Here is a 137,673-nt window from a genome sequence, read left to right on the forward strand (position 1 = left end):
GTCCAATATTTGCTGGTTCCATCTTCACGAATGGAAGAATTTGATCCTTTTCTTTGTCATAAATGAAAGTGAACTGAGAATCTTTGCATTTCAGACTGAAGGTTGAACAACTTTGCTCTGATCGATTGTGTGTTGCAGCAGGAAGAGTCTTAACATCACTGACTAACACCATCATGACCCCAGACAGCGAAAACGGCGGCAGAACCAGGAGACGTCGCGGTGTCGTCAGCTACAAGGAGCCGTCCCTCAACAGGTGGGGACGTCCGGAACCTCGTTTCACTCCCGATCACAACAGGAAACCACTGTGAGTGACTGTTCATGTTTATTCTTCGTTTTCTCAACAGCAAAATACGACGTGGAGATAAATTCACCGACAGCAAGTTTCTGAGCTCCCCGGTGTTTAAAGATGGAAAGAAGAAGAAGAAGAAGCAGAAGACGACTACAGCAAAGCCAAAGCTAGAGACATCCATCTTGGACGACTGATTATTTAATTTCTTTAATCTGGTCTATTTTATTTAATAGTTTCTTTTCTTTTGAGAATTTGTATCGAGTTTTTAAAAGCGTGTTTCTTGGCAGCCGAACCTGATCTGTATCTGTGTCTCCACTTGCTCTCCAGTGTTGTGTGGTTGTTCGTGGGTCAGAGAGATTGACACTAGGTTGTTCATGAATGATTCAGCTGAGAAATCTGAGCCACGTCCCCGTGAACGGCTCCAGTTCCTCAAACGTTCCCAGATTCACTTCTGCACGAGCGCAGCATGTTCAGGGGTTTTGTGTCGTCACGTGAGCTGAGGTATTGTTGTGCGTCGGTTTCTGGTCGTGCAGGACGGTGGTGAGTACAGGCTGTTTGACTTGTTCTACATGATGATGTCTTTTCATCTAAAGTTGTTGTCTTTTCATTAAAGTTGTTCTTGCACAGAAGAGGATGGATTCAGTTTGTTATTCTTTACTCTGTTACTGAGAATGTTTGGTTGAGACTTCACTAGTGTCAGGTTCACGTCTCGGCAACGTGGCACCACAACCCAGCAGTTAACTAACACGGTTAACAACGTTGTGTTTAGTAACACACACTCATCAGTATCTGAGTCTATGTTTGCTGGATTGAAAACTTTCATTTTACAAAATAAACGATGTAGAAAAGATTCACATTTATGTTTGTTGTTTATTTTCTTATTTCAAGTTCTACATATGTGGTTGTATTTATGTTTTCTTTTTATTAATAGTTATTTTTTAATAAAGTTAATGGTTTACTGTAGAATATCAAACCTCAATTACATTTCTTCAGGGTTTGAACGACAGCTTACCATTTTCTAAATTAAATATCTAATTATTATGTGCTGCACCATATTGACTGGACTCATTCTCTGCTTAGTTATCACCATGGTAACGAGGAGGACTACGTGTGTAGGTGAATCTTTTCCTGTCGTCTCTGCAGGAGTCACATGAAACGAGTTCAGTCAGAAAATGGAGGCTCGGCAGCTGAAGAGAGACGTTGAGGCTCTGATGTGAGTCGACAGAGGTCAAAGAAAAATAACATGAATCTTATTTAATAATAACAGGTTTTGATTTTCTCTGATTTGAACAGTGGTGACTACATCGGACAGAAACTCAGAGAGAATTCATTTGATCCAAAGGGGAAGGGGACGTCCACGATGCTGGATGACCTGGTGAAGAACTGCACTCAGTTTAATATTAGTTTACACCATCAATTATCTAAATAACACAAATATTTAACGTTTTACTCAAATTCAGCTTCTGTGTTTTTATTTGTTTCAGGCTCACTATGATCTTGCGATCAGTGTCGCCCTCTGGTGGTTGGACAAGGAAGAAGGGAGGGACGTGCTCCACAGTGACATCATGTAAACTGCTTTGGTTTTAAATTACTCTAAAAACTAAAACTACAGCTGTAGGTTGAAGTTGTTTTTATTTAACCACAGAATTTGGGACAAATGTTCAGTTTGACTCAAAGATGAACTGATTCGAATTTTGTGCTCAAAGGTCAAAGATCAAGCCCCTAGTGACCTCATGAAACATTTCACCTTTTGAACATGACATTTTAAGCCTACCTTAAAGGTCAAAGGTCATGGTGACCTCATATGACTCTATAAGATAATGTATGTGGACTGAAACTGCTCCGGATGATGGAGGCGTGCGACCACCGACCAGTGATTCCAGTTGTTTCATGTCGTAACAAAGCCTCACGTTACTTGCTTTGGAAGTAACAAGGTTAAACTGCACTTGTCAGAGGTTTATAACTGTTTATATGTTAAAACACAGAAGAAATGAACAAGGGTTTTATTCTCAGTGGCTTCAAGGCAGAAATATGAACACGTTCAACACGGTCTGTTGTGACTCCAGTCTTTGAATTTCCACTGAAATGAGCGTTATGTGACTTTTCTCTGTCAGTGGAGCAACATACAGCTCAGGAAGTTCCCAGTATCCTAATCGCTTGGAGCGCGAGGCCATGATCCTGTCATCGTTTGCTGGGATTATTATGGTGAGTGGTTTTTATACATGAACGCAGCTTCTATTCACGTCCCACTAAGGGTTACATAATAAGAAATACATTTAAAAAGTCCTACGAGGGAATGAGGAAGAAAGAAATGTGCAGATGTTTGATGAAAGATGCTCGAACTTCTTCTGTTGTTCTTACTTGAATATTTCCTCCTGGGAGCCGAGGAAAAAAAAGAGTTGTCCAATTTCATTTTTTGTGATTTCCTTTTTATTTTGGGTTTATTTTACTTTCAACACTGTGACTTCTGCCTCGTTTTCCTGCTTCACTTAAAATCTTCATCTTGAAGTTTTGAACCTGTGTTTCAGAGTAGTTTGCCTGTGGAGGAAATCTTGGATCTGTACAAGTGTAAACCAGCAGCGTTGTATCCCGACCAGCAATCCAAGGTACGAGTTTCACACATTATAAGAAACACACAAACTGTTTGTCTGATCGTTTTCTAAACATTTGAGGAGGTGACGACATTCCGGTAAATTCCAAATTTTGTTTTTGACTCAGGGCTCAATCGTCTGTCCCTTCCCTCTCTCCTACCATCCCTTCGCCATGCTGGGTTCTTACAAGGCAGTGAACCACTCCAAGAAGCACAGTGAGTGTAAACAGAGATTAGACACAGTTATCAGGTGTTAACTAACGCAGTGGATCGAAGTCTTTGTCAGCTTGTGCCCCCTAGAGGCCAAACAGTGTCACATCACAACACTTCATCACGGTTTTATACTTAAAGTCTTATAGTTTTATACTTAAAGGAGCGATGCCATCTGCAAATGTTTAAATTCAAAACCTTTTCTATAGTCCAACCAAAACAAGTTTATTTTAAAAATATGCATATCTATTTATATTGTGTGTATATATAATTAAACCTTGAATATAACCTGTTGTAGACGAGAAGTTGAAAAGAGCAAAACAATAACAACTAATGTTCAAATCGTTTATATTTTCACATAAACTTGGAAATAACTCAAAAGGTTTCAGGCTCCAGAAACTTTTACAAACATAAGCAGTTAAGTAGGAAATATTTAGATATTAATTATAAGCCAACTTAAGTCCTTTAGACCAAAGGTCACAATTTCTCTAAATTACAACGTGAAACCAAAGTTAACCAGATCAGATGGAATCAATGGAACAAACACAGAAGCTTAGTTCAGACTTTCAAGTTGAAAAATTAAGTTCCCAGAGAAATAGAAAAGTAAAACTCGAGCACCAGTTTCTAAATCACGTCTCAGGAGGGGAAACGAGGTCGAGTTCGGGATGAGCCTGAAGAAATATACAAGCATTTCACGGTGGACGACTGGAAAACAAGTCCTATTGTCTGATGAATCCACGTTTGAGATTTATTACAAGAACAGAAGTGTGTATGTGAGGAGACGAACAAGAGGGAGAATGATGCCACTTGTTACTGTCCTGTTTTATATCATTAAAGAGGACAAGGAAACTTCAGTCTTATCGGATTAGCTGATAATGACCCATGACAGGTTTATAACCAATATCTGGAAAATCTGGAAATACCCCCGTGCAGGAAAGAACATCGTGACAAGAAAAATCACATTCTTAAATATTCTACAGAAGAAATTCATTTCATGGATTTAAATAATGATCACTTATACATTACATACGTTACAAAATACTCCAACACAACTATAACACACTGGTATCTCATGTTCTGGTATCATAAGTGAACACAGAGAAGGACAAGTCGCTGAAAGGTTGGTTGGGTATGAATTAAAAAAAGCTACCAAAGCTCAATCAACACTTTTGGGAAGATGTTAAACTGACGTGTTTGGTCGTCCATCACAATCATCAAAAGACTAAACGGAGGAATAACTTTTAAAAGATCTGTGTTCATCCCTCCAGTTCCAGGCACCAGGAATCGACTTCTTTATACACAACACTTACCGAGACACAAACCACGATGGTGAAAAGTAAGGGCAGGGATTGGTTTACGTGGAGCGACGACGGCCCGTCCGTAAACAAGTCTGAGTTGTAAAAGGACAAAGAGTTCGGTACCTGGCTCTTTCCCTCCATGATCTCCTTCAGCCTCTTCAGTGCAGTCCGGAGTTGAACAGCTGTACGAGGGTCATGGTTGCTTAGAGGCGCATCTGCTTTCCTGCTGCCGTCTGGAATCATCCACATGTACACACACACACACACACACACACACACACAAATAAATAAACTAACTTCACTTTTTCTTTACAATCCATCCTGCTGCCTTGTCAAATGCTTGTATTAGATAAATTGGAGACTTGCTCTGAAGTCGTCTTCCTCATGTCGCTTTTACAGACGCCAGCTCAGTGACAAACATTTGACAACGCACTTCCTCATCTTATGAATAAGTTGGGCAAAAAGTTGCAAATGTGTGTCGTATATTTTAAGCAGCAGTGATGTTGAAGATGATGATGAAGGAATCTCCGCGGACACCGTTCTTGCTTGTATAATAAGGTTTATTACACAGAAGTTACAGGTCAGGACGGGTACCTAGGTATACCCGGAGACGTTCTCGGCCAATGCAGAAGTCTGAGTCGCCGGTGCCGGACAAGCATTCATATAGGGAACTTGTTTACGCCCAAAACTTGAGATAAAATGACATCATACATAGGGGCATCTAATTCGAAACATGCTTCCTACTTGAAGATGGGAACCTCTCCACCTAACAGGTCAAAGAGCATTCTCAGGAAGAGATAACTAACAAGTAACATATTGTAATAACACTTAGGGAGTCTGAGAGTCCAGAAACCAGGCGCCGCTAGCTGTAAACATGTCATTATGTTTTACACACGTGTCAAAATGATCCATGTTAACTAAATACACCACATATTTCCCCCCTTCGAGACTTCACAAAGTCTCGAAAGAACAAAAGAATAAAACATACAAGTGTATAATCATGATAAAAATAACAATCCGTCCTGTAACATAATTGTAATAATAAAGCAACTGTATGGAGCGTAAAAGTGAGAGTGAAAAACCCATCAGGCAGCTATCTTTCCTGAAATATCCATCAAACAAACTAGACGGGAAAATTCTCTCACGGCCCCTCTGCCTAGGCGACCATACATAGTACTCCATACCAATGAAAATAGGAATTTTAGCAAATTGTGCAAGGAAATGATTTAAGCAAATACATATGGAACCCTCAGCAAATCAAAACAAAACAAATGTCCAAAGTCAGGCTGGTCGACCCATCGCACCTTCCAACGGACCTTTTCCTGCCTAGCCCCTCTATCCCTAAACACCAAGAAAAAGAAAACATCTGAGGTCCCAGTATATTTACCCAATAACAGAAAACATCATTTTCCTAGCAATTAACACACAGAGAATATAGGTCAATTTTAATATTACTCATGCAATATATAAGAGAAAACATAAGAATATATAACACTGTAGTTTCTCAGCAGCATTGATTCTCAGTTGTAGTATTGATGACGTGTTGAATCTGGATATCGTATCATACGTCCTTGTTCAGAGTCCTTCAGTCCATTCGTATTGTTCTGTTTGAAGTGTCTGAATCCATTCAACACATCGGAGTCCCTGAACAATCAACCACCCTCACAGTGGTCTTCCCCCAATATGTTCTAGAATGAAAGAAAAGAAAACCAGTATCTTTTGCATACAAAACAGATACAAATCAAACATCAAATATAGATTAACACTCTTTAAGTAAATGTGAATTTATAAGTCATATTGTCCATTTCCCCCCTGTACACACACCTCTAATATAAGAAGAAACTACAAAATAACTAAGCAATAACAGAGGTAAATGTTAGGATTATAATAACATCAGATATTCAAAATGGATATACATCCACCCTTATCACGTCGTCCTCATCAACGTCCGTGTCAGCACCAAATAATAATGGCATCTGAGTTTGATCACCGGGCATCACAACTCCAACCCATCTCAATATCATAACCTTCGCAAAGGTCAACAACAGCGTACAAAAACAAAACATCACACTCAACGTTAGAACAAGTGCTGCCAAAACCTGAACTAACACTGCTCCTACTGGCCCTAATTTGTCTTGCAACCAAGCATTTGCAGACCATCCAGCGTTTTCCGACGGGCCAAACGCATCCCTTATAAGCTTCAATGCATCTATAACACTAGTCATATTATCAGAACTATCAGGAATCAAAGTATAGCAAGCATTCCCAGTTAAGTTCAAAGCCACACATAGGCCACCTTGTTTGGCCAAAATATAGTCTAGAGCCATGTCATGTTTTAGCAACGTCAGTCTGTGGCTTTTCTCAGTATTTGACAAATATTCAAAACCTTTTATGGTTGCGTTTGCAAAACCCTGTAGGGTGTAGGTAATATTATCAATGTGATCTGCCAAGAATGTCACCCCATACCATGGAAATAATCCTATAGCCCACTTCTCTGCTAAACTGATTCTCCAATGGTACGATTCCAAATTGTTAAACTGTGCCATCTCCCGTTTCTTCCTACTTCCGGAAACGACATTAGATTGGACCTCATCTGGCCCTTTTCCCTTCTGCATAGTAAAAACCTCATATGGGAGTTTCAACGTTGCCATATAACAGCATCCTGTCCACCCATACGGTAGAAATATATATGCCTTATCACCACAAACCCACCAAATATCCTTGAAATTCCCTATAGTCACATTCCCAGGCAAACTTTGGATCTGCACCCTTAAAGTTATATTCTGTCTCTGATGTGGTACATCAAAAGTTACTTCATACGAATCATTACTCATCTTATGTCCACGCTTACCCAAGTCCATCATATATTCGTCACAATCTGATATCCCCATAAACATTCCCGGCCCATCATGAGTATTATTTGAACAAAAACAGCTGGTAGCTCTCACTGATGTCACTTCCATTATATCAGGGACCGCCGTTTTGATATTTTCATGCTGATCAAGTAAATTTACATATGGTAATTCCCCCAACCAAGAACAAGTAGATCTAGGCCTAAACAGATGTACTGACCAAGCCATCACTATATCTTCTGCTGACTGCTGCTGATACAACAGCCACGATAGTGCATAACTTTGGCATATAGCGGTTAGTGGGTCTGGTACAGTCTCTAAAATTGAAGGCCATGAGTTCGGCGATGGAATCTTTACCACACATGGACCATTCCAATTCGTAACCGATCTTACGGAATGCGTTAATTGCTGGAACCATAAGTTCCTACTTGCCCATGGGTCTGCAATTTGTAATACTGAAGGATCAAACCCAAACGCCTTCCATTTAGTTTCTCTCTTTTGTAATGTATGGTATTGATCAGTCATATGTTCTGGTGTCTGATCAGAGTCAAAAAAGTAATTATCTACGTCTGAAATAGTCCTCTGAGCTGTCACAGATGAATCTGCATCATTCTCTTCCATCATCTGTTCTCTAACTTCAACAATCTCATTACTACTGTTCACCCTAGGCTCTATCTTTAACATTAGCTTCTGGGTTACATTATCCACATCCTTAAATGTCAAAGGTGTCATGTCAAATGTCTGCGTCACATTTACAAATGTCGTAGACGTCAAAGATGTCGTCACTGTTGTAGCATTCATCCCCTTCAAAGTCATAGCTAGAATAGTAGCCTGAGTTGATGTATGAACACTCTTAGTTGTTTCTGGAGCTAAAGTAACAAGCTTCATCTGTGTACTATTCAGCCTTGGAGTGATTACTGTGGTAAATTGTTCCTGAACCCCTTTAGTAACCGTGAAAACTCCAATAGGACTCAAATCTTTTATCATGAGTGTCACTTTACGAGTTATATGACCTTTTATCCAATAATTTTGATATGGAACAAATTTAAACTCCGGTTCTAAATAAGTACACATGTATTCCCCTTGGTCTTCCCATGTAACTTTACGCAGGACAAGTGAACAATCATCTTTAATTTTCGACCACCTCATGTCATTATACAAAACATACTTCCTTTGATCACGAGGCACAATGTCAACTTCAGGTCTTGTCAACAACACATCTTCACCACGACTATTTTCCCACTTGGGAGGAATGTTACTACCAACATTCCACCTTCCACATCGACAAGGAAGGTAAGCTGTTCCTCCTAACTTAACTCTGATCACAGTATTCAAAGGAGGTGGCGTTATAGAAATCATCTGAGGCGCCACTGTAGTTAAATGCGATACATTTATACCTTCAATAACTTTTAACACTAAAAGGGTAGATTTCCCTTCCATTTTCCCAGCTTTCGTCTGGGGAGTTGATGTCATCGTCGTCAATTCTCTTGTTTCCCCAACATCTTGGAGGTCTATATTCTTATTCTCACCTATTATCACTAGAGACACTATACGAACTCTAAATCCCAACTCGGACCGCTCACTCCCAAAATGTGGATCATAAAAAGAACACCTATAATCACCTTGATCTTCCTGTTGAGGCCTATATACATAAAGACTACAATCTCCCTCAACCTTCAGTCTCCTTTTGTCATTAATTAACGTATACTTCCTTAATGGTGATGTTCCTAACAGAACTAGAACCTTACCATGGCTATCTTTCCACTCAACTCTAAGTTTCCCTTCACCACTATTTTCTCCTGTACACTGACATGGAAGCTGAACTGACTTCCCCAAGGTTACTTCAACCCTGGTTCTAGTAACGGTTTGGTTTAACCCTTTTCCTAACTGGTCTCGGGCTCCTTTGTCTAACTGGATCCCTGAGTTGTCCTGCAGCGGAGTCACCGCCCTTTGATATCTCTGGCGCTTCGCAGGCAACTGAAATAGGTCCTGCTGTGTCTGGGACATGTTGAAAGACAATGTCACTAAATCTTCTTTCCTGTTCATTAACTGCAAAGTCACTTCTAGCATCGTCAGAAATGTGCACAGAATCATCAACATTGTCCACAACATGGACAATCTCTCCTTCTGAGTTCTGACTCTGGGGATTTTCATGCATCTCCCTGTCTGGTGTATGTTCTTCCACATTGTCTTTTGGCACTCTTGAGCCTTCAACATCTTGGTTCTGTAAGTGTGGCGTCTCTTCACTTGGCGCTTTGACACAATGTGATAAATGATACCACGTTGAAGACCCTTTAACCTGGACAGCGGTTCCAGTACTGCGAACCACTTCAAATGGTCCTTCACGGCGTTCGTTATACCATTTCCTTCTAAACACCTTCACGAACACCTTGTCTCCAGGTTGCACTGTGTTCCTTTTTTGTTCATCGAGCTTCTCCTGCACCACCTCTTTTCTTTGCCTGTCAGAAACATATGTGGATATTCTTTTATGCAGATTAACCATATATGTAACATACGCTCGCATTTCATCTTCCAAAAGGGTCAGGCTTGGACCCTTTCCACTTGTAAGCAAACAAGGCGTTGGCATCAGCCTTCCTGTAACCAACTCATGAGGTGTCATATGCAAATCGCGCAGCTCACTAGAGCGACATACCATTAGTGCCAGTGGAAGTGCTGCTATCCAATTTAAACCCGTGTGCTGACATATTTTGACAATACGATTTTTCAAAACACCATTCATTCTTTCGCACATCCCTTGACTTTGCGGATGATAGACTGCACCAAGACGCTGTTTAATTCCTAGTTTTTGCAAAATCAATTTTACCGTCTTATCCACAAACTCTTTCCCATTGTCTGAGGATATTCGATCTGGAAGTCCCCACCTGCTTATGACCTCTCTACATAAAAACTTAGCCACTGACTGAGCATCCTTTCGCTTGGTTGGACATGCCTCGGGCCATCGTGAAAATCTGTCCACAACGACTAGCATATATCTCTTACCTTCAATCGGTTTTATCATGTCAACATAGTCCACAACTAGTTCACGCATAGGACCCCTTGGAGTTGGAATGTGACCAGGAGGAACCATCACTCCTCTCCGAACATTGTTTTTCAGACAGATAGTGCACCTGCCTATGACATAATCAATCTGTTCAAGCAAACATGGTGCCCAAAAACCATACTCCTTTGTAATTTTTCTCCTAACTTCCCCCCTTGCAACGTGAGCCAACCCATGCGCCTCCTGAATCATTAGACCCAACAAGTCTGGAGGTGCTATTATCAGCCCCTCATGATTTCTCCAAAGTCCAGTAGAATCTCGGGTGGCACCTCGGTCTAGCCACAACTGTTTATCCATTTCAGGAGCAGCTTCCTGAATTAAAATCGCATCCTTAAGCGTAATTTTGTCTTCCAAGTTCACTTCATGAGTGACCAGAAGAACTTTGCCCAATTTATCTGCTCCAGTGACTGCTTTTGCAGCTTCATCAGCCGCTCTATTCCCTTGTGAAACCTTTGACGCATCAATCTTATGTGCCGCACATTTAGCTATTGCTATTTCTTTAGGCTTCATCATAGCATGTAACAATTTCATGATTTGGGCGTGATGCTGTATTGGAGAACCATCCGTTTTCTTAAACCCTCGGTTCTTCCACACCGATCCAAACAAGTGACACACATTATGTGCATATGCAGAGTCGGTATATATTGTCACTCGCTTACCTTCTGCCAACAAACACGCTTCAGTTAGCCCCACAAGCTCAGCAAGCTGTGCAGATGCAGGCTGTGGTATCACTTCAGCCTTCTCAACAACAAATCCAGTTCCTTGGGCTTTTACTACTGCATAGCCAGCACTCAATTTGTCTCCCACACGATAACAGGACCCATCAGTCCAATACTCCAGGTCCACCTCACGCAATGGGAGGGCTTGTAAATCTGATCTAAGCCTAGAGTATTTCTCTGCTTCTTGAACACAATCGTGTGGCTCACCGTCTTCTGGAGTTGGCAAATTCTCAGCTGGATTCACCGTGGCACACCTTGCTAGGGTGACATCTTCCTGCTCTAAGAGCCTATGATAGTCTCTGAGCCTAGACATGGTCAATGTGTATTTACCATAATTCAAAAGATTTCTGAGACTATGATGTGTAAGAATTGTCACTGGATAACCCATTGTGACAGATGATGCTTTATTGTACATTAGAGAAACTCCCACCATTGCTCTGTAGCACAGTGGTAGCCCTAACTCTACTTCTGAATAAGCAGTGGAATAGTAAGAAATAGGTTGAGGACTCGTCCCCGTACCTGTTGGTTGACAAAGAACTGCACATGCATATTTACCCCCAGTAGAAGTAGATACATATAACAAGAAATTCTTAGAGTAATCTGGAAGTGCTAGCGCCGGAGCCTCTTGCAACTTCTTTTTGGTCGTTTCAAATGCCAAAAGACCATCCTGTGTCCAAGAAAGATTACAATGGAGTTGAGCATTCCCAGTATCTTTAATCATAGCTCTTAAAGGCCCAGTCAAACTAGCATAATCCTCTACCCATGCTGAGGAATACCCTGCGATACCAAGAAATGTCATCATCTCTCGGACTGTTCTGGGTTTCGGAGCCTTGCGAATAGCCTCCAAATGACTATCAGAAATGCTTCTGTGTCCCTGCGTTATTATCTGACCCAAATAAGCTACCTTCTCCTGACAATACTGCAGCTTTTTCTGAGAGGCCTTGTGCCCCTTTTCTGCCAGTATTTGTAGCAATTTAATTGAGTCCTTATGACATGTCTCCTCATCTGGTGAACAAATGATAATGTCATCCACATATTGAACAACAGTGCTTTTTAATACCTGATCTATCCCTACCAAATCATCCTTCAATACTTTATTGAAAATGTGAGGACTATGTTTGAACCCTTGTGGCAATCTCTCATACTCATAAGACTGTCCATTGTACGTGAACCCAAATAAGCCTTGACTTTCTATACTAAGTGGAACACTGAAAAACGCACCACATAAATCTAATACTGTGAAATGTGTCGCATCTGGAGGAATTTGGGCTAACAAAGTATGTGGATCCGGCACTTCTGCTGGAAAATCAGCTACCACTTCATTCACCGCTCTCAAATCATGTACCAGGCGATATGAATCATCTGGCTTCTTTACAGGCAACAAAGGCGTGTTACTCTGGGGATTCTGTGTTATCTTCAAAACACCTGCTTTCAAAAGTCCTTCAATCTGTGGTTCAATTCCTCGGATTGCCTCTTCCTTCAGTGGATACTGGTTCTTCCAAGGAGGTTTGACTCCTGGTCGGAGTTCAGCTCTCACTGGTTGGGCTGACTTCACAAGTCCAATATCAGTACTATGCCGAGACCACAAACATTCTGGAACTTGTCGCAACATCTCTTCTCTCATTAAGTCTGAGTCCATCTTAGCACTGCAAATTGACTCATGTGTCATCCGCACAGTTTGTGGCTTTCCTTGTCCTTGAGCAGAGATCATGATCTTAATGAATCTCTGATCCTCACTCCTCCAGATGGCAAGATTATCTTTTACCGGTATAAAAACAGCTTCTTCTGCTTCTGCCATCATTTCTCCTATATGCTTCTGCTTATATTCTTCACACACCAACAAGGTCACATGTGGCACACTCTTCTCGATATCAAACTCTTTATCCAAATAGTCATCTCTGTGTATCTTCATAGCTGCTCCTTGTGGTCCCAAAATTATACAACCCGAACTGAGTTGAACTTGCTTTGGTTGACGACTCAACCATTCCTCTGTGTTTGGTTGGGCATCATTATTGAAATACTTGAGCGTGCAGTGAAATGGATACTCTGGAAGCTTCGCATCAGGCATATTGGCAATGATAAACTTCTCCCACAATTTAGCTGGCTCCAAAAAATCTGCATTAAGACTTCCGATCCAAAATACTGAAGAAGCTTCAGTCTCCGTTGTCATCAATGATTGGTGAAAAATATCATTTGGCACTTCCACCAGACAGCCGTCTGGTGTAAACTTTATTGTACACTTCAATCTACACAAAGCATCTCTTCCCAAAAGTGCAATAGGTGTATGTTCTGATACCAATATGGGTATTGTAATCTTCCGATTTTTATAACTGAGCTCAATTGGTTCTGTGAGAGGAATCAGCTGTTTCACTCCCTCAAACCCGATTGTCCGAATCAATTGACCGGACATGGGGAGATGTATAGCATCTTCAGGCTGAATACAGGTAAAAGCAGCTCCGCTATCCACCATTACTTCCAATGGTCGATTATTTATTTTCACCTCTATTGTTGGATCTCTCTCCGGCCCTGACACTATCAGCTGACACCCCCCTTTCGAGTCTTCAGGGCATCTCTAGAATCCTGGTTCCGGGCCTCTGTAAGGGTTCACCGGTCCTCTGGGTGGCCCTGATTGGCCCCTGAATCCTCCTCTGAAGTTTCCTCTGGAGTTCCCTCTGAAATTCCCTCCTGTCTTGTTGCACTCACGGGCAAAGTGTCCTAATTGTCCACAATTATAACATTCTTCTGAACGCTGTTGAAAATTTGGATTAAACCTTCCTCCTCTTCCTCTTCCGAAATTTCCTTGATCCCTTCCTCTCCAAGTCTGCGCTTGACCAAAAGTTGGCTGTGGGTAGGAGACGACTGGAACCACCGATGATGGCTGGAACGATTGGAGCTGAACCTGGTTCGGCTGTAGTTGTGGTAATGGTTGATTTAGTGGAGCCTGATTCTGCATAACCAGAGCCTGCTTCTTCTCCATCTTCTTATTATCCACCAGTTGTATTTGATTGAGTTTTCTGAGGGTCTCTTGGTCCTGTTCTTTCTGGTCATGTTCCTTTTTCCTATACAGCACCACTTGATGGGCTATATGATCCGTATAGACACCCTTTGCCATGCTTCCAAGACCAACCACCTCTGCCAGTTTGCTCCTCACTGATAGGGGCAACCCCTTCTGTATTCTGGCTCGCAAAATTGACTGCTCCATTTGATTCAAATCCGGGTCATTTCCTGTGATATTTCTCCACACTTGATGAGCTCTCGACACATAGGCCCTCGGGTTTTCTTCCTGTCCCAGTGGTTCAATAAAAATGTTGTCAGGATGTACATTTGTCGGAAATGTCTCTTTCAGCGCTCTCCACGCTCGACCTCTATTTGCAGAAAACAGCTCTGAATCATTCACAGCAGTTCCCACATATCGATTAAGTCCAGCTTTCTGTAGAATTTCTCCCATAGCATGAACTCCAAGGAGATTAGCCAAAAGTCTCTTAATATCTCCAATGGCAGGTTGTTCTCCCACCATAATCTCTTCCAACTTCGAAATCCAAGAATGTGCTCCATCTTGAAGAGTAGGTAACTTCTCAAGTATGTTTGACATATCTGTACTCTGCCAAGGCTTATACTCCAAACTCTGCCCTCGGATGACCACTGGAAACATCTTCTTGAGTGTCAACTGTTTTCTTGAGCGCAATGCATTTTTCATGCCCAATAGTTGGGAGCCTTCTTTCTGCAGCTCTTCCTTCCGTATCTGCAACTCCTCTAACTGGTTCACCAGTGTTCTTTGTCTTTCTGGACTACTAGTTTTTCCCAAGTCATAGGAGCATCGGTCCATACTTCTTTCGACCTCTCTTAAAGTCCTCCGTACATCCTCTTCTATTTCAGTACTGAATGTAGGTGGACAAAACCTTCTTGAAGATGAAGGAGTCCTAGCCTCCAAATCTTCATCGCTGTCTCCATTCTCACTGTCATTAGTGGTAACATCTCCTCTTTTTTCCGCTCTAGCCAGTATCCGCCTGACTGCAGGGTCATATCCTCCCATGCTCCCTTCCAGATCACTTTGATCATTATCATCTCCATATTCCACCCTTTTGATCCTAGTTCCGAAACGTGTCGTTTTCTTCTTACTTTTGGAATTTGGATACATCGTTATAGTTGTTTCTGCTTGTCCCGTTTCTATTATTTTGTCCTCCTTGTCTCTGATATGATAGTTACCCTCCTGACTGATCACTGGGAGCTGAGGATAGATTTGTTTAGACTTCGTCCCTTCCTCATAAGGTGGCGGTCTCTTTACTGGATTCATATGTGAGAAAAATGGATTGGTGTTTGTCACCAGTTTTTCTGTTTGTTTTGTATTTTGTCCTATTTCTTCTACGTCTCTATCTCTCTTATCGTTTGCAGCTTTGATCAGTTTCTGTCCCTCATTTTCAAATAACTGGAGAATGCCAAGCTCTACTTGCCTCTTCTCTTTGCGTTTTTCCCCCTTCTTGCCCTTCTTTTGCTCTGCCTTGTATGTGGACACAAGTACCTGCATTATTATAATTACATCGGGGTTAAGAGTCCCCTCTACTGGCCATGGTTGGTCAATTTCAGGCCAGCGTTTATGCCATTTTTCCGATATCTTTGCAATGTTTGCGATGCCTTTAACTAAAGGATTATTCTTCTGTACTACATCAACAGGAGTAATTACTTTTGGACTTTTAGTGCCCTTTTTCCACATTGTAACGGCTTCCTTAAGTTCCCTTATTGTAAATTAAAAAGTAATTGCTAAGATTAAGACTACTTAAAGCTATTTAGTCTCCCCCCTTTTTTTTTTTTTTTTTTTTCAATCAATCAACCAATTAACCAATCAATCAATCAATCAACCAATTAACCAATCAATCAATCAATCAATTAAACAATTAACAAATCAACCAATTAACCAATCAATCAATCAATCAATCAATCAACCAACTAACAAATTAATCAATCCATGTATCAAAACCATTAAGACACCACAGCCAATAATAAAAATGAAATTGATTTGCCAACTCCAAAGGAATCAAAAGCTCATTTATGTAATAGCACAACCCAAAGTCCGCTTATAATATTTGACAAAAAGATCACGCACTCCCACATGTGACTGACTGTCACCAAATGTGCTCTTAGTCGCAGCAAGACAATCACCTAATTATCAACCAATATTCACCTCAAATCATCAAACAGTCACAATAGTGAATCTCCAACACAGCACAGATCAGAATAAGCCACGCACAAACAATAAAACTTACATCTGCAACTGACAGCAGAGTTTAGACCAAACAATCATATTCTATTAATTAATTAAATGTATTAACTGGTCAGTCCGTTGCCAAGCCCTTTATTTATTTATTTATTTATTTATTTATTTATTTAACTGACTACAGCATGTAGTATTTCATGTGTATGTAAGCAGATGAATGTGCTCTATTAATATTCTTATAATAGTTTATAAATGAAAGCAGGTTAAAATGTGTATCAACAATTATAACTATAAATGAGAACACATACAAATATGTAAAATGCAGGTTCTTGCTAAAGAGTTTGTGAATAAACTGTACCGGCCTTGATCAGACTGGAGACAGGAGCTGCACACGCAGGCGTCAGCAAGCCTCAATCTGTGTGATGCACCGGCCAGCTGCCTTCTCGTCTTCCCGCCTCAATTCCCACTCACCGTAAATGGATAAGGGAAAGAAACAGGCAATAATTTAGTATCCTATGAACCCATTAGGTCCTTTGAACAGCATCATAAGCGATTCAGTATGATTTGCACACATTTGCACATGTTATCTGCCAGCATTTAGGTCAATAGATGTTTTTCTCCTTTAAATACCAGTAATAATCCCATACCATGCATCATCAATATATAATTTAGTTTATTTCACTCTAATAATATCTTTAAAGTTCTCAATAGTTTATTATTTATTCACGGCTGTATTAATAACTCAACAGTCCTTTCATAAACCAATATATATCTGTATGACTCTCTGCCTGCACACAGCACATGTGTCAGTCCCAGTGAGGAAAAACAGATATGTTATTCTTATTTATACCAGCCCGTAGTGTAGATGTTCACACTCTTAATACCAGCATATGTGCATTCTCTAGTCAATGCAACCAATTTCCTCTCGTTATCACCTTAAAACTAAATTCTAACTATCTCTCCTATCAAAATTATCATTATCCAGTATTTAAAGTCCAAATATCAAATTAAACTCAATTTGTTCCCAAATTAAACCCCTAACTAAGCATTGTAGAATTTAATGAAAACCAAATGAAACAAAAAGTTTTAGCGGTTAAAGAATTTTTAGAACTACAAACATATCTAATCTAGCTGAATCAAACAAACAATATTATTTCCTAATACTGTCTGCACAATCTCGCTGTCCCACAAACAAACAAACAAACAAACTGTCTTTTTTAGCTTAAACTAAACCCCATTAAAGAATTGTTTTTTAAAAACTTTGTGACTCTGCCCCTGCGTCTCACAGGAGGGTGTTAATCACAGAGGTGAGAGTATGAAAGTCTCTCCTCATGTCGTTGTACTCATGTTTTAGAAAATTTACAACCCCCCTTTCTCCCCCTCTTTTCTGAATTCTTTCACACAGGCGGTCTCTCTCTCAGGGGAGCCGAGGAGAGATACGAAGAAAAACATGGGGAAGGTGGGGGCGAGTGGAGGGAGGGAAAACTAGACCCACATAATTCATTACGTCCTCTGGAAGAGGCTCATTGTTTTATTTAATACAGAAAGCAAAATATCTTTCCTTATAAGTTATCAAATTTCCCGTTATCAACCACAACCTATATATGTTTATTCAATCATAAAATCTTATTTATTAATCTAAACCACATAGACCAACCCCTGCTGCAATTTGTCACACACAGCTGGAACACAGTAGTGACCACGCTTCACACACACACCAGGATACGGTTGGGAGATGTCTCCCTGTTCATGAACGCACACACATTGCCACACAATGAAAAACACTGCAAATTCAACCCAAAAACACAAACAGCACTCATCTTATATTCCCCAAAACAACTCATTCATACCATACATTCATATAGCATGCTTTTTGCCGCGCACTTTTCTTTCTTATTCTTTTAAATTTATGCTACCTATGAGATGCAAATATTCGATGAGAGGCTGCACCAAACACTGTTCGTCAACAAATGTTCAGAGTGAGAACATACAATCGAATTTTTAATTCTACAATCTCCAGTTTATTAAACTGACCTGTGGTGAGGTTTTGCGGCCCATTCTAACAGCTCCTCTTCCTGAGGGCTTCTATATCCAGATTCTGCGGCGTCTTTCCCTGATCATCTCTTTGATCCTATTTCTCTCTCATTACTCTGTCCCTTATCACTGTTTACATTTATTTATTCAAATTTCCTGGATCCAGGATTATCCCAATTTTCTCTTTTTAACTCAATTCCTGACTATGTCAAAGCCAACTGTCACGCAGTGACTAATCTACACATGTCTTACCGTTAAGAAGTTGAGGGCCCAATCTTCATTAATCTCGCACAATGTTATTTAGCTCACCTTATCGTTACAATGAAGCTATTCTACACATACAATACATCTCTTGTATTTATGTTATTTCCTTTCTTCACTTTTTATCTTCTCTTATAATAATCCCCCCTTTATTTGCGTTGTGCACTACGCAAATAAAATCAAATTTAGCACGGAGCTTCACTTCAAACATCAACACAACATGACATGTCCATAAAAAAGAAAAGGTTCTTTACGGTGTGACCAGACAGCAGACACACAACAGCTTCAATGAATGAACCAGCATCCAGTCAAGTGAGAAATGCTCACCGTGTGTGAAGGTCTTGGAGATGCCGCAGGCCACAGCACGTCCAGAGTTCGTGACGCCAAATTTGTCGTATATTTTAAGCAGCAGTGATGTTGAAGATGATGATGAAGGAATCTCCGCGGACACCGTTCTTGCTTGTATAATAAGGTTTATTACACAGAAGTTACAGGTCAGGACGGGTACCTAGGTATACCCGGAGACGTTCTCGGCCAATGCAGAAGTCTGAGTCGCCGGTGCCGGACAAGCATTCATATAGGGAACTTGTTTACGCCCAAAACTTGAGATAAAATGACATCATACATAGGGGCATCTAATTCGAAACATGCTTCCTACTTGAAGATGGGAACCTCTCCACCTAACAGGTCAAAGAGCATTCTCAGGAAGAGATAACTAACAAGTAACATATTGTAATAACACTTAGGGAGTCTGAGAGTCCAGAAACCAGGCGCCGCTAGCTGTAAACATGTCATTATGTTTTACACACGTGTCAAAATGATCCATGTTAACTAAATACACCACATGTGTATTAAAAGTAACACATGATGCAAGTAACACATGATCACTTAAAAAAAAAAAAAAAACTGGCCGAGGAACAAAAACATGTTGAGCATAATTTTTGTTAGCTTCAAAATCATCCATGACAAATCATTCCAGTCATTAGTACCTGAGTGGAAACATCAGGGCAAACCAAAGACCAAGAGAAAGCACTGCATTGACAACGCAAATATCAGAACACACACACGCACATGCACTCAGACACACAACACGGTTTGAGTGGGGTTGAGTTGTTATAGTCAAGCTAAAAGAAAAAACAACAAAGTGCAGAAGGCCCCTCACCTGGCCAATCCACTGAAATCAGAAAAGACATGAGAACGGTCGTTACAGCCTGAACACGCATTCATCCTCCTCATAAATAATACGATTATGAATAAAACCCTTCGCTTTCCTCTTGTCTTAAGAATCTTCTGTAGTCGAGTGTAAATTAAAAACCTGAAGGAGACTAAACTAAGAAGAGTAGGAAAACTTTTGACGTCAATGTCAGAAGACAGTGAGGAATGAAGACAATGTTATCAGTGGCCTCTGATTAGTTCATTCAATACGTGACAGGGGCCTTAAAATCTACTTCAGAACTTTCAAATACGAGATGATGAACAAATGTGAGAAGCGAAGGCACATTTAAGCAAAGCATTTTTAAAGACACATATAAAAAAAGTTTGATTATGTATATAAAATACAGTAAATCCTTGCAGGACTTGTTACCACAACAGCCGAATAAGTTGTTAAAACCTGAAAGACAGGACTAGAAACTCTACAAAATAAGAGTTTCCTGTTAACGTTATTCATCACGAACCTGCTTCTTATTTGAGTCGACTCTGCAACACGCACAAGCCTGTAACCCGTACTGTGTGTGTGTTTCACCTGAGGCGGTGGAGGTGCGTCTGATGTGGTCACCGTGTTGTTTCCGGTGCGAGCCTGAGCCGTAGAGGGAGTGGGAGGGGCTTGTGGACCAACTCCTCCTGTCTGACTGGGGAGAAGGGGACGGCACATCTGGCTTGTCTGCAGCTGCTGAGGGAGGACGTCCCTCATCTGTTTACACGCGCACACACACACACACACACACGCACACGCACACGCACACACACGCACACAGTATTTATAAATTCTTTAATTCTACAAGTGCATTGAAGCTTCTTTCGAACAGCAAACGCCGTCTCCACTTCCTCCCACTATACAGTCGTCCACATTTATTTACAGTCTATATTTAAAACACATCAGATTTAAACAAATATCCAGTTTTTTTTTGCTTATCTGCCTTCAAATGTAATTAAATGAAAGCGCAGCCCCTCCTGTGATCTCATCTGTAAGAGCGTTGTGAGGTTTACAACATTCAGGGCCCCATGCTGTGATGGCGGCTGCTGCTCAGAGTGCGGGACTGTGGCGGCAGGACTCTAAACTCACGAGTCATGTGGCTCCCAGGCCGGCAATTCAAATCACATGACCTCACAAGACTTGTGGCTGATTGTCCCTGACGTCTTTAAACTGCCTGAAGTTTGGAAACAGTGAATAAGTCAGTGAGTTGTCTCATTACAAGATTTACAGATATAGTTTTGCCCTGTTAAATTCAGTACCACAACTTAACTCAGTTTAAAGGTCACTTTTCACTTTTCACTAACGGCAGACATCAGGGATTAATGTCAACAAATCTACTTTTATTTTAGTTCCTCTACAAGGAAATATGTGCCTCTTAAATATTAACACAATCTCCTGCACATGAATAAAACGTTTCTTTGTGAGAATGTGAGCTTTGTATGACGACGCTTCAGGTAACTTTGTGTGCGACTGTTAAACATTTACTGTGACTTGCACATGTTGTAAAGTTTTAGTCGGGACTATTACCAAATCTTCATAAAATGATATTTCCCCATCGTAAATGATATTTGAAGGATACAGAAAATGTTAATTTAACAATCTCTGTTTGTGAAAGAAATCAAATTATCTTATTATAAGATTTTCTGTTTGTACACTAAGGAGACGTTTTGAAGCTGAATCCTTCATGTCCTGAAATGTGTGATTCCAGGTTTGTCTTGTTGTGCAGGTGACTCCTGACTGGGTTGGGACTGGGCTGACTGGGCTGTTTGAACATTAAACATCACAGCGAATAGGCTCAGTTATTTACTTTTCGTGTCCTGAAACCTTTCGTCAAATACCTGAAGGAGTTTTACTCACTCCTCAGTGTATTCAAACGTCACAGCAGGAACTTGATCTTCCTCAGAAAGAGAAAATACCAGTTACAGCAGAACTTTTTATATCTTTTATATCAGTGGTGGTAATTTGACTGCATTTATAAAGTTATTTTCTAGTTTCAACAACATTTACATCACAGTTTACCCGTTCACACACACATTCATACAGAACTTTGTATCACTCAACCATCTCATTCCCACAGACAACAGTCAGTGGGTTCCTCGTCTTGCCCGTGGGCACTTTGAGGACCGGAGGAGCCGGGAATCTAACCACCGACGTTCCAACCACTGGATGACGTGCTCTGCTTCCTGAGCCACCACAATCTAATCAGCGATTAGCTGCTTTTTCTGACTCTCACTCCACTCTCTCCACATCTGTCTAAATTGTGTCTAGGGTCAGTTTAGCTTCTACTTTCACACAGGATAACCAAACCAGAATATCGATACACAACGGGGCAACCTCCATGTCATTGTGTGTGTTTGTGTAGACATGCATCCCTGACCTTTGTTGTTGAAACGAAACAGGTTGACGAAGGAGCTGTATGCCGAGCGCAGAGGAGGCTCATCCTGCTCCGGAGTCAGGGGTTTGAAGTGGGTGAGGTGGGAGGGGCTGGCGGGCGAGAGGACGGGCGGCTCCACACTCCACTCCGTTGAGGACGAGGACGAGGACTTGTCGTCAGCAGCCATGTTGCTGCTACTCCTGCTAGAGAGGTAAAACAAAAATATATATACATATCTTAAGAATGAGGTAAGTTTACAGTTTGTGTTTCTTGTCTTCCAGTTTGAATGTGTATGCTTTCATGTGTTTCCTTCATCAAACTGTGACAGGTTCTCGAGACCAGCATCAGTCACTGGTCAGTTCCAAGATCAGGTCTTTAATAACATCGGTTATGGTCAAAACAAATGACAACTGCTACATGAAGCGGCACGTTGCAGTCACAGTTTACACAATCGGCAGTGAACATAAAAATGAAACTATAATAAATCAGCTGTAACAACCAGTCTATCATCACTATCTCCAGGGTCCATCATGAATTAACGTTGATAAACTTGTTTAACAATCACAGAATGTAAAACGATCTTTAAAGTCCCTGATCTGAAACTCTACATGTTTTATAGGTTTCTGTAGAATAAAAACAGTCCTATGATGTTTGTCCTATGGTTTCATTCCGTCAATCTGAAGTTTCCGTTTTTCCTTCAACAGGAAACAGACTTTTTTTAAAGAAGCCAGCACCAAAAGCTGAAGAGGTTTCTTTAAAACACACAAAGTGTTCACACATCATCTTTCACACTGAACGTCCGCAGTGAGTTTAAATACAGATCGTCCGACTCACGCGCTCATGAGGTGACCGGGCGGCGGACTCGACCCGCCGGAGCCGCGGCTCGCACCGACACCATGATCCGTTAATAACCCGAGTAAAGAACCGGGAGTAAACCTCCGGGTCTCCTCCACACTTACCCGCTGAGAGGACACTACTGACGGCTCCGTCTAAAGCCACGGTGCTGAGATAAGAGGAGAAGGAGCGAGAGGAAGAGGAGGCAGCAGCAGCAGCATCACGTTCCTCAGATCATGTGATCAGACCGTGACAGCGTGACTCCACTGTCCGGAAGTGCCAGAGCCCTGCACCCGAACCCTGCACGCACAGTCTGGGACCTGGACACCGTGCGGAGCCTGTGCACGGGATAATGTGCACGGATAATGTGCACGGATAATGTGCACGGGATTATGTGCATAGCAATAGCGATATAACAAATCAATATGATGCTTAGTGGCTGATCAATCAATCAAGAGCAGCTGATTCACTGATGTAAAATTAAAAATATATTTAGTTACAGCTTTATATGCAAATAGGTGATTATTTAAATAAATATCTCACGTTTGGCTGAGCGATAAATAATGTCAATATTCATTGCAAAAATAATTTGCATCAATATCCATATAACAAATGTGCAATATATGTGTAATAATGATATTAAAAGGGAAAGTTGGTTACTTTTTAATTAGTATACATGGCTACTTATTTATTAAAAAAGATCATATTCAATATGAGCAAGTTATGAGTGATATAATGAAAAAGAAGCCAACGTTGACTTTAATCTTCCCAGAAACTCTACAGTAAAATCATCTCTAACTTCACAAAGTGACAGTGGAGGTGAAACATCTGTGTCACCTCTCAACAGAAGCGACCAGCGACTAAAACACAACCACTTCTCATTCAAACATGAATGAAGCAGACCGATGTCATTTTAAATAAATGTTTAGAGTAATCCTCGCCCAATTAATCATTAATAACACATTTAGAACTTGACCTTCTACGCGAAGAGCCTTGAGATCGTGTATATGATGCACATTTCATGGAATTGTTGTCATTGTGCTTTCACACGTAAACACCAACATGTCTCAGCTTCTCTCCAGTCGCGTCCCGATGACGTGTTTTCAGCGTTAAACCCGCTCCGACGTGTTTCCTGGACGATGAGACACAGAAAGTGGAGCCGATCTGCAGAATCACAAACTGACTTCAGACCCGTTTTGTTTTGATTTTCCCAGCTTGAAACAGACGTTCAGCTCGTTTCGTCGAACTTAGTAGCATCGAGTGTCGGCGCGTTTTTTTTGTTGTTGCTAAACAGCGACATTTGCATCTTAATGAGACGAAGCGAAGACAAATAAACAGTTTTCATTCACAGCGAACGCGACAATCAGCCGGTCGAACTACGAGTTGGCTAACGTTAGCCCCGGCTAGCTCTCCCCGGCTAACGTTAGCCTCCCATGCTAACTAGCTGCGATAACTTTACAATAGCAATACTCTTCATGGTTTCAATGTGTCCGGGATCGTCGTGCCAGTAGAAACGTGGACTCACCGGTTGACGTCGAGTCTGAAACATCCCTGAACGCCGCGGATCCGAGGACGAGGAGCCACCAGCTGAAAACACCCAAACACAGGCGGACAGACCCGACCAGTCGAGCCCCGCACCCGCTCTGTTGTGATCCGCACAGGACGGGCAGCAGAGCGCCGAGACATCGAAGGAACGAGTCTTCTCTCGTGATAGAGCGCCGCCTATGGTCAGATTGAGGGACTGACATAAAACAAGAGAAATATTAGGGAATAATTCATCTTAAAAAAAGAACAAATGAAGCACGAGTGAAAAAAAGATTCAATTCATTTTATTTTTGTTTTATTTGCACGACGCCAAATCCTAATATACATTATAAGATAAGATGAGATAAGATGAAACAAGACCAGACCAGATAAGATAAGATAAGATAAGATTTGTATTAATCCTGAAGGAAATTCTTGTGCCAGCTTAATATAATACATTGAAAAAACAATAGATATAATATAATAAATAAAACCATGAAGAGTATTGCTATTGTAATAAAAACATAAAGTGTACACAATATAACAATATAAATAAGAGTAAAACAAGTAAGTTACATGAGACAGAAAACAAATAGTAAACAAAAGTGGCAGTAAGTCATATGGGACACTGAACATGATAGTGAGATAATATGATTCAATTCATATTATTATCCCACACCAGTGGTGATATTGCACATGAAGAATTAAAACAACCATATTGTACTTTCACCTTCATGTAGTGTTTGTGTCTTTGTGTCTTTGTGTCTTTTTGTTCTATTTAATCCTGTTATTGTTTAACGTGTTGTTTTTTCTGCCTGATCAGACAAACTCAGCGGACACACCTCCTCCTGCAGGCCACACCCCCTCCCGCAGGCCACACCCCCTCGCACATGCGCAGACGCTCGGCGGACTTTTCAATTTGGGTTCAAACCTGGTGACGCGGATGTTCAGTGAAGTCGTGTCGGACTGTTAGGATCGAACCCGCGGCGTTTTCATCACAGCCTCGCAGACCACAGACCGAGTTCTGCACCGTGTGTCGGTTGGTGTCGGTTGGTGTCGGTAAGTTTGAGTCTGCCTGGAGGAAACGACGCGCTAGCATCATGCTACACCGCCGGTTGCACCAGTTAGCTGCGGATCCCAACAGTCAAAGACCTCAGCTAATGCTAACTGTGGCTAACTGTGGCTAACTCCGGGGACAGCTGCGTTTCTGGGTTATTAAACATCTACACTCGGGATAAACTTTATTTTACAGCCATTTATAGAGACTAAATTTTACATATTGATAATAATAACGTCACATTTTATATAAATTATACCAAACTGATGCTGTGTACTACATATTCTACATAAGTTGTTGTTGTATTCTCAGTGGACGACTCCAGGAAATGCACGATGCTGGGAGTCAGTGTTGCACATGTGTTTTGTGATTGCACATCACTTCCAACTTAACAGTTATTTTCATTATAGACTGATCCTCAATGAATCTCTGTGTCTGTAAAATGTGAGGAAATAGGGAAACTTGCATGCTTTTATTTTCCAAAGCTCAACATGATGTATTCAACTTACAACAGTCCAAAATTACAATCTGACAGTTGCCATAATTGAATCAGAAAATTGTTGCAGGTCCAACTAATATAGTATTGTTACTCAAATCAAGACTTTGGTCGTATCGATCTGCCTTCTCTTAATTCAGGAGATTTATGTGACTTGCAGGACAAAAGCTAACAGTTTTTTTTTTGTTTGTTAGGTTCTTCATCTCTTCATCCGAGCGACTCTTCATGTTCGTCGATCATGTTCACTGCAAAGACAATGACGCCTTTGAAAGCGTCCAAGCAGACGTCAGCTGCAGCGTCAAAGATCAAGAATAAGATCCTCAGTGAGTCCAAAGCAGTTTACAGAGATGAGATAAAGATATTTGTCGTGTTCTGCCTCCTGCCGCTCGGCCCAGGCTCCGCCCCTCGCCTGTTGTTTGGAACGAGTCTGACCCAGAGAATCTCCTGCTGCTTCTTCATATGTGAAAGACAAACTCCAGACAATGTTTCCAGAAATCATTCATTTGACCAAATTTACAAACAAATGTTTTATTATTCTCTGATTAAGAACATTAAGAACCAATGTTGTGATCCTTCTTCCTGACCACGCCAGACACGTCCTCCTCCTTCTTCAAGGTTTCTCTGAAGACCAACAACAAGGCCTTAGCCCTGGCTCTGGAGGCCCAGAAGGAGCGGAGCCGGCAGCTGGAGATGGAGATCGTGTATCTGCAGAAACAAGGGGAGGCTCTGTGCTTCGAGTTGGCCACCAGGAAATACAAGGACAGGAAACTGGTGGGTTTGATAAGACAATTAAAGAAAAGGCTATAGATATAGTTAACATAAAAACAACCACCTCTGACCATCCAGGTGATGTTACAACACACAGACGGTCTGATAAATGTTCTGCTTGTATTCATCACAGCTCCTCATCTTGAAAAACCTCCATTCGAACACTCTGCAGCACTTCGACATGGTGTCCGACCTTTTCTCCGACTGTGTAAGGATTCCTCTCGATAAGTATTGAAATGTTCTTCTGTGCGTGACATGATCTGTGATTGTCTCTGTATTTACCGTCCACAGGATCTTCCCAAACTATCTCAGGATAACAAGAACGTATTAAATAACGTCATCGAGGAAAATCCTGCAGTGGAAAGGTGAGAATACTGGAAATACTGTTTTCAGATTTTAAATGTGCCGAGAACAAATAACCCTTTTTGTGGTGTTTGCAGCGTTGTCTCGATTGTTTGCTTCACCTTCTCCTCGTTTAGTCTCACAGATCAGTCTCCTCCGCGCCCGGAAATGGAAAAGGATCTGTTGTGTCCCAGTAAAAACGCAACAGCGAATCTGCCGGAAAAAAACATGGAGGAAAATCTCCACAACAAAGCCAGAAAGTCCACAGACACTAACAAAGGTAGAGGGATATTCATTTTAAAGTTTTAGTGTTTATATTTTACAGTGATCTACCGTATGATACTGACCAGAGTTTTTTTTTTTTTAAAGACTGAAAAAGTGGGACTCTGATATTCTTTCACATCTGTCGTCCTTGACTAAATGTTTTAAATTTCCGTCAGTATGATCTTAGAAATGTCATAAAAAGTAAGTGAAAGCTGCTGACTGAGTTTTTACTGAACTTTTTCTTCCCATCGATAATACAGATGCGGAGAAGAGGCGAGCGACTCAGCGTATTCAAGCCGTGGTGGCCGGAGCATCCCGTCCGTCCAGCAGCCTGCGCGAAGAAGTCGAGAGGCTGTCGATGATGTTCTCTCAGTCGGGCTTTGACATGAAGTCACTTCCCTGTTCTCAGAGCAGTCGAACCTCATCCTCACGTCTCAGCACATGTGAAGGATCCAAACCAGCCTCCACTGACACGACAACTGATCCAGAACTGAACCAGAGTAACAAACAAGAGAAAACCGTGCTTCTGAATGCGACCATGGAGATGACGCAAAGCGACGACCCTGAGATAGTCGTTGTGGAAACCAAGGCCAAAAAAAAACCCGGCAGCTCCAGCAAAATGAAACGCAAGAAGAAAGAGGAAGAAGCCTTCAGGTTGAGTGCGGCTGAAAATACTGGAGAGAAGAACTCTTCAGATTCTGGGATGAGTGAGGTTCAAACTGTTTCCACTGACACCGAGCTACAGACGGACGACCACGCACAAGAGGAACTCCGAGTTCAGCGTGAGTCGCCCAAAAAAACAAACACCTCTCTCATTCCCAAACTGAAAAAACCTGAAGCTGGCAGCTGTCGGAAAAAGTCCAAATTAAAATCCTCACAAAACACCAAGTCCGGTGACACTGTCTCTTTGGATCTTGACGATTATTTCAGAGATTCCGACAATAAAGTGAGAAACAGTGTAAAAGTACACGCAGAGAAAGATGCAGCAGAAAACACAGTGTCCAAAATCACATGCAGGAGGTCGAGGACCAAAGGCAGGAGGGTCTCTTCAATCATCAAGAAGTCTTCCTTCACTTTGCCTTTTCCGTCTCATATAGGTGAGGGCGCTTGGTCTGAATTGGAACAGCTTCATAAAGAGGTGGAAGACATTAAGAGTTATGAAGAGATTTGTGCAGATGAGATCATTCTTCCTGTGTCGGACACAAGTGTCAACAAACCTCAGAGCAAAATCAAAACCACGACAAACTCTGCACGACGTCACAAATCAAAATGCAGAGGCACGTTTGTCGTCTCGTTGATGTCAGCAGTAGCCGCTGAACAGGACTTCCTGCCTCCTACGGGATCCTTCACCCGTGAGGAAGAGGAGCTGTCGACAGACGCAGACGCAGGCGTCGCTCGGCAACAGTCAGAATCAAATCCACTCGGGCACAGCGACGAGGCCTTTGTCGAGGAAACACCAGGCTCCTGTAAGCGTCCTTGGTTGTCCACTCAGGAGTCTGAGAGCCGTGGAGAGGACTTCAGCAGCGACGCCAACCACGATGCACTGCTCCTGCAACAAGATGCTGCTCCAGACACAGCGTCTCAGAAACCTAAAAAAGTCAGGAGAGAAAAGACGGGGCGATCCGGCAAGAAGAAAACCCCACACAGGAAGGAGGGTGACGACCTTTTAAATGACAAGAGGAAGAAGAAGAAGAAGAAAAGCAGCGGCAGCAACAAAGGATTCAGATCTGAGGATGAAGCGTTGTGTTTTCTCCAGGACGTCACCGATGACCCTGAAAGAAATAAAGAGCGATTAGATGTGCAAGAGGCGGACTCGCGTTGGAACATCAGCAAAGACGTTGACATCTTTGAACATTTCTATGGTTCAAAACCCACCGAGTCAAAGTCCAGGGCGGATTCCAAAATAAAAGAGCGCAGAGCGAAACCCAAGCTGCACGAGCTCACAGAAAATACAAATCCAAGGGAGACGTTTGTCGTGTACAGGCGGAAAACTAGAGACATCACGACGATGTCTGACGTGTCGGACGCCAACAGTCACACGCTGGACGCCAGGGATGAGGCAGCTCGTCAGACTCTGGGAGACCTGCTGACGGACGAGGTGCCGCCGTGGTTGGCCATGGACGTCAGCACCGCAAACACTGAGGGGGGGTCTTTCCTGGATAGTCCGAAGAGGGAGACGTCAGGCGTGAGGGCGGCGGCGGCGGCGGCGGCGGCGGCGATGGAGGAGTCTGCTGCTGTCATAAATGAAGCTTCTCCAGGTGTGGCGTCACCTCTACTCCTCGTACATTCATGTGCTTAGAGCTGCAATAAGTTGATTAATCAGTTTTATTTCAATAAGAGAAAAATAGATTTCTCCTGTTTTTACAGTTTTTCTCGATTGCTTAAGCACGATTTTTAAAACAGGGCCCGGTTTTTCAAAACACTACACACAATCAGCAGAACACCTCAGATCCTTTGCAAAATGAAACACTCTTGTAAAAACTATACACTAATTTATCAAATCCATATTTTGTTACCATATGAAACACACGTTTCATGACTTAATTCAGTTTGAACCAGTTACACACTGCTGCTGCTAACCTGAAACACTTTTATCAATTCTACTTCTCAGTGATTAAAGTACTGTAAGTGAAGTACACAGAGAAAGTGCAAATATATAATAAATTCACCAACAATGCTGCAGACTGATGAAAATATTATTTATTTCTCTCCATATTCCCAAATCAGTCAACATGTCGACATGGAGAATCACAACAAAACATGTCCCAGTTTTCATGCTACTACAGTCGTGTGCATAAAACTGTAAGCTCAGCAAATATCAGACAAACGTTCTCCTCCTGCTTCAGGTCTTCCTCTTCCTCTACCTCTTCCTCTTCCTCGGCCTCTACCTCTGGCACGGCCTCCTCCTCTTCCTCTTCCTCCTTCTCCTCCTCCGTGGATTCCCCCTCTCACCCTCACTCTTCTTCCTCTTCTGACTCCTTCCATTTTGGTTGAAGTCAGGTGAACTCACCTGCTGCATTTGTATAGAGCTTAAACCTGATTGGTGTGTCTACAATTAAGCAGTCATGTGTTTGCGCACCTGATGGCTGTGTTGAACCAATTGGCTCATGGGGGGGGGGGGTCATTTGACGGTCAGTGCTTTGGAATTGCAAGGAAGTGACATCATGATATACTTCTGTGTCTAATGTATACAAGTGTGTTTAGTGTTTTGCAGATCACTGTGTATTGTTTTGCAAAAAGTGTGAAGCTGATAGTGGTGCAGATCTGGGCCGTTGTTTTGCTCCTTGAGTGTAAGGTTTTGATAATTGTGTAACACTTTTGATTTTAGTGTTTATGCAATCGGAAAAAAATGTAAATAAAATGTCCAATATTTGCTGGTTCCATCTTCACGAATGGAAGAATTTGATCCTTTTCTTTGTCATAAATGAAAGTGAACTGAGAATCTTTGCATTTCAGACTGAAGGTTGAACAACTTTGCTCTGATCGATTGTGTGTTGCAGCAGGAAGAGTCTTAACATCACTGACTAACACCATCATGACCCCAGACAGCGAAAACGGCGGCAGAACCAGGAGACGTCGCGGTGTCGTCAGCTACAAGGAGCCGTCCCTCAACAGGTGAGGACGTCCGGAACCTCGTTTCACTCCCGATCACAACAGGAAACCACTGTGAGTGACTGTTCATGTTTATTCTTCATTTTCTCAACAGCAAAATACGACGTGGAGATAAATTCACCGACAGCAAGTTTCTGAGCTCCCCGGTGTTTAAAGATGGAAAGAAGAAGAAGAAGAAGCAGAAGACGACTACAGCAAAGCCAAAGCTAGAGACATCCATCTTGGACGACTGATTATTTAATTTCTTTAATCTGGTCTATTTTATTTAATAGTTTCTTTTCTTTTGAGAATTTGTATCGAGTTTTTAAAAGCGTGTTTCTTGGCAGCCGAACCTGATCTGTATCTGTGTCTCCACTTGCTCTCCAGTGTTGTGTGGTTGTTAGTGGGTCAGAGAGATTGACACTAGGTTGTTCATGAATGATTCAGCTGAGAAATCTGAGCCACGTCCCCGTGAACGGCTCCAGTTCCTCAAACGTTCCCAGATTCACTTCTGCACGAGCGCAGCATGTTCAGGGGTTTTGTGTCGTCACGTGAGCTGAGGTATTGTTGTGCGTCGGTTTCTGGTCGTGCAGGACGGTGGTGAGTACAGGCTGTTTGACTTGTTCTACATGATGATGTCTTTTCATCTAAAGTTGTTGTCTTTTCATTAAAGTTGTTCTTGCACAGAAGAGGATGGATTCAGTTTGTTATTCTTTACTCTGTTACTGAGAATGTTTGGTTGAGACTTCACTAGTGTCAGGTTCACGTCTCGGCAACGTGGCACCACAACCCAGCAGTTAACTAACACTGTTAACAACGTTGTGTTTAGTAACACACACTCATCAGTATCTGAGTCTGTTTGCTGGACTGAAAACTTTCATTTTACAAAATAAACGATGTAGAAAAGATTCACATTTATGTTTGTTGTGTTTATTTTGTTATTTCAAGTTCTACATATGTGGTTGTATTTATGTTTTCTTTTTATTAATAGTTATTTTTTAATAAAGTTAATGGTTTACTGTAGAATATCAAACCTCAATTACATTTCTTCAGGGTTTGATAATGACAGCTTACCATTTTCTAAATTAAATATCTAATTATTATGTGCTGCACCATATTGACTGGACTCATTCTCTGCTTAGTTATCACCATGGTAACGAGGAGGACTACGTGTGTAGGTGAATCTTTTCCTGTCGTCTCTGCAGGAGTCACATGAAACGAGTTCAGTCAGAAAATGGAGGCTCGGCAGCTGAAGAGAGACGTTGAGGCTCTGATGTGAGTCGACAGAGGTCAAAGAAAAATAACATGAATCTTATTTAATAATAACAGGTTTTGATTTTCTCTGATTTGAACAGTGGTGATTACATCGGACAGAAACTCAGAGAGAATTCATTTGATCCAAAGGGGAAGGGGACGTCCACGATGCTGGATGACCTGGTGAAGAACTGCACTCAGTTTAATATTAGTTTACACCATCAATTATCTAAATAACACAAATATTTAACGTTTTACTCAAATTCAGCTTCTGTGTTTTTGTTTGTTTCAGGCTCACTATGATCTTGCGATCAGTGTCGCCCTCTGGTGGTTGGACAAGGAAGAAGGGAGGGACGTGCTCCACAGTGACATCATGTAAACTGCTTTGGTTTTAAATTACTCTAAAAACTAAAACTACAGCTGTAGGTTGAAGTTGTTTTTATTTAACCACAGAATTTGGGACAAATGTTCAGTTTGACTCAAAGATGAACTGATTCGAATTTTGTGCTCAAAGGTCAAAGATCAAGCCCCTAGTGACCTCATGAAACATTTCACCTTTTGAACATGACATTTTAAGCCTACCTTAAAGGTCAAAGGTCATGGTGACCTCATATGACTCTATAAGATAATGTATGTGGACTGAAACTGCTCCGGATGATGGAGGCGTGCGACCACCGACCAGTGATTCCAGTTGTTTCATGTCGTAACAAAGCCTCACGTTACTTGCTTTGGAAGTAACAAGGTTAAACTGCACTTGTCAGAGGTTTATAACTGTTTATATGTTAAAACACAGAAGAAATGAACAAGGGTTTTATTCTCAGTGGCTTCAAGGCAGAAATATGAACACGTTCAACACGGTCTGTTGTGATTCCAGCCTCGAGTCTTTGAATTTCCACTGAAATGAGCGTTATGTGACTTTTCTCTGTCAGTGGAGCAACATACAGCTCAGGAAGTTCCCAGTATCCTAATCGCTTGGAGCGCGAGGCCATGATCCTGTCATCGTTTGCTGGGATTATTATGGTGAGTGGTTTTTATACATGAACGCAGCTTCTATTCACGTCCCACTAAGGGTTACATAATAAGAAATACATTTAAAAAGTCCTACGAGGGAATGAGGAAGAAAGAAATGTGCAGATGTTTGATGAAAGATGCTCGAACTTCTTCTGTTGTTCTTACCTGAATATTTCCTCCTGGGAGCCGAGGAAAAAAAAGAGTTGTCCAATTTCATTTTTTGTGATTTCCTTTTTATTTTGGGTTTATTTTACTTTCAACACTGTGACTTCTGCCTCGTTTTCCTGCTTCACTTAAAATCTTCATCTTGAAGTTTTGAACCTGTGTTTCAGAGTAGTTTGCCTGTGGAGGAAATCTTGGATCTGTACAAGTGTAAACCAGCAGCGTTGTATCCCGACCAGCAATCCAAGGTACGAGTTTCACACATTATAAGAAACACACAAACTGTTTGTCTGATCGTTTTCTAAACATTTGAGGAGGTGACGACATTCCGGTAAATTCCAAATTTTGTTTTTGACTCAGGGCTCAATCGTCTGTCCCTTCCCTCTCTCCTACCATCCCTTCGCCATGCTGGGTTCTTACAAGGCAGTGAACCACTCCAAGAAGCACAGTGAGTGTAAACAGAGATTAGACACAGTTATCAGGTGTTAACTAACGCAGTGGATCGAAGTCTTTGTCAGCTTGTGCCCCCTAGAGGCCAAACAGTGTCACATCACAACACTTCATCACGGTTTTATACTTAAAGTCTTATAGTTTTATACTTAAAGGAGCGATGCCATCTGCAAATGTTTAAATTCAAAACCTTTTCTATAGTCCAACCAAAACAAGTTTATTTTAAAAATATGCATATCTATTTATATTGTGTGTATATATAATTAAACCTTGAATATAACCTGTTGTAGACGAGAAGTTGAAAAGATGGCTGTCTGAGAGGGCGAAGGCGAACGCCACGCCTCGGCCAGTTTCAGCTCAGTCTTCGTCTTCCTCCTCGTCTCAGTCCTTCCTCAGTGTGAGTATCTTTGTATTTGTATTATCTGTCTTCATTTCATCCGTCCATCCAGTGTCTCGAGAAACCAGAGACAGTGATGGATTGATTGTCTGATTAAATCCACAAGTGATGGGAAAGCACTAGAGGGTGTGGATCTAACTCCTCCTCCTCTTGTTTCCTCTCCTCTCTCCTCCTCTCCTCCCCTCTCTCCTCTCCTCCTCTCCTCCTCTCAGGACAGTAGTGATGGACATGAGGAGGCGGCTGAGCACTATGAGGGGTCACAGGAGTCCCTACAGGACTGACGTCGCCCTCGGCAGCGCCTCCTGCAGCCTGGACATCACATTTCACTTCTGAGGAAAAAGACACTGAGTTTTCTCTGCTGTCTTTACTCTGAGTGTCTGATTTACACTGAAGTGACAAACTGTGATTTAAACCCTCAGATGCTTGTTGATCAGTTGTTTCTTTGCTGTGATAAAGACTTTGCTGTGATTGTGTTTGATAATCTGATAAATGATAATGATGTAAATAGTCATTCATCTATATCTTCTGTTGGGTTCTGCTTGTTGTCCAGTGACCCACCAGCTCCAGGCCGAGGTGTTTTGTGCTGACCGCTGACATTCTGCTGCAAACTTTAATTCAGCTGATGATGGATTAGTGGATAAAAACGTGTGCATGTGACGTCCATATCAATAAAGAGGGCACGGCCGGTCAGTAATTTGCCTGGTTGGACTTTTGCGCTGATGACTCAGGGATTTTTGCTCTATGCCCAGGATCAAGACTTTTGGCAGCGATGCCAGCGCTTTAAATCCCTGTTCATTGAAAAAACAGCTAAAGTGGGATCTGCTCAGCCTTTGATTGAGGTTTATATAGCGCGGCTCCGGTCCTGCTTTGTGAGACCACCAAGTTTCAGTAGGCGACTGGCTCCAGCACTCTTTGCATGATGAGTAGTAAGGTAAGAGACTTTTCACTATAATCACTGGTCGTGGTGGAGAATCGTCACGTTGAACCAGCGCAGTGCAGCTTTTACTGCAGTTTAATTAAAGAACGAGGGAGTTTTGCAAAGTTTCTGTAGTTTGGAATGAAACTTTTGAGGTTCTGGGCTTTAAAACGTGAACTTTAACTGGAATAATGTTACATAAACTGGTTCAAATGTAAGAGGAAGGATCAGCTAGTGGCTCAACCACAGTCTAAACTGTCTGTGACTTGTTTACTGGCTTCAAACTAATGCAATTCACCTCATTTCAATTTAATTCCACAACGACACTTGATGCTGCAGCAACTAAACTGTGGATTCAAATTGAAATGTTGCATTGAACTGAGCTTTGAGTGAGAATCTGTGGTCCTCTCTCCTCCCTGGACTCAGATCACCTTCTACGAGGACAGAAACTTCCAGGGCCGCTCCTATGATTGCGACACCGACTGCCCTGACATGCACCCCCACTTCAGCCGCTGCAACTCCATCAAGGTGGAGAGCGGCTGCTGGGTCCTGTACGAGAAGCCCAACTACACCGGCTACCAGTACGTCCTGACCAGAGGAGACTACCCTGACTACCAGCGCTGGATGGGCTACAACGACACCATCCGCTCCTGCCGCACCTTCTCTTATGTGAGTACATGTTTGGGTTCATTGATGAAGACTGTGGACACTGATAGATGATGAAGAAGCTGTAAGCGCCTCAATGTATTCTGTATTTTTGTGTGTGCATGAGGCTGAGAATAATAAATATATTCTTAGAAATTAAAGGAAAACTTTTACTTATCTTCCACAAACACTTGGAAAAATCGGATTAATTGTAAAGTTTTGCCTGAAATTTGTCATCTAAATGTGAAACTGTCACAAATGAGTGAAGGATGATTGTTCATAAGTTTAGAACATAATAAAGCAGCCCTCACAGCCACCCCTAGAGGGCGATAGAGGAGGGCTGCCTTGCACTGATGGCGCCCAAATTTTTTAAATGTTCCTCCGCCATGTTCCTCCAGACCAGCGAGGGGCCCTACCGCATGCGCATCTACGAGCGGCCCAACTTCCAGGGCCAGATGATGGAGTTCAGCGAGGACTGTGAGTCGGTGCAGGATCACTTCCGCAGCCGCGACATCTACTCCTGCAACGTCATGGACGGCTACTGGACCCTGTACGAGCACCCCAACTTCCGCGGGCGCCAGTACTTCATGAGGCCCGGGGAGTACCGCAAGTTCAGTGACTGGGGGGCCACCTGCGCCGCCACCGGCTCCTTCCGCAAAATCACAGAGTTTTAATTTGAAGAACAACACCCAGTAACTTCTCTAAAAGTCTATTTGTGGAAACGGGTGATGAGATAATGTGGAGTGGGATCTTTCATTGGGCTGAGATCAGCATGATACTGTTTTAAAAAGCTGAATAAATGAATCTATTGTAAACTATTTTTTTCTGCTTGTGAATAAATATGTTGACTGATTTAACTCAAAGGTCGTTTCGGACGCAACATTTTAATGTAGTTGTTATTTTCTCATTTTATTTCTTTGTGGTTTTTCCTGATTTCACCAGAATGTGACTCAGTCGAGCTCATTCCAACCGTCGCCTTGAATTCAAACGACTGAACAACTTATAGATACAGAGACAAAAACAACCATTCACTCTCACAGTCACACCAACTGTCCATTCTTAAATTAACCTGATCACCAAACTGCATGTCTTTGGACAGTGGGAGGGTTTAAATCTATTGAAATCCATGATTTATTCTCCGGAGAAACAGTGACAATATTCCAATCTCACGATGTTAAAGTAAAAGAAAAAGAAAACCCATGATACCAAAACGTAAAGACTTCTTTCCTGACACATCACATCCTTCCCCCAAGTTGTGTCTGTTACACAAACGACTTTTATATAACATAAAAGAAATAAAAACAAGTGGCTGCTTATGTTTCATGCTCATCATCCACCAGGTGATCTATTACTGAGTGAGTCCAGTATAACAAACCAGTTCCTCCATGATGAAACTGGTTTGTTAGGCGGTGAATGTTAAACCACAATTTGTGCTTTTTTACTTATTAAACAAATGGACGGGGGTGAAAACACAACCTCCTCAGTAAAAAAACACTTGTGTAGTTTTAATCAGATGATGAATGAGTCCTCATCATTACAACCACACTGTCTAATAACAAGAAGGATTCAGAATTCAGTATTTGTAGATAATCTGATTTATTGAGGGGAATAAACGGTTTTGATGTATGAAATCCACATCGTAGAAAATTCCACACATCAACACAGACAATGTGTTTTACTACACACAATGAAAATCAGTCCTATATTCAGGAGGCATTCATCTGGAGTTATGAATTCATATATCTGTGTCAGGGTCTTGAATGAAGTGAATTGTCCCTTTGAAAAACAAGATGGAGAAAGAGCTGATTGGCTGATGGTTCCAGTCCCTGTCTGTGCTGTGGCTGTTGCTGGAAGCTGAGCTCTGACAGAGGACGTGACAAACAGGAGTAGGACGACTCCTGTAGGGTCTGTGCTGACACCAGGCCTCATCACAATAACAACACACACACAGCTCGCACACAGGGGAAGGTATATAAACATGGAGGCTGCGTTCAGAGGACAAAACCAGAGGATTGACCCACAGCAGCATCCGACATGGGGAAGGTTTGTGTTCAAATGTCCAACAAGTGCTTTTGTCCGTGGGGATCGTTGAGTGAGACCGATTCTCTTTCCCCTGCTCCACCAGATCATCTTCTACGAGGACAGGAACTTCGGAGGCCCTCACTATGAGTGCATGAGCGACTGCTCCGACCTGAACTCCATGTTCGACCGCTGCCGCTCCATCCGGGTGGAGAGCGGCATGTTCATGATCTACGACCGTCCAGGCTTCACGGGCAACCAGTTCTTCATGAGGAGGGGGGACTACTCCGACTACCTGGGCACGACCGGCATGAACGACTGTGTCAGGTCGTGTCGCATGATCCCCACGGTGAGGCGCTCGGTGACACAACGTGCTTATTAAACATCTCAAATCCAACTGAAACATAAAATCCTCACATGCATTTAACTTTTCAGACGAGGTCATTAACAACTGAATCTGATCACTGTACTTTAAGGTTTTAATAACATCGAGTAACATAAAAACATGTGGTTTATGACACATTATTAAACTGAGACATGAGGACATTTAAAATGTTTATTAATGGCACAGTATTTATCAACTATAGTAACTTCTCAGCTGAAGATATATTTATATTCTGCATCATTGATTATCTGTTTATACACATAATCTGAAACAACAATACTCTAACAATAATCACTAATCTGAGATAATAATGTGTCATAAAGGAGGATGTGAATTCAAGTGTTGGAAAAAAGATGAAAGTTAACAATTTAAAGGTTTTTGAGTTCAGACCTTTTGTTTTACATTATAAAATCTCTACTTTCACAATTCATCATAAATGTAGAAAACTTTGTGTTTAATGCTCACGCAACTTTCTTTACATTTAACAAACTGAGAAAAAACTAAATATCTCCGGGGGAAACACAGGAGCCGTAGCTTCACGTAGAAGACGCCAACAAAGACGTCGACTTAGAAAGACGACGAGATCTTAATCTTTTTAAGAACCGACACCGGTGATGATGGGCTGTAAAAAAACAAACAACCATGTGATTTCTGGAGCTCGTCTGCTGCTTCTCTATATGTCAAAGGGAAACTCTGGCTAATGTCTGCACGCAATTTTAATGTCTGAAAACGGACTATGTGTATTTTTAACTGTACATAAAAACGTGTCATATATAAGAATATCCAGCTGTAGCTGTGAAAGACGATCACACAGGAAGTCGAAATTCAGAATAAGTGTCGGGTCGGGGGTTGTGGTTTGAAAGGTCTCTACCAACTTTACTAAAACACAAGTTTTTAGTTCCATCCAAGTTATAAAGAGTAAACTTTGCCTAACTTGTATTAGCATGTTGGTTTCAAGAGTTTTAAATTTACACTTTCTAGTTTGGAGTTAGAGCAGCCAGTTAACTTAGCTTAGCATAATGAGCCTCTCACAACATGAGTACCAGTACCTCTAAAGCTAAATAACACGTTATATCTCATTTATTTATTATTTTAAAGTATTTTCAAGTATTTCAAGGTTTGGACACATTTATAACACTTAGTTAGTTAATTAGTCTTAATTCTAAGCTAAGATAACGAGCTCCTCCATGTGTGGAATCAATCATCTTGCAAAAATGTTGAGCTATTTCTTACAAACATAAAGATCTTTTAGGGTTTGTGAATGAGAATGAACTATTTGCCGGGTTGTGACCCTTTGACCTTCCTGCCCCCCCCCCCAGCACCGCGGCAGCTACAAGATGAGGCTGTACGAGCACTTCGACATGAGAGGTCAGATGATGGAGCTGACGGACGACTGCCCAAACCTCATGGACCGTTTCCGTCTGTCCAACTTCAACTCATGCAACGTGATGGACGGCCACTGGCTGCTGTACGAGCACCCCCACTACAGGGGGCGCCACTGCTACCTGAGGCCCGGCCAGTACAGGAGCTTCAGCGAGTGGAGCGGCAACAGCTCCAGGATCAGCTCCGTCCGGCGCCTCGCGGACCTCTAAAGACGGAAAAACGGTTCTCGTGAAGTGTCTGCTCTTTGCCTTGTTTCACACGCTGAATAAAATGGCGTCAGTGCTCAAGTGTTTTCAGTTTTGTTCTTGCTCTCTGCGTCTGGAGGGCTTGTTTTCCCAGGAGGACGTGACGGGGTCTTGGCCCGACGTCCCGACCCTCCTCAGCGGACTGAATAAAATACTCCAAGCACTGACACTCAACCACAGCACGACTCGAGCGTTATCTATCCAGAGCTGAAGCAAAGTCTCTCTGCACATTTCACTCAGTTAGGTTCCATTGACACGAAGACAATTTCAAATCTTCAGGTTTATTCATAATCGTCCATTTAGTCGATGTCCTGGAGCTTTGATCACATCACATGGTGAAAGCCACACGACAGCGATTCATTGGACGAAGGGTTTCGATTTGTTTCAACATAAGTGAGCAAATAAAAATATATAAATCATAACTTTATACATGCAAACATTCATATTGTGCAAATACTGTTTATTTACCTGGACAAAAGCATACATCTCCACCAGGGGGCAGTGGTAGAGAGTTAAAACACATAAGAGTGTTTGTACTCAGCCGTACTACACTGTAAAACAAAGATTATATCTTCTATAACATGATAATAATAAAACAATACATAAGGTAAAGTCACTGTCAAAGATGTTATCAACAAAAACATGAAATATTAGATACAATAAAAACTATTATTTTGGAAATAAAAATAAAAATCACTGTAAAAACAAAAATAAACGAGATCCATCAGGATGTGTTGATCTGGAAATGCAAACAATCATGTCTGAGTCATTACCCTTTAACCCTGTATTTAACTGTGGTGTATCAGTATCACAGCTTTACATAAGCTGAAAACCTTTGTTATGTGACATGACAAACATTGATCAATATCCTCAACTGCACAGTCGAGCAACAAAAACCACACAATTTAACAAAAAATAAAGAATAACCATCAGACAAAGCTCCAGCGATCAAATCCCAGAACACAAAGAAGGTATTACATCACCTGAACCCACATCAGAACTACCTCTACGTACATTATATCATATTACTCTTCCTGCAAGAGTGAATGGAAACACAATATGTGCATTGTTAGCGCTTATTGCAAATTAAAAGTGAAAAGTTCTGTTGTTTCTGTTCTGCATCTTATTCAATACAAACGCATATATTCATGAAAACTCTTAGAAGTTGTAAGAATCTCTGTTTTCTGAACCGTTCCATCAAACAGAAACAATCTTAGTAATATTAACAATAATTAGGGCCCGAGCACTGACGGTGGGAGGCCCTCTTGAAATTGTAAGGATTATTCTTATTATAGTGACCCAGATGAATTGGCTTTTTGAGGCTTTAACATGTTCAACTTCTTACCGAACTTTGCAGAAAATTAGAAAGTGGTGAAAATTTACGTATTCTGGAGTAATTTGAAATGGGCGTGGCAAAATGGCTCAACAGCGCCCCCTGGAACGCAGCCCCTAGGTTTCCCTTTGACCGATCTTCACAAAAATCGTAGCCCAGGTGTATCGTGACCAGACAAACAAAAAAGACAGGAAGCCCGCCATTTTGCATCTTCCACTTGGATGTATTCCTCCTCATCCACTTACTGCAGCCATATCAAACTGTGTCAAACGGGTCTCAAGACATTGTTAATGAACGCATAAGATTACTGTGACTTTTCGTCAAACGCCATAATAGTGGCGTGGCGTCAAAGTTCATCAACTCGCCGTGACACACTGATTTTAATGAGTGTTTATTTCTTCGACAGGTCACGACTCAATGACATGTTTCAAACGTCTTGCTTCAATTTCTTCGATGGTTAAATACATATAACAATACATATACACGTATTTATATAAAACTTTTCATATGCTGTGTATCTGTCACTGGGGTTGTTAGTACTTTTATCCCAAATATCAATTTTTGGGGTTTTATTATATGTATTTATTTTGTTATCAATTTAGAAGAAGAAAGAATAATTTAGAAATTGAATATTAATATTAAAATTAAAGCCCTCAAAAAGCCAATTCATTTGCCTGAAAAAAAATTAAAAAAATAATCCTTACAATTTCAATAGTAATTTCACTGTCTCACTGTCTCCCACTCTGTTCGGTGCTCGGGCCCTAACTAGTGATATATACCACTAAGGCACACATAATATAATATTAATAATATAATATAATCAGAGAACGCAAACAGTGTGACAACACTGCTGAGGAGAGGTAAGACCACACTGTTGCTCTTTTCAATAGTGTTAAAACGTGGTAAAAAGAGGAAGTGAACGAGAGGGGGAGGAGCAGAGATCTGTTTCTGTTCAGAGGAAGTGAAACTGTTCTACAGTCACTGACACCAGCTGAAATGGCGCAGCAAGAAAATCAACGGGACAGAGAAAGATTCTGCTGTTCGATCTGTCTGGATCTACTGAAGGATCCGGTGACTACTGGCTGTGGACACAGCTACTGTATGAGCTGTATTAACACCCACTGGGACAAAGGGGAGGAGAGAGGAAGCTACAGCTGCCCTCAGTGTAGACAGACCTTCACACCGAGGCCTGTCCTGGGGAAAAGCACCATGTTAGCTGGTTTAGTGGAGGAGCTGAAGAAGACTGGACTCCAAGCTGCTCCTGCTGATCACTGCTATGCTGGACCTGAAGATGTGGCCTGTGATGTCTGCACTGGGAGAAAACTGAAAGCTCTCAAGTCCTGTTTGGTTTGTTTGGCCTCTTATTGTGAAAAACACCTCCAGCCTCATCTTCAGTCAGCTCCATTTAAGAAGCACAAGCTGGTGGAGCCCTCGGAGAAGCTCCAGGAGAACATCTGCTCTCGTCACGATGAGGTGATGAAGATGTTCTGCCGCACTGATCAGCAGTGTATCTGTTATCTCTGCTCTGTGGAGGAACATAAAGACCACGACACAGTGTCAGCTGCAGCAGAAAGGACTGAGAGGCAGAGAGAGCTCGGGCTGAGGAGACAAACAATCCAGCAGAGAGTCCAGGACACAGAGAAAGACGTGAAGCTGCTTCAACAGGAGGAGGAGGCCGTCAATGGTTCTGCTGATAAAGCAGTGGAGGACAGTGAGAAGATCTTCACTGAGCTGATCCGTCTGCTGGAGAAAAGAAGCTCTGATGTGAAGCATCAGATCAGATCCCAGCAGGAAACTGAAGTGAGTCGAGTCAGAGAGCTTCAGGAGAGACTGGAGCAGGAGATCACTGAGCTGAAGAGGAAAGACCATGAACTGAAGCAGCTCTCAGACACAGAGGATCACAACCAGTTTCTACACAACTACCCCTCACTGTCACCACTCAATGAATCTACACACTCATCCAGCATCAGGATCCGTCCTCTGAGGACCTTTGAGGACGTGACAGCAGCTGTGTCCCAGGTCAGAGGTCGACTACAGGACATTCTGAGTGAGACAGAGACAGAGATTTTAAAGATTGTGTCTCAAGTGGATGTTTTACTGCCACAACCAGAGCCAGAGACCAGAGCTGACTTCTTAAGATATTCACAGGAAATCACACTGGATCCAAACACAGCAAACAGATATCTGTTATTATCTGAGGGAAACAGAAAAGTAACACGTATGAGTAAACAACAGTCTTATTCTAATCACCCAGACAGATTCACTTATTGGCCTCAGGTCCTGAGTAGAGAGAGTCTGACTGGACGTTGTTACTGGGAGGTGGAGGTGGAGATGAGAGGAGTAGTTCATGTAGCAGTCACATACAAGAATATCAGCAGAGCAGGAAACTCAGATAAATGTGAATTTGGATTCAATGATAAATCTTGGTCATTATATTGTAATGTAAACAGTTGTAACTTTTATTACAATAGGATCATGACTCCAGTGTCAGGTCCTGTGTCCTCCAGAGTAGGAGTGTACCTGGATCACAGTGCAGGTGTTCTGTCCTTCTACAGAGTCTCTGACACCATGACTCTCCTCCACAGAGTCCAGACCACATTCACTCAGCCTCTCTATGCTGGAGTTAGGGTTTATTATGGAGACACAGCTGAGTTCTGTAAACTCAAATAGACTCGAGTCATTAAAAGCAGTGATTTAGATTCTGTGTGTAAATCTTTAACTTCTTCTGTCTCCATGTTTGTTGATCAAAGTTCGTCGTGGTGACGTTTCTGCTCCGCACAGAGATCAGCTGTCAATCAAACACTGACCTTCCTTTATCACACATATTCAGTTCTCACTTTGTAAAGACAGAAATCTATAATTACACTGACATGAATGTGTTTGAAAGAACTCATGTTGCTGTTGTTTTCTGAATCAATGTAGAAATCAGGTTGTGTGATGTTTTAGAACCTGTATTGATCCTGATCCTCATCAATGAGATGATTATTTGTTCTTTTCTTTTCCACATGTGAGATGGAGCTGAAACAAACTGATTGTGTGTCCATGAAATCACTGAACAAGAGTCACTGAACAGACTTTACTGATGAAGTGATCAATGAACTCAGAGCGTCAACATGTCCAACAGATGTATAAAGCAGATGTATAAAAGCAATAAAAATGTAATGTGTGAAGAAGCTGAAAGTTGAAATAAAGAATAGATCCAGTCTGTTCTTTTGTCTTCATTCCAGGATCTCGTTCAAAGCTGATGGAGACAAAATGAAACTCCTGTGAGAGAATAACTGAGGCAGTTTCCTCCTGAAACTCCACAAACCTCAGTTTTCATGTTCAGTCTCTGTCTTTGCAGCTTTTCTGCACTAAAACAGCTTCATCGCAGACAAATGAGCAAAGTTTTCTTCCACTCGCTGATTTTCAAAACCCAGATCTTGTTTGTGATCTCAGTGGATGAAGAGAGTTCGTCACACAGATTTAAAGAAGTGGAGAAATAATGGTTTGGTGAAGTTTCAGGGTGAAGACGTTGAGTTGAGTCCTGACACACAAGCCACATATTGGAGATATTGTGATGTTGTGGACTTGAGGTCGTTCCGTTTATCGTGCTGTTGATTTTCATGAGGATGAAACTTCACAACGGGTTTGTCGTGTTGCTTCAGTGTTTCACGTCGTCACCTCACGGACAGACGCTCCTGGGGCGTACAGTTTGAATCCAGACTGGATCAAAACTTCTTGACACCAAATTTGTCCGAGGTTTAACCCACAAAACAAACTTTGCTGCTTGAAGAGGTTTCGTAATTTCTGCAGAGTTAAAGCGGTAAACGGTAAAAACACTCAGGATCAGGTTCCTGACGACTGGGATCGATTCTTTGCTCCGTCACAGACAAACTTCATCAACTGTTTCAGAACAGAAAGAACTTTGGTGTCACTTGTATTATATAGAAACAGTTTGAGCAGTTTATCACTTTCTTTGATAGAAGCTGAACAGTTGTTGACATGGTTCCTTTGCTCTTTGTCATTGTTCTTCTTTAGAACTCCATTAACTTTGCTGTAAGTCTGTATCATCTCTGGCTGCATGTGCTGTTGTAACAGCTCAGCTTAACACTGAGGGGGACAGAGCTTTAGAAATAAGAGTCTGAGACTCTGAAACAACCTGAGGAAATACAGCAGGCTGAGTCAGAAGCTTCCTTTAAATCCAAACTTCAAACGTGCTGTTATCGTACCACGATTTGATCTAATTCTAGTTTCTAAAGTGTGGTCATGATTACATTTCTGTCACCTGTAGTGTTTTTATACTTTGACTCTTTCATACGTGTGTTTTAATGTATTTTTACTTGTGTTTTTCATTTGTGAAGCACTTTGTAAGTTGGTTTTTATTCCATTGAAAAGATTCGTTAACTTTTCTGGAAACTTTGAAAAATGTGAATCTTACAACCTGTGTTGTTGTGAGCTGAATGTGACAGTTCCCAGAGCAACTATTCACTTTGAAATGTGATAACACAGATAAAAAACTCTCCAACAGCTCATCGTAGTGAAATGCAGTAAATCCTGAAAGACCAACAACTTCTTCCTCAGACACAACCAGTTCCTCCCAGTCAGGACATGTCTGTGTCTCCTCCCTTCACAGGTGTGTAAGTGTAAGAACCAGTGAACAACAAGCTGTGACCTGTGGGAGATGAGTCACTGCAGGGAGTGAACGAGAGGGGGAGGAGCAGAGATCTGTATCCGTTCAGAGGAAGTGAACCTGTTCTACAGTCTCTGGCACCAGCTGAAATGGCGCAGCAAGAAAATCAACTGGACAGAGAAAGATTCTGCTGTTCGATCTGTCTGGATCTACTGAAGGATCCGGTGACTACTGGCTGTGGACACAGCTACTGTAAGAGCTGTATTAACACCCACTGGGACAATGAGGAGGAGACAGGAAGCTACAGCTGCCCTCAGTGTAGACAGACCTTCACACCGAGGCCTGTCCTGGGGAAAAGCACCATGTTAGCTGATTCACTGGAGGAGCTGAAGAAGACTGGACTCCAAGCTGCTCCTGCTGATCACTGCTATGCTGGACCTGAAGATGTGGCCTGTGATGTCTGCACTGGGAGAAAACTGAAAGCTCTCAAGTCCTGTTTGGTTTGTTTGGCCTCTTATTGTGAAAAACACCTCCAGCCTCATCTTCAGTCAGCTCCATTGAAGAAGCACAAGCTGGTGGAGCCCTCGGAGAAGCTCCAGGAGAACATCTGCTCTCGTCACGATGAGGTGATGAAGATGTTCTGCCGCACTGATCAGCAGTGTATCTGTTATCTCTGCTCTGTGGATGAACATAAAGACCACGACACAGTGTCAGCTGCAGCAGAAAGGACTGAGAGGCAGAGAGAGCTCGGGCTGAGGAGACAAACAATCCAGCAGAGAGTCCAGGACACAGAGAAAGACGTGAAGCTGCTTCAACAGGAGGAGGAGGCCGTCAATGGCTCTGCTGATAAAGCAGTGGAGGACAGTGAGAAGATCTTCACTGAGCTGATCCGTCTGCTGGAGAAAAGAAGCTCTGATGTGAAGCAGCAGATCAGATCCCAGCAGGAAACTGAAGTGAGTCGAGTCAGAGAGCTTCAGGAGAGACTGGAGCAGGAGATCACTGAGCTGAAGAGGAAAGACCATGAACTGAAGCAGCTCTCAGACACAGAGGATCACACCCAGTTTCTACACAACTACCCCTCACTGTCACCACTCAGTGAATCTACACACTCATCCAGCATCAGGATCCGTCCTCTGAGGAACTTTGAGGACGTGACAGCAGCTGTGTCACAGGTCAGAGGTCGACTACAGGACATTCTGAGTGAGACAGAGACAGAGATTTTACAGATTGTGTCTCAAGTGGATGTTTTACTGCCACAACCAGAGCCAGAGACCAGAGCTGACTTCTTAAGGTATTCACAGGAAATCACACTGGATCCAAACACAGCAAACAGACTTCTGTTATTATCTGAGGGAAACAGAAAAGTAACACGTATGAGTGAAGATCAGTCTTATTCTGATCACCCAGACAGATTCACTCATTGGCCTCAGGTCCTGAGTAGAGAGAGTCTGACTGGACGTTGTTACTGGGAGGTGGAGGTGAAGGTGGGGGGGATAGGAAGAGTTCATGTAGCAGTCACATACAAGAATATCAGCAGAGCAGGAAACTCAGATGAATGTGAATTTGGATACAATGATAAATCTTGGTCATTATATTGTTATGTAAACAGTTGTAACTTTTATTACAATAGGATCAAGACTCCAGTGTCAGGTCCTGTGTCCTCCAGAGTAGGAGTGTACCTGGATCACAGTGCAGGTGTTCTGTCCTTCTACAGAGTCTCTGACACCATGACTCTCCTCCACAGAGTCCAGACCACATTCACTCAGCCTCTCTATGCTGGAGTTGCGGTTGGTTATGGATCCACAGCTGAGTTCTGTAAACTCAAATAGACTCGAGTCATTAAAAGCAGTGATTTAGATTCTGTGTTTAAATCTTTAACTTCTTTTGTCTCCATGTTTGTTGATCAAAGTTCGTCGTGGTGACGTTTCTGCTCCGCACAGAGATCAGCTGTCAATCAAACACTGACCTTCCTTTATCACACATATTCAGTTCTCACATTGTAAAGACAGAAATCTATAATTACACTGACATGAATGTGTTTGAAAGAACTAATGTTGCTGTTGTTTTCTGAATCAATGTAGAAATCAGGTTGTGTGATGTTTTAGAACCTGTATCGATCCTGATCCTCATCAATGAGATGATTATTTGTTCTTTTCTTTTCCACATGTGAGACGGAGGTGAAACAAACTGATTGTGTGTCCATGAAATCACTGAACAAGAGTCACTGAACAGACTTTACTGATGAAGTGATCAATGAACTCAGAGCGTCAACATGTCCAACAGACCAACTGCACCTGGTTGGATTTACAGAGCATCAGTGTTATGGGATGTTTGGTCTCATTGTAAATGTGGAACCTGGTTTGTTTTTATCACGGCTCATCTCTGTAAAGTGTGAATCCACTCGTCCTCATTGTATTTACATATTTAGTGAACGGGCATATTTACCTGCTGCTGCGTAGGTTTCTGTTCTTTCTGATTTTCATGATCTGAACCAGCAGTTCCATTAGAGAGTGTCCTGATCGAGTCCCTCTGAGGGTTTGTCCTGCAGCTCTCATCACGTGTTTCTTATACATGTGATTATACATTTAAATATGTTATATATGTATAAAGCAATAAAAATCTAATCTGTGAAGAAGCTGAAGTTGAAATAAAGAATAAATCCAGTCTGGATCAACAACAGACATTCCTCTCCACAGCCATCTTATCTTATCTGCTGTTATCGCAGCGTATCTCCAGGTTGTCCAGCGTCAGGTGGGATATAAAACCCGTCTGCTGTGTTCTGCAGGGTTTCAGCTAAATGTGCCTAAATGTTTCTGAACTCCAGACTTCTCTCAGATGTCCAGGCTTTTCATCCTGACCCTTAACGTGAGCACAGACTGCAGGATGAGTGAGGATTCTGCTGCCTTCACATCATACAAGACGGATGTTAGAGACACTTGTCTTCACCGCTAAACAGTTGCACGCCCCCTGGTGGCTCAACCCCACTGAATACAGTAAAGAGATTCTGCTCAATGTGTTAATTGAGATGTAAATAAACCATATGAGATAAATTAATGAGGGTTTTGATATCACATTAATTACCAAATTTACATTTAAAGGGTTGAACATGGCTCATGCGTTTCCTTTTTTTCTGGTACTCCATCCAGTATTTTCCTTTTGTTTCAACCATTGTTTGTAATATATAGTTTCTACTCTGGTGAACTTCAGTAAGCAAACGATGCAGGATTTTAAATCAACACATTTAAAGATTAGTGACACAACATATGAGAAATATAAACAAAATGCAGAATATTTGGTTACATTTCAGTTTTTTTCCTGGAAGAAATATCCTGATGCTCAAGTCGTTTAGGTCATTCATCAGATGAAAATGGAAACATTAAAGGAAACTCAAGTATTATTAAATATGACTCTGTTCTATCTGGTTGTGATTATTTAACACTTCCATTTTAAAATAGATTAATAGCAGATCAAAAAAAATTGTTATTCAATAATTAAAACCAAAACTAAATTAAAGCCCTCAAAAAGCCAATTCATTTGCCTGAAAATAAAAAAAAATTATTATTATAATAATAGTAATAACAAGCGGTGGAGCTGGGGACAGTGAAGGATTCATCTGGTGCGGACGCTGAGATGGAGAGAGAGTTTCAACCTACACATCACTATCACGATGTCTACTCAGATACTACTGATTTTGTAGTAGACAAGTGTCAGAAAGTTTTACAGCCAAATTTGTGTTGTGAGTGGAGTATTATGTGAATATTTTTGTCCTTTAAGAAAGATTTGTAAACCCCGCAGAGAGAAATCACATTTGTGAATTTGAGCAATGCAAATAAACTTTGATTGATTGACTTGATGAGTGATGCTGTCTTTTTAATACTAATGTGTGAAGTTGTCGAGCTATTATTTCAGGTATCGTAGAAAAAAATCAAACGAAATGAATGTGATTATTGAAAGTTTATATCTCCATCTTGTTGAGATGACACTAATCGAATTTGAAGTTGATCTGATGAAAGCCCTGGGACAAGTTCGTCAAAGTAAAAATGTGAAAAATGGCCAAGATGGCCACTAAATGCAAAATGGCGGGCTTCCTGTTGCGTTTTTCAAAGTGCACCTCTAGACTTTTTTGTTTGTCTGGTCATGATACACCTGTGTATCGATTTTTGTGAAGATCGGTCAATGTGAACTCAGGGGCTGCGTTCCAGGGGGCGCTGTTGAGCCATTTTGCCACGCCCATTTAAAATTACTCCAGAATACGTACATTTTCACCACTTTCTAATTTTCTGCAAACTTTGGTAACGATTGGAGCATGTTAAAGCCCTCAAAAAGCCAATTCATTTGCCTGAAAAATAATAATAATCCTTACAATAGGGCCTCACTGTCTCACTGTCTCACTGTCTCCCTGTCTCCCTGTCTCACTGTCTCACTGTCTCACTGTCTCCCTGTCTCACTGTCTCCCACTCTGTTCGGTGCTCGGGCCCTAAAAATAAAACTGACATTGAAATTTGGAATTATTGAGTAAAAACAGTTAGAGGTGAGTAATATCCAGTGATGCCAGTAACGTTGAAATTAAAAGTCTACGCTGTAATTTCAGAAGTAAGATAAAAACACCAGCCATTGTTTCATGTTCAAAAATCGACCACAACACAAGGCCGAGCGACACACTCCGGCTCTCACCCGCACAAACATCAGCGGGTTCCTCCTCTTCAGGAACAACTCCCAGTTATTACAATATGAATGACACGTGCAGAGTCTGCACTTCACATTCACTATATATGTGACAGGTGGGAGTCTTCAAAGAGCTGGATGATCACAGCACAGCAACATGGGGAAGGTAAACACCACAGCTCAGGTTGACATGCGAAGCAAACAGTTTGATTCTTTAAACTAAAGGAAGTGGAATAATTCGGCCCAGAGGAGAAGTCGATTAAGCAGAAAAATGATGAATTATATCACGAGTCACTCTCTGAACGTTATGATTTCCACGTCTAGATCATCTTCTATGAGGACAAGGACTTCTCCGGGCGCCAGTTCGAGTGCAGCGATGACTGTTCGGACCTGATGTGCCTCCTCAGCTGCTGCAGCTCGGTCAGGGTGGAGAGCGGCTGCTTCATGATCTACGAGAAACCCAACTACTCTGGAAACCAGTACTACCTGCGGAGGGGGGAGTATCCCGACTTCCATCACTGGATGGGCATCGGCGACTCCGTCAGCTCCTGTCGCCTCATCCTCATGGTGAGACACAGTTTCAACATAACGACAATAACGTACACGTATGCTACTTACGCTAAGGAGATTATGTTTTCGTCAGCATTTGTTTGTTACTTAGCAGGTTCACGCAAAAACATAAAAAACAATATCATGACGTTTTGTGGAGAGGTGGAGCTTGAGCGGATCAGAATCAATGGGCGGAGCCGAGATTCTTTTTCACTCTCTTTAAAACGGCGAGATACGTTATTAGCCTTATCGGACGTATCAGAACAACGTTGTCCTTTTGCAAAATACACATATATCATATCATGCTGCTGTTGACGTGATGAAGATTCCCCTTCTCCAACCAGAATAATGATTGTTGTAATATTCGAGTTTATTGCGATATATTCCAAAATGTCACATGATTTAATTATTAGAGTTTCTTACGACCATTAAGAGCTAACTCCGTGTTTGAGTCAGAGTTTTAGTGTCGGATGTCTCGTTATTTTTGGCGCAAAAACAGTTTTGAAGCACTAAAGACAAAATACATCGGTAATTGTAACTCAATGCTAACAGCTACAAGGTCGTCAACAATGCTGTATAACATCAGAGTTAAGTGCTAACATCTGCATCATGCTAACAATACCGCTACTAGCATAATGACGCTAAGCAGGTTCAACGTTTAACATGTTCATCATCGTCGTCCTTCTTTCAGAAACTCAAATGACAGAAGACAGTTTATACAAAATAACATGTCATCACATACAAATAATGTCTGATTGATTGGTTGATTAACTGATTCCCGTCTCTAACCAGGAGCCCGGCTCGTTCAACGTGCGCCTGTACGAGCGAATCGAGTTCGGAGGCCAGATGATGGACCTGGTGGACGACTGCCCCAACGTCAGGGACCGATTCCACGTTAACGACATCTTCTCCTGCAACGTCACCAACGGCAACTGGCTCTTCTACGAGCACCCGCACTACAGGGGCAGGATGTACCTGATCCGGCCCGGGGAGTACAAGAGGTTCAGCGAGTGGGGGGGCAGGAACGCCAGGGTCGGCTCCATCAGACGCATCATGGACTACTGATCCCAGATCCCAGGAAAGACCTCATGATCGGATAGTGGCGTCCAAGACTATAGGAAGTACAAGCAACTAACAGATGCAGTAATATTCTGTCGTTGTACTTTAAGGACTGAAACGCAAAGCCTCTAAGTGTCCTGAGAGACTTTCAAAATCAGAATAAGAACGATTGATATTAGGATGGACTCATGAAAAAGACTCATTGCAAAGGACTCACCTGAAACCTAGAGCAACAACAACAACAGCAGAACATGTCAGATACCTTCACAATAAAGAAATTGCAACGAGTCGTCATAGTCAATTTAGATTTGAGGAAAAACTCAGTGAAATAATTTATATTATATGTCTGATGTGTTGGAAAATGTATGTTCTTCATCTGAAGTAAAATTGCATCCTGTTGAAGTTGCTTCATGTCCGTTCCAGATTATTTTATAGAACATATTCTGTCTAATTGATGGTGCAGATGATCATGTGTTGGCCTTTGTTAAATATCAGTTTGATCTTGCTGATGCAGGACGCCCTCCGTGCATCAGTCTATTGTACGGTGGCATTTTCGGGATGAAATTGTGATGAACATGGAGGAAAGAACAAAAACTCATCACCCCCCACCCCCCCACCCCCCCACCCCGATTCATCATCACTGAGAGGGATATATTTGAATGACAATACTTTATGCTGTGCAATCACACGGCCGCCCTTTCTTTCTTCTTTTTTTATAAAGCACAGTGGCTCGGCTCAGGCACAGCAGTCACCGGTGATGCAGTCCGATGCCAACACAGCCATGGGCAAGGTAGAGGAAATCAAACGCTGGGGCTTCACCCACACTTTCCACTCGCTGCATGGTTCATTTTGTTTATTCATCCTGTGCAACGATTCCTTCCGCAGATCATATTTTACGAAGACCGGAACTTTCAAGGTCGCTCTCACGAGTGCAGCAGCGACTGCGCCGACCTTCACTCCCTCTTCAACAGATGCAACTCCATCAGGGTGGAGAGCGGCTGCTTCATGGTCTACGAGCGACCCAACTACATGGGCAACCAGTACTACCTGAGGAGAGGGGAGTACTCTGACAACCAGCGCACCATTGGCATCAACGACTGCGTCAGATCTTGCCGTATGATTCCCCAGGTAGGTCACAAAGCTGGTTTTCAGGTTTCCGTTGAAAGTTATGTTAAAATATGGATAAATAATTGATAAATGTTTTTTTTAGGATGTTAAGAGCTTGTTCTTTGTAGATTAAGACTTTAAGTGTGAGTGACGATTCCTGGACATCAATAAGAAGCGTTTTTCTACCATTGGCAGTAACAGTTTTCTGTCCTGTGTCAGCACCGAGGTTCCTACAGGGTGAGGCTCTACGAACGCTTCGACATGTCCGGCCAGATGCACGAGCTGGTGGACGACTGCCCCAACGTCCAGGACCACCTCAGCATGTCCGACTTCAACTCCTGCAACGTGATGGACGGCCACTGGCTGCTGTACGATCAGCCCAACTACAAGGGCAGGGCGCACTACCTGCGTCCCGGGGAGTACAGGAGATACAGCGACTGGGGAGGCGTCAGCCCGCGGGTCGGTTCCCTCAGAAGAATCACAGACTCCAACTGAAGTTGTTTCAATGCATCTCTGACCCGAGTTCAACTGTCCCGTTCCCTCAATAAACTTTAGCTGCTTAATAAAACGTCAATGTTGTATTTTGGGTTTTTTGCAGTTCTCAGCTTTGGTCCTGTCGACTCTCGTCTGAACCTCAGATCACAAGAATTTACAGTGACCAGAATTATAATCTATCTTATCCTTCTGAAAGCTGTTAGTGCACATCCCTCCTCTTCAGTCACAACACAGAAAATATCACTATTACATGCATCTACCATCGCTTCTGTTTATCTGTAGTTTAATCTCCTCCACATATTCATAAAGAAAACACTGACCTCTCCCAGTTGGCTCCCCTGATGGGATTCAGCCTGTTTCTGTGGCGGCAGAATTTATCAGCACAATTAGTGTTGAACACAAACACACATAGAAAGTGTGAGAGAGGAAAGTGAAATGAAGACATTAATATGAAGTAAATGGTGGAAGATGAGGATGATCTGTTGAGGAAGGACACAGGTGAAGTAAGTAATAATACAACAAACAGTATGAGAGTGTGCGATAAAAATAATTATTATCATATCTCAAATATGTCAAAATAAAACTATAAAATATTAGAATCATACACATCCAGTTAATGGTTGTCCTTATATTAAAAAACACACATTTTAATCGTAAAATGTTCAAAATAAATAAAGTAAATTAAAGTTTTATCTGTTTGCAGATTCTCGTCAGCTTCTTTTAAATATCCTCCATTAAAATGCTAAATGACAAATGTCAGTTATTTTATGTCATTAAATAAAATTAAATATCGATTAAAAAACATTACCGACAACCTCAATACCATTTAAACATTAATATGCATTTACATTTTAAGACTTTTATAACTTATAGTACTAATAAATTAAGTAATTTAAAGTAAAACTAATACTTGGTAACATACTTGTAACATAATCGTTGCTCATGCTACATAAACTAGCACAGAAATCATCCAGTTGAGATTTACATTGTATATACATATCTATCTATATATCTATCTATATTATTATATATATATATATATATGTGTATTTATAATATGACACAATATAATTTGTTTTCAGTGTAGGTATATATGAGCAATTAAATATCGTTAAAGAGATGAGACAGAACTAGTGGTGGATTCTAGTGGAATAAAACAAAATAAAAATATAAAATAAATATAGAATAAGATTTAAGTTATAATGTTTCATTACAATAGTTTATCATACAGTATATCTGGAAACAATATTGGGACAACAGATTTCATAAAGTGTTTTAAACGGGGAATGATCCTTGAAGGAGCCGAACATGGCGGCTCAAGGAGAATTGGAGTCAGAACTGTCACTTGACACTTGAACAAAAACATCCTGCAGCTCATCTGAGAATCAAAGGTCGTTAAATGACATAAAAGTTGACACGAGCATCTGATAAACACACAGATAACACAGAGTTCATCACAAGACTGTGCAGTGGAGAATAAAAGCTTCGCGTCCGGAGCAGCGCACAGAGGAACAGCACAGAACACACTTATTTATTAGCAGTGGGGCTGCTCAGGTAGAGCGGCGGCGACACTGAATGGCTTCCTGTGCGGTTACGCAACATATTTAATGCCAGAGGGCTTTTCCATATTGTTCTGCAGCCATTGTTCACTGGATGTGTGGATACCATACTAGTCTTTTCCTTTGTCCATGCACGTCAAAACACTAAACCGCTTAATTATTTATCCCCCTTTTTTTTCAAATACAAATCCATATTTCTCACCCAATGTTGTGCTGCAACAAAAAGGTAAACATGTACCGGAGAATTTGAATAACAATACTTTGTTTGTGGAGAGGTGGTATAAAAAGCCCTGAAAACATGGGGAATCTCTCCAACGGAGACCATGGGCAAGGTGAGTCCTGTTTTTCCTCTCTGCTCAGATTAAATGTCATTTCATTTCACGTGGAACACACGTCCTCATGTCATCAGACACATTTCGTGACACTTGTAACTTCCTCCGCTCGCAGATCATCTTTTACGAGGACAAGAACTTCCAGGGTCGGAGCCATGAGTGCAGCAACGACTGCACGGACCTTCACTCGTACTTCAGCCGATGTAACTCCATCAGGGTGGAGAGCGGCTGCTTCATGATCTACGAGCGACCCAACTTCATGGGCCACCAGTACTTCATGAGGAGGGGCGAGTATCCTGACTACCAGAGGTGGATGGGCTTCAGCAGCTGCATCCGCTCGTGCAGGATGATTCCAGTGGTGAGTCCGTTTACACGTTTTAAGTTTGAAATCATTCTGAGTGAGTTTGTTGACCGCACAATCTCTCTTTCCCGTGGCGCCGCAGTATCGAGGCTCCTATAGATTGCGTATCTACGAGAAGCCGGACTTCAGCGGCCACATGATGGAGTTCATGGATGACTGTCCCTGTGTGTCTGACCGTTTCCATCACCGCCACGTCTACTCCTGTAATGTTATGAACGGCTACTGGATCTTCTACGAGTACCCCAACTACAGAGGCAGGCAGTACTTCCTCAGACAAGGGGAGTACAGGAGGTACCGCGACTGGTGCGCCACCTGCGCCATCGTCGGCTCCTTCAGGAGGGTCACCGAATTTTAGCCATCAAGCGAAAACCTTGCTGTAAATATGAAACACTTTGTTTATTAAAGATGTTGGGAATTTTTAAGCCTCCTTGTGAAAGTGTTTTTATTGGTTTCTCTCACGCTGGCGCTGAAAGGCCTGATGGGGATTTGGTTGCGGGGCCTGGAGTTGAGTAGAATTAGCCTTGAACGAGCTGCTCACACTTTGTGGTTGGAACGTGTTGTATTAACTCTGTAATGAATGTGAACGATAAAATGCACTTTAAAAAATGATTATAAATAAAAATAAATACCCAACAACGATCAAATCATTTCCTCTGTAGTACTTGCACCTCTGTACTCTGTAGAGTATAAATCATTAATCATTATATAGAATCATAGTTTCTTTATTACACACTTACATACTATAAACTACTATAAATCCTTAAATCATTAGCTCCATATTTCCTCTGGATAAATCAGTGTGGTCCATAGTTTATTGCTTATTAAAGAAATACAATAATTGTTTTTTGAATTCCTAAATTTTTTTGAATTGAAATACTTTTAACTTGCTATTAAAGTATGTTCATGTTTTTTTAAGTATTGGCACAAAAAGTCCCATATTAATTTTCTGTTAACATTAATGTTAAAATGTTCTATTGATATTCAATCAATTACAACAATATATTTGAATTCGTTATTTAAACTATTTAAAGATTTGGTGCAGAATCCACATCAGCAGAACCTGGATCCATGTTTAACTCACAACTACTTAAACAAGAGGATGAGATGTATTTTTATTTATTATTTTTTATTTATTTAGAACAGTTCTAATGTTGAATCAGATGTGACAGAATAAACATTTTAGATTGTGACTGTGGTGAAAAGCAGGAATCACTGTTTCAGTTCCCGGTTCTTTTTCTTCTTGATTTCCAGCCACTGCAGGTTTAAGTTTTCTTTTTCAATATGATTATTATATGATTATGATGATGAATATTCATTTACAGTTAAATATCCTCATCATCCCTTCATTATTAAATGTTTGCATTAGTCTGTTGTTTCATTCATTCTTCATGAGCCACGAGTGTTTAGTGAAAGTGGAGTAAACAAGTTTCCATAAAAAAAAAAAAAGGGAAAAATCTATTAATAAAGTGAAATTGATGCATGTTTCCTTCCAGTAAATCTGAATATAATGTATTTGGTATATAAACATTAAATCACACCTGAACCTGAATGATAGAAAATCAAGTGAAAACATTTCATATTGAATTTATATGTTTCATCTCCGCTCACAACTCTGAAAGAACAAGTGATGCAAGCTTTTTTATACATGATTTCTCAATGGGTCACTTATTCAAATTAATTATGCATAATAAAACATGTTTTTATGGACCATCAGTAGCCTTCAGTGGTTTCTATTAAATTACATTGACCCTTTTCAAGCCTGATTTCTCACATGTCGACCAGTGAATTTGATATTTCTACCGTTTCCTTTGTGTAACTTCCTCTCCAGACACTCTGGACAATCAACGAGCAAAACTCCCAATTCACTCCTTTAGTGACAAGTCATAATTTTATTTATCATATTTATTATGTTTTATATTCATTTTCCTGATGGATTTGTTTAAAGCCAGACGATGAAAGAACAAACAAGTACTTAGTGTTAATCTTTGTCAACTCGCATGTATGATGTTCACATCCACTTTGCACACAATCATTTTTCATTTGAGTTCACGTACAATCTATCGGAACAATATTTGATGGATGTTTGTTTTCACATTCGATATTTTCATTAAATCTCTGCAGTCACATGCATCAGTTATAGTAAAGTAGAGTTCAGTGTATAGATCTGACAAACTCTGGTTGGTTATAAACTTATAAAACAGCTTTTATGTTCATGTTAATACATTTTTACTGTCAACTTATTGCAACTTGTTTTCACACTGAATCAACATCAGTAAATAAATACACACATATATATTATACATATATAGAATTTCCATGTGATGCCAAAGCATTTGGGATTAGGAGAGACACCTGATTTACTAAAACTCACATCTTCCTTCAGTATTACATCAACAAAACACCAAAACTTTAAATGAACTCATTGCAAATAAAACTATTACATATCTATAAATCCTCTTTCTCGACCTTTGTGCATCATCCATACTTAAAAAGTTGGTTTTATATTTTTGGATTTGTATTACTTTCACCCAATTAACAATAAAATCGACATATTATAATCATTTAAACAGCACATTGGACACGTTAGCATTTAAATATATATATTGTCCAGTTATCACAGACAAATATTCAGTTCTTTAACATCATCAATGCAGTTTTGATACAGTATCTTCAGCTGATGTTCTTTATTCTGGGGAAACACAGATTCTCTAAACAAATCTGTTCACTATCAAATCTTTTAATCTGCAGGATTTAAAAGTTTTTTCTCACGGATGGAGGGAAACTTGTGAAAATGGAAAAATACAAAGTCAGTATATTTATTTCTTGGTACTAACTGGATATCTGTGCAGGTTCTGGGTGTCTCATGGTTTGTCAGAGACGTGGCCCCGATGTCACGCTCGCTCCATCAGTGAGGATCAGACCATATGTGCAGAACTTTCTGACTGAGAATGGACAGCACATAAAGCTTTTGCTTATAATAGACAATGCACATGGCCGCTGCCAGAAATGTATGATGGAGAACAATTGACGCACATTCATAGGCCCCGTTCAGCAAAAGTCGTACTGCTAATTCAGCAGCTTTCTACATTTGAATAACAACACGTTGTGGGGCCTGGGACTTTGTATAAAAAGGCCCTGGAATCATGGAGTTAGCAGAGCAAGTTGAACCATCCACCAGGAACAACCTAAACCACCATCATGGGCAAGGTAATGAGATGTTTACTGATCTTTTCTCGTATTTCTCTGTTTTCATCCAGCGAAATCAAACTAAATCCTCATTTGACCTTCACGATCCTTTCCCCTGTTTCAGATCACTTTCTACGAGGAGAGGAACTTCCAGGGTCGCTCCTATGAGTGCATGAGCGACTGCTCTGACATGACCTCCTTCCTGAGCAGGTGCCAGTCCTGCAGGGTGGAGAGCGGCTGCTTCATGGTCTACGAGCGTCCCAACTTCATGGGCATGCAGTTCTTCCTGAGGAGAGGGGAGTACACCGACATGCAGCGCATGATGAGCACAGGGATGATCGACTCCATCAGATCCTGCAGAATGATTCCATTTGTAAGAGACCTCACCCACATTCCTTTGGTTTTCTTCATGATTCTAAACTTTGTTCGTTTCGGCTGCGCCACGACCACACTCACATTTCCCCTGTATTGTCCTACAGCACCGTGGCCAGTTCAGGATGAAGATCTACGAGAGGGAGAACTTCGGCGGTCAGAGCAACGAGCTGCAGGACGACTGCGACAACATCCAGGAGCGTTACCGCATGTCCGACTGCCAGTCCAGCAACGTGCAGGACGGCCACTGGCTGATGTACGAGCAGCCCAACTACAGAGGCAAGATGATGTACCTGAGGCCCGGAGAGTACAGGAGCTTCATGAACATGGGCATGAGCAGCACCAGGTTCATGAGCATGAAGCGCATCACCGACATGTGCTAGACTTCTGTATTTGACGTCAGTAAATAAAAAGGATCTGTAATTCATAACCATGTTTGTCAAGAGCTTCTTTCTCCAAGTGGTTTGTCCTGAATTCTTAAAAACATCGTAATAACCAGTATTAGCCAAATAGTCCCTTAAATCCAATCAAGCTGCACCAACTTGCACACACTCATAGAAATTCAGCTCCCTAAATATGCCTGATTAAAAAAAAAAATATCAAGATCCATGAATTAAACTCCAGATTATTAGTAAAAAAAAACCTAAAAACACCTAATTTAGCAATTTTAGCAAAGAAATTCCTAAATCCAGCCTCTCATCTGGATCCTCAATAAAATGTAATGAGCTCTTTCCTTCTAAAATGTTTGGTAGTAATTTGTCCAGGAGCTTTACTGCTAACAACACACAAACAAACAAACAAACAAACAAACAACAACAACAAACACACAAACACACAAACAAACAAACAACACACAAACAAACAAACAAACAAACAAACAAACACTGTTTAAACATAAACCTTCTTGGTGGAGTTCACTATCAACACTGAGGAAAAATATAAAATAAAATTTAAAACATTAAATTGTACAATATATTGTATAGATATACACGATACATATCATCAACAATATGAAATCTAATATACAATATAGATACAATATTGAATTGACATGTTAAATTGTAAAAAACAAGGAACTGCTCGTCCAGTTTCCAGTTCTCATAGTTCCTCCATGAAGAAGATGGTTTGTTTTAAAAGTTCTTAATATTAGATTTGTTAGAGTTGTAATGTCATGTGTCTGTTGCGTCATAGTATTCTACTTGTAGTATTTTTTTCAGTTTACATGCAGTTGTGTAAACATGACGTTTGTGGTATATCCACGTTAAATCAGAACTTTCATCATGGCGGCTGCATAATTTGATCGTGTACACAAATCCTCCCTCTTTCATTCCTCTAACCAACGTATTGAAAAGGTTAACGTTGGGATATTTGTCTTTAAAAGGTGTAAAAATACAAGTTGTTCATGATTTCAAAACCAAGGTGTGTTTCTCTTCCTGTGCAGAAGTGTACGAGCATGTGCGTCTCTCCCCCAGCCTTGCAGTATTGAATTAAATTCTGAATATTCCTGGTTCTGAATCCCACTCCAGGATGTTTGATTGTTGGGACCGATGGTTCACAGACAAACTCAACCTGTGTTTAACCTGAGTAACGATATTAGAATTCATCCAGCAGCTTCTTTCCACTGCGATATTCTACATTTATAAAAAAAAAAAAAGAAGATCATGTTAAATGTTTAGTTAACAGCGAAGGCTTTTTTCCACAAGTCAAACGGTGCAGAAGATTCGTGCGACTCCCACCGAAGGTTCATTGTTCTACTGACAGAAGCACAAAAGATCAAATGCTGTGCGTTTCTCATTGTGACTCACAAAGTGTTTCTGGTCAACGGCTCTTTCAGGTTCATTCTGATGGAAATCAGTTGTTTTCCAATGTCTTTTTGAGAAGCTTTGAAATAATACTTCACATGTTTTTAATTCACAAAAAGAGAGACACACGCTTTAAACTATTAGATTGATTCAGCTGCAGAGTTTACAGAGTATTGGTGTAATTAGTTGTGATTCAACAATATAACTAAAGTCTATAAACTACTAAAACGATTGAGTAATTATTTGTTAAATATTTATTGTTGAACATTAGTTGAATCAGCAACAAAGATTATTATTATTATATAATAATAATGTGATAAATACTTGTGAACTATCCAAAGAGTTAAAGACTAAATCAAACTAAATCTCTCTGTATATATAACACCTTTATATACTGTTTAGAGTACACAGCATTTACATGTATAAGTATGTAATATGAATAACTGCAACTATACTTAGTTTATATATATCTTTGAAATCTTAAATATTATTTCTGTTTAATTGGCTGATTCAGTGATTTCTCCTCTGTGGTCGACCTGAAACTTAAATATTTTATATGTTTTGTTTGTCATATAAACCTTATATGTACATTGAAGTGCATTTTGAAGTCTTTGCTCAGCTGTTTGTACTAAGACTCGAAACCTTTCTTTATTTTTCCAAATTTTCTAATGATTCATTGATTCTTTCAAAATCTCCCTCAAGTAGCAGACTGACGTGGTTCGGACGGGAACTTTCTGTGAACAGTTTGAATGTTCTCTCACGTCCACGTTTTCCCACACACTCTGGATTTCACAACACAAACATGTGGAGTCTCTGTACAGGTTCATTTAGCCAATGCACCATGTTCCATGAATGGCAAGTAATAATTAAAACTCTTTATTTCTACCTGGTGTATTATATTGATGCATGAATAAAATGCAGCTATTGCAGTAATCTTATTAATTCATAAACATGTTTATGCCCCTTACTTAAATAACTAAGTCAACATACTGTTTGTACTAATCATTTAAAAGACGGGTCAGGTTTATGGGATGTTTCTGTTGCGTTAGATTCTCCCTCTTGTGTTTCCAGTGAGTTTACGTTGTAAACTGTTGTTGTTAAGTGACAGATTCATGTAAAAGAGAATTCTTCTTTTTTAAATTTTATTTAGAACCTTGCTGTTATACACTGGTGCTTCAATAACAGGAATCCATGATGCGCTTCATGCTCATGAACTTGGTGCTGCTCATGCCCATCTCCCTGAAGCTCCTGTACTCTCCAGGCCTCAGGTACATCATCTTGCCTCTGTAGTTGGGCTGCTCGTACATCAGCCAGTGGCCGTCCATCACGTTGCTGGACTGGCATTCGGACATGCGGTAACGCTCCTGCATGTTCTCACAGTCCTCCATCAGCTCGTTCATCTGACCGCCGAAGTTCTCCCTCTCGTAGATTCTCATCCTGAACTGGCCACGGTGCTGCAAACGGAAACGAGTGCATATTAGAAATCACAGAAATCCTACTTCAGATACGAGCTTCCTCTGGTCAGGTGATTTCAAATTTTACTGAGTGCCAGTACAATGGGGATCATGCGGCAGGACCTGATGCAGTCGCTCATGGCCCATACGCTGGTAGTCAGAGTACTCGCCCCTCCTCACGAAGACTGGTTTCCCATGAAGTTGGGGCGGGTCGTAGACCATGAAGCGCCGCTCTCCACCCTGCAGGAGTGACACCTGCTCAGGAAGGAGGACATGTCGGCACAGTCGCTGCTGGTCTCATAGGAACGACCCTGGAAGTTCCTGTCCTCGTAGAAGATGATCTGAAGGGGAATAAAAAAACAAACAAGAAACCATTAGACCCAGCGCGGTGAACCGCAGATTTAAAAAAGTACAAATATCAGAATTTGTTTATTTTTATTCAGATAAATGTCAATGTCCGATGTGAGGAGCTGTTCACACCTTTCCCATGGTCATGGTTACAGTTGCTGATGTTTTGGCTCTAAAGGACTGCACAGTCTTCTCCACGTCCCCCTGCTGCTTTTATATCTGACCTCACAGCCGAGAGAATACACGACTCCATTGTCCAAACCCCTGACAGAGCAGCATGGAGCAGAGGCCCCCGTGCACGCCTCCGTTCAGAGTGACCTTCGACACAACGCTGATTTGCGTTGGTTGCAGGTTGTGAGAAGAGGCCCCGCTGTGCATTGTCCATCAGCTGCTGGACAACACAGCGTGTTTTCCACGGACGTACCTTTATTTCAACGGCTGCGTTAAACATGTTGCCTCTGATCTGATGTTTTTAATCTGTAAAACAATAAACCATAAACATTCCTTTACTGTAAATCAGATAGTTTCCTGCATATGAGCGATTAGATTGATAAATGTGAACAGTGGGAACAATACAGCATCGAAGAAGCAGTAAACAAATAAATTCACACAATAACAGAAATAACTCAAGGAAATAAAACTTCTAATAGACTTTTATAATTACAATTATAAACAAATAACATGTTGCTGTCTTTTTCCAAATCTTCTGTATCTAATTTGTTCACATAAGCACATAAAAAATCTTCCTTCATTTATTTTTACAAATCTTTTGTATCTCAGTCTGTTTCTGAATTTCATGGAGTCTCGACTTTGTTTTATTCTCAACTCAATCTTCAATTGATGAATATTATTGATATAAATAGCTGATAGCTGAAGTTGTGTAAGCTGCATTGAAAGAGCTGAATAATAATAAACTCAGACCATATATAGAGTGGAAAGAGCTTTATAGACATGATTATGTGATATGTTATCAATTTTACAAACTATTTAAACTCAAACAAGCTCTTTATGGTTGTAAATAAATGTGTTATTGCTTTATTCTTTCTTTCAAATCTGTGACGCAGTATTTCTTTATTTGGTTTGGATTTTAGCTGAAAACATTTTTACTGTTTATATTTACTCACAACCACAAGTCATATGATCCTAAACAATTCAACACAAGTATCTACATTAAATTTGATTCTTCATAACACGTTCGATTTCACTGTAAAACCAGTTAATAATTGAGCGACAACACAACAGTCAGATACAGCATCTTTTATTAAACACATAAAAATCATCAGTCAGATTTATACATTGAGATGCATTTGTCCATAAAACATTGAATTTCTTGACCTTAAAATGTCATGAATGTAACTTAACGTCTGAATCGGCTCAGTAAACACACAGACCTCTGTTGTTTGTTTTGCTTCTGTACGATAACTGTATGATACTTATACGATAACTGTACGATAACTCTATGATAACTGTATGATAACTGTAAGATAACTGTATGATACCTGTATGATAACTGTATGATACTTATACGATAACTGTACGATAACTCTATGATAACTGTATGATAACTGTAAGAATAACTGTATGATACCTGTAATGATAACTGTAAGATAACTGTACGATAACTGTAAGATAACTGTAAGATAACTGTACGATAACTCTATGATAACTGTATGATAACTGTAAGATAACTGTATGGTAACTCTATGATAACTGTAAGATAACTGTATGATAACTCGATGATAACTCTATGATAACTGTATGATAACTGTAAGATAACTGTACGATAACTCGATGATAACTCTATGATAACTGTATGATAACTCGATGATAACTCTATGATAACTGTATGATAACTGTAAGATAACTGTACGATAACTCGATGATAACTCTATGATAACTGTATGATAACTGTAAGATAACTGTACGATAACTCTATGATAACTCTATGATAACTGTACGATAACTCTATGATAACTCTATGATAACTGTAAGATAACTGTTATGAAACATCGATGATAGCTGTATGATAACTCTATGATAAACTCGATGATAACTGTACGATATATGACTGTATGACGAGATAACTGTACAGACTGTACGAGAATTAAAGTGGATCGCACAGGCCTACGAGTCGATGTATCACAACCACAATTTTACGTATAGCTATATTAGAAAAGTAACAATGTAATCCAACAGCTCTTCATGTTGCTAACATTAGATTCATCTTGGAGCTGATCCACCGATAAGAAGCCGTATCCGTTAAGTCGACAGGATCGTTTCTTTGGTTTCCAACAAATCAAACTTTGCCTTTGACACCGTCAGTGGTTGTGTGGGTTTGTGTTGTATCATATTAAATACGTGATATTCAGATGTTAAAGAAACACTATGTAGCTTTTACTGAGCAGCAGCGCCCCCTGCAGCCACATGTGGTGACTGATTCTGTTGGGCTCCGTGTCTGAGCGATGAAGTGGTTTATATGTAGATGAAAAACAAAATCAATGTGTTGAGCTCTGACTGAGTCGTCCCACTGAACTGAAGCTGGATATTACCCATGATCCTCTGCTTCCTGAACAAATCCACCAAACAGTTCAGAATTCTTCATATTTTAAAAGTTTCCTGCTGAATATTGGAGATAAACTCTGGTTTTTAATGACTTAAAGTCTTTTTAACTGATCTACAGTTCAGCTTCACTCTTCAACTTGCTTATTATTTTCTTTATCCTGGTACAATATGTGATATTTATCTATGTGTATCTCAACCTTTTGTTTTTACACCCAAAGCTCAGAGCTACTATTCAAATGTTTGCAATAACCTTCACTAGGTTTTCTTCATCTTCAACTTAAATTATAAAAGACTTATTTGATCATTTACATTCACTTTACTTCTTAGAAAGATGAATAAAGACATGTCTCTTTAAATACCTGCGTACTTTATAAATAATGTTAATGAAAAGGACACTATGAGAATTTACGAGCTTAACTTAGGTGCTGCTGTCGAAGATAAAACCAGCCATCAGTCAGCAAGTGTGTTTCTAAAGATACAATATACAAACAATAAAATCAAATGAATAGAAGACCAGCATTCGATATTGTGTATGCATGTTGAATTTGGAAAAAAACCCATTTTATTTGTTTAAAAAAAAGATGAATTTTTTAAGTTAACAGGAGTCATTGATGCGTCGGATGGAGCTGAATTTCATTCCATCGTATCCCATGTCCCTGAAGCTCTTGTACTCTCCGGGCCTCAGGTACATCATCCTGCCTTTGTAGCGCGGCTGCTCGTACATCAGCCAGTGGCCGTCCATCACGTTGCAGGACTGGCAGTCGGACATGCGGTAACGATCCTGGATGTTGTCGCAGTCCTCCTGCATCTCGTTCTTCTGGCCTCCGAAGTTCTCCATCTCGTAGAGCCTTATTCTGTAGGAGCCTTTGTGCTGTTGCAAAACAAAACAACGTACAAGTGGTTAGTGGTTTTGATTGGAACCTGTGGACGTGTAGTTCTTTGTGTTTCTTTTAGCGCCGCACCATCGGGATCATACGACAGGACCTGACGCAATCGCCGAAACCCATCATGCGCTGGTAGTCGGAGTACTCGCCCCTCCTCAGGAAGTACTGCTGACCCATGTAGTTGGGACGGTCGTAGACCATGAAGCAGCCGCTCTCCACCCTGCAGGAGTGGCACCTGCTCAGGTGGGACGACATGTCCGCACAGTCGCTGCTGGTCTCATAGGAGCGACCCTGGAAGTTCTTGTCCTCGTAGAAGATGATCTGTAAAACAGGACCTTTGTGTGTTTAGTTTATTCATCTAAACTGAAATCGAAAAATACTAAATACTGCAGAGAGACTGTGTAATTCCTAGGTCCTCTGGATTCTGTTGACCAAACCTATCGTTCAATTCTCTATCTCATGCATTTAAAAGTGTTGTAAATCCATCTACAGGTGCTGATCTAAACGTGCAGAAAGACTGTCGTTGATTCTAATTTCAAGAACATAACCCGAACGTGTTTAAAGATCGTAAAATAACCAGTAACATTAGGTATCGATGAGGAACTCACCTTGCCGTGCATGGTGGCTGGTGCTTCGAGTGATGCTATAGCAATCCTATCCAGGAGTTAAGCCTTTTTTATACTAAACGCTTCAGCCGAACAATTGATGGACGGATTGTATGGAAGCCATGAGTCAGCAGCGTGCGGTGCAGGTCCCTGTGTTTGTGAATGCTGATGGGAGAAGGTCATTATGCCTCCTCTCACATGCTCCATCGTTCTAGATTGAACTGTGTCCGTCATTTTCATTTTTTCATTCGCAATAATATCTACATTCTGTCTCAAATAGAGTCTGAAATATATCTGAAACATGTTTGAAACATATGCCAGAGAAAAAAGACAAAAGTACACATGTACGTCGTTAGGTTTCACATTTTTTATTGCTGGAGTGACGTTGCAAACTTCCACAGTGAACGTATGTTATCTTTATACAAAAGTGTTCACAAATTCTGTGAAGGTTACGACAAATACATGTATTAATCTTAAATTCAAAAAGTACATGCTTATTAAATATTCAGACACACAACATCTCTATAGTCAGATCATTTATTTGCACAATTACAATATTTGACAATGTTGAAGTTTCTTACCAATGAGGTTTTTACATCATTGTTATTTACATTGTGAAATAACTTGAGTGTATTATAGATTATAATCATTTTCAGGGAGGTCAATGCTACAGAAAAACATATTGAGAAGACGTGAACTATATTTTTTGAATGTATTGACATACAGTATGTTTATGTCTCACTTCATGATGCCTTCTTGTCCAGGTCCGTTTGGGCAAATTGGTTTTAAACCACAATGAAACTTTTATCTGATCAAATGACATGAAAATGAAAACGTTCATATTGAAAAGTATTGAACGTCACTTGAATCAAAACATTGCAGGTTTGGCAGCGACTTCATAAACATGATTAATATGAGATGATGGCATATAAACTATCTCACACAGTTTATATATATATATATATATATATATTTGTTTTTATTCATAAATTGAAAACTATATGGCAGGAAAGGTCTATTCCAGTTGTATGTTACATGTCAGTAGACTACATGTCATTTAGCTGATGCTTTTATCCAAAGTGACATTTAGTGCATTCAACATCTATGAGGGGCCATGTGCTCGTGAGCATTTATGATCATAATTATATTACTATATGTAATATATATGATTATTATTCATTATATTATTCATGTTGCACAGGAATAATAATTATTATTGACATTATATCTCAATGTGTCAATGTGCTTGATTTACACTGAATTACATTGGTCTTAATTGTAATTTGTGTAAAGAAATGTATTCATTGGATTTTGAGTAAATTAATTTTATTGGAAGATGCAAATGAAGTTGTTGTATGTTTTATGACCTTTTAAGCAGTTTGAGATGATGATACTTTTCCAGTGTTTATTTCATGTGGAGTATTTGTTTTCATGTGTTGGGAACATGCTTAGTTTCGACAGCTCTTGATCAATGTTCATAATCCTCATTGCATTGATTCAATGTGTAAAATCAAACCACAGAAAAATAACAGAAACACTTTGTTTATCGTTCAGTTTTTTTATTTCAAGATGAAAATGTCTAGCACATGTCGGTGATGCGCTTCATGCTCATGAACCTGGTGCCGCTCATGCCCATCTCCCTGAAGCTCCTGTACTCTCCGGGCCTCAGGTACATCATCTTGCCTCTGTAGTTGGGCTGCTCGTACATCAGCCAGTGGCCGTCCTGCACGTTGCTGGACAGGCAGTCGGACATGCGGTAACGCTCCATGATGTTGTCACAGTCGTCCTGCAGCTCGTTGCTCTGACCACCGAAGTTCTCCCTCTCGTAGATCTTCATCCTGAACTGGCCACGGTGCTGTTGAAGTCACAGAATCATTCATTTAGTGAACAAACATTATCATTCCGTGGATATAAAAAGGTTTTATCGCCGTGTTTGAAACCTACCATGGGGATCATACGGCAAGACTTGATACCACCGCTCATTCCCATCATGCTCATGTAGTCGGCGTACTCGCCCCTCCTCATGAAGTACTGGTTTCCCATGAAGTTGGTGCGGTCGTAGACCATGAAGCAGCCGCTCTCCACCCTGCAGGACTGGCACTTGTTCAGGTAGGAGGACATGTCGGAGCAGTCGCTCATGCACTCATAGGAGCGGCCCTGGAAGTTCCGCTCCTCGTAGAAGATGATCTGTGGAAACATGAATTTTCGGATTTAGAGTTGAGTTTGATAATCCTGCATGAACTGTTGTTCTTTTTTTCCCAATAACCCAGAAGCTTACCTTGCCCATGCTCATGTCAGTGGTGGTCATGCTTGTAGGTGAGCTGCTGCTGTTGCTTCGGATACTGCTGCACTGCTGTCCTCTTTGGTTTAACCCTTGCTTTTATACAGGACGCAGACCACCGGGGTCAGTGGGCCCCCTTTGTTAAAAGCCCTGACCCAGCAGCCTGCACCAGAGAACTGTACAGGCCTGTGTTGCTGTGTGTTGGATCGTCACATGACCAGGCCCTCGAAGACTTTAGAAACTCTCTCTCTTTTGATGATATGACACAAAGCTTTTTTTCAATTCTGAGTTTATTGTGTCCGAGTGCGGCACGTACGTCAGACGCAGTTCAGGGACGGTTACGGCAAAAATCTGTGTTGAGCTCAACAAAGCAATTTTGTCCTTTAGTTCATCTTCAGCTCGTTGTTCCTGAAAAGGAATTATCATAGTTTTAGCTTTTAATCTTAGAAGTTATCAGCTAGACAATGAGGTGAAATGAGAGTAACTTTTATTGTCTAAATGTTGATAGGTCGTATTGACAACAAGCATCGGCTCACTTCCCAGTGGCTCCCGTTAGCGTCCATCAGAGACACAGTGAATGCATCATTGCTGTCGGAACAAAAGAGCTAAAATAAATAGAGCTTTTTTGCCTTTTACTTCATCGTTAGCTTGTCCTCGCTGTTCCTGAATATTAATTATCATAGTTTCAGCCTTTTTATCGCACAAATTATCAGCTGGACAAGAATAAATCAGAGTAATGTTTATTCTTTAAAATCCTGATGAGTCGCTTTGACAACTCCCACTAGCTCACTTCATAAGTGGCTCATATTAGCTTCCGTCAGATGCACAACTTACGCATCACGTCGGTAAATAGCTCATTAGTACGATAATTTGTCTCTTAGTTCAAATATGTGCTCGATGTTCAAGGAGCGTGAAACTGAATTTTCTTAGTTTTCGCTTCATCATCTTACAAACGCAGAAAGACAAGACGTAATGAGAGAAATGTTTATTGGATAAAATGTTGCACTAACAACAAACATGAGTTAATGAAACTTTACAGTGAAGTTATTTACATATGTATGTTTACACATATATTATTTATACATTTACATGTTTACACATATATTATTTATACATTTCCATGTTTACACATATATTATTTATACATTTACATGTTTACATGTTTACATCGGGACAACAGTTGTAATGATGTGTTGAATCTGCCTCTGGGGCCTTTCTGGCTTCGTATTGGTCAGTTCAGTCACATGAGAGTTAGAAGCAGGAAGCGTGTGCTTGTGTGGAGAAAAGTGACGTTCGGCCGAAAGACGTCATCCGTCTTCATCCTGTTGTTTATTCACGTTAAGAGTGATCCAACCGCCCGGCATCGAACCGTCGCGTTCAACCGACAGTAGCTAGTTTCGTAAGTGGCTCCCTTTTGCTTCAGTGTTTTTGTCTTGTAGTTCATCTTTGCCCATTGTTTCTGAAACAGAATTTTTATAGTTTCAGCTTTTTAATCGTACAAATCGTCAGCTAGACCTAATGAGAGTAATGTTTATTGTCTATGATGCATCGACACCAAACTAACATCAGGTCGCTTCATGCTTCCATTGGCTCGAGAACAAAGAAGCTCAACAGGGTAAGTTAAGCCATTTTATCTTTTAGTTTATGTTTATATATGTATTTATATTGATCATATACTTTCTATTAATGTTGTGTGAAACTGTAGTTGTGGCCTGTTAATCGTATAAATGACTAAAAGGCTCCTTTTAAGTGGCTCCTGTTCACGGCTGAACCACAACGCCGCCTCTGAAATCACAGTTTTCCAAAGTGTCTCAGATGCTGTAGATGTTCATCCACGTTTTGAAACCAGGAACAAGACGTCACTAGCTTGAACCAATATGTTGTAGCATGGTTGTCAAAGCTAACTGTGTATTCATTCACGATTTGTGCTATTAATTTGTACAACTAATAATTTAGATGCCTCACACTAAAGCAGTAAAATGTGTCAGACACGTAAACCTTTCTTTTACTTGGACAAATTAAAAGCCTACATTTCATTTAATCTTTCATCTCTGATAATCAGAATCTTGCAAATTCCAAAAATATTATGTCAAGGTCTATGGTTCCTTTGTCTGTTGGGTTGATCTTTAAATTGTAAAGACAAATGTGTCATGGAATTAAAAACCCAGCACAATGAATATGTTGAGTTTAATGACCCATCATTTATTGTAAGCTCCATACGACATCATGCAGTGCAGCAATTTCTTTATTTAGTGGCATTTGCTACATACATTGAACATTGAGTGAACTTTTAGTTGCAGGAATCCATGATGCGCTTCATGCTCATGAACCTGGTGCTGCTCATGCCCATCTCCCTGAAGCTCTTGTACTCTCCGGGCCTCAGGTACATCATCTTGCCTCTGTAGTGGGGCTGCTCGTACATCAGCCAGTGGCCGTCCATCACGTTGCTGGACATGCAGTCGGACATGCGGTAGCGGTCCTGGATGTTGTCGCAGTCGTCCTGCAGCTCGTTCATCTGTCCGCCGAAGTTCTCCCTCTCGTAGATCCTCATCCTGAACTGGCCACGGTGCTGGAGAGCCAAAAGAAAGTTGCACGTCAGAAAAATGTCAGAGCTGTAGAAGTACTAGTTAGTAATGTTCAGTGGACGCTGTAGTTACCATGGGGATCATGCGGCAAGACCTGATGCACTCCCTCATTCCCATCATGCTCATGTAGTCGGCGTACTCGCCCCTCCTCATGAGGAACTGGTTTCCAATGTAGTTGGGGCGGTCGTAGACCATGAAGCAGCCGCTCTCCACCCTGCAGGACTGGCACCTGCTCAGGTAGGAGGTCATGTCCGAGCAGTCGCTCATGCACTCGTAGGAGCGACCCTGGAAGTTCTTCTCCTCGTAGAAGATGATCTGGAAAAAAGTAAGTCATAAAAGTTAGATGGGGAAAAACAGGAGATAGGTGAAATTAAAATAAGTAATTTTCAGCTTATTAAAAAAGCTGATCAGAAGTACCTTTCCCCTCATGTTCATGCCGGTGTTGCTCATGTTGGCTGTGGATGTGTTCACTCCTGCTACGGTACTGACTGACTACCATGGTTTAACCCTTTCCTTTTATACCTGACTGGATGGACAGAACTAGTGGCCCCCCTCAGAGAACCCCTTACTCATCAACTCATTATTGAAGCCTATAGAACACAGATTTCAGTAAAAAGCCCTTTCACCCATAACAGAAAGCAATTTACAAACGTGTTGGTAATATGTGAATGGGCTGAGCCAGGTGACGGAAACAATTCAGTGAATGACCCGTGTGGGCCTTCGTTTCTATGTATTTGGTAATTTGAGTTACAATTTAGTGTTTTTATTATGTTATAAACATACATGATTTAGAGCAAGTGAGTTATACAGTTTGTATGTTGCTGTCGGATGTTTTCTGTCGTATTCAATTGATTGTGTTTCACGTATTGTGTATATTTGATTTGGCCAAATAGATCTTGCTCAAAGTGAATTAACAGAAACACAAATCATAGACTGTAAATAAAGATGGACGGAGTATGTCCACTTCCTCCTGTTGTACGATACACGGGCTCGACCAATCGTGACTCAGTCTCAGCTTCCAATCATGACATTTCACCATGTTTTTATCAATTAAGTGAAACGTGAACAAACATCAGTGTGATTAAAAAATCCCTAAAATGAAAGAAACCAACTTTGGAAACATTTTATTTACTTGTACTCTGACTATTTAATCCATGTCCCACGTGGAGGAGGCAGGATTTATGACCGCCCCCTGCCACCAGGGGGCGGTCAAGATATTTTGGTTTCACTTTTGGGGAGCTGATTTGCCCCTGAAGGGCCCCTTTCCTGTCTGTAGTCTTTTTTTATTTTTTAAATTGAAGGTCCGGTGTGTAAGATTCAGCTGAAAGGATCTTTTGGCAGAATGTAGAATAATCCTAGTGATGTTTTCACTTGTGTGTTTCATCTAAATTGTACAAATTGTTGTTTTCTTTACCCTAGAATGAGCCCTTTTATATTTAAATACCTCATATTTACATACTTTATATTTAAATACTTTATATTTACATCAGGAGCAGGTCCTCTCTATGGAGGCAGCCATGTTTTTTACAGTAGCCCAGACTGGACAAACTAAACACTTTTGAGTTTTTATGACGACTGAAGCTACCATAAGTTGTAGTTCATGTTTGGAAGGGGGGGGGGGGGGGGGGGGGGAGGTGAGGGGTGTTCAGCTGCAACATGACACTTCACCACTAGAGGTCACTGAATTCTACACACGGAACCTTTAAGTGGTCACTTACTAACAATAAATATGACAGTTTGTAACAAGGAACTATTTTAATAATATGTTCAATGATTTGTGACTTTGCTGAAAGCTGTAGGTGCCAACAGTTGACTGGGAATGAATTAAATGTGAACCTTAATGAATCAGGAGTAGTTCAGGGATGTTGTGCATATAATTGGCCCCTTTGTGTAAACTGTGGCCCCTTCATGGCCCCTGGTTTATAAAAACCCTAGCTCCGCCACTGCAGAGGTTCATCATCTGGGCTCATCCTCTCAGCCAAACAGATTTTAATATTTTGTGTGGACTGATGGTGGTGCCAGAGAAAAGGTCAGCGGAGGTCATGGGCAACAACAAAGGCTTTTGGGTTCATACAATGCAGATGAAATGTCAGTGAGGTGCAACTTTCAACTGACAATGGCAGCGGAGTGAAGGTCAAGAGGTCATGAAAATCATCCGACTCTCACGAAGATCACGAATATTCCTGCTCATGAAAATATGGTCACTGTTGTTTATAGATACAGCAGCTAGTGACTGAGATAGTGGATTCAAACCCAAACCAATGTGATCTCTAAAAGCATAATTATGTGTATTTTATATTGATATTGCATATTGCACATGAATCTGACTCTACTAGACAAAATTTTTTTTTTAATTTTAAGGATTCAAACCTATGGAGATGTTTACGTTTCCTGGGTTTTATCCAACATTGTTTTATTGTCATTATTAACTCATTTATTTTGTAAATGTAACACTGTCATTTAAACAGAAATGATCAACAGTCATATCTCATTATTATCGTTTAATTCTTACTCTTAACTCATTTTTGGGGGAAACAAGCAACACTTTATTCCAATTAGACACTTTGTTAAAACCAGTGTTTGTTTTCTTATGTGTTTAAATGATATAAATGTGATTATTAATCTGTAAATCAGTTGATATTGGTGGTGAGACTTTCAAAACCAACACATCCCCGATAATCTGGGAATGAACTGGTTCTGTATCATCATCTGTAGAGTTGAAGAGTTTTTTGTGACGTAAAAAGATGTTTTAACTATTGAGGGGATGTGATAAAACCACTGGAGTCGTCTCCTCACATTAAAACGGCTGCTCAGCAAACCAACATGAAGTTATGCAACAGGTAGAAATATTTAGTCCAAAAAGTTTTTATTCTTTCGGCTTATTCAGACACATTGTATACAACAGTTTTTACATGTCGGTGATGCGCTTCATGCTCATGAACCTGGTGCCGCTCATGCCCATGTCCCTGAAGCTCCTGTACTCTCCGGGCCTCAGGTACATCATCTTGCCTCTGTAGTGGGGCTGCTCGTACATCAGCCAGTGGCCGTCCTGCACGTTGCAGGACATGCAGTCGGACATGCGGTAACGCTCCATGATGGAGTCGCAGTCGTCCTGCAGCTCAAACATCTGACCGCCGAAGTTCTCCCTCTCGTAGATCTTCATCCTGAAGGATCCTCTGTGCTGGAAAGCAAAATCACGAGTTTACTTTGCGTCAGAGAAACGTCAGAATGATGTGATATTAGCAGTCGCTGCAGCCTGTGCACAATTTCATGCTCACCATGGGGATCATGCGGCAGGACCTGATGCAGTCCCTCATTCCCATCATGCTCATGGAGTCGGCGTACTCGCCCCTCCTCATGAGGTACTGGTTTCCCATGAAGTTGGGGCGGTCGTAGACCATGAAGCAGCCGCTCTCCACCCTGCAGGAGTGACACCTGCTCAGGTAGGAGGTCATGTCCGAGCAGTCGCTCATGCACTCATAGGAGCGACCCTGGAAGTTCTTGTCCTCGTAGAAGATGATCTGGAGAAAAGGGACAGATTGTAAAGAGTAGGAATTTTAAGCTTAATAAACAATGTCAGTTTGATGAAGATCCAAAGAGAACGTGTGTGTGTGAGGTGTGTGTTTGCTTACCTTGCCCATGGTCATGGTGGTAGTGGGAGTTAGTCAGAGAAGAGAGAAGCTGCTGCACTGATGTCTGTCCTGTTTTAACTGTTACTTTTATACCTGACCAAACCCAAAGAATCTGTGGCTCCCATTGTGTGAAGCCCTGACTCAGCAACATGGTATAGAGGCCTATGGAGGGCTGAGGGGCGTTCGTCACGTTTCCATGTGACTCGAACCCCGAGAAGACTTTAGAATGGATTTTTCCATAGGGAAGTAAACACAATGAGCGAACAAACAATCGCCTGTTTTACACATTTCACAACAACAGGCTGTGTGGCTCACTCATTCACAAGTGAACAATTTAAAGGCATGAGTGTCCTATTGCCTGACATGTCAATAAGGTACAAAACGCACATAAAAATAAAACGTGTAAAGTGTATTTACAGCCAATGATTTTATTAGAAAAGTGACACAACTTTCTGGTCCATAAATACAGTTATCGTGATAATCAGCTTTATTCAAACGGCACTTTTCTTCTCAAGGTTATCAAGTGATTGACGAGGAAGAAATAAAACCAGACAGGCAGATGAAATGAATAAATACAAATAAATAAATAGATGATATAGTTGATAATTCATTAAATAAGTGGAAAGTAAATAAATAGGATTATTTATTGAAAATAAGTGATGATGGCAAACATTTATAAAAGGAGCTAGAGTAATAGTCGTGTGGGACTCTCCTTTAAAATTTTGTCCATAATTAATAAATCTAATTTTAGTTGAATTACCTCCATTTAACATTTAATGACAGTTATACACTTAATAAATATGCTATAACACACTTTGCTGTGGTTGTTTGCAGCTATAGGCACATTTTAAGTGGTTATTAATCCATAAAATGAGTCAGCAATTATAATTTCTTCAATGAAGACGTATGTAATATTATCACAACCGTGTTTTACTATATTTGCCTCAATATGTTTGTGTCCACAGGAGAAGTTAAGGTTTGGAGTTCATGGATAAATGTTTTAATGCTAATATCTGCTTACAACCATATTGTAATGTGCAGTAAACTATTTATAAAACGTGAATACACTATTTCTTATCATGTATTGTTATGAATTAGATCTTCCTCATACACTTTGTCTGAATGTCTTCTATTCTATAAGTTATTTCAATTTAATATTTTGGGTCAGTGGCTCAATATCGGTGTGAAGGTGCATAAATTAAACATGTTCTTCATATTCAGTTTTTTAATAAAATGTTCAACAACAAAAGGAATCATTTAAAGAGTAGAGAAATAAAACAAACACAAAATGTATCATGTAGACAATGATGACAATTTTTATTTAAATCCCTCAAGCAAAATAAAAACAGATTCAATGTCCACATGACCTGAATTAACCAATCAATGATGGTTTCACCGCTTCATAAAGGGCTTGAAGATTTCCAGTTTCTTCAAACACAAAACACAACAAGAAATTACAAAGCACAACATTAACTTCCAACTTTAAAAGTCGATACCTGCTGTGATAATGTTTTTGTGATTTGAACTTCAGGGCTCCCGTACCTCAGAGCCCCAGAGATAAAAACAGTCACAGTCATAAAGGAGCAAATGTTTATTTGATATGTTTCAAATTTATACGAACAACCTGTAATTCATGGAAGAATTGAATCTGCATTCAAGGGACAATTTGCACAAATATATAAATGTTCTGTATTCCACTGTTTGTATTGTGTTTATTTCTTTTTCATTTATTTACTATTATGCTTGAAACGTATATTGATAAATCTATCATGAGGGTTAAACTGGATTTCATGAGGACATTTTCATTTGTTTCCTCTAATTTTGACAGATACTTTGACAGATACATGTATAAATATCACAAGCTATGAAGTATTTCCGGGAGTAAATTCAGATTTCGAGGGTTTGAATCATGATTCAATGTGAAGACACAACACTAATCCTCAGACCGGACAGTTTCCAACCCTGCAGGTTTTAGAGAGAATCTTATTTCTAGGTATTTCTGGGGCATTTTTCCCATTTCATTTCATTTATTGACAGAACAGTTCAAACCTGAAATGGGAAAAGAGAGACTCGCAGCAAAGTGCCAAGTCAGACATGAACCTGCAGCCACTGGAGGGGGACTCAAACCCCCGTGTGTGCGTGGCACCAACGCTACCAGGTGACCATAGGACATTTCTTCAAATTGATTGTATTGCAGTGGTCAAAGGTAAAGCTCTGTGTGATCCAGGGCCATTTTTAAAAACCACAAATCAGGAGCACAAGGTGAGATTGTGACCATATTTCCTGGAACTTGACCGGATAGTGGATTCCTACGAGTACAAGGTTCTTATGCCCTCGTAGGTTTATTATGTCTTATGAGGTCACGAGAAGTCAAGGAATCACCAGAGCTATGTGAAAGTTGGGGACATATTTTCAGTCTGGACCAAAGTCGTGGGCCAACGAACATCACAACATCTGCCATTGACGTCTTTATCCTTCCTGATGTACCATGTATTTAAATTGTTATATATAAGCCAACATGTAGCTCAATATACATATTTCTGTGTTATCAGGAGATATTGTCTCGTATTTTAGAAGTTTTTATTTTCTTGTAGTTTTCCAGGTGAGACGATGCAGAAATGAAACTGAACTAAGTGATTTAGTAGAATTCTCACTGCAAACACGTGTAATTAGAAAGAACAAAAATCTCTTTTTTGGAAGATTATAGTTATATTAAATACCACAAAGCCAGAGTTTAGAAAGTTATATCATTTATTGAAGTCAGAATGTACAACTAGCACATGTCGGTGATGCGCTTCATGCTCATGAACCTGGTGCCGCTCATGCCCATCTCCCTGAAGCTCCTGTACTCTCCGGGCCTCAGGTACATCATCTTGCCTCTGTAGTTGGGCTGCTCGTACATCAGCCAGTGGCCGTCCTGCACGTTGCTGGACAGGCAGTCGGACATGCGGTAACGCTCCATGATGTTGTCACAGTCGTCCTGCAGCTCGTTGCTCTGACCACCGAAGTTCTCCCTCTCGTAGATCTTCATCCTGAACTGGCCACGGTGCTGTTGAAGTCACAGAATCATTCATTTAGTGAACAAACATTATCATTCCGTGGATATAAAAAGGTTTTATCGCCTTGTTTGAAACCTACCATGGGGATCATGCGGCAAGACTTGATACCACCGCTCATTCCCATCATGCTCATGTAGTCGGCGTACTCGCCCCTCCTCATGAAGACCTGGTTTCCCATGAAGCTGGTGCGGTCGTAGACCATGAAGCAGCCGCTCTCCACCCTGCAGGACTGGCACTTGTTCAGGTAGGAGGACATGTCGGAGCAGTCGCTCATGCACTCATAGGAGCGGCCCTGGAAGTTCCTCTCCTCGTAGAAAATGATCTGTAGAAAAGAAAAACAAATTAAAGGGACTCGATGACACTAACGCATTCAAATAGTTCTTCTATTTTGGTTTGATGATTCTGTTCTAGTTTCCTACCTTGCCCATGTTGACTGCGGTGGTTTGCTCAGACCTCTCAGAGAACTGTTGGTGAACTGATACCCTGCTGGTCTGAACATGTCTCATTTATACCTGGACACAGACAAAGACCCTGTGTCCCCTCTATTGTTCAAAGTCCTGACCCAGCAACCTACTATAGAAGCCTATAGAGTTGTTTACCCATATACCAACAGGGTCATAACCCCTAAACAGAACTTTCTTTCAAAAAAAGAGATGCAGCACGTTTTTGCTGTTATATGCATATTTTATTTAGAGCATAGAAATTGTTGCAGGAAGCTGCACGATACAAATATGTACTGAAGCAGACGACTACTATTTAAAAGCTGTAATTAGTTTAATTATAGTTTCATTTTTTGTATTAATTTATTCCACAAATCCACGAACTAACATTTCACCAGATAAAAGATTCAGTCGACAAATAACAGACAATTATCGCAATGACAGTTTTCAGGCATCTAACAGGAAATGAATGTGAAATATTCTCAATATTTGTGGAGATTTATTCGTATAGATTATTTTATTTTTCTCAGTTTTATGTTTGAGAATTTACACAATTTGATTGATGCTGATATATGCTGTTTTCAGTATACATGTGATATTCGGACACTTTGGTTGGTGGTAGTTTCGTTGTGGATTCGGACATTAAAAACATGCATGTTACACGTGCACTGTTCAGCCTTTACCCACAGTTCTATCCATACCATGTTGTGTGTGTGTGTGTGTGTGTGTGTGTGTGTGTGTGTGTGTGTCCGTGTTAATGTCAGTAGTTGTGTCAAGCGCTTCAAGTGTCGCTGTATATAATCAATCTGTTGCATGGAGCATCTTCCCATCATTGCATTCAGAGAATTAGTTTGGCAATAATTTTCTAGAATTCTAAATTTAAAAAATGTGATTGTTTGAAATAGAATAGTTTTTTGACACATCAACATTTCTGAGGCACGACTCCATTCACATTCTAATCCAATCAGAGGAGACTTATAGAGAAACACATGGGAACCAGTGACTTAGGATGAAGTGGATTTATTATTAAGAAGACTTTGATGCTTTGAGTGGAAACATGGAAACAGATGTATGAAGAAGAAACTTCTCCTCAGAGGCTCCACCCAGGAGGAGGTGATGGTGAGGATGGAGCGGGAAGATGGGAAGTCTCATGAGGGCTTCTGATTGGACGGTTTGAAGAGTTGAGGGGGTTCATGGGCGGAGCTAAATGACAGGACAGAGGGAACAATTTAAACTTTGTCTGCTTACAGGTGATTGGTTCAAGGCGAGTGCGTCAGGTTGTGATTGGATGAAAAGAGTATAGACAAGAGACAAGAGACAAGAGACAACAGAAGTGTGCAAGTGACTTAGGTCACTTAGTATTTGCTTTTATGTACAATCTTTATATTTGCATTTGTGCAATAACCCCTGAGTATCGCGTGTTTGCCTCCGGGCTGCAAACACTAACCAGGGTTGTTTATCACGGCTCTTTCTTTTGTTGACATGTGTTTGTTTCTAAGACCAAGTGCTTGGCATGATGCCTCATACCACCTTAGTTGTAGTTTAAGATTTAAATGGGTTTATTATGGGATATGCAGCTGCCCAGACCAACGGAAGTGGACCTTAGCTCAGAGACAGCGAGTTCAACCAGGACCAGTGTGAACGCTCCCAACCAGTTAACTTCTTAAACTTCCAGCACTTCTCACACCTGCATTGTTTGGACTGGACCTTCAAACTATTTTCTGAAAAGTTGGTCCAGACCAACAGACCAAAGTCTCCTCAGACCAGCAGAGGAGTTCTGGGTCTGGATCAAACTGAACCAGGTTCTGTTGGTTTGCAGTGAAAACACTTTGTTCGATAGTTTGGACTTTTGGACCAATCACAGGAAGTAGAGACAGAATTAAACAATAGAAGAAGAAGAAGAAGAAGAAGAAGAAGAAGAAGAAGAAGAAGAAGAAGAAGAAGTAGAAGAAGAGGAAGCAGCTGCAGTCTTCACCTCCGACGATCTAATGTTTGAACGACGAGCACGTTCATTTGGTGCATTTGAACTAGTGTGGAGTACTGTAGTACTGTATCACCGTGGAGTACTATGGAGTACTGTAGTACTGTAGTACTGTGGAGTACTGTAGTACTGTAGTACTGTATCACCATGGAGTACTGTGGAGTACTGTAGTACTGTTGAGTACTGTAGTACTGTGGAGTACTGGAGTGCTGTTGAGTACTGTGGAGTACTGTAATACTGTAATACTGTAGTACTGTGGTACTGTAGTACTGTAGTACTGTGGTACTGTGGTACTTTGAAGTACTGCGCCTGAAGGTGCTGATAGGAGTAATACCATAATTATTTACCGTAGCAACCAAATAAACTGGATCATTAATTGTATCCATTCAAACAGAAAGACTGCTACCCCCCCCCAACTGACCTCATGCCAATGTCTACAAACCAATCAGAGTCAAGTATAGGTAGACTCCGCCCATGTATGTAGACTCCGCCCACAGGACGTACGTATGTCAGACAAAATTCTTTAGTTCCTAAATTACAATGTGAAACCAAAACTAACATATAACATATAATATATTTGCTACTTTATTTATGAGGAACTCTCTGCACCAGGACTAAAATATATGTAAACCATCTGTTTTCAATTCTCCAAACAAAACAGGACTAAATAAATCAGAAGTGAATTAAATTGCAAAGACACAGCAAGACTCTTGAAACAAGTTTTACAAATTATAATCTTTATTTGGTTTTATCATGACGTTCTTATATGCATCTCTGACAAGTTCTCCCGAGGTGTCAAAGGAAATAACCAGTGAAACAAAGAGTCCGAATAGATTTAGAAAATAGAGCGTTTTACTTTATTCAGTGGAATTTAGGAAAACATTTAGTGGCAGGAATCCATGATGCGCTTCATGCTCATGAACTTGGTGCTGCTCATGCCCATGTCCCTGAAGCTCTTGTACTCTCCGGGCCTCAGGTACATCATCTTGCCTCTGTAGTGGGGCTGCTCGTACATCAGCCATTGGCCGTCCATCACCTGGCAGGACATGCAGTCGGACATGCGGTAGCGGTCCTGGATGTTGTCGCAGTCGTCCTGCAGCTCGTTACTCTGACCGCTGAAGTTCTCCTTCTCGAAGATCTTCATCTTGTAGGATCCTCGGTGCTGGAAACCAGAGAACCAGAGGATCAGACAACCGTTCAGGGATAAATCAGACGACGTCCAGAGAAGTAAATCTTACCGTAGGGATCGTACGGCAGGACCTGATGCAGTCTGACATCCCCATCATGCTCATGTAGTCGGAGTACTCGCCCTTCCTCATGAGGTACTGGTTTCCCATGAAGTTGGGACGCTCGTAGACCATGAAGCAGCCGCTCTCCACCCTGCAGGAGTGACACCTGCTCAGGTAGGAGGTCAGCTCAGGGCAGTCACTAGTGGTCTCATAGTGACGACCCTGGAAGTTCCTGTCCTCGTAGAAGATGATCTGAAAACAAAGGCCTCATCAGCAACAGTAACATTCTTCCTAAAAGCGACCGTCCACTATGTTGATTCTCTGCAAGCTTTATACATGTTTTCCATTATTAAATGGTTTTGCACGGATCATTCCCAGTACCTACCTTGCCCATGGTCATGACTTTCACGGTGGTTTTGTCAGGACTGATTCGAAAGCTGCTGTGAATCCCTGTTGGTGCTAACCGTCACTTTTATACCTGCTCAGTGTGAAAAAAGTATTTAGGGCTTCTATTGTGCAAAAATCCCTGAGTCAGCAGAAGCCTGCCGAGCAGTCAGGGTGCTGAAGGGTTATTATCTGGCCCGGTGCCACTCTGGTGGAAATGCATGTACTGTATACGTGCAGCATTGTTGTCCAGCATAAAGAAAATAAAGAGAAGCTTCCAAACGTAGTGACGTGTGTCTCCCACAGTGAGCCGGACAATCCACTCACTAGATGAGACAGAAACTATTTCATTTAGAATGTGATGAAATATTCTTTCATACAAACATATCAGATTAAATGTTTTGTGTGTAGACATGTTATAACTTTACAGAGTTCACCAGAAACAAATGATGAACAAAGGATTCTTAAAAAAGACATCTTGACTTATACAGTATATGTTATATATTTTAAACATATTCATTTTTGCATCAGTATAAGTAAAAAAAAATCTATGATATGATATATGTATAATATTATATTTAAGAAATGATACGATTTATTGATATATGTATGTTATATAAGAAATTATATGATACATAAGTTTTTACATACCCATTATTTTCTATTTAACGTATGATTACTACATCAAAAATGTGATTTATAAAGAGCAGACCTAATAAGTCATCACTTCTTCTCATGTAATATTCTCTGATTCACACAGCCCAATATTAAAAATGATTCATTTCCTTAACAAGAGGTTTTTATTATCAGAACAGTATGTGATGCACTCATCCCAAAAATACAATTAAATATAAAAATCCACACTGTGAAAAAAAAAAGGACAGGATATCTTCTTAGATGTGAATATACTCATTTATTGTTTTTTCTTTGGCTTCAAGAAGGAGATAACCAATCAAACCAGTTTACATTTGAATTCAAAATCAAAGGAAGGTATGTACAACAAAAGTAATTAAAAGATATTAAAGATGTTGTAGTTCAATATACGTGATTCAGCTCCGTTCCCGGCTGGTGTTTCGCTTCATGATCACATGAAAACCAGCGTCAGTCCAGATGATGACTTCCACTCACTTCTTGTTTCCTTCTTGTTTTCGGGGATAAACGTCAGACGATATCACTGTCGTCACCTGACGTTCAACGTTCCTGACATTTCTTTAATCTGCGTCTGAGTCTAGAGGTGAATCAACGTGTCTTTAAGGGACAGTGGGCTTGAAAATAAGATGTTCGTAAGTTTGAAACGAGCATAAATTGACATTGCCCTTCCTCATCTTGATTTACAGCCTAATTATTCTTTTTCCCTGAAGAGACGTTATAGTACATTTTAAAACCTTCTGCATTTTTCACATGTTAAAACTTTAAAATCACCTTTTAGCAGAGTAGTAAAAGTTTGATCTTAAAAAAACACGACCACACAAATTCTTTTTTTTTATCATTCTTTATTTAGAAACTACGAACAACAGTTTATTGCTGTGGCTGCTCTTAATGTGTCATTTTTAACAATATGGAATAAATCAGATGAACATTTGTTACAGTTCCTCCATCAGATGAATAAACCCTTAATAATGATGATATTTGTGAGAGGCGTCTCTTTCAAACCCTTAATTCTAAGGACTGATGATTAATAAAGTTTTCGGTCTCATACATGACAGAATTAAAATATTACAACCACCTTTGATCTTACTTTATAAATCCGTCTTCAAACAACATTCACTTGCTCATTATAATCATCGGTCGTCCTCTATTATCATTCATCATCATCCTTTCACAATATATCATGACATATGTCAGACTCTGAGCTAATCTGATTCATTTTATCTAAATTTTATTCACAGCTTTGTCTCACTGAGTTCACCTGCACAACATCAGAGCCTCGCAGCCATAGTTGTTCATTAATTAAAGTAAAATAAACTTAATAGATAATGTTTAGTGTAAATAACATTAATATGAGGTGCAACTGGAATCCAAACACTTTAGGATTAAGCAGTGACAAGCTAGAAATGATTTATTCCCTCAAAATGATTTATTTGCTGTGTTTTTCACTTTGAAACTCAAATTTTAATGTATTGAACAACTTTTACTGCAGAATTTCAGGAAACTTCTGGAAAACCAAGCTCAGTCTCACAATTCTCATCCTTTCAAATTCATATTTAATGTCACGTGCATCATGTGACGTATATATTTGAAAGAATATCAAACTTTTAGAAAGACAAACCCACAAAATGTATGATATGAAACATTTATTAATATTTATCGATCACATTTTTCAAGCTGGTTCAGTTCAGTCTAACAGGACTCCATGATGCGTCTGATGGATCCGATCCTCATGTCCATGGGACCCGTGCCCATGTCCCTCATGCTCCTGTACTCTCCGGGCCTCAGGTACAGCATGCGGCCTCTGTAGTGGGGCTGCTCGTACATCAGCCAGTGGCCGTCCATCACGTGAGCGGACTGGCAGTCGGACATGCGGTAACGCTCCTGGATGGAGTCGCAGTCCTCCTGCAGCTCGTTCATCTGACCGCCGAAGTTCTCCCTCTCGTAGATCTTCATCCTGAAGGGACCTCTGTGCTGTAAAAAGACACGAACATTACCTCAGGATGGAGAAAACTGTTTCTTTATATGAGTTTGTTGAGTTTTTTTCCTTTTATATTTAAATCACAAGTCATATGGAAGCTTCGTACCATGGGGATCATGCGGCAGGAACGGATGCAGTCGCTCGTGGTCATTCCCATCAGGCGCTGGTTGTCGGGGTACTCGCCCCTCCGCACCAGCATCTGGTGGCCCATGAAGTTGGGGCGCTCGTAGACCATGAAGCAGCCGCTCTCCACCCTGCAGGAGTTGCAGCGGCTCAGGTAGGAGGTCAGCTCGGCACAGTCGCTGCTGGTCTCATAGGAGCGACCCTGGAAGTTCTTGTCCTCGTAGAAGATGATCTGAAAACAAAATTAAATTTAAAAGCCCTCATCCTTTCCTCAATTTCACACAATCTGTCATTTAATTTCATTTATAATCTTAAATTACAGCATAAAAAAAACGTCCTCTTACTCTGCCCATGTTGCTGCTCGGTCCTGCCCCTGATTGCTCTGGTACTTGCCGACCTGCCTGTCACTTTTATACCCATCATGATGCCAAGTGACCTATGGAGCCATTGTCTTGAACGTCTTACTCAGCAGAGCAGCGTGCACGGCCATGATGTTTGTTAAATCGCTCTGTAAATGGTTATTATTCCAGAGCGCATGCATCTGGTGCGGTGCCAAGTGCAGCGGCGCTCCTGTGGGGTACAGGTGGGTGACGCTCTGCCACTCTTTGTGTTGTGTTGTGTTGCGGTTACAAAAACACTTTGTTACATTCACAGGTCACTTCATGGCTACATTCAATTAGATATTTATCATTTCCTATATTTATTTATTGTTTTTACTCACCAGTTAATTAACACCTACAATTACTTTACTTATTATAATATTATAAAACAATTAACTTGCGACAGAATAATAATAATGGTGTAACTTCTTTTTTTACTGTTGTATTCTGGTTTTGAAAGGAGCTCTAGAAATAAAATACACATACTTTTACCTTTGATACAGTACACACTGCTGATCATACTTATATACATTTTTATTGAGGTAACTTTTTGATTACTTTTATTTGTATTGTTACTTGGGTAAAACTTTGTGTTATTTCAAATACTACACCAGTAAAATAAGCACTTTACAACATACTATCTGAAAATGTACTGAGCAAATATACTGAAATATTATGATCATCAGACGTAGAAAGAAAAGAAAAGAAAAGACTAAAGTCACTATGTCACATGATCGACAGCTGAGACTGAGTTGTAATTGGTCAAGCATGTGTATGGGTGGGACCTCGATACCGTGGCTCCACCCCCTGGTCGCCACCTTGCAGACTCTGGATCTGTATGACATCACTAGATAAGATGGTGGCGCCGGGATATTTGGGCTTCATTTCTGGAGAGTGGGAGGAAGTGGAGATACGTCGTCCATCTTTATTTACTGTCTCTGAATATGAGTAGTAACAGGGACGTGTGTTAAGTTTATACATTTTAAATCATTTTATTGTTGTGGGAGATTCACAAGTAGCCATTTATACATTTAGGAAAAATCTATATAGCACGTTTTGTTTTATTTTGTGACCTTTGACCCCCAGATTATCTCATGATGTTTTAATGTCACATTTCCACACTTGACAAAACGTCTCTGGGGCCACAGAGGAACGTCTACAGCAGTTTGTTCCTCATCTTCATCTTCATCATCTTCATCTTCATCTTCATCTTCATCTTCATCTTCTTCCTATAAAACCAATAGATGGAAGCTTGGTCTTTCATTTTTCAGCAGTGTAAAGTGAAAGCACTTAAACTTTTACCTTCTTTAATCCTTATATTTCATGTAACTATGTTCAGTGTCTTGTGATAATGTTCGTTATGAGTTTGTACAAATAAATTAGAATTTCATTTTTAAATTGAATCACTTATGTATGTGTTACAAATCCAGTTCTTTCTAACATGTATTTATAGGTTGTTTTAACAAGTGAATATGAAAATGTGTCTTTTATTTTATTCAAACTAATTTACCTCACATTTCTCCTTTAGGGACAAATAAACAAATTCAAATTGAATTAGATGTGTGTGAAATCAAACAGATCCCAGCGTGATGTTTGAATAGAGAATATAATAATATGATATAACATAAACCTATTATTAAGTGTATGATCTGTTGGATTTACTGTATGATCATTGCAGATATATATAGTGAACTGAGGGATTTGGTTTGTATACAGTTGACAATATCACGATATATATATATCCTAGTCTATAGTTTACTGCATGTTATCTGGTCCATGTGATTATAAAAGATGTAATTCTGCCTCACAAGTGTGTGAATATGATGCAGTAACTCTCTTTAAAGACCTTCGGAGTTCTGCAGATCTAATCTCCTGTTTGATATAAGACAACACAGTCACAAGGTGGCGTTTGATTTGTCTCTCACTTTTATTCAACAGCACATTTTTTGTTCTCTGCTTCAGCAGGAATCCATTATACGCCTGACGGAGCTGAGCTTCATGCCGCTGTATCCCACGTCCCTCATGCTCCTGTACTCCCCGGGACTCGTGTACATCATGCGGCCTCTGTAGTTGGGCTGCTCGTACATCAGCCAGTGGCCGTCCTGCACGTTGCAGGACTGGCAGTCGGACATGCGGTAACGCTCCTGGATGTTGTCGCAGTCGTCCTGCAGCTCGTGACTCTGGCCCTGGAAGTTCTCCCTCTCGAACATCCTCATCCTGTACGAGCCTCGGTGCTGTTGAGCAAGGCACAGAGGTGGAACAGCTCAGCGCGGCACCAAACCATTTAGCTGCTGCTCGTTAAACAGCTTCATTGCAAAATGTGGCAAAACCAGAGCTGCAGTTACAATTTCACTTTTCTCTCTCATTAGATATTTACTTTCTAACCAACGTTTTAAAAGCAGAAAATATGAAACAAGTTAGCAGCTATATTCACATTTCACATTATTTAGACATTAAAGTGATTTCTCCGTTATGGCTTATTCCCAAATCTCTGCATACCTGAGGAATTAAACGGCAGGATCGGATAGAGTCACTCATGCCAAAAGTCCCGTAGTCGGAGTACTCCCCTCTCCTCAGGAAGTACTGGTTTCCCATGAAGTTGGGCCGGTCGTAGACCATGAAGCAGCCGCTCTCCACCCTGCAGGAGCTGCACTTGCTCAGGTGGGTGGTCATGTCCGAGCAGTCGCTCATGCACTCGTAGGAGCGACCCTGGAAGTTCCTCTCCTCGTAGAAGGTGATCTGTAGAAAAGAAGAACAACAACAAAAAAATAGATTTTAAAATTTAACTGCACTTTTGGAAGCTGACACTGTTTTGTGTCCCTCTCGTTCATTTCTGAGTTGATGTTTTTCACATTTAGTTTCTAACTGTGCTTGTTTTCTGCTCCACACTCTACATACCTTGCCCATGTTTGATGATCTGTGTTTGTGGGAATCTGTCCAACAACCTGTGGCTGCCAGGCGGCTTTTATACTTTATACGCGCTGTAACAGGGTTTTGTTATTCAAATTATCTGGAAGCTGATGAATAAGCAGCTCTGCGATCGCTGTTAATTTCATTTGTGCCATCATGATCCAGAACAGGGGGGGGGGGGGGGGGGGGGGATGGGTGGAAGACACAAGGCGGGAGGGGAGAGAGAAAAACTGAGCTGCAGCTTTTTCTCAGACTGGGGAAGAGGAGTAGCAAGCTGTGGTTTGATTTGTCTCAGATCACGGGGGTCTTAAGAAAAAACAAACATGTTGCCAATGCCTGAAGGTCTGTTCGGCTGCAGTTCGTCCATATTTTCAATTTGTTTCATTTGCAAAACCCTGAAAAGCACCAAAGCATAACTGGTCATGAATAAGTCTTGGATTAGTGCTGCTGCACATTGGGCTGATTTGAGACTTGATTCGCTCCTTCTGACTTTCACAGGGACGTTCCAGATACGTATCAAACCCTGGGAAACCCCGGGAAGCGTCACCAACCACCAGATGTCGTTGTGTACTTGTACAGCTGCGACTAAAAACAACAACACATTTCCTCCTTCTCAGCCATGACTTCATCCAGGTTTATTTTACACTTCCTGTTTTTTCGCTGCAAACCAAAACACACACAAGTGCAGCAAGTAGCTGACGACGTCGATTCTCCAACGTTTGAGGTCACATTTAATCCAGCGAGTTTCTGAGGAATTCATAGTCTCTGGATTCGTGTGAGCATTCTGACAATTAGAAGATTAAAATGGGTTGAATCTGTCATTCCCTCTTTGGTCCTTCACGTTTTTAAAATCAGCTAAGAGACGAAAATCCTCTAAATTGCACCAAACGATGAACGTATAGAACATCGTAGATTCATTCATTCTTTTCTCTGCAGTAGCATAGCAAACATGGCTGACTGCAAGTATTGTAATACTTACTGTAATACTTACTGTACTTGCAATAAGCCCCATTTATTTATCCCACGAGTCCTCCAGTGAGTACTACATACCACCACTATCTTACTTACCAGGACTCTGACAATTACGTGACGCACTCCAGCACAGGACGTCTTAGCTCACTTGCATTTCTCCACACTCGTCTTTTACAAGAATACAGATGATTAATAACGCTGCCATTTATGTTATTACTATTTCCCTGCTGTGATGAATGTTTTCTAAAAGATCTGGATGCAGGGTTGAGCTCATGTCCACATTTTACACTTGATAATCTTGTTCTTGCCAGAAATGCATCACGGGACCAGTTGTTGTCTTTTGGATCTTATGATTTATGAGTTTAAAGCCAAATCATACGATGGAGGATCTTCATAGTTGAAAAGGTTATTTATCTATTTCATTTCAAGTGAACTTCCTTTTCCATGTAAACAGTGTTTTTTAAAGAATGCATGGATGAAGTAGTCTGTTGCTGCACTGGCGCCAAGAAAGAAATACAGAAATGTGAATAATTGACATTAAAAATCATGATGTTTCCACATTTTACTGCAGCTAGACACCAAATAACACCTAAATAATCCTTCTCAGGGCAGAGTTTGATGGAAACAAGTCACACAAACACACAATAATCATTACGTGAGGCTGTTGGCTTTAGGAAGTTTTACGTCTCACTTTTGGCACTTCTTTGATACGAGGCCATCACAGGTGGACAAAGGGAAATCAAACTTGACCAAACCATTTTGCTGATATGCAAATCAGCCTAATTTAGATGACAAAAGCTTTCCCTCGTCTGCACATTCTGCTTTTCGATATAAGCCACGACACAGCTGCAGCTGGCTGGGAGACGAGCAACACCAGCAACAATGGGGAAGGTAAGGAGCAAAGGAGCAAATGATCTTTCAGGAAACAACTGTAATGCACCTAAACTGTCTTTAACTTGTGGTCATTGTGCTACTATGGTATTTATCACAATGTTTTTGATAAATTCCCTTCTGCGTCTCGTGTTTGCTTCCGTGCAGGTCGAATTCTTCGAGGATAAGAACTTCCAAGGACGGAAGTACGAGTGCAGCACCGACTGCGCCGACCTGCGCTCGTACTTCAGCCACTGCAACTCCATCAAGGTGGAGAGCGGCTGCTGGGTCCTGTACGAGCTCCCCAACTACACCGGCTACCAGTACGTCGTGAGCCCCGGGGAATATCCCGACCACCAGCAGTGGATGGGATTCAACGACAGCATCAACTCGTGTCGCTGTATCAAAAACGTAAGCTCGACCCGTGGAAGCTTTTGAACGTCATCGTTTAGCATTGAGCATCTTGTTCTTTTAATAATATTGTGATGAACTCGTTTCCTCGACCTAGGGACCAAATGTCCAGATAAGGTAAAGCATAATAACGTGGAGGGTAGATGCACGATATGGAGGATGCAGTTTACTTTTTGAACATTTCTGGGTTATTTAGTGTCGGTGAGTGTCCAGCTGCAGTGAAATACCACAGAGTGCACCAACCAAACAGTAATCAGTCAAAGGCCAACGGACAAAAAGGAGAGATAAAGGGCTCATGATTTGGCAGCGGGCTGCTTTCTGTCCGTGTCTGTGCACATCAATTATTGAAGGAAACCAGGAGAACAGCCAAGAAACCCATTTGTAGATGTGAGCTCCAAGTGAACGAGGACTTGGAAATAGGTGAAATGATTCAGACACTAAGCACGAGCGTGATTTCATTAACTTCAATTCTCCCGTGTGACTATTTGAAGGTGTATGGAAAGTCCTGGAAGATCCGATTCTACGACAAGCAGGAGTTTGGAGGTCAGGCGGCGGAGTGCGTTGAAGACTGCCCGTCCGTCTACGAGGCCTTCAAGCTGCGGGAGTTCCACTCCTGCGTGGTGACGGACGGGGCGTGGGTCCTCTACGAGCAGCCCAACTACCGCGGGCACCAGTACTTCCTGGAACGTGGCGAGTACCCCAACTATGCAGACTGGGGCGCCTCCTCCCCCACGGTGGGATCGTTCCGCATGATCAAACAGTTCTAGAGCAGCAGATGCTCCTGCAGAGTTCTGACATAAATCTCCCACCTGCTTTCTTCCATTCGGACATTTGGTCCTTCTCCCCACATTCCTGTGCTCACATGAATTAAAGTGTTTCAAACTCATGGAGATGTCGAGTCGTTCTTACAGGAAGTCACCTGACACCTGCAGCCCCGTCTGTGAAGGTGCTGAACACAGTGAACAGCTCAAGACAGATGTCAATCATCCTGTGATAATAAATAACTCACCATTCATTTCTCGTGACTCATTTCAAAACTGACTTACTGGCCAGTGGCTGGTTAATGAGCCACGAAGACGTCTGCACAGATCACAAACCCAGGTTAAAAATCTCATATTATTATATTTGATGGGACTCAACGGACAATATCCTGTAAATGAGCCAGATTTATTGTCCCAGACCATAAAATGACCTTTATTATATAATTAAATGAAATTACCAATATTATATAATACAATTAAATAAAATGACCAATTTGATTAGATAAAATAAAATGACCTATATTATATAATAAAGTAAAAATAAAATGAACCTATCTTATAAAATGAAATGAAATAAAGTGACTTGTCTTATAAAATAATATAAATGACATTTATTATATAGAAAAATTCAATCAAGGGATTTAGCTTTTAAAATACAATAGAATGACCTATATTATATAATAAAGTAAAATAAAATATACTTTATTACATAATAAGATGACCTATCTTATATAAGTTCATGTGCATTTGAATATATACCAAACAAACTAATAGCACAACAAACCCACGATTACAACAAAACAGCCGATAAAAAAATAAACCACATGTAAATAAGCCACTTTTAAAATTATGCATATAATATATAAAATTATACATTGTAAAAAATCAATATAATGCAACTCTCAGACAATATAAAGCCATAAACACACATGTAAACTGATTCACATTAGATAAAGTTTGACATCGGACGTTATTGCACAACAGAAACATGTAAAATTACTTTGTTTGAATCGATGGTTGTTAATACTAAGGATGTTAAATCTAGGCTGAATAGCAGTGTTGCTTTATTCATCAGTATTTAGTTATGTGTAATTATTGATGAATATTTTACATCACAAAAATACCAGCAACATTTAGAGTTTTTTTGCATTTATATCTGTGCAATTAATTTATGATGCATCACCATAAATTTGTACTGGCAGGTTCAAAAGCTGCTTAAATACTTAAATACAAGATCAGTGATAAAGAACATGGATAAGTAATACAAATCTTTGTCTATTAAACCATAAGTGTTGTATTTAGCTTTGTATCACATTGCATAATAATTGTGAAAAGTAGTTTGAGGGAATAACAGAAGACGAAAACAATCTTAATCTGAACAGCTCCATGACGTTACAAAAATATTTCAAATATTCGATGTTAAATCACTTTTACTCGCATGTGTTTTTTGAAGTTCTTTCCTATAATGAATTGTTCTGCAAATAATATTTTTTTGAATCACTGCAAATAAAGACAAAGTGGAATCTATTGTTTGTCTTAAGTTACTTTTACCACTGTCATCAGATTTTTGTTTGTAATTGTTATTCTGTCGGTGCATTTTCAATTAATGTTAATTAACTAATTGATATCATAAAGTACTGACCCCCATATAGAGTTTATCTCATCACCTTTCATATATAAAACATTACATATCTCAGTATATATATTTATATCTTTCCATAAACGCCGAGCAAACAAAAGAGAGTTTGTTGGTCCAGAGCAGCGACGCAGGGTTTGGATACTTGGCACTGCTAAACAATCATTGTGTGTGTGACGGTGATTCAGTGAGTAAGAACAATGGGCAGAGTCTAGATGAGTATTTGAATTGTAATTACTGTTACATGCACTGCTAACCATGGAATTGGCAGTATTGTTTCTGCCTTGTATAAAGAGTGCTGTGCTGGTCACTGGCTGAGAGTATTTTAAACTCCAATGATGGAGAAGGTGAGAATGTTCACTTTTCTGAAAGTGCTGCAGCTGGAGCAGGAATCCCAGGAGTTGAAATGGTGCAGTGATGGACGCAGATGAATCCCTCTGTTTGCTCATGAATCTATAATCGTGTCCCGACTTCTCTTTCACAGATTGTGTTCTTCGAGGACCAGGACTTCCTGGGAAAGTCCTACGACTGCAAAGGCGACTCGGTCGACCTGCACGGCTTCATTCACCGGTGCAACTCGGTCAAGGTGGAAGGAGGCTGGTGGGTTCTGTACGAGCGCAACAACTACACAGGCTACCAGTATGTCATCGGTCCCGGGGAATACAACGAGTACCGTCGCTGGATGGGCTTCAACGACTGCGTCAGGTCCTGCAGGATCATCAAGAACGTAAGTCACCTACAAAAAGCTTTTCAGAATACGTCCGTCACCCTTCAAACCCAACACGTGCTTGATTCTGTCGCTTTCAGACGAAGGGGCCGTACAAGCTGAAGCTGTTCGACCGGCCGAACTTCGATGGCCAGTCTCTGGAGCTGACGGAAAACATGAAGGCGATGCAGGAGAAGTGGATGAGGCAGGAAGTCCAGTCCTGTAAAGTCCTGGACGGCTCCTGGGTTTTCTTTGAACATCCCAACTTCTGTGGTCGCCAGTACCTGCTGGAGAAAGGCGAGTACAAACACCACTCGGAGTGGGGAGCTCTGAAAGCTGCTGTGGGCTCCATCAGAAGAATGACGGAGAAATGAAACAAGTTTATTATGATGCCATGAAATAAATGTCTTTGATGCAACACTCGTTTGTGCCTGTGTGATGTTTAATCCAGATTTTCTTGATGATAATATTCAATCAATAAATTATGTATTTTGGCAAATAAGAGTCAATATTGAGTTTAAATTGTGTGATTAACACGTAGCGTGAACAATCTTTTCAACGTGGGTCATAACAACAGAAACAGAAACATTCACTGAATATAACGATAATGAATAAAAAATTTAGGTTTGTGTTGAGCCCCAAATGTGTTGATTCGTCTTAATGGTCTTTTTGGACGCTGCAGTTTTGAGGTGTCTTTCTAATAACTGGTTTATCCTCACTGATAATAACATATTTACAGATCAGCAGCATTACTGATCCTCAGAGGCTCTTCCATGTTCACAGGGACAGTTCATCGTTTAGTCTCAGGGCTACAAACGACCTCGGCACACGTACGTTCCTGCACAGGAAAACAAGAATGCTGATATCTCACCAATGTGTCATCACAGTTGCAAGTTAAAGTTTAAAAGACAAAACATTATTTCAGAAGACGCAACTAAGTATCAGCTGTTTTCATCTCAACCCTGCAAGTTCAAAAACAGAAGAATTCAAGGAAGCATACTGCATCTGATGTTTGAGGCACATTTTGTTACTGGAAAAGTTGTGTGAACTTATTATCTTTTGTTCAGATGATTTATCTTGCGCAATTATAAAAGCCTCTGAGTTTGAGTTATGCAAAGAATTCCAAACAACTTTAATCATTTGATTACTGGCATTCAGTTACTGGGTTTATACAGATAAGGCAGATTTACTACGTATATATGGACTGGACTGGGAGAGCCCGGGATTGAACCATCAACCCGCTGGTTATTGGACGTCCCAGTTTGCCTCCTGAGCCACAGTCGCCCTTTTTCTTTGTAGCTGAGTTAATTGACTAGAAAATTATTTATAACATTTGATGTAATAGCTGTAAAATTACAAACAAAGTCACTTTTATTAAGACGTACTTCATTTGAAGAGATTAGCAGAGATAGTTTAACATGGAGTTCCCTGCAGAATTGTTCGGTAGACCCTGTTTTTATGGAAACCCTGCAAAACTGCTGGGAGACCCTGTCCGTAACTTTGCCTTATAATGCCATCAAATATATTTTATTAAGTTTATTAAATAAAACAAATTCAAGCGTTAATTTAGTGTACAAATTCACTCAGGTGTAATTTCATCCGGCTGATCAATAGTTATTTTCTTAAGTGTTTAAGTTATATATATTATTATTATAATATCTAAACAACAACCTCTCGTTCACATGTTCTGCTCCTCCTGTTAAAAACGACTCATGGACGAATCTCATTCTGCAAATGGAATCACTTCCTGTCACCTGTCGTACTTTGACTGACAAGAACAAAGCCTCCATTTCTTTCCGCAGATTTTTGGAGTAATGAACCGTGCGGTGACACAAACACAGGATAATGACGCTCTCTCTGCTGCGGCTGCACACAGAGGGCGGAGCTCGACGGCCTGAACACACCTGTCCCCTCCGACACGGACGTTAAAGCCTGCGCCGCCGCGTGCTACGTGGCCACAAGCCAACTTCACCGCTCCGGCCTCAGCAGCAGCTGCAGAGGAGACAGTTTGTGTGGATCAATAAGTGTTTCTGGAATCAGGCGTTGACAGATGCAATGCTCAGCCGGAGCAGCAGCGAGTAAACACTGAGCAGACTTTTCAGACAGTTGCAGCGTCAGCCGTTAAATGCTGAGGCAATTAAAATAACAATGATGCCGCTGGCAGCGCAGAGCCACATACACTGTATATATAAATCTGCAGCAGGCCTGGAGGTGATGTTGTGTAAAAACAAACCGGTATCAAACTGTGGTGTGAGGCCCAAACATGGACCGTGCAGGAAAGGTAGGCCGGCGAGGAGACGATGCTCGTGACCAATCGTCGTTTGATTTGACGGAGGAGCTCAAAACTTTGTTGGTGTTAAATTTCCACTTCCGCAGATCGTGTTTTACGAAGACAGAAACTTCCAAGGCCGTTATTATGAGTGCAACAGCGACTGTCCCGAGCTCAACACCCACTTCAGCCACTGCAACTCTGTCCGCGTGGAGAGCGGCGCCTGGGTCCTGTACGAGAGGCCCAACTACCTGGGCTACCAGTACGTCCTGACCCGGGGCGAGTACCCTGACTACAAGCGCTGGATGGGCTACAACGACAGCGTCAGGTCGTGCAGGATCATAAGAAATGTGAGTTTCTTCATAAGAGATATGACAAGTACGATTAACTTCGTGCTACTTTAGGAAAAAACGTTATCGTCGTTATTCCATTGACAAGTTTGCTGATTGTAAATCATGTTCATATCAATCTGAGAGTCCTAATTCTGACTGGAAAACTTTAAAGTGTCCGACCACCAGATTTACTCTCACATGATGAACTCTGCAGTCACGCAACTGTGATGCGAGCCATTGCAAGTCGTAAACATCTGGGAACACATGAACACATGCACCCCCTTTCATTTTCCCCTCAGAAGACAAATTAGTGGAATAAAAATATAGTTTCTCTCAGACATTATAGAAGATATTCTCACGAGACCCTCTGCTCAATGAGCCAATCAGCAGTTTTCATTTCTCCGAGCTGAACCCTGCTCTCTGTGTCGCAGTCCTCTGGTGTGTTCAGGATCCGTGTCTACGAGCGTCCAGACTTCAGCGGTCAGACGCTGGAGGCCACCGAGGACATGAACAACCTGCCCGACCACTGGCCCCTGCGGGAGGTCCACTCCGCCCACGTGCAGGACGGCGCCTGGGTCTTCTACGAGCTGCCCAACTACCGCGGACGTCAGTACCTGCTGGAGAGAGGAGAGTACCGGCGCTTCAACGAGTGGGCTGCCATGAACCCCAGCGTGGGCTCCTTCCGCCGCGTCCACGACTTTTAGAACGTCTTTCTCTCTGTGTTCACGTTTTACGTAACTGTTCTTTGCTCATTGAATAAAAAAGGAATGTGCTCCGTGTCCGACGCTCCACGTTCTGTTTCTGTCTTCAAACGAGGGGCCTGACTGAATCGTTAGAGGTGGAATTCATTCTGACGCAAACAATCTCTGAACCACCGACGTGCCTGGGCCACAAGTGAACCATGGTAATACCACATGTCAACCACAGGGGGCCAAAGGTGGCCCGAACTTGTTTACTGCTGTTTGGGCCACATTCACCACATGGGCCACTTTAGGTTCACGTCCAGATTACACTTTGTCTTGAGAACCACATGTTTGCCAAGAAAGGCTCACATCCCATTAGGTAGAAGTGCTGCAGCAAAAACACACGTTTCTGTTTCTGTAGCTGAATCTCGCCAAAGAAATGACAACATGTTCCGTTAGAACACAGTTTATTCTCAATCACTAATTATGAATTATTTTTTGTTAAGGATTGGTGCTACTGGTGATCATAAAATTGATATAAAATGATTCCTGCTCGATTTTCTGTCATTCAAGACACAAACCAATTAAATCAATAGATCAAACTAACGTTTCTGTCCCTGCAGACGTTCTGTACGTACAGTTTGATATATTAATATATAGTGTGAGATACACTGGGGGTCAATACCAATAATATCACTGATGCTAAATACTGTTCTGGGCAGATTCATATTTAATCATAATGCTCTTAATTAATCAGGACATTTTAGGAGATTCTTTGATTTAATCACAATTTAAAGTTCAAAAAGAAGAAAATATGCATTTTGACACAATATTTCTTTATGTAATATATAAAAATGTTTTTATTGAACTAAACAAAACATTTATACCTCAAATAAGGTTTTGAGGTATTGATGTGATTCTTGCGTCAATATTTAATGGCACAAATATACAAAATTAAAACTTATAAACAGCAGAACTCATCAATATGTCAATATGCAATAATCCTGCAACATTATCAAAAAGTTGAAAAATGAATTTGTGAATTGATTATTGATAGATTGATACATAGATGCATGCATGTCTCCCTGTGTGTGTGTGTGACACGGGGGTGATGGGAGTTATGGTGATGCTGGTGTGGTGGGGGGGGGGTCACAGAGATCAGCTAAACCTGTGGACAAAGACCTGCGGCCTGCTGATGACTCAGTGGGATTTTTCCAGTAAGAGCCTGGAGCACAGCAGCTGCTGTTAGTGCTGACGCTCGACTCACTGGAACAACGCCGTGACCCCGAGACACACAAAGGGCGTCCAGCCAGCCCGTTCTCCTGGCTGCAGTTATTCACACCTAAAGCCCTGAGAGAGAGAGAGAGAGAGAGAGAGAGAGAGAGAGAGAGAGAGAGAGAGAGAGAGAGAGAGAGAGAGAGAGAGAGTGCACCCTCTCGTGGGGAATCTCTGCAGCTGCAGTCCAGATATTTCAGTCTTGTCGAGGTTTGGATCTTGTTCCAGGAGAAATATCTTGTTTGTTTTAAACTCTTTACACTTCTCGTCAGATTTCTTCTCTGTCCACATCATGTCTGACGTGTCAGGGCCCATCGACCGACTCATGAGATCCTGAGGTCTGTTCTCTGTGCAGCTGAAAACTAACCAACGCAGGCGTCATTTCTGATGAGTCTCTCCTTAAACTCTATATTTACTCTTGAGATTTCCAGATTTTACTTGAATTACAATTTTCTGTAAATTGTCTTTTCACTGTGTTGATTTTATGACTTATTTGTTAATTGCTGCCTTGTGGAGTAAATTAATACAATATGCATTTCATATCTTAATAAAATATGTATTTACAACAATAATTTAGATATTTTATATTGTGCAATTATTAATTTTGTTCTGTTTTAATGTGTGTGTAATGTAGTTTTTCTGTAAAGTAGTTTTGTAACACAAAAAATTTCCACAAACAGATTTTATAATGAATATAATCTACAGTAAATCTATAATAAAATCTCTCTCATGTAAATGTTTCATGAGTCTTTGTAGTTTACATGAACAAAAACCTCTTCCCTCTGAGCCCCTTAAATCAGAAGCTTTAAAATGAGATTGATGTTTCAGTGAGTGTGAACACGGTGAAAGTTTTCTCTTTCATTCCCACTCTTCACCCTAAACGTCTGTTCTATGTAACTTTGGGGATGTAACTTTTCCTGGAAACGTCCTAATGGATCGTTCAATAAGTGATGATGCATCACTGGCAGCTGATGAACGTTGGAAGAGGCCTCAGGAAGAAGAACATTAACATATCACTAACATATTAAATAGGAGAAGTAAATAGTTTCAGGTTTGACAGTAAAATAAAAAAGCTCCTTCGGGTCCAGGAGATAAATTAGCTCTTGGTCTCTCGTCCCCCTCTTGTCCTCTGAGGAGACGTCCTGCAGAGACGTCGTGTCCCTGTGAGGTGGCGTTCAGCCCGTGACACCTTCAGTGAGCCAATGTCCTCACAGCCTCGTTCACACACCTGCCACTCAGACGCACACGATGTTCACACCTTTCCAGCACGCACCAGACACACACACACACACACACACACACACACACACACACACACACACACACACATTGACCTGCTGGGATCTAAATGTGGATCTGAGGTCAATGAAAGGACCTTCTTCTTCTTCTTCTTCTTCTTCTTCTTCTTCTTCTTCTTCTTTTAGAATGTAAACATAAACATAACATATTGACTTCTCAGTTTTTCTCCATTGCTTCTTGACACTGATTCAACCGAGTGGCCTCTAATCTGCAGCATATACGTGTAGAGGTGTGCGACCTCATGCGTGGTGTGATGTGTCACCATGGACATAACTGAATGCTTCACCTCCCAGATAGCAAGCATAGTTTCAAAGATAGCAAAGGTATTGCTGTAAGAACTGGGTTAAAGTGACTTTAATGTTAAAATATCTTTGAAGTTCACAAGGCACGAACATTAATTGGCTACGATACATTAATAACCATTTCAGACAGAGGAGTAAAGTCATAGCAAATTTGAGTCTTTTCATGGAACTCACTGAAAAGAAAGCGGTTTTCCAGTTTCCGTCATTCAGTGTCATGTTCCATTGACATCACTGCAAAGTCCTACCACATTCATTTGTACCAGATTGTTGTACATCGTTTTAACAACAGCTCAACTCTCTATCAACATCTAAAAATGAAGCCTGGATAAAGGTCACTACAGAGAGACACTTAAGAAACGGGTCACCTTGGCAGTCTTGATATGATTTGCCCCGAGACTGTTCTGTGGATCGGAAAGTACAACTGACTTAGTATTTGTAATAAAACCCACTAACACACCTTGAAAGTGTCTCACAATAAATGAACCAAGATTTTGTAAACAATAATATTAATATAATAATAATACTTTTCTGTTTGAGATCAGCAGAGACATTAGAGAATCTTCACCTGACAAATAAATCACAGTGAATCATTGGAACCTGAACTTGTCTGGATTCATATCATTTTTTTAAAGTTTTGATTTATAATCTCCTTTTGTTTGGACTTTTTCTGTTACTTCCTGTTTTACTTTGACGTTCTTTTACCTTATTTGTCTCTTGCTCTCTTTACTTGTGGTCTTCGTCTGGTTTCCCGTGTTGTGATTGAAATTGAAATGATTTGTGTTATGTTTCACTTTTGATTATGTTTGGTTGAATTTAAAAAAATGTGAATATATTTGTTTTATAGCATTTGAAGGTTAAAATAAAGAATGAGACTATTTAACACCAACTACCATTTTTGTCAATATTAAGTTTGTTTGTTTGAATTCAATAATACGCTGGTGAGATCTGTGTTTAACTGTGTGAGGTGCTCTGGGCTGCGTGGAGGATGAAGAGGATGAAGAATTCCCACACCTGGAAATGCTCCATTTGCATGGACGAACCTGGACTTACTCCACAGGGCGAAGTCCGTCACTTCATACCTGCAGACAGCGACCACACCTCCTCACCTGAGTCACTGAGCCAGGGTCAGTTTACCTGGATCCCCCCAGGGAGGCTGTGTCCTGGAGCCGAGGTCGAGCGTTTCCGCACCGATGATGTTTACACTGAGGAAAATGTCCCTGAGCTACTTGTCAATAGCGAATGTTTTAACTCTACATAAATTAGGAAACCTCTTCAAGCAGCAAAGTTTGTTTTGTGAGTTAAACCTCGGACAAATTTGGTGTCAAGAAGTTTTGATCCAGTCTGGATTCAAACTGTACGACCCAGGAGCGTCTGTCCGTGAGGTGACGACGTGAAACACTGAAGCAACACGACAAACCCGTTGTGAAGTTTCATCCTCATGAAAATCAACAGCACGATAAACGGAACGACCTCAAGTCCACAACATCACAATATCTCCAATATGTGGCTTGTGTGTCAGGACTCAACTCAACGTCTTCACCCTGAAACTTCACCAAACCATTATTTCTCCACTTCTTTAAATCTGTGTGACGAACTCTCTTCATCCACTGAGATCACAAACAAGATCTGGGTTTTGAAAATCAGCGAGTGGAAGAAAACTTTGCTCATTTGTCTGCGATGAAGCTGTTTTAGTGCAGAAAAGCTGCAAAGACAGAGACTGAACATGAAAACTGAGGTTTGTGGAGTTTCAGGAGGAAACTGCCTCAGTTATTCTCTCACAGGAGTTTCACTTTCAATCAATCAATCAATCAATCAAATTTTATTTGTATAGCCCATATTCACAAATCACAATTTGTCTCATAGGGCTTTAACATGGTGTGACATCCTCTGCCCTTAACCCTCAACAAGAGTAAGGAAAAACTACTTAAAAACCCTTTTAACAGGGAAAAAAAGAACGTAGAAACCTCAGAGAGAGCCACATGTGAGGGATCCCTCTCCCAGGACGGACAGAAGTGCAATGGATGTCAAGTGTAAAGGAGAACATCAAGATAAAGGTTTTAGCAGCATTGATTAGGGTAAACATTTTGAAGTATAACTGAAGGTCAGTGAATTGGTGGATTAATGTCATTAATGGTCAAGTGTCTGAGGAGAAATACTATGTATCGAGCAGTCCTGCTGCAATCATAGTCCATGGTCAGCAGCCAGCAAGATCATGATCCACCATCAAGATCGGATGCCACTATAGTCCACAGTTATTGTCCACTGCCGCCATTAGGATCCATCATCAGCTGCCACCTCGGTCGTGGTCCACTACCAGTATCTGATGGCAACACGATAAAGGATCTGCCTTTGTCATCACGATCAGCCAGCACGATGCAGAATCCGCCATACTGGATCCACCATTACGATCTCTGATACGTGATCCCCAGATCCTAATCCATGATGTGGCCACAGCCGCGGCCCTGGATCTGCGGACGATAAGGCAAAGGGACTCCGGGGAAGAAGTCAAGTCAGTAACATGTATTGATGGGATATGAATTACTTTGATGTGATAAAGATTGAGAAGAGGAAGGAGAAGCTGGAAAGAGAAGCTCCGTGTGTCATGTGTCCCCCGACCTTCTAGACCTGTAGCAGCCTAACTAAGAGCAGGTCTAGGACAAGCCTGGACCAGCTCTAACTATAAGCTTTATCAAAAAGGAAGGTTTTAAGCCTACTCTTAAACGTACAGATGGTGTCTGCCTCCCGAACTGAAAGCGGGAGATGATTCCACAGGAGAGGAGCTTGATAGCTGAAAGCTCTGGCTCCTACTCTACTTTTAGAGACTTTAGGGACGACAAGTAAGCCTGAATTCTGGGAGCGCAGTGCTCTAGTGGGTTGATAAGGTACTATCAGCTCTTTGAGGTATAATGGTGCCATATTGTTAAGGGCCTTGAAGGTGAGGAGGAGAATTTTAAATTCTATTCTAGATTTAACCGGAAGCCAGTGTAGCGAAGCTAATACTGGAGAAATGTGCTCTCTTTTCTTGGTTCTTGTCAGGACACGTGCTGCGGCATTTTGTACAAGCTGCAGAGTCTTTAACGACTTACTGCTGGAGCCTGATAATAAGGAATTACAATAATCCAGTCTGGATGTAACAAAGGCGTGGATTAGTTTTTCTGCATCCTTTTGAGAAAGGACATGTCTGATTTTGGAGATATTACGCAAGTGAAAAAAGGCTGTCCTAGAAATTTGTTTTAAGTGAGAATTAAAGGATAAATCAGGATCGAAGATCACTCCCAAGTTCCTGACTGTTTCATTGGAAGCAAGGGCAATGTCGTCTAGCGCAGCTATATCGTTAGATAATGTATCTCTAAGGTGTTTAGGGCCAAGTATTAGAACCTCTGTTTTATCTGAGTTTAATAAGAGAAAATTGCGGGTCATCCAGGTTTTTATGTCCTTGAGACATGCTTGGAGTTTAGTTATTTGATTACTTTGTTCAGGTTTTATTGACAAGTATAACTGGGTGTCATCCGCATAGCAGTGGAAATTTACCGAGTGTGTCCTGATAATGTTTCCAAGTGGAAGCATATATAATGAGAATAAAATTGGGCCGAGCACAGAGCCTTGTGGAACACCATGGTTAACTTTGGTGCGCACAGATGACTCATCATTAACTTGCACGAATTGGGAGCGGTCTGAAAAATAGGATTTAAACCATTTTAGGGCGGTTCCTTTAATGCTAATTAACTGTTCTAGTCTCTGTAATAAAATATTATGGTCAATTGTGTCAAATGCTGCACTAAGATCTAACAGAACGAGGACAGACACAAACCCCTGATCTGAAGCTATTAGAAGATCATTAGTGACTTTTGCCAAGGCTGTCTCTGTGCTGTGATTGGCTCTAAACCCTGACTGAAAGTCTTCATATATATTATTTTCCTGGAGAAACTCACACAGCTGATTGGCTACAACTTTTTCTAGGATTTTAGACAGGAAGGGGAGATTAGATATCGGACGATAATTGGCTAAAACCTCTGGGTCTAAGGTGGGTTTTTTGAGGAGGGGTTTGATTACAGCTATTTTAAAAGACTGTGGTACATATCCTGATGATAATGACAGATGTATTGTGTTCAGTAATGAACTGTCAATTAGGGGCAGAATTTCTTTAAGTAATTTTGTAGGAATGGGGTCTGAGATACAAGTTGTTGGTTTAGAAGATGAGATTATTTTGGTCAGCTGATCGAGGCTGATCAGAGAGAAGCTGTCTAAATAATTGGTAAGATTCTTGGCCGTTTCTGAGTTTTCTATTCTTGATGGGGTATTAGTGCCAATTGAGGGCAGGAGATGGTTGATTTGATTTCTAATGGTTAGAATTTTATCATTAAAGAAATTCATAAAGATCAGCTTTGAACGAGATCCTGGAATGAAGACAAAAGAACAGACTGGATCTATTCTTTATTTCAACTTTCAGCTTCTTCACACATTACATTTGTATTGCTTTTATACATCTGCTTTATACATCTGTTGGACATGTTGACGCTCTGAGTTCATTGATCACTTCATCAGTAAAGTCTGTTCAGTGACTCTTGTTCAGTGATTTCATGGACACACAATCAGTTTGTTTCAGCTCCATCTCACATGTGGAAAAGAAAAGAACAAATAACCAGCTCATTGATGAGGATCAGGATCAATACAGGTTCTAAAACATCACACAACCTGATTTCTACATTGATTCAGAAAACAACAGCAACATTAGATCTTTCAAACACATTCATGTCAGTGTAATTATAGATTTCTGTCTTTACAAAGTGAGAACTGAATATGTGTGATAAAGGAAGGTCAGTGTTTGATTGACAGCTGATCTCTGTGCGGAGCAGAAACGTCACCACGACGAACTTTGATCAACAAACATGGAGACAGAAGAAGTTAAAGATTTAAACACAGAATCTAAATCACTGCTTTTAATGACTCGAGTCTATTTGAGTTTACAGAACTCAGCTGTGTCTCCGTAATAACCAACCCTAACTCCAGCATAGAGAGGCTGAGTGAATGTGGTCTGGACTCTGTGGAGGAGAGTCATGGTGTCAGAGACTCTGTAGAAGGACAGAACACCTGCACTGTGATCCAGGTACACTCCTACTCTGGAGGACACAGGACCTGACACTGGAGTCTTGATCCTATTGTAATAAAAGTTACAACTGTTTACATAACAATATAATGACCAAGATTTATCATTGTATCCAAATTCACATTTATCTGAGTTTCCTGCTCTGCTGATATTCTTGTATGTGACTGCTACATGAACTCCTCCTATCCCCCCCACCTTCACCTCCCAGTAACAACGTCCAGTCAGACTCTCTCTACTCAGGACCTGAGGCCAATGAGTGAATCTGTCTGGGTGATTAGAATAAGACTGATCTTCACTCATACATGTTACTTTTCTGTTTCCCTCAGATAATAACAGACGTCTGTTTACTGTGTTTGGATCCAGTGTGATTTCCTGTGAATATTTTAAGAAGTCAGCTCTGGTCTCTGGCTCTGGTTGTGACAGTAAAACATCCACTTGAGACACAATCTGTAAAATCTCTGTCTCTGTCTCACTCAGAATGTCCTGTAGTCGACCTCTGACCTGTGACACAGCTGCTGTCACGTCCTCAAAGTACCTCAGAGGACGGATCCTGATGCTGGATGAGTGTGTAGATTCACTGAGTGGTGACAGTGAGGGGTAGTTGTGTAGAAACTGGTTGTGATCCTCTGTGTCTGAGAGCTGCTTCAGTTCATGGTCTTTCCTCTTCAGCTCAGTGATCTCCTGCTCCAGTCTCTCCTGAAGCTCTCTGACTCGACTCACTTCAGTTTCCTGCTGGGATCTGATCTGCTGCTTCACATCAGAGCTTCTTTTCTCCAGCAGACGGATCAGCTCAGTGAAGATCTTCTCACTGTCCTCCACTGCTTTATCAGCAGAGCCATTGACGGCCTCCTCCTCCTGTTGAAGCAGCTTCACGTCTTTCTCTGTGTCCTGGACTCTCTGCTGGATTGTTTGTCTCCTCAGCCCGAGCTCTCTCTGCCTCTCAGTCCTTTCTGCTGCAGCTGACACTGTGTCGTGGTCTTTATGTTCCTCCACAGAGCAGAGATAACAGATACACTGCTGATCAGTGCGGCAGAACATCTTCATCACCTCATCGTGACGAGAGCAGATGTTCTCCTGGAGCTTCTCCGAGGGCTCCACCAGCTTGTGCTTCTTCAATGGAGCTGACTGAAGATGATGCTGGAGGTGTTTTTCACAATAAGAGGCCAAACAAACCAAACAGGACTTGAGAGCTTTCAGTTTTCTCCCAGTGCAGACATCACAGGCCACATCTTCAGGTCCAGCATAGCAGTGATCAGCAGGAGCAGCTTGGAGTCCAGTCTTCTTCAGCTCCTCCAGTGAATCAGCTAACATGGTGCTTTTCCCCAGGACAGGCCTCGGTGTGAAGGTCTGTCTACACTGAGGGCAGCTGTAGCTTCCTCTCTCCTCCTCTTTGTCCCAGTGGGTGTTAATACAGCTCATACAGTAGCTGTGTCCACAGCCAGTAGTCACCGGATCCTTCAGTAGATCCAGACAGATCGAACAGCAGAATCTTTCTCTGTCCAGTTGATTTTCTTGCTGCGCCATTTCAGCTGGTGCCAGAGACTGTAGAACAGTTTCACTTCCTCTGAACGGATACAGATCTCTGCTCCTCCCCCTCTCGTTCACTCCCTGCAGTGACTCATCTCCCACAGTTCACAGCTTGTTGTTCACTGGTTCTTACACTTACACACCTGTGAGGGGAGGAGACACAGACATGTCCTGACTGGGAGGAGCTGGTTGTGTCTGAGGAAGAAGTTGTTGGTCTTTCAGGATTTACTGCATTTCACTACGATGAGCTGTTGGAGAGTTTTTTATCTGTGTTATCACATTTCAAAGTGAATAGTTGCTCTGGGAACTGTCACATTCAGCTCACAACAGCACAGGTTGTAAGATTCACATTTTTCAAAGTTTCCAGAAAAGTTAACGAATCTTTTCAATGGAATAAAAACCAACTTACAAAGTGCTTCACAAATGAAAAACACAAGTAAAAATACATTAAAACACACGTATGAAAGAGTAAAAGTACAAAAACACTACAGGTGACAGAAATGTAATCATGACCACACTTTAGAAACTAGAATTAGATCAAATCGTGGTACGATAACAGCACGTTTGAAGTTTGGATTTAAAGGAAGCTTCTGACTCAGCCTGCTGTATTTCCTCAGGTTGTTTCAGAGTCTCAGACTCTTATTTCTAAAGCTCTGTCCCCCTCAGTGTTAAGCTGAGCTGTTACAACAGCACATGCTGGACCTGATGTCCAAGGACAACCTGATCGTGCCCATCCTGGAGGAGGAGGTGCAGAACACGTCATCAGCCGGGGAGAGCGAGGCCTGAGATGCAGCTGCTGCCATAAGGGAGACGTGTGAAAACAAAATATCTACACATTACAGAGGAGACGCATTCACACACACACGAATATATATGTATACACATTACACACACTACAGTGTATTAAGGCTCCTGTCCAGTAACACTGTTCATGTCCCTCCTCCCCTGTCACATGTGTCTCTCTCAAAGGACGTGAAGTTAAAGAGTGGGAGCAGAGTTCAGTCACTTCTGCAGGACGACATATTTTCAGTTTCACTCTCTGTTCCTTCAGATTCAGGCCGTGTCTCTGGAAACATCTCCGCTCCAACACCTCTCCTTTGTCTTTATTCTTCTTTAAGCAGCTGGATTTGCAAAAAAAACCAAAACTACGTAACCATGGTGACCTGTATTGTTGACGAAGGCACACACACTGACAGCCCCCCCCCCTTCTGTATATACCCCCCCTCTCTCTTTCTCTTAATCCACTGTCATATTTTCTGATGGTGCTTCACTTTCTGTGTCTGCTTCTGTTCTGTTTGCTTGTGTTGCCTACCAGCCTGTTTTTGGGGGTGTCCCATGAAACGGATCTCTAAATTAGCCGGCTCACGTAATAACGCTATTCAAACACTTTGTAGGTGTGTGGCTTGTGTGGTAGTGAACAAAGAAAACCTTTCTCTCTCTCTCTCTAGCTTCGTACGTGTACTAGCAGTCAGGTGTTCCGTCTCCGAGGCGACGTCTCGGAGTGTGTAGGAGGCTTTTGGCTAACTCCGATCCTGCTTTGTGACATGCCCCCGTTTAATACCGTGTGAAATGTGCCTGATACTCCGCTTCCCTTGACTCGACGCTGCTGTACGCCGGTTTCTACCAATCTAAACATTCGACATATTTTCTAAACTCGGCTCTGTCTGTCGTCGCATCTATAGGATATTCTCTCATGCCTACTTCCACCACCGCCAGATATTTGACAAGTATGAGGTAGGTGTCATTAGAGAAGGCTTCTGTTCGGCTAGTAATGAATGCAGTGCTCTTTGGACGGCTGTGGCTGAGGGAGTAAAACGGTCGTCCTCTAACCAGAAGGTTGGCGGCTCGATCCCAGTCTTCCCCATCTGCATGCCGATATGTTCTCGGGCAAGATGCTGAACCCCAGATTGCCCCTCATGGAATGAAAAGTGCTGCCCATAGATGCACTGTATGAATGTGTCTGTGAACGGGGGAATGTGAAACTGAACTGTAAAGCGCTTTGAGTTGTCATCAAGACTAAAAAAGCGCTATATAAATACAAACCATTTATTGTGGGGATCATTCTGCCAAGCGAAATGCTAATTGTGGGATTGTTTTGGTTTTAATTTGCTGATATAGTCCAGTTATAAAACACTTCACGTTTCCAGACCCTACAGAAAGAGATGATGTGACAAATCAGACATTCTATTTTTTAATGATATCCCCAAACTTGGGTCTGGACAGTTTCTGGAGTTTACTTTTCATATATGCAAAACACAGCAGGATATTATCCAGGTCAGATGTGTTCACAACAGCAACAGGGATCAGAACATTATTGAAAATATCCAGGTGAGCGGTGGCTCTGCGTAGAGCAGCAGGAGGCAGGACATGACGGATGACGTGGGTTTTTTTTTATGAGCCCATAGACACCGAAGTTGGCCCCTATTGCTAAATGCTCTTGAATCTTGTCTTTCTTTCCAAGTTTACGACTTCGTTTGTGTTTTCTACATGTATGGTTCCTCATTTTAATCCTGGGATATTTATATTGTTCCAATTTTACGTCTGTCGCCTGTTACAGACGTCATCAACACGCTCACCCGCTATCTTTTCCAGCTGTATTTTCACAAGGACTAACTTGGGGTCTGGGAGGAAAAGTTCCAGAAAATGTCTGGAACAACAGACGAGTACATTTGCTTTCTCAAACACAGCCCCTTGGAAAGATTTCAGGAAAATGTCTGGATTCCAGTGCATGTCTGAAACACTCGTATGAGTGTTTAGCTGCTTTCACATACAAAACAGAACTGGAAGCAGTTTGTTAAATAAATCTTCATTTTGTTCTATTATTGTTTTGTTATATGCAGATTTCTGCATTTTCATTGAAATGAAGATAAAATCCGTTGCTGCTGCTTCTTTGTTCGGTTTATTGGCAGCTGTCAGTCAACCAATGTCAAGGTGCATACTACTACTTTGCATTTATCACATAGGGCAATAAGAGATACCATGTGGTAAATGCAATAGAATTAGTTGAACCAACAAGGTGGTCAAGGTGTATATTACCACATGGCTTTCAACTAAAGGCCAGACTGAAGGCCGTTGGCTATGACCTTTAACATGCCTTTGATGAGAGGTGGTAATATCCTAAGATGTTGGTTGCCACTCGCCTACAAACCAAACTAAGAAGAGGGTTAATTAAGAAGAGCTTGTAAGACTTGCAATAAATAGATACGATTTTAGTTTCTGAGTTTCATAGAAGATTCAGCTTCACAATGGATACATCTACTGAATTGGAGCTACCCGACATAACAGTCAAAGCTATTCAGCCGCACATTGACGATGTCTTCACCAAGCTTACTGCGGACGAGTGGAGGCAGTTAAAATTAGGGGCACCGAACAATGCCACAAAGTTTCTGTTGGCAGAACTTGTGATGAACATGACATCGACTGTGTCCTCCAAACTGCTAACGACTCTTGGATATGACGGCATGTCCGTGACTGTAGAAAAGGTCTTGTCCAGTCTGGAAGACGCACTCTGCCAAAGTTTAGCACCGGGCAGCTCAACCAGCTCTGAGAGTTTGGATCAATTCACAGAGTTGTTTGCAGAGGAGGTGACAGAGAGGGTCAACGCCAGCCTGCATTCCAACTCCACCAGCACAGAATCCGCTGGACCGCCACAGTGTCACCAGACCATACCCAACAAACTCGAGAAAATGGTCAGTTGTCTTTGCAAAGTGTTGAAGAAAACTGCTTGTGACATCGAGGGCTCGTTCAAGCCAAGACTGCGTAGTCAAAAGACATTTGATCTTTTAAACAAGCTTCCTCGGGGTAAAACAACCTCAACCTCTTCAGACAGTGACAGAGCATCATCCTCAGAATCATCAGTCCGCAGCAGTGACTATAGGACAAGTGAGGCCGTCCAGGAAATCATCGGGAAGGAGGTGAGCGACATCATCGAGCCCCTTGTGGACGAAATGTCAGAATCTGACCTGAGTGGGCTGATATCTGAATCTTCTCTGGAGTTTAAAGCTGCTGCAGATGAAATCTATCAGATCATTAGTGAAGAGGAGAGCGTCAGATCATCTGATTCGAGTAGAGGCTCCACATCCTCAAAGAGCCACAAGAAGTGTTGGAAAGGAGTGGGGAAGAGGATCAAGAAGCTTTTTGCAAAGTTTTTGGCCACAGCATCGATGCTCAAGATGGGGACACAAGTCAGGAAGAAGTTCAGTAAGGAGACCCAAGTCCAGAGCAGTGAGTCAGTCAAGTCTCTGATGGATAGTGTGGAGTCTCTGCTTCTGACAGAGACCAAGGACAGAGTTTCACCTGCAAACGCCCCCGTCCTTACCGATGTCCTCTATAGGTACGTCACAACTGACCCTTTAGTGGCGAGTCCAGCTGAAGTGACGAAAGTGTCTGTTCCTAAGTCCCACAGAAAGATGTACGCGGACATAAAGGAGAGAGTGATGAATTTCCTGCCATTGATGAACTGGTGGTTCTCAAAACAGGCCGGTGACTACACCAAGAGGGTGACCTCTGCTTTAATGGAGATTGAGCCCATCGTAGGATCTCCGGTCTCAGAGATCAACAGTGCAACGGAACGGGCAGAGCCCCGCAAAAAGTTGTATGTCAATCTCGTCATTGACCAGTTCGTCACTCGAGTGTTTGCAAAGTCCAAAGTGAACTTGTTCTGTGACGAATCAATACACCTCACTCAATACCTGTTTGAAAAAACATGGGCCGAAGTCCAGGACATTGACTTAGACATGTCCCCAGATATAATCAATGTCCTCCACAAGGCGGTGTTCAAGGACCTGTGTAAGATGTGGGACTGTCCAGAAACGCTGCTGCTTTCCATTTACCGAAAAGAACCAGAGGTCGAGAAAAGAATCGCCGCCTCTATGGAAAGCCACATGTTCAACAAACCCGGCAGAATGTCCAGATTCGTCTCCTCTTTGAGCAGATTCTTTAAACGGTAGAAATGCTATCGCTCTAAATGAGGACGAACATACGTGTCTTCTGCTGAAGGGGTGTGGATTCACTCTGGGAGCTCCAGTTTACCACATCCAAACAAAAAAAAAAGTGCATGAAATGTTTTCTGTAACCATTTTCTGTAACAACTGTTGGAAAAGAATAAAAAATAAGAAGATGAGTCGCAGAAGTTGTCCTCTTGGTGTGAAAGCAGCCAGTGTGTGAGGGGGACCATGCAGGAAAGGGGGGGGGGGGGGGGTCTGCTTCATTAGAACCGAGCTTTGGTCCCATGAGCTCTTTTCACATCTCATAGCATGAAGTCGTGTGTGTGTGTGTGTGTGTGTGTGTGTGTGTGTGTGTGTTTGTGTGTGTGTGTGTGTGTGTGTGTGTGTGTGTGTCACACCCTCTGCCCAGTGGTCGTAGCTATTTTCTTTAAACTCCTGAACCTTGATTTCAGAGTGCAGATACAAACTGAGTGTTTTGACGTGGAGCCTGAACACTGAACTTTCACATACACAACAAGCACAACAACAGAGAGTGAGGTGGACACGCCCACCAACTCCCTGCAACAACTCCACACACTGGACCAACAGTAGCTTTCCATCCACAGACCTCTCTGCCAGTACTCATGAAGAAATGTGGGTTTGTTTTAACAGCAGCTTCTCTACTCTACTCAAACATGTGTCCATCACAACAACACACACACTTCCTGATCTCTGATCTGTTTTTTTATTTTTATTTTAAGAAAAGTACAGCATGAAACACAACTCGTCCAGATTTACTTTCTGTTTCTCGTTGTTGTGCTTCCTTGAATTTAAGAGTTTGAGCCCAGGACCTCCTGCTGCGTTCTTCACGTGTGAAAGACGATCGCCAGAGAAAGTCCAGTCCCAAGTCTTCTTCTCCTTCTTTATTCGGTTTATTGGCAGGTGACAACCAACGTCAAGGTGCATTACCGCCCTCTACTGTGTGTGTCAATATCCTACTTCCTCTTCTTCCCCATTCGGCAGCGTATCTCTTATTACCCTTGATATTTGATAGCTTCTCCTTCGTTCAGTTGAGTGGCGGGTGACAACCTCCTGTGTTGGAGTGTATATCAGAGTTATCTAGCTCATATTAAATCAGTTTGTCCAATCCTGTCTCCCTCAGCTAATGGAACATACTCCCTATTCCAAAGGTAACTACTATTTCCAAGCTTAGTTCTTCCTCTCTGCTTTGCACTTTTCCTCTTGAGCTTTTCTCGTTCTCGAACACACTTATTAAAGTGAAGCATTACATGCTCCACTGACTCTTCTATAAAATATTTTGTGCGGGGGGGTTCAACACACAGTGGAAGGCGGTAATGCACCTTGACGTTGGTTGCTACCCGCCAATAAACCAAACAGAGAAGAAGAAGAGGCTCGGACATCCTCCGCAATTCATGACTGAAAACGCCCTTAAAATAACAATGCCTTTGAACAAGAGGCCGGGCTTTCTATTAGAGTCACAATCTTTTTGTGGTTTTGATCTACAACATTATTTGAGATCTTTAAAATTGCCTTTGGTTCTTTATCATGTGTTTGATGTCTATATGACTCATGGTTGGAAGAAGATACCCTTCATGTCCCATATCAAGGGCGTTTTGTACTACCTGGTCAGCAGCGCTAAGTGGAAAGAAACGGATCGAATAGACCTGAACCCAGATATGGAGGAGACTGCAGTACAGACATTCACCATGGATACATCTGATGCATTGGAGATTCCCAGCATGACAGTTGAAACTATTCGCATGCAGATTGAGGATCTTTATAGCAAGTTGACTGCGGAGCAGTGGGAACTGTTAAAATCAGAAACACCAGACAACGTCACAAGGTTTCTGTTGGCAGAACTTTTTCTGAACATGACTTTGTCTGTGTCCTCAGACCTGATCACAGCACATGGACACAACGACTTTCCCTTTACTGCGGAGAGTATCCAGTCCAGTCTGGGAGACGCTCTCCGTCAGAGTTTAGCACCGGGCAGCTTAAAAAAGTCTGTGAGTTTGGATCAACTCACTGAGTTGGTCGTAGAGGAGATAACAGAGAGGGTCAATTCCCGCCGGTCTGAGCGCTCCACCAGCGGACGCTCCACCAGCGGACGCTCCACCAGCGGACGCTCCACCAGCGGACGCTCCACCAGCGGACGCTCCACCGGACTGCCACAGTGTCACCAGACCACAGCCAACAAACTTGAGAAAATGGTCAATTGTGTTTGCAAACTGTTGAAGAAATCTGCCGGCGACATCGAGGGCTCGTTCAAGCCGAAACTACGCAGTCAAAAGACATTTGAGCTGATAAACGAGTTCCCTAGGGGGAAACCAACTTCTTCAAGCACTGACTCTTCATCAAGCAGTTCTCGCTCTGACAGACGAACATCCTCAGAATCATCAGTCCGCAGCAGTGACTATAGGACAAGTGAGGCCGTCCAGGAAATCATCGGGAAGGAGGTGAGCGACATCATCGAGCCCCTTGTGGACGAAATGTCAGAATCTGACCTGAGTGGGCTGATATCTGAATCTTCTCTGGAGTTTAAAGCTGCTGCAGATGAAATCTATCAGATCATTAGTGAAGAGGAGAGCGTCAGATCATCTGATTCGAGTAGAGGCTCCAAATCCTCAAAGAGCCACAAGAAGTGTTGGAAAGGAGTGGGGAAGAGGATCAAGAAGCTTTTTGCAAAGTTTTTGGCCACAGCATCGATGCTCAAGATGGGGACACAAGTCAGGAAGAAGTTCAGTAAGGAGACCCAAGTCCAGAGCAGTGAGTCAGTCAAGTCTCTGATGGATAGTGTGGAGTCTCTGCTTCTGACAGAGACCAAGGACAGAGTTTCACCTGCAAACGCCCCCGTCCTTACCGATGTCCTCTATAGGTACGTCACAACTGACCCTTTAGTGGCGAGTCCAGCTGAAGTGACGAAAGTGTCTGTTCCTAAGTCCCACAGAAAGATGTACGCGGACATAAAGGAGAGAGTGATGAATTTCCTGCCATTGATGAACTGGTGGTTCTCAAAACAGGCCGGTGACTACACCAAGAGGGTGACCTCTGCTTTAATGGAGATTGAGCCCATCGTAGGATCTCCGGTCTCAGAGATCAACAGTGCAACGGAACGGGCAGAGCCCCGCAAAAAGTTGTATGTCAATCTCGTCATTGACCAGTTCGTCACTCGAGTGTTTGCAAAGTCCAAAGTGAACTTGTTCTGTGACGAATCAATACACCTCACTCAATACCTGTTTGAAAAAACATGGGCCGAAGTCCAGGACATTGACTTAGACATGTCCCCAGATATAATCAATGTCCTCCACAAGGCGGTGTTCAAGGACCTGTGTAAGATGTGGGACTGTCCAGAAACGCTGCTGCTTTCCATTTACCGAAAAGAACCAGAGGTCGAGAAAAGAATCGCCGCCTCTATGGAAAGCCACATGTTCAACAAACCCGGCAGAATGTCCAGATTCGTCTCCTCTTTGAGCAGATTCTTTAAACGGTAGAAATGCTATCGCTCTAAATGAGGACGAATATACGTGTCTTCTGCTGAAGGGGTGTGGATTCACTCTGGGAGCTCCAGTTTACCACATCCAAACAAAAAAAAAAGTGCATGAAATGTTTTCTGTAACCATTTTCTGTCACAACTGTTAAAAAAGAATTAAAAAAAATACTCCACTTAGTTGTGTCTGTTCTACCGATGTTTCACTAGATGAACAAATTATTAAGACACTAGTTTGGTTTGTTCCTTTGATGTATCAGCCATCTTTAAGAATATTTGTCATGTGCACAACAGTTACATGCAGATACAAATTCTTGGGTCACAGGCTCCCTTCTAGCCATGCTCAAAAATATTCAGAAAGAAAACCACACAAGCAAAAATAGAATATAAAAGGTGAGGGGTGTTCAGCTGCATTATGAAACTTCACCACTAGTTGTCACTAAATTCTAAACACTGAACCTTTAAGGCTCGTGTGCTGCACCTAAGCCAAAGGAAAAACTTTTTTTTATAGCATGAGAGCCCTGATATAAACGTGTACAAATAAAGACATGGTAAAATAGAAATTACTTTATTTATAGATGGTAGCAAAACCTTATTTTAAACAGGCCTCAGGGTAAAGACTAGAACGGGAATTGATAAGCTCCACCACCAAATATGTTGCACACACCCACGCATGTTTCTGGAAAATGTCCAAAATATCAGTGTTGTTGTTTACAGCTCATCCACACCGGCGTCGGCCCTCATCACCAAAAGATCTGGATCTCCTCGTCTTTCCAAGTTGACGTCTTCGTCTTCTACGTGTTAGGCTCCTCTTCTTCATCCTGAGATATTTGTGTTCTTCCAGTTTCAATCTGTCATGTGTTAATAACGTAAGCAACACGCCCACTTGCCAGCAGCTGTTTTCCTGCTGTATTCTCACATGGACTCACTCTTGACAGTTTTCTAGGGGCTGGCAGGAAAAGTTTCGGGAAATGTCCTCAGCAGCTCACTTGGACATTTGTGCTTTCTTACATTTTTCTTACTGGAAAATGTCGGGGAAATTTCAGTGCATGTTTGAAAGCAGCTTTAAAGTGTCAACCAGGCAGAATGGTGAAGAATCAGGATGCAGTTTCATAGCTGTGATCTGTGTGTGTGTGTTTGTCTCTGTGCAGAACGAGACGTTCCTGTGTCACCGGTTCACACGCTTCGTCATGATGATACAGACTTACAGCAAAGTTAATGGAGTTCTGAAGAAGAACAATGACAAAGAGCAAAGGAACCATGTCAACAACTGTTCAGCTTCTATCAAAGAAAGTGATAAACTGCTCAAACTGTTTCTATATAATACAAGTGACACCAAAGTTCTTTCTGTTCTGAAACAGTTGGATGAAGTTTGTCTGTGACGGAGCAAAGAATCGATCCCAGTCGTCAGGAACCTGATCCTGAGTGTTTTTACCGTTTACTGTTTTAACTCTGCAGAAATTACGAAACCTCTTCAAGCAGCAAAGTTTGTTTTGTGGGTTAAACCTCGGACAAATTTGGTGTCAAGAAGTTTTGATCAAGTCTGGATTCAAACTGTACGCCCCAGGAGCGTCTGTCCGTGAGGTGACGACGTGAAACACTGAAGCAACACGACAAACCCGTTGTGAAGTTTCATCCTCATGAAAATCAACAGCACGATAAACGGAACGACCTCAAGTCCACAACATCACAATATCTCCAATATGTGGCTTGTGTGTCAGGACTCAACTCAACGTCTTCACCCTGAAACTTCACCAAACCATTATTTCTCCACTTCTTTAAATCTGTGTGACGAACTCTCTTCATCCACTGAGATCACAAACAAGATCTGGGTTTTGAAAATCAGCCAGTGGAAGAAAACTTTGCTCATTTGTCTGCGATGAAGCTGTTTTAGTGCAGAAAAGCTGCAAAGACAGAGACTGAACATGAAAACTGAGGTTTGTGGAGTTTCAGGAGGAAACTGCCTCAGTTATTCTCTCACAGGAGTTTCACTTTGTCTCCATCAGCTTTGAACGAGATCCTGGAATGAAGACAAAAGAACAGACTGGATCTATTCTTTATTTCAACTTTCAGCTTCTTCACACATTACATTTGTATTGCTTTTATACATCTGCTTTATACATCTGTTGGACATGTTGACGCTCTGAGTTCATTGATCACTTCATCAGTAAAGTCTGTTCAGTGACTCTTGTTCAGTGATTTCATGGACACACAATCAGTTTGTTTCAGCTCCGTCTCACATGTGGAAAAGAAAAGAACAAATAATCATCTCATTGATGAGGATCAGGATCAATACAGGTTCTAAAACATCACACAACCTGATTTCTACATTGATTTAGAAAACAACAGCAACATTAGATCTTTCAAACACATTCATGTCAGTGTAATTATAGATTTCTGTCTTTACAAAGTGAGAACTAAATATGTGTGATAAAGGAAGGTCAGTGTTTGATTGACAGCTGATCTCTGTGCGGAGCAGAAACGTCACCACGACGAACTTTGATCAACAAACATGGAGACAAAAGAAGTTAAAGATTTACACACAGAATCTAAATCACTGCTTTTAATGACTCGAGTCTATTTGAGTTTACAGAACTCAGCTGTGGCTCCAGGATAAACATTAACTCCAGCATAGAGAGGCTGAGTGAATGTGGTCTGGACTCTGTGGAGGAGAGTCATGGTGTCAGAGACGCTGTAGAAGGACAGAACACCTGCACTGTGATCCAGGTACACTCCTACTCTGGAGGACACAGGACCTGACACTGGAGTGTAGATGCTGTTGTAATAAAAGTTATAACTGTTTACATCACAATATAATGACCAAGATTTATCATTTAATCCAAATCTACATTCATCTGAGTTTCCTGCTCTGCTGATATTCTTGTATGTGACTGCTACATGAACTGCTCCTCTCACCTCCACCTCCACCTCCCAGTAACAACGTCCAGTCAGACTCTCTCTACTCAGGACCTGACAACAACTAGTGAATCTGTCTCGGTGATTAGAATAATACTTTTTTCTACTCATACGTGTTACTTTTCTGTTTCCCTCAGATAATAACAGAAGTCTGTGTGCTGTGTTTAGATCCAGTGTGATTTCCTGTGAATATCTTAAGAAGTCAGCTCTGGTCTCTGGCTCTGGTTGTGGCAGTAAAACATCCACTTGAGACACAATCTGTAAAATCTCTGTCTCTGTCTCACTCAGAATGTCCTGTAGTCGACCTCTGACCTGGGACACAGCTGCTGTCACGTCCTCAAAGGTCCTCAGAGGACGGATCCTGATGCTGGATGAGTGTGTAGATTCACTGAGTGGTGACAGTGAGGGGTAGTTGTGTAGAAACTGGGTGTGATCCTCTGTGTCTGAGAGCTGCTTCAGTTCATGGTCTTTCCTCTTCAGCTCAGTGATCTCCTGCTCCAGTCTCTCCTGAAGCTCTCTGACTCGACTCACTTCAGTTACCTCCTGGGATCTGATCTGCTGCTTCACATCAGAGCTTCTTTTCTCCAGCAGACGGATCAGCTCAGTGAAGATCTTCTCACTGTCCTCCACTGCTTTATCAGCAGAGCCATTGATGGCCTCCTCCTCCTGTTGAAGCAGCTTCACGTCTTTCTCTGTGTCCTGGACTCTCTGCTGGATTGTTTGTCTCCTCAGCCCGAGCTCTCTCTGCCTCTCAGTCCTTTCTGCTGCAGCTGACACTGTGTCGTGGCCTTTATGTTCATCCACAGAGCAGAGATAACAGATACACTGCTGATCAGTGCGGCAGAATATCTTCATCACCTCATCGTGACGAAAGCAGAGGTTCTCCTGGAGCTTCTCCGAGGGCTCCACCAGCTTGTGCTTCTTAAATGGAGCTGACTGAAGATGAGGCTGGAGGTGTTTTTCACAATAAGAGGCCAAACAAACCAAACAGGACTTGAGAGCTTTCAGTTTTCTCCCAGTGCAGACATCACAGGCCACATCTTCAGGTCCAGCATAGCAGTGATCAGCAGGAGCAGCTTGGAGTCCAGTCTTCTTCAGCTCCTCCACTAAACCAGCTAACATGGTGCTTTTCCCCAGGACAGGCCTCGGTGTGAAGGTCTGTCTACACTGAGGGCAGCTGTAGCTTCCTCTCTCCTCCTCTTTGTCCCAGTGGGTGTTAATACAGCTCATACAGTAGCTGTGTCCACAGACAGTAGTCACCGGATCCTTCAGTAGATCCAGACAGATCGAACAGCAGAATCTTTCTCCGTCCAGTTGATTTTCTTGCTGCGCCATTTCAGCTGGTGCCAGAGACTGTAGAACAGGTTCACTTCCTCTGAACAGATACAGATCTCTGCTCCTCCCCCTCTCGTTCACTCCCTGCAGTGACTCATCTCCCACAGTTCACAGCTTGTTGTTCACTGGTCCTTACACTTACACACCTGTGAAGGGAGGAGACACAGACATGTCCTGACTGGGAGGAACTGGTTGTGTCTGAGGAAGAAGTTGTTGGTCTTTCAGGATTTACTGCTTTTCACTACGATGAGCTGTTGGAGAGTTTTTTATCTGTGTTATCACATTTCAAAGTGAATAGTTGCTCTGGGAACTGTCACATTCAGCTCACAACAGCACAGGTTGTAAGATTCACATTTTTCAAAGTTTCCAGAAAAGTTAACGAATCTTTTCAATGGAATAAAAACCAACTTACAAAGTGCTTCACAAATGAAAAACACAAGTAAAAATACATTAAAACACACGTATGAAAGAGTAAAAGTACAAAAACACTACAGGTGACAGAAATGTAATCATGACCACACTTTAGAAACTAGAATTAGATCAAATCGTGGTACGATAACAGCACGTTTGAAGTTTGGATTTAAAGGAAGCTTCTGACTCAGCCTGCTATATTTCCTCAGGTTGTTTCAGAGTCTCAGACTCTTATTTCTAAAGCTCTGTCCCCCTCAGTGTTAAGCTGAGCTGTTACAACAGCACATGCTGGACCTGATGTCCAAGGACAACCTGATCGTGCCCATCCTGGAGGAGGAGGTGCAGAACACGTCATCAGCCGGGGAGAGCGAGGCCTGAGATGCAGCTGCTGCCATAAGGGAGACGTGTGAAAACAAAATATCTACACATTACAGAGGAGACGCATTCACACACACGAATATATATGTATACACATTACACACACTACAGTGTATTAAGGCTCCTGTCCAGTAACACTGTTCATGTCCCTCCTCCCCTGTCACCTGTGTCTCTCTCAAAGGACGTGAAGTTAAAGAGCGGGAGCAGAGTTCAGTCACTTCTGCAGGACGACATATTTTCAGTTTCACTCTCTGTTCCTTCAGATTCAGGCCGTGTCTCTGGAAACATCTCCGCTCCAACACCTCTCCTTTGTCTTTATTCTTCTTTAAGCAGCTGGATTTGCAAAAAAAAACAAAACTACGTAACCATGGTGACCTGTATTGTTGACGAAGGCACGCACACTGACAGCCCCCCCCCCCCCTTCTGTATATACCCCCCCTCTCTCTTTCTCTTAATCCACTGTCATATTTTCTGATGGTGCTTCACTTTCTGTGTCTGCTTCTGTTCTGTTTGCTTGTGTTGCCTACCAGCCTGTTTTTGGGGGTGTCCCATGAAACGGATCTCTAAATTAGCCGGCTCACGTAATAACGCTATTCAAACACTTTGTAGGTGTGTGGCTTGTGTGGTAGTGAACAAAGAAAACCTTTCTCTCTCTCTCTCTAGCTTCGTACGTGTACTAGCAGTCAGGTGTTCCGTCTCCTCGGCCTCCGAGGCGACGTCTCGGAGTGTGTAGGAGGCTTTTGGCTAACTCTGATCCTGCTTTGTGACAAGCCCCCGTTTAATACCGTGTGAAATGTGCCTGATACTCCGCTTCCCTTGACTCGACGCTGCTGTACGCCGGTTTCTACCAATCTAAACATTCGACCAGTAAATGCCACGAGGAAGTTCTGACTATCGGCAACATTTAAGTATCTGAGCACAACCTCCCGTCTTTTACCCCCTCCCTCATTAAGTTATTTTGTGGGAGGAGTCTTGTCAGTCCAACCCACTTTTTTTTTTTTAATGGACTAAAAAATGTTGTTACTGTCGACATTTACATGATGTCTGTTAATAAAAAAGACCTATTATTCAGACTGGTGGTTTTTATATTACTGAGGTTACATCCACACTTTATCTACAAACATTTGTGTGAATGTACGGAAACAAACTGACGTGAAACTTAAAGTTAAACTTGAAAAATAAAAGAGGCAAAATGTACAAAGTCAACATTAATACTGACATTTATTAAACCTGATGATGAATACATCATATACATATAACCATGGTCACATAACCACTTTGAACCCGTCACTCACTGGAAAATTTCAAATATACTTTAATTGGACAGAAAATCTAATTATTCTGATTGTAAAATAATCATTTAAAAAATAAAAAAACCAAAGTAGTTTTCAAATAGGATCAATCAGTGTTTTTTGGTCACATGATTAACAGTTGATTGAATATCATCGTATGAAACATCTGAAGACTTCAGTGATGAATTATTAGCTGCAGCTTCCTCTCAAAAATAAAGTAACGTGCATCACAATTAGTTCAAACCCAAATTTGCAGTTGAGTGAAAATGTCTTTAGATATTTACAACATTGTCCCTTTCATAGCATTAAAAGACAAGATTTAACATTTGCTCTCCTGACATATTGTCAATGATGGATGATTTAATATTTTCTAAACTCGGCTCTGTCTGTCGTCGCATCTATAGGATATTCTCTCATGCCTACTTCCACCACCGCCAGATATTTGACAAGTATGAGGTAGGTGTCATTAGAGAAGGCTTCTGTTCGGCTAGTAATGAATGCAGTGCTCTTTGGACGGCTGTGGCTGAGGGAGTAAAACGGTCGTCCTCTAACCAGAAGGTTGGCGGCTCGATCCCAGTCTTCCCCATCTGCATGCCGATATGTTCTTGGGCAAGATGCTGATCCCCAGATTGCCCCTCATGGAATGAAAAGTGCTGCCTATAGATGCACTGTATGAATGTGTCTGTGAACGGGGGAATGTGAAACTGAACTGTAAAGTGCTTTGAGTTGTCATCAATCCTAAAAAAGCGCTATATAAATACAAACCATTTATTGTGGGGATCATTCTGCCAAGCGAAATGCTAATTGTGGGATTGTTTTGGTTTTAATTTGCTGATATAGTCCAGTTATAAAACACTTCACGTTTCCAGACCCTACAGAAAGAGATGATGTGACAAATCAGACATTCTATTTTTTAATGATATATTTTTTAACTGTCTGGACAGTTTCTGGAGTTTACTTTTCATATATAAAAATCAGAACATTATTGAAAATATCCAGGTGAGCGGTGGCTCTGCGTAGAGCAGCAGGAGGCAGGACATGACGGATGACGTGGTTTTTTTTTATGAGCCCATAGACACCGAAGTTGGCCCCTATTGCTAAATGCTCTTGAATCTTGTCTTTCTTTCCAAGTTTACAACTTCGTTTGTGTTTTCTACATGTATGGTTCCTCATTTTAATCCTGGGATATTTATATTGTTCCAATTTTACGTCTGTCGCCTGTTACAGACGTCATCAACACGCTCACCCGCTATCTTTTCCAGCTGTATTTTCACAAGGACTAACTTGGGGTCTGGGAGGAAAAGTTCCAGAAAATGTCTGGAACAACAGACGAGTACATTTGCTTTCTCAAACACAGCCCCTTGGAAAGATTTCAGGAAAATGTCTGGATTCCAGTGCATGTCTGAAACACTCGTATGAGTGTTTAGCTGCTTTCACATACAAAACAGAACTGGAAGCAGTTTGTTAAATAAATCTTCATTTTATTCTATTATTGTATTGTTATATGCAGATTTCTGCATTTTCATTGAAATGAAGATAAAATCCGTAGCTGCTGCTTCTTTGTTCGGTTTATTGGCAGGTGTCAGTCAACCAATGTCAAGGTGCATACTACTACTTTGCATTTATCACATAGGGCAATAAGAGATACCATGTGGTAAATGCAATAGAATTAGTTGAACCAACAAGGTGGTCAAGGTGTATATTACCACATGGCTTTCAACTAAAGGCCAGACTGAAGGCCGTTGGCTATGACCTTTAACATGCCTTTGATGAGTGGTGGTAATATCCTAAGATGTTGGTTGCCACTCGCCTACAAACCAAACTAAGAAGAGGGTTAATTAAGAAGAGCTTGTAAGACTTGCAATAAATAGATACGATTTTAGTTTCTGAGTTTCTTAGAAGATTCAGCTTCACAATGGATACATCTACTGAATTGGAGCTACCCGACATAACAGTCAAAGCTATTCGGCCGCACATTGACGATGTCTTCACCAAGCTTACTGCGGACGAGTGGAGGCAGTTAAAATTAGGGGCACCGAACAATGCCACAAAGTTTCTGTTGGCAGAACTTGTGATGAACATGACATCGACTGTGTCCTCCAAACTGCTAACGACTCTTGGATATGACGGCATGTCCGTGACTGTAGAAAAGGTCTTGTCCAGTCTGGAAGACGCACTCTGCCAAAGTTTAGCACCGGGCAGCTCAACCAGATCTGAGAGTTTGGATCAATTCACAGAGTTGTTTGCAGAGGAGGTGACAGAGAGGGTCAACGCCAGCCTGCATTCCAACTCCACCAGCACAGAATCCGCTGGACCGCCACAGTGTCACCAGACCATACCCAACAAACTCGAGAAAATGGTCAGTTGTCTTTGCAAAGTGTTGAAGAAAACTGCTTGTGACATCGAGGGCTCGTTCAAGCCAAGACTGCGTAGTCAAAAGACATTTGATCTTTTAAACAAGCTTCCTCGGGGTAAAACAACCTCAACCTCTTCAGACAGTGACAGAGCATCATCCTCAGAATCATCAGTCCGCAGCAGTGACTATAGGACAAGTGAGGCCGTCCAGGAAATCATCGGGAAGGAGGTGAGCGACATCATCGAGCCCCTTGTGGACGAAATGTCAGAATCTGACCTGAGTGGGCTGATATCTGAATCTTCTCTGGAGTTTAAAGCTGCTGCAGATGAAATCTATCAGATCATTAGTGAAGAGGAGAGCGTCAGATCATCTGATTCGAGTAGAGGCTCCACATCCTCAAAGAGCCACAAGAAGTTTTGGAAAGGAGTGGGGAAGAGGATCAAGAAGCTTTTTGCAAAGTTTTTGGCCACAGCATCGATGCTCAAGATGGGGACACAAGTCAGGAAGAAGTTCAGTAAGGAGACCCAAGTCCAGAGCATTGAGTCAGTCAAGTCTCTGATGGATAGTGTGGAGTCTCTGCTTCTGACAGAGACCAAGGACAGAGTTTCACCTGCAAACGCCCCCGTCCTTACCGATGTCCTCTATAGGTACGTCACAACTGACCCTTTAGTGACGAGTCCAGCTGAAGTGATGAAAGTGTCTGTTCCTAAGTCCCACAGAAAGATGTACGCGGACATAAAGGAGAGAGTGATGAATTTCCTGCCATTGATGAACTGGTGGTTCTCAAAACAGGCCGGTGACTACACCAAGAGGGTGACCTCCGCTTTAATGGAGATTGAGCCCATCGTAGGATCTCCGGTCTCAGAGATCAACAGTGCAACGGAACGGGCAGAGCCCCGCAAAAAGATGTACGTCAATCTCGTCATTGACCAGTTCGTCACTCGAGTGTTTGCAAAGTCCAAAGTGAACTTGTTCTGTGACGAATCAATACACCTCACTCAATACCTGTTTGAAAAAACATGGGCGGAAGTCCAGGACATTGACTTAGACACGTCCCCAGATATAATCAATGTCCTCCACAAGGCGGTGTTCAAGGACCTGTGTAAGATGTGGGACTGTCCAGAAACGCTGCTGCTTTCCATTTATAGAAAAGAACCAGAGGTCGAGAAAAGAATCGCCGCCTCTATGGAAAGCCACATGTTCAACAAACCCGGCAGAATGTCCAGATTCTTCTCCTCTTTGAGCAGATTCTTTAAACGGTAGAAATGCTATCGCTCTAAATGAGGACGAACATACGTGTCTTCTGCTGAAGGGGTGTGGATTCACTCTGGGAGCTCCAGTTTACCACATCCAAACAAAAAAAAAAGTGCATGAAATGTTTTCTGTAACCATTTTCTGTAACAACTGTTGGAAAAGAATAAAAAATAAGAAGATGAGTCGCAGAAGTTGTCCTCTTGGTGTGAAAGCAGCCAGTGTGTGAGGGGGACCATGCAGGAAAGAGGGGGGGGGGGGGGGGGGGGGGGGGGTCTGCTTCATTAGAACCGAGCTTTGGTCCCATGAGCTCTTTTCACATCTGTGTGTGTGTGTGTGTGTGTGTGTGTGTGTGTGTTTGTGTGTGTGTGTGTGTGGGTGTGTGTGTGTGTGTGTGTGTCACACCCTCTGCCCAGTGGTCGTAGCTATTTCCTTTAAATTCCTGAACCTTGATTTCAGAGTGCAGATACAAACTGAGTGTTTTGACGTGGAGCCTGAACACTGAACTTTCACATACACAACAAGCACAACAACAAAGAGTGAGGCGGACACGCCCACCAACTCCCTGCAACAACTCCACACACTGGACCAACAGTAGCTTTCCATCCACAGACCTCTCTGCCAGTACTCATGAAGAAATGTGGGTTTGTTTTAACAGCAGCTTCTCTACTCTACTCAAACATGTGTCCATCACAACAACACACACACTTCCTGATCTCTGATCTGTTTTTTTATTTTTATTTTAAGAAAAGTACAGCATGAAACACAACTCGTCCAGATTTACTTTCTGTTTCTCGTTGTTGTGCTTCCTTGAATTTAAGAGTTTGAGCCCAGGACCTCCTGCTGCGTTCTTCACGTGTGAAAGACGATCGCCAGAGAAAGTCCAGTCCCAAGTCTTCTTCTCCTTCTTTATTCGGTTTATTGGCAGGTGACAACCAACGTCAAGGTGCATTACCGCCCTCTACTGTGTGTGTCAATATCCTACTTCCTCTTCTTCCCCATTCGGCAGCGTATCTCTTATTACCCTTGATATTTGATAGCTTCTCCTTCGTTCAGTTGAGTGGCGGGTGACAACCTCCTGTGTTGGAGTGTATATCAGAGTTATCTAGCTCATATTAAATCAGTTTGTCCAATCCTGTCTCCCTCAGCTAATGGAACATACTCCCTATTCCAAAGGTAACTACTATTTCCAAGCTTAGTTCTTCCTCTCTGCTTTGCACTTTTCCTCTTGAGCTTTTCTCGTTCTCGAACACACTTATTAAAGTGAAGCATTACATGCTCCACTGACTCTTCTATAAAATATTTTGTGCGGGGGGGGTTCAACACACAGTGGAAGGCGGTAATGCACCTTGACGTTGGTTGCTACCCGCCAATAAACCAAACAGAGAAGAAGAAGAGGCTCGGACATCCTCCGCAATTCATGACTGAAAACGCCCTTAAAATAACAATGCCTTTGAACAAGAGGCCGGGCTTTCTATTAGAGTCACAATCTTTTTGTGGTTTTGATCTACAACATTATTTGAGATCTTTAAAATTGCCTTTGGTTCTTTATCATGTGTTTGATGTCTATATGACTCATGGTTGGAAGAAGATACCCTTCATGTCCCATATCAAGGGCGTTTTGTACTACCTGGTCAGCAGCGCTAAGTGGAAAGAAACGGATCGAATAGACCTGAACCCAGATATGGAGGAGACTGCAGTACAGACATTCACCATGGATACATCTGATGCATTGGAGATTCCCAGCATGACAGTTGAAACTATTCGCATGCAGATTGAGGATCTTTATAGCAAGTTGACTGCGGAGCAGTGGGAACTGTTAAAATCAGAAACACCAGACAACGTCACAAGGTTTCTGTTGGCAGAACTTTTTCTGAACATGACTTTGTCTGTGTCCTCAGACCTGATCACAGCACATGGACACAACGACTTTCCCTTTACTGCGGAGAGTATCCAGTCCAGTCTGGGAGACGCTCTCCGTCAGAGTTTAGCACCGGGCAGCTTAAAAAAGTCTGTGAGTTTGGATCAACTCACTGAGTTGGTCGTAGAGGAGATAACAGAGAGGGTCAATTCCCGCCGGTCTGAGCGCTCCACCAGCGGACGCTCCACCAGCGGACGCTCCACCAGCGGACGCTCCACCAGCGGACGCTCCACCAGCGGACGCTCCACCAGCGGACGCTCCACCGGACTGCCACAGTGTCACCAGACCACAGCCAACAAACTTGAGAAAATGGTCAATTGTGTTTGCAAGGTTTTGAAGAAATCTGCCGGCGACATCGAGGGCTCGTTCAAGCCGAAACTACGCAGTCAAAAGACATTTGATCTGATAAACGAGTTCCCTAGGGGGAAACCAACTTCTTCAAGCACTGACTCTTCATCAAGCAGTTCTCGCTCTGACAGACGAACATCCTCAGAATCATCAGTCCGCAGCAGTGACTATAGGACAAGTGAGGCCGTCCAGGAAATCATCGGGAAGGAGGTGAGCGACATCATCGAGCCCCTTGTGGACGAAATGTCAGAATCTGACCTGAGTGGTCTGATATCTGAATCTTCTCTGGAGTTTAAAGCTGCTGCAGATGAAATCTATCAGATAATTAGTGAAGAGGAGAGCGTCAGATCATCTGATTCGAGTAGAGGCTCCAAATCCTCAAAGAGCCACAAGAAGTTTTGGAAAGGAGTGGGCAAGAGGATCAAGAAGCTTTTTGCAAAATTTCTTGCCACAGCATCGATGCTCAAGATGGGGACACAAGTCAGGAAGAAATTCAGTAAGGAGACCCAAGTCCAGAGCATTGAGTCAGTCAAGTCTCTGATGGATAGTGTGGAGTCTCTGCTTCTGACAGAGACCAAGGACAGAGTTTCACCTGCAAACGCCCCCGTCCTTACCGATGTCCTCTATAGGTACGTCACAACTGACCCTTTAGTGGCGAGTCCAGCTGAAGTGACGAAAGTGTCTGTTCCTAAGTCCCACAGAAAGATGTACGCGGACATAAAGGAGAGAGTGATGAATTTCCTGCCATTGATGAACTGGTGGTTCTCAAAACAGGCCGGTGACTACACCAAGAGGGTGACCTCCGCTTTAATGGAGATTGAGCCCATCGTAGGATCTCCGGTCTCAGAGATCAACAGTGCAACGGAACGGGCAGAGCCCCGCAAAAAGATGTATGTCAATCTCGTCATTGACCAGTTCGTCACTCGAGTGTTTGCAAAGTCCAAAGTGAACTTGTTCTGTGACGAATCAATACACCTCACTCAATACCTGTTTGAAAAAACATGGGCCGAAGTCCAGGACATTGACTTAGACACGTCCCCAGATATAATCAATGTCCTCCACAAGGCGGTGTTCAAGGACCTGTGTAAGATGTGGGACTGTCCAGAAACGCTGCTGCTTTCCATTTATAGAAAAGAACCAGAGGTCGAGAAAACAATCGCCGCCTCTATGGAAAGCCACATGTTCAACAAACCCGGCAGAATGTCCAGATTCGTCTCCTCTTTGAGCAGATTCTTTAAACGGTAGAAATGCTATCGCTCTAAATGAGGACGAATATACGTGTCTTCTGCTGAAGGGGTGTGGATTCACTCTGGGAGCTCCAGTTTACCACATCCAAACAAAAAAAAAAGTGCATGAAATGTTTTCTGTAACCATTTTCTGTCACAACTGTTGGAAAAGAATAAAAAATAAGAAGATGAGTCGCAGAAGTTGTCCTCTTGGTGTGAAAGCAGGGAGCACGGGGGGGGGGGGTCTGCTTCATTAGAACCGAGCTTTGGTCCCATGAGCTCTTTTCACATCTGTGTGTGTGTGTGTGTGTGTGTGTGTGTGTGTGTGTGTGTGTGTGTGTGTGTGTGTGTGTGTGTGTGTGTGTGTCCGTGTGTGTCACACCCTCTGCCCAGTGGTCGTAGCTATTTCCTTTAAATTCCTGAACCTTGATTTCAGAGTGCAGATACAAACTGAGTGTTTTGACGTGGAGCCTGAACACTGAACTTTCACATACACAACAAGCACAACAACAAAGAGTGAGGCGGACACGCCCACCAACTCCCTGCAACAACTCCACACACTGGACCAACAGTAGCTTTCCATCCACAGACCTCTCTGCCAGTACTCATGAAGAAATGTGGGTTTGTTTTAACAGCAGCTTCTCTACTCTACTCAAACATGTGTCCATCACAACAACACACACACTTCCTGATCTCTGATCTGTTTTTTTATTTTTATTTTAAGAAAAGTACAGCATGAAACACAACTCGTCCAGATTTACTTTCTGTTTCTCGTTGTTGTGCTTCCTTGAATTTAAGAGTTTGAGCCCAGGACCTCCTGCTGCGTTCTTCACGTGTGAAAGACGATCGCCAGAGAAAGTCCAGTCCCAAGTCTTCTTCTCCTTCTTTATTCGGTTTATTGGCAGGTGACAACCAACGTCAAGGTGCATTACTGCCCTCTACTGTGTGTGTCAATATCCTACTTCCTCTTCTTCCCCATTCGGCAGCGTATCTCTTATTACCCTTGATATTTGATAGCTTCTCCTTCGTTCAGTTGAGTGGCGGGTGACAACCTCCTGTGTTGGAGTGTATATCAGAGTTATCTAGCTCATATTAAATCAGTTTGTCCAATCCTGTCTCCCTCAGCTAATGGAACATACTCCCTATTCCAAAGGTAACTACTATTTCCAAGCTTAGTTCTTCCTCTCTGCTTTGCACTTTTCCTCTTGAGCTTTTCTCGTTCTCGAACACACTTATTAAAGTGAAGCATTACATGCTCCACTGACTCTTCTATAAAATATTTTGTGCGGGGGGGTTCAACACACAGCGGAAGGCGGTAATGCACCTTGACGTTGGTTGCTACCCGCCAATAAACCAAACAGAGAAGAAGAAGAGGCTCGGACATCCTCCGCAATTCATGACCGAAAACGCCCTTAAAATAACAATGCCTTTGAACAAGAGGCCGGGCTTTCTATTAGAGTCACAATCTTTTTGTGGTTTTGATCTACAACATTATTTGATATCTTTAAAATTGCCTTTGGTTCTTTATCATGTGTTTGATGTCTATATGACTCATGGTTGGAAGAAGATACCCTTCATGTCCCATATCAAGGGCGTTTTGTACTACCTGGTCAGCAGCGCTAAGTGGAAAGAAACGGATCGAATAGACCTGAACCCAGATATGGAGGAGACTGCAGTACAGACATTCACCATGGATACATCTGATGCATTGGAGATTCCCAGCATGACAGTTGAAACTATTCGCATGCAGATTGAGGATCTTTATAGCAAGTTGACTGCGGAGCAGTGGGAACTGTTAAAATCAGAAACACCAGACAACGTCACAAGGTTTCTGTTGGCAGAACTTTTTCTGAACATGACTTTGTCTGTGTCCTCAGACCTGATCACAGCACATGGACACAACGACTTTCCCTTTACTGCGGAGAGTATCCAGTCCAGTCTGGGAGACGCTCTCCGTCAGAGTTTAGCACCGGGCAGCTTAAAAAAGTCTGTGAGTTTGGATCAACTCACTGAGTTGGTCGTAGAGGAGATAACAGAGAGGGTCAATTCCCGCCGGTCTGAGCGCTCCACCAGCGGACGCTCCACCAGCGGACGCTCCACCAGCGGACGCTCCACCAGCGGACGCTCCACCAGCGGACGCTCCACCAGCGGACGCTCCACCGGACTGCCACAGTGTCACCAGACCACAGCCAACAAACTTGAGAAAATGGTCAATTGTGTTTGCAAGGTTTTGAAGAAATCTGCCGGCGACATCGAGGGCTCGTTCAAGCCGAAACTACGCAGTCAAAAGACATTTGATCTGATAAACGAGTTCCCTAGGGGGAAACCAACTTCTTCAAGCACTGACTCTTCATCAAGCAGTTCTCGCTCTGACAGACGAACATCCTCAGAATCATCAGTCCGCAGCAGTGACTATAGGACAAGTGAGGCCGTCCAGGAAATCATCGGGAAGGAGGTGAGCGACATCATCGAGCCCCTTGTGGACGAAATGTCAGAATCTGACCTGAGTGGTCTGATATCTGAATCTTCTCTGGAGTTTAAAGCTGCTGCAGATGAAATCTATCAGATAATTAGTGAAGAGGAGAGCGTCAGATCATCTGATTCGAGTAGAGGCTCCAAATCCTCAAAGAGCCACAAGAAGTTTTGGAAAGGAGTGGGCAAGAGGATCAAGAAGCTTTTTGCAAAATTTCTTGCCACAGCATCGATGCTCAAGATGGGGACACAAGTCAGGAAGAAATTCAGTAAGGAGACCCAAGTCCAGAGCATTGAGTCAGTCAAGTCTCTGATGGATAGTGTGGAGTCTCTGCTTCTGACAGAGACCAAGGACAGAGTTTCACCTGCAAACGCCCCCGTCCTTACCGATGTCCTCTATAGGTACGTCACAACTGACCCTTTAGTGGCGAGTCCAGCTGAAGTGACGAAAGTGTCTGTTCCTAAGTCCCACAGAAAGATGTACGCGGACATAAAGGAGAGAGTGATGAATTTCCTGCCATTGATGAACTGGTGGTTCTCAAAACAGGCCGGTGACTACACCAAGAGGGTGACCTCCGCTTTAATGGAGATTGAGCCCATCGTAGGATCTCCGGTCTCAGAGATCAACAGTGCAACGGAACGGGCAGAGCCCCGCAAAAAGATGTATGTCAATCTCGTCATTGACCAGTTCGTCACTCGAGTGTTTGCAAAGTCCAAAGTGAACTTGTTCTGTGACGAATCAATACACCTCACTCAATACCTGTTTGAAAAAACATGGGCCGAAGTCCAGGACATTGACTTAGACACGTCCCCAGATATAATCAATGTCCTCCACAAGGCGGTGTTCAAGGACCTGTGTAAGATGTGGGACTGTCCGGAAACGCTGCTGCTTTCCATTTATAGAAAAGAACCAGAGGTCGAGAAAAGAATCGCCGCCTCTATGGAAAGCCACATGTTCAACAAACCCGGCAGAATGTCCAGATTCGTCTCCTCTTTGAGCAGATTCTTTAAACGGTAGAAATGCTATCGCTCTAAATGAGGACGAATATACGTGTCTTCTGCTGAAGGGGTGTGGATTCACTCTGGGAGCTCCAGTTTACCACATCCAAACAAAAAAAAAGTGCATGAAATGTTTTCTGTAACCATTTTCTGTCACAACTGTTAGAAAAGAATAAAAAATAAGAAGATGAGTCGCAGAAGTTGTCCTCTTGGTGTGAAAGCAGGGAGCACGGGGGGGGGGGGTCTGCTTCATTAGAACCGAGCTTTGGTCCCATGAGCTCTTTTCACATCTGTGTGTGTGTGTGTGTGTGTGTGTGTGTGTGTGTGTGTGTGTGTGTGTGTGTGTGTGTGTGTGTGTGTGTGTGTGTGTGTGTCCGTGTGTGTCACACCCTCTGCCCAGTGGTCGTAGCTATTTCCTTTAAATTCCTGAACCTTGATTTCAGAGTGCAGATACAAACTGAGTGTTTTGACGTGGAGCCTGAACACTGAACTTTCACATACACAACAAGCACAACAACAAAGAGTGAGGCGGACACGCCCACCAACTCCCTGCAACAACTCCACACACTGGACCAACAGTAGCTTTCCATCCACAGACCTCTCTGCCAGTACTCATGAAGAAATGTGGGTTTGTTTTAACAGCAGCTTCTCTACTCTACTCAAACATGTGTCCATCACAACAACACACACACTTCCTGATCTCTGATCTGTTTTTTTATTTTTATTTTAAGAAAAGTACAGCATGAAACACAACTCGTCCAGATTTACTTTCTGTTTCTCGTTGTTGTGCTTCCTTGAATTTAAGAGTTTGAGCCCAGGACCTCCTGCTGCGTTCTTCACGTGTGAAAGACGATCGCCAGAGAAAGTCCAGTCCCAAGTCTTCTTCTCCTTCTTTATTCGGTTTATTGGCAGGTGACAACCAACGTCAAGGTGCATTACCGCCCTCTACTGTGTGTGTCAATATCCTACTTCCTCTTCTTCCCCATTCGGCAGCGTATCTCTTATTACCCTTGATATTTGATAGCTTCTCCTTCGTTCAGTTGAGTGGCGGGTGACAACCTCCTGTGTTGGAGTGTATATCAGAGTTATCTAGCTCATATTAAATCAGTTTGTCCAATCCTGTCTCCCTCAGCTAATGGAACATACTCCCTATTCCAAAGGTAACTACTATTTCCAAGCTTAGTTCTTCCTCTCTGCTTTGCACTTTTCCTCTTGAGCTTTTCTCGTTCTCGAACACACTTATTAAAGTGAAGCATTACATGCTCCACTGACTCTTCTATAAAATATTTTGTGCGGGGGGGTTCAACACACAGTGGAAGGCGGTAATGCACCTTGACGTTGGTTGCTACCCGCCAATAAACCAAACAGAGAAGAAGAAGAGGCTCGGACATCCTCCGCAATTCATGACTGAAAACGCCCTTAAAATAACAATGCCTTTGAACAAGAGGCCGGGCTTTCTATTAGAGTCACAATCTTTTTGTGGCTTTGATCTACAACATTATTTGATATCTTTAAAATTGCCTTTGGTTCTTTATCATGTGTTTGATGTCTATATGACTCATGGTTGGAAGAAGATACCCTTCATGTCCCATATCAAGGGCGTTTTGTACTACCTGGTCAGCAGCGCTAAGTGGAAAGAAACGGATCGAATAGACCTGAACCCAGATATGGAGGAGACTGCAGTACAGACATTCACCATGGATACATCTGATGCATTGGAGATTCCCAGCATGACAGTTGAAACTATTCGCATGCAGATTGAGGATCTTTATAGCAAGTTGACTGCGGAGCAGTGGGAACTGTTAAAATCAGAAACACCAGACAACGTCACAAGGTTTCTGTTGGCAGAACTTTTTCTGAACATGACTTTGTCTGTGTCCTCAGACCTGATCACAGCACATGGACACAACGACTTTCCCTTTACTGCGGAGAGTATCCAGTCCAGTCTGGGAGACGCTCTCCGTCAGAGTTTAGCACCGGGCAGCTTAAAAAAGTCTGTGAGTTTGGATCAACTCACTGAGTTGGTCGTAGAGGAGATAACAGAGAGGGTCAATTCCCGCCGGTCTGAGCGCTCCACCAGCGGACGCTCCACCAGCGGACGCTCCACCAGCGGACGCTCCACCAGCGGACGCTCCACCGGACTGCCACAGTGTCACCAGACCACAGCCAACAAACTTGAGAAAATGGTCAATTGTGTTTGCAAACTGTTGAAGAAATCTGCCGGCGACATCGAGGGCTCGTTCAAGCCGAAACTACGCAGTCAAAAGACATTTGATCTGATAAACGAGTTCCCTAGGGGGAAACCAACCTCTTCAAGCACTGACTCTTCATCAAGCAGTTCTCGCTCTGACAGACGAACATCCTCAGAATCATCAGTCCGCAGCAGTGACTATAGGACAAGTGAGGCCGTCCAGGAAATCATCGGGAAGGAGGTGAGCGACATCATCGAGCCCCTTGTGGACGAAATGTCAGAATCTGACCTGAGTGGGCTGATATCTGAATCTTCTCTGGAGTTTAAAGCTGCTGCAGATGAAATCTATCAGATCATTAGTGAAGAGGAGAGCGTCAGATCATCTGATTCGAGTAGAGGCTCCAAATCCTCAAAGAGCCACAAGAAGTTTTGGAAAGGAGTGGGCAAGAGGATCAAGAAGCTTTTTGCAAAGTTTCTTGCCACAGCATCGATGCTCAAGATGGGGACACAAGTCAGGAAGAAGTTCAGTAAGGAGACCCAAGTCCAGAGCAGTGAGTCAGTCAAGTCTCTGATGGATAGTGTGGAGTCTCTGCTTCTGACAGAGACCAAGGACAGAGTTTCACCTGCAAACGCCCCCGTCCTTACCGATGTCCTCTATAGGTACGTCACAACTGACCCTTTAGTGGCGAGTCCAGCTGAAGTGACGAAAGTGTCTGTTCCTAAGTCCCACAAAAGGATGTACGCGGACATAAAGGAGAGAGTGATGAATTTCCTGCCATTGATGAACTGGTGGTTCTCAAAACAGGCCGGTGACTACACCAAGAGGGTGACCTCTGCTTTAATGGAGATTGAGCCCATCGTAGGATCTCCGGTCTCAGAGATCAACAGTGCAACGGAACGGGCAGAGCCCCGCAAAAAGTTGTATGTCAATCTCGTCATTGACCAGTTCGTCACTCGAGTGTTTGCAAAGTCCAAAGTGAACTTGTTCTGTGACGAATCAATACACCTCACTCAATACCTGTTTGAAAAAACATGGGCCGAAGTCCAGGACATTGACTTAGACATGTCCCCAGATATAATCAATGTCCTCCACAAGGCGGTGTTCAAGGACCTGTGTAAGATGTGGGACTGTCCAGAAACGCTGCTGCTTTCCATTTACCGAAAAGAACCAGAGGTCGAGAAAAGAATCGCCGCCTCTATGGAAAGCCACATGTCCAAAAAACCCGGCAGAATGTCCAGATTCGTCTCCTCTTTGAGCAGATTCTTTAAACGGTAGAAATGCTATCACTCTAAATGAGGACGAATATACGTGTCTTCTGCTGAAGGGGTGTGGATTCACTCTGGGAGCTCCAGTTTACCACATCCAAACAAAAAAAAAAGTGCATGAAATGTTTTCTGTAACCATTTTCTGTCACAACTGTTAGAAAAGAATAAAAAAAATACTCCACTTAGTTGTGTCTGTTCTACCGATGTTTCACTAGATGAACAAATTATTAAGACACTAGTTTGGTTTGTTCCTTTGATGTATCAGCCATCTTTAAGAATATTTGTCATGTGCACAACAGTTACATGCAGATACAAATTCTTGGGTCACAGGCTCCCTTCTAGCCGTGCTCAAAAATATTCAGAAAGAAAACCACACAAGCAAAAATAGAATATAAAAGGTGAGGGGTGTTCAGCTGCATTATGACACTTCACCACTAGTTGTCACTAAATTCTAAACACTGAACCTTTAAGGCTCGTGTGCTGCACCTAAGCCAAAGGAAAAACTTTTTTTTTATAGCATGAGAGCCCTGATATAAACGTGTACAAATAAAGACATGGTAAAATAGAAATTACTTTATTTATAGATGGTAGCAAAACCTTATTTTAAACAGGCCTCAGGGTAAAGACTAGAACGGGAATTGATAAGCTCCACCACCAAATATGTTGCACACACCCACGCATGTTTCTGGAAAATGTCCAAAATATCAGTGTTGTTGTTTACAGCTCATCCACACCGGCGTCGGCCCTCATCACCAAAAGATCTGGATCTCCTCGTCTTTCCAAGTTGACGTCTTCGTCTTCTACGTGTTAGGCTCCTCTTCTTCATCCTGAGATATTTGTGTTCTTCCAGTTTCAATCTGTCATGTGTTAATAACGTAAGCAACACGCCCACTTGCCAGCAGCTGTTTTCCTGCTGTATTCTCACATGGACTCACTCTTGACAGTTTTCTAGGGGCTGGCAGGAAAAGTTTCGGGAAATGTCCTCAGCAGCTCACTTGAACATTTGTGCTTTCTTACATTTTTCTTACTGGAAAATGTCGGGGAAATTTCAGTGCATGTTTGAAAGCAGCTTTAAAGTGTCAACCAGGCAGAATGGTGAAGAATCAGGATGCAGTTTCATAGCTGTGATCTGTGTGTGTGTGTTTGTCTCTGTGCAGAACGAGACGTTCCTGTGTCACCGGTTCACACGCTTCGTCATGATGATACAGACTTACAGCAAAGTTAATGGAGTTCTGAAGAAGAACAATGACAAAGAGCAAAGGAACCATGTCAACAACTGTTCAGCTTCTATCAAAGAAAGTGATAAACTGCTCAAACTGTTTCTATATAATACAAGTGACACCAAAGTTCTTTCTGTTCTGAAACAGTTGATGAAGTTTGTCTGTGACGGAGCAAAGAATCGATCCCAGTCGTCAGGAACCTGATCCTGAGTGTTTTTACCGTTTACTGCTTTAACTCTGCAGAAATTACGAAACCTCTTCAAGCAGCAAAGTTTGTTTTGTGGGTTAAACCTCGGACAAATTTGGTGTCAAGAAGTTTTGATCCAGTCTGGATTCAAACTGTACGACCCAGGAGCGTCTGTCCGTGAGGTGACGACGTGAAACACTGAAGCAACACGACAAACCCGTTGTGAAGTTTCATCCTCATGAAAATCAACAGCACGATAAACGGAACGACCTCAAGTCCACAACATCACAATATCTCCAATATGTGGCTTGTGTGTCAGGACTCAACTCAACGTCTTCACCCTGAAACTTCACCAAACCATTATTTCTCCACTTCTTTAAATCTGTGTGACGAACTCTCTTCATCCACTGAGATCACAAACAAGATCTGGGTTTTGAAAATCAGCCAGTGGAAGAAAACTTTGCTCATTTGTCTGCGATGAAGCTGTTTTAGTGCAGAAAAGCTGCAAAGACAGAGACTGAACATGAAAACTGAGGTTTGTGGAGTTTCAGGAGGAAACTGCCTCAGT

General features: G+C 41.8%; 22 protein-coding genes, 1 long non-coding RNA gene and 1 pseudogene across 30 annotated transcripts in view; 13 read left to right on the top strand and 11 right to left on the bottom strand.

The window, feature by feature from the left end:
- Positions 1 to 1,145, top strand: part of LOC117754619 (shugoshin 1-like) — a 6,755-nt gene extending 5,610 nt beyond the window's left edge. The window contains exons 9-10 of one of the 2 annotated variants that reach the window (XM_034573629.1): positions 139 to 253; positions 345 to 1,145. In XM_034573629.1, the coding sequence (XP_034429520.1) occupies positions 139 to 253; positions 345 to 483 (254 nt within the window). In that variant the 3' untranslated portion in view covers positions 484 to 1,145. The remainder of the gene's footprint in view (positions 1 to 138; positions 254 to 344) is intronic. The other variant, XM_034573631.1, reaches the window with a different exon arrangement.
- Positions 1,146 to 1,461: 316 nt separating this feature from the next.
- Positions 1,462 to 3,416, top strand: LOC117754938 (uncharacterized protein C2orf80-like). The gene is made up of 7 exons (XM_034574300.1): positions 1,462 to 1,502; positions 1,583 to 1,664; positions 1,774 to 1,856; positions 2,404 to 2,494; positions 2,818 to 2,895; positions 3,008 to 3,095; positions 3,388 to 3,416. The coding sequence occupies exons 1-7, from the start codon at positions 1,462 to 1,464 to the stop codon at positions 3,414 to 3,416; spliced, it is 492 nt and encodes a 163-aa protein (XP_034430191.1).
- A 270-nt stretch (positions 3,417 to 3,686) lies between these two features.
- LOC117754626 (1-phosphatidylinositol 3-phosphate 5-kinase-like) lies at positions 3,687 to 24,547 on the bottom strand. Its single transcript, XM_034573643.1, has 6 exons — positions 24,452 to 24,547; positions 22,096 to 22,295; positions 20,268 to 20,435; positions 19,686 to 19,697; positions 4,511 to 4,620; positions 3,687 to 3,760 (listed from the first exon to the last, which is right to left on the bottom strand). Exons 2-6 carry the CDS (start codon positions 22,277 to 22,279, stop codon positions 3,719 to 3,721), a joined length of 516 nt encoding a protein of 171 aa, XP_034429534.1. The 5' UTR covers positions 22,280 to 22,295; positions 24,452 to 24,547; the 3' UTR covers positions 3,687 to 3,718.
- On the bottom strand, positions 13,568 to 15,774 carry LOC117754620. 2 transcript variants are annotated; one of them, XM_034573633.1, is made up of 2 exons: positions 15,014 to 15,774; positions 13,568 to 13,915 (listed from the first exon to the last, which is right to left on the bottom strand). In XM_034573633.1, the coding sequence occupies exons 1-2, from the start codon at positions 15,725 to 15,727 to the stop codon at positions 13,589 to 13,591; spliced, it is 1,041 nt and encodes a 346-aa protein (XP_034429524.1). In that variant the 5' UTR covers positions 15,728 to 15,774; the 3' UTR covers positions 13,568 to 13,588. The 2 variants fall into 2 exon arrangements, with proteins under 2 accessions (XP_034429524.1, XP_034429523.1); XM_034573632.1 differs by having other exon boundaries at positions 13,568 to 14,383; positions 15,401 to 15,769.
- Positions 24,548 to 29,619: 5,072 nt separating the features above from the next.
- Positions 29,620 to 31,657, top strand: LOC117754628. The gene is made up of 3 exons (XR_004612474.1): positions 29,620 to 29,635; positions 30,878 to 30,992; positions 31,084 to 31,657. It is a non-coding gene; the product is annotated as an uncharacterized LOC117754628 (long non-coding RNA).
- Positions 31,658 to 32,138: 481 nt separating this feature from the next.
- On the top strand, positions 32,139 to 34,747 carry LOC117754621 (uncharacterized protein C2orf80-like). Of its 2 annotated transcripts, none has more exons than XM_034573634.1 (8): positions 32,139 to 32,243; positions 32,324 to 32,405; positions 32,515 to 32,597; positions 33,152 to 33,242; positions 33,566 to 33,643; positions 33,756 to 33,843; positions 34,136 to 34,242; positions 34,455 to 34,747. In XM_034573634.1, the coding sequence occupies exons 1-8, from the start codon at positions 32,203 to 32,205 to the stop codon at positions 34,521 to 34,523; spliced, it is 639 nt and encodes a 212-aa protein (XP_034429525.1). In that variant the 5' UTR covers positions 32,139 to 32,202; the 3' UTR covers positions 34,524 to 34,747. The 2 variants fall into 2 exon arrangements, with proteins under 2 accessions (XP_034429525.1, XP_034429526.1); XM_034573635.1 differs by having other exon boundaries at positions 34,460 to 34,747.
- Positions 34,748 to 34,853: 106 nt separating this feature from the next.
- On the top strand, positions 34,854 to 36,477 carry LOC117754622 (gamma-crystallin M2-like). The gene is made up of 3 exons (XM_034573636.1): positions 34,854 to 35,173; positions 35,585 to 35,827; positions 36,202 to 36,477. The coding sequence occupies exons 1-3, from the start codon at positions 35,159 to 35,161 to the stop codon at positions 36,475 to 36,477; spliced, it is 534 nt and encodes a 177-aa protein (XP_034429527.1). The 5' UTR covers positions 34,854 to 35,158.
- A 1,147-nt stretch (positions 36,478 to 37,624) lies between these two features.
- Positions 37,625 to 40,007, top strand: LOC117754625 (gamma-crystallin M3-like). The gene is made up of 3 exons (XM_034573642.1): positions 37,625 to 37,846; positions 37,929 to 38,171; positions 39,527 to 40,007. The coding sequence occupies exons 1-3, from the start codon at positions 37,838 to 37,840 to the stop codon at positions 39,797 to 39,799; spliced, it is 525 nt and encodes a 174-aa protein (XP_034429533.1). The 5' UTR covers positions 37,625 to 37,837; the 3' UTR covers positions 39,800 to 40,007.
- Positions 40,008 to 42,164: 2,157 nt separating this feature from the next.
- On the top strand, positions 42,165 to 47,609 carry LOC117754939 (E3 ubiquitin/ISG15 ligase TRIM25-like). Its single transcript, XM_034574301.1, has 2 exons — positions 42,165 to 43,796; positions 45,930 to 47,609. Exons 1-2 carry the CDS (start codon positions 42,165 to 42,167, stop codon positions 47,607 to 47,609), a joined length of 3,312 nt encoding a protein of 1,103 aa, XP_034430192.1.
- A 2,972-nt stretch (positions 47,610 to 50,581) lies between these two features.
- On the top strand, positions 50,582 to 52,314 carry LOC117754627 (gamma-crystallin M2-like). Its single transcript, XM_034573644.1, has 3 exons — positions 50,582 to 50,611; positions 50,770 to 51,012; positions 51,787 to 52,314. The coding sequence occupies exons 1-3, from the start codon at positions 50,603 to 50,605 to the stop codon at positions 52,057 to 52,059; spliced, it is 525 nt and encodes a 174-aa protein (XP_034429535.1). The 5' UTR covers positions 50,582 to 50,602; the 3' UTR covers positions 52,060 to 52,314.
- A 402-nt stretch (positions 52,315 to 52,716) lies between these two features.
- si:dkey-57a22.15 (uncharacterized protein LOC795575 homolog) lies at positions 52,717 to 56,391 on the top strand. Of its 3 annotated transcripts, none has more exons than XM_034573638.1 (3): positions 52,717 to 52,843; positions 55,662 to 55,904; positions 55,990 to 56,391. In XM_034573638.1, exons 1-3 carry the CDS (start codon positions 52,811 to 52,813, stop codon positions 56,260 to 56,262), a joined length of 549 nt encoding a protein of 182 aa, XP_034429529.1. In that variant the 5' UTR covers positions 52,717 to 52,810; the 3' UTR covers positions 56,263 to 56,391. The 3 variants fall into 3 exon arrangements, with proteins under 3 accessions (XP_034429529.1, XP_034429528.1, XP_034429531.1); XM_034573637.1 differs by lacking the exons at positions 55,662 to 55,904; positions 55,990 to 56,391 and adding exons at positions 52,939 to 53,181; positions 53,380 to 53,713 and having other exon boundaries at positions 52,801 to 52,843; XM_034573640.1 differs by lacking the exon at positions 52,717 to 52,843 and adding an exon at positions 55,538 to 55,546.
- A 2,670-nt stretch (positions 56,392 to 59,061) lies between these two features.
- Positions 59,062 to 59,895, top strand: LOC117754624 (gamma-crystallin M1-like). Its single transcript, XM_034573641.1, has 3 exons — positions 59,062 to 59,114; positions 59,218 to 59,466; positions 59,573 to 59,895. The coding sequence occupies exons 1-3, from the start codon at positions 59,106 to 59,108 to the stop codon at positions 59,846 to 59,848; spliced, it is 534 nt and encodes a 177-aa protein (XP_034429532.1). The 5' UTR covers positions 59,062 to 59,105; the 3' UTR covers positions 59,849 to 59,895.
- Positions 59,896 to 62,398: 2,503 nt separating this feature from the next.
- Positions 62,399 to 63,798, bottom strand: LOC117754703 (annotated as a pseudogene).
- A 2,359-nt stretch (positions 63,799 to 66,157) lies between these two features.
- Positions 66,158 to 72,911, bottom strand: LOC117754706 (gamma-crystallin M3-like). 2 transcript variants are annotated; one of them, XM_034573831.1, is made up of 3 exons: positions 72,404 to 72,911; positions 66,594 to 66,836; positions 66,158 to 66,502 (listed from the first exon to the last, which is right to left on the bottom strand). In XM_034573831.1, the coding sequence occupies exons 1-3, from the start codon at positions 72,434 to 72,436 to the stop codon at positions 66,227 to 66,229; spliced, it is 552 nt and encodes a 183-aa protein (XP_034429722.1). In that variant the 5' UTR covers positions 72,437 to 72,911; the 3' UTR covers positions 66,158 to 66,226. The 2 variants fall into 2 exon arrangements, with proteins under 2 accessions (XP_034429722.1, XP_034429723.1); XM_034573832.1 differs by lacking the exon at positions 72,404 to 72,911 and adding an exon at positions 67,124 to 67,347.
- Positions 68,650 to 75,770, bottom strand: LOC117754709 (gamma-crystallin M3-like). Its single transcript, XM_034573836.1, has 4 exons — positions 75,619 to 75,770; positions 75,265 to 75,507; positions 74,901 to 75,167; positions 68,650 to 68,708 (listed from the first exon to the last, which is right to left on the bottom strand). Exons 1-4 carry the CDS (start codon positions 75,631 to 75,633, stop codon positions 68,700 to 68,702), a joined length of 534 nt encoding a protein of 177 aa, XP_034429727.1. The 5' UTR covers positions 75,634 to 75,770; the 3' UTR covers positions 68,650 to 68,699.
- LOC117754707 (gamma-crystallin M3-like) lies at positions 68,663 to 69,544 on the bottom strand. The gene is made up of 3 exons (XM_034573833.1): positions 69,399 to 69,544; positions 69,065 to 69,307; positions 68,663 to 68,975 (listed from the first exon to the last, which is right to left on the bottom strand). The coding sequence occupies exons 1-3, from the start codon at positions 69,426 to 69,428 to the stop codon at positions 68,700 to 68,702; spliced, it is 549 nt and encodes a 182-aa protein (XP_034429724.1). The 5' UTR covers positions 69,429 to 69,544; the 3' UTR covers positions 68,663 to 68,699.
- Positions 71,626 to 88,807, bottom strand: LOC117754704 (gamma-crystallin M3-like). 2 transcript variants are annotated; one of them, XM_034573828.1, is made up of 6 exons: positions 88,742 to 88,807; positions 88,343 to 88,582; positions 87,859 to 88,077; positions 82,337 to 82,513; positions 82,022 to 82,260; positions 71,626 to 71,731 (listed from the first exon to the last, which is right to left on the bottom strand). In XM_034573828.1, the coding sequence occupies exons 1-6, from the start codon at positions 88,748 to 88,750 to the stop codon at positions 71,692 to 71,694; spliced, it is 924 nt and encodes a 307-aa protein (XP_034429719.1). In that variant the 5' UTR covers positions 88,751 to 88,807; the 3' UTR covers positions 71,626 to 71,691. The 2 variants fall into 2 exon arrangements, with proteins under 2 accessions (XP_034429719.1, XP_034429720.1); XM_034573829.1 differs by lacking the exons at positions 71,626 to 71,731; positions 87,859 to 88,077; positions 88,343 to 88,582; positions 88,742 to 88,807 and adding an exon at positions 82,713 to 82,765 and having other exon boundaries at positions 81,939 to 82,260; positions 82,337 to 82,579.
- On the bottom strand, positions 78,352 to 79,176 carry LOC117754705 (gamma-crystallin M3-like). Its single transcript, XM_034573830.1, has 3 exons — positions 79,097 to 79,176; positions 78,757 to 78,999; positions 78,352 to 78,667 (listed from the first exon to the last, which is right to left on the bottom strand). The coding sequence occupies exons 1-3, from the start codon at positions 79,103 to 79,105 to the stop codon at positions 78,392 to 78,394; spliced, it is 528 nt and encodes a 175-aa protein (XP_034429721.1). The 5' UTR covers positions 79,106 to 79,176; the 3' UTR covers positions 78,352 to 78,391.
- LOC117754708 (gamma-crystallin M3-like) lies at positions 84,996 to 85,833 on the bottom strand. Its single transcript, XM_034573835.1, has 3 exons — positions 85,808 to 85,833; positions 85,447 to 85,695; positions 84,996 to 85,333 (listed from the first exon to the last, which is right to left on the bottom strand). Exons 1-3 carry the CDS (start codon positions 85,814 to 85,816, stop codon positions 85,052 to 85,054), a joined length of 540 nt encoding a protein of 179 aa, XP_034429726.1. The 5' UTR covers positions 85,817 to 85,833; the 3' UTR covers positions 84,996 to 85,051.
- Positions 88,808 to 90,518: 1,711 nt separating the features above from the next.
- LOC117754711 (gamma-crystallin M2-like) lies at positions 90,519 to 91,889 on the top strand. Its single transcript, XM_034573838.1, has 3 exons — positions 90,519 to 90,616; positions 90,764 to 91,006; positions 91,498 to 91,889. The coding sequence occupies exons 1-3, from the start codon at positions 90,608 to 90,610 to the stop codon at positions 91,771 to 91,773; spliced, it is 528 nt and encodes a 175-aa protein (XP_034429729.1). The 5' UTR covers positions 90,519 to 90,607; the 3' UTR covers positions 91,774 to 91,889.
- A 1,852-nt stretch (positions 91,890 to 93,741) lies between these two features.
- On the top strand, positions 93,742 to 94,483 carry LOC117754940 (gamma-crystallin S-1-like). The gene is made up of 3 exons (XM_034574302.1): positions 93,742 to 93,750; positions 93,882 to 94,130; positions 94,211 to 94,483. The coding sequence occupies exons 1-3, from the start codon at positions 93,742 to 93,744 to the stop codon at positions 94,481 to 94,483; spliced, it is 531 nt and encodes a 176-aa protein (XP_034430193.1).
- A 1,592-nt stretch (positions 94,484 to 96,075) lies between these two features.
- On the top strand, positions 96,076 to 97,477 carry LOC117754710 (gamma-crystallin M2-like). Its single transcript, XM_034573837.1, has 3 exons — positions 96,076 to 96,390; positions 96,486 to 96,728; positions 97,142 to 97,477. Exons 1-3 carry the CDS (start codon positions 96,373 to 96,375, stop codon positions 97,412 to 97,414), a joined length of 534 nt encoding a protein of 177 aa, XP_034429728.1. The 5' UTR covers positions 96,076 to 96,372; the 3' UTR covers positions 97,415 to 97,477.
- Positions 97,478 to 105,223: 7,746 nt separating this feature from the next.
- On the bottom strand, positions 105,224 to 106,900 carry LOC117755181 (tripartite motif-containing protein 16-like). Its single transcript, XM_034574745.1, has one exon. It carries the CDS (start codon positions 106,898 to 106,900, stop codon positions 105,224 to 105,226), a length of 1,677 nt encoding a protein of 558 aa, XP_034430636.1.
- An 11,013-nt stretch (positions 106,901 to 117,913) lies between these two features.
- LOC117755182 (tripartite motif-containing protein 16-like) lies at positions 117,914 to 119,587 on the bottom strand. Its single transcript, XM_034574746.1, has 2 exons — positions 119,122 to 119,587; positions 117,914 to 119,040 (listed from the first exon to the last, which is right to left on the bottom strand). The coding sequence occupies exons 1-2, from the start codon at positions 119,585 to 119,587 to the stop codon at positions 117,914 to 117,916; spliced, it is 1,593 nt and encodes a 530-aa protein (XP_034430637.1).
- Positions 119,588 to 137,673: the final 18,086 nt, after the last annotated feature.

This window comes from Hippoglossus hippoglossus, chromosome 21 (assembly GCF_009819705.1).
Source record: "Hippoglossus hippoglossus isolate fHipHip1 chromosome 21, fHipHip1.pri, whole genome shotgun sequence".
NCBI lineage: Eukaryota > Metazoa > Chordata > Actinopteri > Pleuronectiformes > Pleuronectidae > Hippoglossus > Hippoglossus hippoglossus.

Coding starts and splice junctions, on each gene's coding strand:
- LOC117754624 (XM_034573641.1), top strand. Junction 59,467..59,572: donor CCTGCAGAATGATTCCATTT/GTAAGAGACCTC, acceptor ATTGTCCTACAG/CACCGTGGCCAGTTCAGGAT.
- LOC117755181 (XM_034574745.1), bottom strand. CDS start 106,900: ATGGCGCAGCAAGAAAATCAACTGGACAGAGAAAGATTCTGCTGTTCG.
- LOC117754938 (XM_034574300.1), top strand. CDS start 1,462: ATGGAGGCTCGGCAGCTGAAGAGAGACGTTGAGGCTCTGAT. Junction 2,495..2,817: donor CGTTTGCTGGGATTATTATG/GTGAGTGGTTTT, acceptor CCTGTGTTTCAG/AGTAGTTTGCCTGTGGAGGA. Junction 2,896..3,007: donor ATCCCGACCAGCAATCCAAG/GTACGAGTTTCA, acceptor TTTTTGACTCAG/GGCTCAATCGTCTGTCCCTT.
- LOC117754711 (XM_034573838.1), top strand. Junction 91,007..91,497: donor CGTGTCGCTGTATCAAAAAC/GTAAGCTCGACC, acceptor GACTATTTGAAG/GTGTATGGAAAGTCCTGGAA.
- LOC117755182 (XM_034574746.1), bottom strand. CDS start 119,587: ATGGCGCAGCAAGAAAATCAACTGGACGGAGAAAGATTCTGCTGTTCG. Junction 119,041..119,121: donor CCAGGAGAACCTCTGCTTTC/GTCACGATGAGG, acceptor ATGAACATAAAG/GCCACGACACAGTGTCAGCT.
- LOC117754940 (XM_034574302.1), top strand. Junction 94,131..94,210: donor CCTGCAGGATCATCAAGAAC/GTAAGTCACCTA, acceptor TGTCGCTTTCAG/ACGAAGGGGCCGTACAAGCT.
- LOC117754705 (XM_034573830.1), bottom strand. Junction 78,668..78,756: donor CTTGCCGCATGATCCCCATG/GTAGGTTTCAAA, acceptor TGACTTCAACAG/CACCGTGGCCAGTTCAGGAT.
- LOC117754706 (XM_034573831.1), bottom strand. CDS start 72,436: ATGAGCAACACCGGCATGAACATGAGGGGAAAG. Junction 66,837..72,403: donor GCATGAACATGAGGGGAAAG/GTACTTCTGATC, acceptor CCTGTTTTACAG/ATCATCTTCTACGAGGACAA. Junction 66,503..66,593: donor CCTGTCGTATGATCCCGATG/GTGCGGCGCTAA, acceptor GTTTTGCAACAG/CACAAAGGCTCCTACAGAAT.
- LOC117754708 (XM_034573835.1), bottom strand. Junction 85,334..85,446: donor CCTGCCGCATGATCCCCATG/GTACGAAGCTTC, acceptor GTCTTTTTACAG/CACAGAGGTCCCTTCAGGAT.
- LOC117754709 (XM_034573836.1), bottom strand. Junction 75,168..75,264: donor CCTGCCGCATGATCCCCATG/GTGAGCATGAAA, acceptor TTTGCTTTCCAG/CACAGAGGATCCTTCAGGAT.
- LOC117754939 (XM_034574301.1), top strand. CDS start 42,165: ATGGCGCAGCAAGAAAATCAACGGGACAGAGAAAGATTCTGCTGTTCG. Junction 43,797..45,929: donor CTCTCTATGCTGGAGTTAGG/GTTTATTATGGA, acceptor GCACCAGCTGAA/ATGGCGCAGCAAGAAAATCA.
- LOC117754626 (XM_034573643.1), bottom strand. CDS start 22,279: ATGGCTGCTGACGACAAGTCCTCGTCCTCGTCCTCAACGGAGTGGAGT. Junction 20,436..22,095: donor GTTTCGTTTCAACAACAAAG/GTCAGGGATGCA, acceptor GCGTGTAAACAG/ATGAGGGACGTCCTCCCTCA. Junction 3,761..4,510: donor TCATGGAGGGAAAGAGCCAG/GTACCGAACTCT, acceptor ATATTTCTTCAG/GCTCATCCCGAACTCGACCT.
- LOC117754621 (XM_034573634.1), top strand. CDS start 32,203: ATGGAGGCTCGGCAGCTGAAGAGAGACGTTGAGGCTCTGAT. Junction 32,244..32,323: donor AGAGACGTTGAGGCTCTGAT/GTGAGTCGACAG, acceptor TGATTTGAACAG/TGGTGATTACATCGGACAGA. Junction 34,243..34,454: donor CGTCTCAGTCCTTCCTCAGT/GTGAGTATCTTT, acceptor TCCTCCTCTCAG/GACAGTAGTGATGGACATGA.
- LOC117754710 (XM_034573837.1), top strand. Junction 96,729..97,141: donor CGTGCAGGATCATAAGAAAT/GTGAGTTTCTTC, acceptor TCTGTGTCGCAG/TCCTCTGGTGTGTTCAGGAT.
- LOC117754627 (XM_034573644.1), top strand. Junction 51,013..51,786: donor CCTGTCGCCTCATCCTCATG/GTGAGACACAGT, acceptor GTCTCTAACCAG/GAGCCCGGCTCGTTCAACGT.
- LOC117754625 (XM_034573642.1), top strand. Junction 38,172..39,526: donor CGTGTCGCATGATCCCCACG/GTGAGGCGCTCG, acceptor CCCCCCCCCCAG/CACCGCGGCAGCTACAAGAT.
- LOC117754620 (XM_034573632.1), bottom strand. CDS start 15,727: ATGTGGAAAAAGGGCACTAAAAGTCCAAAAGTAATTACTCCTGTTGAT. Junction 14,384..15,400: donor AACTGATCAAAGCTGCAAAC/GATAAGAGAGAT, acceptor TTTTCTGCAAAT/AGAGGTCGAGCGTGGAGAGC.
- LOC117754704 (XM_034573828.1), bottom strand. Junction 88,078..88,342: donor CCTGCCGTTTAATTCCTCAG/GTATGCAGAGAT, acceptor CTTGCTCAACAG/CACCGAGGCTCGTACAGGAT. Junction 71,732..82,021: donor ATGGGCATGAGCAGCACCAA/GTTCATGAGCAT, acceptor GAGCAGCACCAG/GTTCATGAGCATGAAGCGCA.
- LOC117754622 (XM_034573636.1), top strand. Junction 35,828..36,201: donor CCTGCCGCACCTTCTCTTAT/GTGAGTACATGT, acceptor ATGTTCCTCCAG/ACCAGCGAGGGGCCCTACCG.
- si:dkey-57a22.15 (XM_034573637.1), top strand. CDS start 52,811: ATGCAGTCCGATGCCAACACAGCCATGGGCAAG. Junction 52,844..52,938: donor CCAACACAGCCATGGGCAAG/GTAGAGGAAATC, acceptor TTCCTTCCGCAG/ATCATATTTTACGAAGACCG. Junction 53,182..53,379: donor CTTGCCGTATGATTCCCCAG/GTAGGTCACAAA, acceptor GTCCTGTGTCAG/CACCGAGGTTCCTACAGGGT.
- LOC117754707 (XM_034573833.1), bottom strand. CDS start 69,428: ATGACCACCACTGACATGAGCATGGGCAAG. Junction 69,308..69,398: donor CTGACATGAGCATGGGCAAG/GTAAGCTTCTGG, acceptor ATGTTTCCACAG/ATCATCTTCTACGAGGAGCG. Junction 68,976..69,064: donor CTTGCCGTATGATCCCCATG/GTAGGTTTCAAA, acceptor TGACTTCAACAG/CACCGTGGCCAGTTCAGGAT.